Source organism: Muntiacus reevesi, chromosome 3, assembly GCF_963930625.1.
Source record: "Muntiacus reevesi chromosome 3, mMunRee1.1, whole genome shotgun sequence".
Classification (NCBI taxonomy): Eukaryota; Metazoa; Chordata; class Mammalia; order Artiodactyla; family Cervidae; genus Muntiacus; species Muntiacus reevesi.
The window spans coordinates 110,674,877-110,815,369 of record NC_089251.1 but is presented as its reverse complement, the minus strand read 5'-3'; the positions used below and the strand labels follow the sequence as shown (position 1 = coordinate 110,815,369).

At 47.9% G+C, this 140,493-nt stretch overlaps 4 protein-coding genes and 2 non-coding genes across 9 annotated transcripts; 4 read left to right on the top strand and 2 right to left on the bottom strand.

Moving 5' to 3' along the window:
* Nucleotides 1-16,467: 16,467 nt before the first annotated feature.
* On the top strand, nt 16,468-31,135 carry TRIM63 (tripartite motif containing 63). The gene is made up of 9 exons (XM_065930108.1): nt 16,468-16,753; nt 17,872-18,044; nt 21,136-21,304; nt 22,317-22,412; nt 23,576-23,809; nt 25,127-25,149; nt 25,481-25,605; nt 29,854-29,928; nt 30,779-31,135. The coding sequence occupies exons 1-9, from the start codon at nt 16,595-16,597 to the stop codon at nt 30,787-30,789; spliced, it is 1,065 nt and encodes a 354-aa protein (XP_065786180.1). The 5' UTR covers nt 16,468-16,594; the 3' UTR covers nt 30,790-31,135.
* Nucleotides 31,136-38,904: 7,769 nt separating this feature from the next.
* Nucleotides 38,905-47,719, top strand: SLC30A2 (solute carrier family 30 member 2). Its single transcript, XM_065930107.1, has 8 exons — nt 38,905-39,923; nt 40,596-40,813; nt 41,762-41,908; nt 42,585-42,738; nt 43,520-43,694; nt 44,430-44,535; nt 45,854-45,988; nt 46,489-47,719. Exons 1-8 carry the CDS (start codon nt 39,874-39,876, stop codon nt 46,632-46,634), a joined length of 1,131 nt encoding a protein of 376 aa, XP_065786179.1. The 5' UTR covers nt 38,905-39,873; the 3' UTR covers nt 46,635-47,719.
* A 59-nt stretch (nt 47,720-47,778) lies between these two features.
* EXTL1 (exostosin like glycosyltransferase 1) lies at nt 47,779-65,089 on the bottom strand. Of its 3 annotated transcripts, XM_065930104.1 has the most exons (11): nt 63,491-65,089; nt 58,221-58,311; nt 57,835-57,942; nt 56,902-57,021; nt 56,235-56,367; nt 55,940-56,046; nt 55,023-55,112; nt 54,250-54,336; nt 53,511-53,671; nt 50,628-50,802; nt 48,423-50,454 (listed from the first exon to the last, which is right to left on the bottom strand). In XM_065930104.1, exons 1-11 carry the CDS (start codon nt 64,264-64,266, stop codon nt 50,272-50,274), a joined length of 2,031 nt encoding a protein of 676 aa, XP_065786176.1. In that variant the 5' UTR covers nt 64,267-65,089; the 3' UTR covers nt 48,423-50,271. The 3 variants fall into 3 exon arrangements, with proteins under 3 accessions (XP_065786178.1, XP_065786177.1, XP_065786176.1); XM_065930105.1 differs by lacking the exon at nt 56,902-57,021 and having other exon boundaries at nt 48,421-50,454; XM_065930106.1 differs by lacking the exons at nt 56,902-57,021; nt 57,835-57,942 and having other exon boundaries at nt 47,779-50,454.
* Nucleotides 65,090-81,652: 16,563 nt separating this feature from the next.
* On the top strand, nt 81,653-118,883 carry PAFAH2 (platelet activating factor acetylhydrolase 2). 2 transcript variants are annotated; one of them, XM_065930102.1, is made up of 11 exons: nt 81,653-81,711; nt 88,897-89,038; nt 90,010-90,163; nt 90,968-91,064; nt 99,135-99,203; nt 99,568-99,709; nt 100,623-100,736; nt 104,807-104,898; nt 106,920-107,090; nt 108,836-108,990; nt 117,679-118,883. In XM_065930102.1, the coding sequence occupies exons 2-11, from the start codon at nt 88,949-88,951 to the stop codon at nt 117,771-117,773; spliced, it is 1,179 nt and encodes a 392-aa protein (XP_065786174.1). In that variant the 5' UTR covers nt 81,653-81,711; nt 88,897-88,948; the 3' UTR covers nt 117,774-118,883. The 2 variants fall into 2 exon arrangements, with proteins under 2 accessions (XP_065786174.1, XP_065786175.1); XM_065930103.1 differs by lacking the exon at nt 100,623-100,736.
* LOC136165680 (U6 spliceosomal RNA) lies at nt 92,940-93,044 on the bottom strand. Its single transcript, XR_010662683.1, has one exon. It is a non-coding gene; the product is annotated as a U6 spliceosomal RNA (small nuclear RNA).
* Nucleotides 118,884-122,725: 3,842 nt separating the features above from the next.
* On the top strand, nt 122,726-122,798 carry TRNAW-CCA (transfer RNA tryptophan (anticodon CCA)). The gene has a single exon. It is a non-coding gene; the product is annotated as a tRNA-Trp (tRNA).
* The last annotated feature ends 17,695 nt before the right edge of the window (nt 122,799-140,493 follow it).

Genomic DNA, 140,493 nt, shown 5'->3' with positions numbered 1-140,493 from the left:
GGTGGAGCTCCACATCGCAGAGCTGGGTACAGCATCTCTGCACGCTGCCCTCCACCACCAGCTTGAACTAAGTGTCATGCATAGTACTTCTGCACACAGCCCTGCAGAGCTGAGGTGTTGGCACTGCCATTTCCCACTAGGAACTCTGGTCTGAAACATCGAGTGCCAGGCCTTTGCAGGTGACGTCCTGTGAGCAAGTGAAGCTACGCTAAGGACACTAACTACACAAAGGAAAAAAGAAAGGGTAGACTTTATTTCTTTTAAAGATTGTTTTGATGTGGGCCATTTTTAAAGTCTTTATTGAATTTGTTACAATATTTCTTCTGTTTTATGTTTTGGTTTCTTGGCTGCCAAGGCATGCCTGATCCCAGCTCCCTGACCAGGGATCGAACCTACACCCCCGGCACTGGAAGATGGACCACTGGACCACCAGGGAAGTCGCAGAGTTTATTTTATTAATCGGATTCTATTTTTATTCCCTGGGAATTGTTCATGGTTTTGCTGGTAACAAATCCCTCTTCTGTCTTCTGCTGTCTTGCTCCACATTCTTGAGGGGCGCCGAGGGTCAAAGAGGTCCTTCTTTTGCAGCTGCTTCTTGCTGAGTTTGGGCATCGTCATAACCTCGAGAGAGAGCCATAACTCCCCAGTTGCTTTTATGTTGTTGTCAGGCCTTAGCCATGATTGTTCGTGTCCCTGAGTGACCACCATTTAAAGTTTTATAGATTTTAACCTTTGGAGACAAAGGATGCCAGACGATTTAAGATATGTGGCTCAAATATCAGTAGGAGAACAACAGTTATTAAGGAGCCCTGGAAAGGTAGCAACCAAGTGACCCTGGGGGGGGCCTGTTTCACCAGCTCCAGGTTTGTTCAGCCAGATGACGCTGGTCTCGGTCTGCCGAATTGCTTTTCTCAGTAGCCTGTGTGCACTTTCTTCAGTCAGGACGCTTGCATTGACATGAGAGCAACTTGACCTATTGGCTAGCGCACAGACCCCTCCTTGGTCACTAACAGATAATCTAGGGCAGTTTGGTTCTGTAGGACCATACTGGCCGGTGAGCCAACAGGTTTTTGTATGGGGTTTAAGGGTTTAGCCTACTTCACATGTTAAATTTTGGTAATAGCTTGAAGTCGAGGCCAGTCTCATCGGTCACTGTTACACTGTGACTGTTATGTTTTTTGTGTTGATAGTGTTATATATGATTCCCCTGGTCAGGATCACCAGCACCATAATGAGTGCGATAACTATTGCACTCCTAATTTGTAGTAGACTTCCCTAATGGTCTAGTGGATAAGACTGCACTCCCAATGCAGGAGGCCTGGGTTCGATCCCTGATCAGAGAACTAAGATTCCACTTACTGCAACTGGAGAAACCTCAGTGCCACAACAAAGAGCTCCTGAGTGGCAACGAAGACCCAGCAGAGCCAAAATGGAAAACAAACAAACAAAATAAAACACACATACACACACACAAACAGATTCTTTAGAAAATCAGCCACTGAATTAGATAAAAAAAAAAAAAAAAAGAAAGAAGTTTGGATCTGGTCCCAGTACTTATGGTTATATATCTCCTCTAAGATTTCAGATGCCCAGCCCCCTGTTGAATTTAGAGGCTTACCCAAGAACACATACCCTCTTCACAAGCACACTGGCCCTGTGTCATTTGTTTGAATCCTTGAAGCATCAGAGCTCTAGTTTTTCATCCATGTGAGTATATCCAGGATCCTGTTGCAGCATCAGGTACAAAACTCAACTTTGTTGAGTTGGATGGCCTGACTTACATAATTGTTGATGCTGTTGGTCAGTAAGTGTGACCAGCTGTGCCTTCAGCTTGTTTACAGTTTAGTACCATTTGGGAGGAGGGTGCTATTTAGTGTCTCCTCCTTGGTTATTGGGGTTCCTCTTAAATACGTCTGATGGTCCTTTCTTGTTTCAGGTTGGACGAGACAGGTCTAACAATTAGTGGGGTTCTGTCCTTCCTGAATATCTCTGGTCACATTATAGAAGAAATTTGTTCACCATGAGGTTATAGTAGGGAGCATGTTTTAATTCCTAAGATGGGAAGTATAAATTGGAAGTAAAAGGCCCTCATTTTGCAAGCACTGAGGTAAGTGTGTCCAGGGAGGTGGGGCAAAGAAGATTCAATGCAAAGGCAGTGATGACAAGGGTCTCTAGTGGACTGCTGGTTTTCCAGGTTTTTAGGTACACCTAGTCTCCTGGTGGAAAGGTATGTAGGGTCAGGTCAGTGGGTGTGAGCAGTACCTGGTTACCATATTCATTGACAGCTTTCATGGTTTCTCCTACCTGGAGGACATACTTGAGTTGTTCCATTTCAAGGAGGCTGAGGCATCCTTTCTCTTGGACTAGGGGAATGGATCTATCATACCTGAGTTTAAATGCACTTAACTCTTGGGGCTAATCACATGCACAGCAAGACAATTGGAAGCAACTTGTTCCAGCTTTCTTGAGTTTCCTGACAAAACTTGGCTAAGGCCCATTTCAAGATTTGCTTGGATCTCTCTACTTTCCCTGGTCACTGGGGTCTTCAAGCTGATTGTGAAGTCTATTTTGTGCCCAGGACACAAACTGGTTATTCTCTTCATCACTTGAAACACAAAATGCTGGACTATTATCATTTTATAGAGATCCTGGGAACCTGATTATTTCTTCTAGTAATGTGTTAGCCACTTTAGCTGCCATTTCAGTTCTATCAGAGCATGCTTCTATCCACCCAGAATATATGTGTACTAGCACCAGAGAGATAGCTGAAGTTGCCCAGTCCTCTCTGCATGACAGTGAAAGTAATCTGCCAATCTTCCCCAGGATATGTCCTTCTGGTCTGAACGGGTCTTATCTGGGGGCCTCTGCAGGATCTGCTGTTGAAGTTTATTGGGCAAATGGGGTATGTCTCAACTAGCTGACTGGTTTTACTTTTTGTGCCACGGGGTACCATGACTTCAGCTCAGTAAAGGGCTTCTCTCCCGCAGTGAGCTCCTTGATGGGCCCCCCTGGAGGCCTGACAAGCTGCACATTCACTAACTAGCCACTCATGGCCTCCTAGATCTCTATTGAAGCCTCATTTTGAAACTTCGTCAAATTCTTCCTTTGTGCATATTGGGAAATAATTGGGTGGATCTGAAGGTATGAGGGGTAATTCCCAAGTTACTGGTTCTTGGCTTTTGTGTCTGTCTTGTTGTTTCTCTTTATATATTAATATATATTTGTGTGTGTTCAGTAGCTAAGTTGCGTCCAATTCTTCGTGAGCCCATGGATTGCAGCGTGCCAGGTTTCCCTGTCATATATATATATGTGTGTGTGTGTATATACATATATGTGTATATGTATATATACATAACATACATATATAACATATATATGTATAGCATATAACACACACACTCACATGTATATATATTTGGCTGTGCTGAGTCTTAGTTACAGGATGGAACTCTTAACTGTGGCATGAGGGATCTAGCTCCCTGACCAGAGATTAAACCCGGGCCCCCTGCATTGAGAGCAAGAGAGTTCTACCCACAAGACCACCAGGGAAATCCTGTTTCTCTTTATTGACATCCTTCCTTAGTGACCCCTACAGTGAATCACTGCCACCTTTTATGGAAGCTGTACCACTTCTAAGAGTTTCAGTATGCTTAAACCATGTGTCACCTATTTATTCTCCACAGTAAGCATACTTCTCCTCTTCCAAATAGCTGTGTGTGTGTAGAGGATGGCATACGCAATACCTGGAATCTGTATCAGCCTTTAAGATCTTCACTGTCTCAAGCTCTAAGGCCTAGGTGAGGGCCTTTTGGGCAGAAGTCCCTAGGCTTCATGCCTCTATGACTGGGTCTAGAAGGTTACTGTGTAGCTTGCTGGGCTTCTTCAGTCTCTCATAAAGCTGTTCATAAAGCATTTGGGAGAGACTCACTTCCTAGGTTGGGGCAACTGTGACAGATCGTGTCTATGGTATTGTATAATCATGTGTCAGGGGCCCTATTTCTGTGGGTAGCAGGGTGGCAGGATTTAGCATGTGACAGGTTTTTATGGTAGCCACTGTGTTGTCTAAAAGAATAGCCTGAACTTGAATTAACCTTCTGGGAGACAGTCATTCTGTTCCTTTGTTGTTGTTGTTCAGTTGCTAAGTCGTGTCCGATTCTTTGCAACCTCATGGACTGCAGCATGCCAGGCTTCCCTGTCCTTCATCATCTCCCAGAGTTTGCTCAAACTCATGTCCATCGAGTTGGTGATGCCATCCAACTGTTTCATCCTCTGTTGTTCCCTTCTCCTCCTGCCCTCAATCTTTCCCCACATCAGGGTTTTTTCCAATGAGTCGGCTCTTCACATTAGGTAGCCAAAGTATTAAAGCTTCAGCTTCAACATCAGTCCTTCCAGGGAATATACAGGGTTGATTTCCTTTAGGATTGACTGGTTTGATCTCCTTGCTGTCGAAGGGACTCTCAAGAGTCTTCTCCAACACCACAGTTCAAAAGCATCAATTCTTCGGTGCTCAGCTTTCTTTATGGTCTAACTCTCACATCCGTACATGACTACCAGAAAAACCATAGCTTTGAATATGCAGACCTTTGTCAGCAAAGTGATGTTTCTACTTTTTAATACACTGTTTAGGTTTGTCATAGCTAGAGTAAGTTCTGTTCCCTGAGAAATTACTAAAACCTAAACCTAGTGTGGTGTCTATCTCGTGACTGGCTGACTGAATGTTAGCTATTCAGCCTTTTTTTTTAAAGCAGAGTTGTGGTAGCTACTACAGCCTATAGGCAAGCAGGCCATCCCTTAGGGGGGTTATCTAATTGTTTAGAGAAATAAATAACCACCCACGTAAGGAGGTCCCAATTTTTGAGCTAATACCCCAAGGGTTATTCCCCATCTCTCATGAATATAAAAGTGGAAGTGTTTAGCTAAGTCTGGGAGGGCCAGAGCAGGGGCCTGAAGTAGTTGCTTTTTTAAATTCTTTGAAGACCCCTCCACATTCTAAATTCCAAAGGATTATCAACCTTTCCTTTCAATTTTTCATATAGATACTTAGTTATTAGACCGCAGTTAAGGATCCAGATAGGAGCGTCCCTGGTGACTCAGATAGTAAAAGTGTCTGCCTGCAATGTGGGAGACCTGGGTTTGATCCCTGGGCTGGGAAGATCCCCTGGAGAAGGAAATGGCAACCCACTCCATTACTCTTTCCTGGAAAATTCCATGGATGGAGGAGCCTCGTAGGCTATAGTCCATGGGGTCTGAAAGAGTTGGACATGACTGAATGACTTCACTTTCACTTTCAAGGATCCAGATACTGCAAAATCAGGCCATCCCCAGGAAGTGCCAAAACTGTCTTCTAGTTTTAGGAGGGTCAAGGCTACAAATAGCTTGTCCAGGTTAGGCTTCTCTGACCTGTGAGAATGAGGCCTAGGTAGGTCATCCTAGTTTGTGATTTTGAGCCTTCTTTCTTGGACACCTCATGGGGCTTCCCAGGTGGCTCAGTGGTAAAGAATCCACCTGCCAATGCAGGAGTTGTAGGACATGCAGGTTCGATCCCTGGGTTGGGAAGATCCCCTGGAGAAGAGAATGGCAATCCACTCCAGTGTTCTTGCCTGGGAAATCTCATGGACAGAGGAGCCTGGCAGGCTACAGTTTATGGGGTCTGAAAGAGTCAGACACGACTGAGCGACTGAGCACACACTTGGATACCTCATGTCCTTTATTGGCTGAGTGGTTCAGGGTGGTTACGGTATTTTTGTCAGAGGTCTCCTTAGTAGGGTTGGTGGTCAGAATGCCGCCTACCTACTGGAGAAGAATTCACTCCTCTAGACATAGATCTTCTAGGTCTTTAGCTAACGTTTCTCCAGAGATGAAAAGGGGATTTTTTTTTTTTTTTTTGATAGGGGGATTTTTGAACCCCTGTGGCAGGAATGTCCAGCGGTGTTGTTTTTGTTGCGGATTTGGGTCCTGCCACTCACAAGCAAAATTTCTTGTGACTCTGGGCCAATGGAATCAGGAGAAGGCATCTCTTAAGTCTAATACAGAATACCAGGGCCTGGTGGACCGTCGAGTGGCCAGCAATGTGTAAAGAGTAGGGACTACTGGTGTATAGCCTTGGTGGCCTCTCTGACTGCCCTGAGGTCCCGTACCACCCAGTTTTCCCCGTTGAACTTTTCAGGGAGAATGAGAGTATTACAAGATGATTGGCAAGGTCTAATGATGCTCTGGTCAGTTAGGCCCTGTCTGACCGGGGCAGTGCTCAACAAGGTCTCCTGATGGAGAGGGTGCTGTTTCCTAGGGGCCGGGTATGCCCAGATTTTAGATGGACTGTCATGGGATTGGCTTCTACGGCTCATCCCACAAGCCCCTGTACTCAGACTTTGGGATTCACTCCGGGGAGATCGACTTGCTGTATCCGTGGACGTTTGTTCTCAGTCATGAACACTGTCATCTTCTGTCCTTTGTCTAAGGGAATGCCAGTCCCCAGTTTGTCTCCCATTAGGTGGGTAGTAACCCTCAATTCATGTAAGATATCTCTTCCGAGCAAGGGTACAAGGCCTTTGGGGACATATAGGAAGGAATGGGGCTTCCCTGATAGCTCAGTTGGTAAGAATCTGCCTTCAATGCAGGAGACCCCTGTTCGATTCCTGGGTTGGGAAGATCCACTGGAGAAGGGATAGCCTACCCATTCCAGTATTCTTGGGCTTCCCTTGTGGCTCAGTTGATAAAGAATCTGCCCGCAATGCGGGAGACCTGGATTTGATCCCTGGATTGGGAAGATCCACTGGAGAAGGGATAGGCTACCCACTCCAGTATTCTGGCCTGGAGAATTCCATGGACTCTAGTCCATGGGGTCCGTCCGCAAAGAGTCGGACACAACTGAGCAACTTTCACTTTCAGGAAGGAATGAGCGTATGTTCACCCAATTTACATTCTAGTGGCTTTATGAATGCCTTCCCTGAAGTGTCATCGTGTTACATCTCTCGTGACTGGGTTTGCCTGATCTGGTGTTCAGAACTGAGAAAGTGGCACTGCTATCCACTAAGAATTCAGTAGGTGTCCTTCTTAGGTGCAATTTCAGCTGGGTCTCTGCAGGGGTCAATTGGAAAGACAGCTTAGGAGCCCCCTGGCCTGTCTTTCTTCATCTGTTTGGACCATCTACCTTTGAGGGTAGCGGCCAGAATCTGCCGCTTTTCAGGGGCGACAAAGGCATTTTCATCTTCGGTGACCCCCTTGTTTATGTATAGAGCACTGATGAGGTCCTAGTTTCCTAGCTAGCTATCCCTCGGTGGGAGCCAGGGGTACTTATCGAGTGAGTGTCTCTGGGGGCAGTTCAAATTCCTGTACCAACTAGTTGACTTTGGAGAGTAAATAGCCAGTAGTATGTGGATTTGCCTCTGAGCCTTTTTATCCTCTGACCTTTCCTCCTCTATTTTCTCTGCTATTTTGGGGGAGTGGTTCTCAGGGCTCCCCACCCCATTTCAGAGAAATTAGCACTGACCGGAAGAGGTCAAGTCACAGGTTGTTACCTACTTTGGGAGCCTTTTTCTGAACTTGGATCAAATGCCCTCATTCCATTTTTGTCAGGCATCCTCATTCCCTGGGTCTTCTCTTAGTCTCACCTCTTAGCTCATGGGGCTGGTCACTTTCCTTTACCAAACTGAAAGTGACTATGAAGAATGCTCCATTGATCCCTGGAGGTTGGTGAGGAGAAAAAAAGTTCCTGGTGCAACCACACTGCCTTGTGAAGGGGTCAAGAAGACAGCACTCCTGGCAAGACAGAGGGCAAAACTGCTGTCGCTCCCTTTTGTCCACAGGCCTCCATCATTCCTGGGTGTCTGGTACCAAGAAAAGGCCAGTCTGAGACAGCAGGTATACACTCATGAATTTCAGCCTCCGATCCCCAGCGATATCACAGTGTGATCCTCTCAAGGGGCAGAGCCTTGCACACACAGGGCTACGCTGTGTGTGCACCACACCTGGTATCAGATTTCTGGGCAAAGTTGCACTGACTTTGACCAAGGGCTGCTGCAGTCCTACCCCATCAGAATGTACCCAAAGATCAGAGTCAGACATTCTCAGGCTAACCTCCTGAAGCCTCCACCATTGTCTTGCTGGAGCTAGGGTGAGTTTAGAGCCTTGTGGATAGGTGCAGGTTAAAAAGGCACACTGCGTCCCATTCAGGGTGCCAGAATGTTGTTAACAGTCCTCTCAAGTTGGTCCCTGACGAAGATCTTTCAGACCCAGTGTTGTCTGAGCTGTTAGAACAAGATCGAGTTCTAAGCCTGAGCTTGGTTCAGAAGCAAATGAAAGCTATATTCTTTAATCAAAACTAGAGAGGTGCTAGTTCTCACTCTAGAGTACACGCTCTCCTCAAAAGGCCATTAGCAGGGCCACTTTATAGGGTTCCCATCAGCAGAGAGTAGAGGCAGAGCTCTTGCGGGTCAGAAGTAGCTGTGCCTTTCTTGGCTTTAGATTGCACTGCTGGGAGCAGCGTCTCTGCACACGGCCCGCCACCGCCACCGCCGTCTTGAATTGCAGTGTCGCGTGCGGGACTTCTGCACATGGGCCACCAAGCTGAAGTGCCGGGTGCAGCCGTTTCTCAGTCGGAGCTCTGATCTGAAGTGCCGGGTGCAAGGCCTCTGCATGTGGTACCCTAGAAGAAAGTGAAACCAGGGTAAACACAAAGGGGATAAAAAGATTCGATTTTTTTTTTAATTACCCACATTCTATTTGTACTTTCTGGGAATTGTCAATGGACTTTGCCAGTGGCAACTTCTGTCTTGCTCTTTCAGATCACTCTCCCTGGGGGAAGTCAACCACCATGCTATGAGGATGCTCAAGCAGCCCTGTGCAGAGGTACACTTGCTGGGGAACTAAGGCCATCCACTAACTTGTCAACCATGTGAATGAGCCATCTTGGAAGTGGCTCTTCCAGCTCCAGCCAAGCCTTAAGATAAACTGAACTATACTCCCAGCACCAACATCCTCACTAGAACTTCCTTAGAGACACTGAACTGGAACCACTGCGATAATAGTTTTGACCTCATAAGCTAATAAAGAGCTGTTCTTGAATTCCTGACCCACATAAACTGTGTGAAACAATAAATGTTTATTATTGTTTTAAGTTGCTAAGTTTTGTGAAAATAAGTTGTGCAGCAATAGATAACAGATAGACAATGCGGTTCATCCGTAGTGACTGTCAGTAAATGACAGCCTGTATTAGTCCCCTGTCAGAAAATACTAACAACAACATTTGCTGAATGTCTGTCACTTGCCAGATATGTGCCATATGCCTGGGCAGATGGAGTCCCTTCTCTGCACCATGAATTTGCAGCAAGGGGTAGACTGTTGGAAGCTATCACCTAGAACCCTAGACTTTGCAGGCTGAAAAGACCCAGAGATATCACTACTCTACCTGACTCTCATTTTGCAGTTGAGATAACTGAGACACAGAGGTTAAATAACCTGCTCAAAATAACAGGACTGATATGTGAAGTGAAGTGAAGTTACTCAGTCGTGTCCGACTCTTTTTGACCCCGTGAACTGTAGCCTGCCAGGCTCCTCTGTCCATGGGACTTTCCAGGCAAGAGTACTGGTGTGGGTTGCCATTTAAACTTGAACTCAAATCCACTGGTGCCTGGTAGTCTCTTCCTTGTTGCTCTACAATCTCAGGCCCTTATAGTAAGGGTTTATTGCATCTCACTGTTTATAAAGCACTTCTGATACTTGAGTTCAGGATCACTTATGTAGAGGTCCATTCAGACCTTATTGGTCCCCTGTGTTCCCTGGGGCAGCCCTTTCTCTAAATGCCACCTACTCCTGAGAGTCCTTGTCGCTGCCCACCTGGTCATCTGGATCTGGGGACAGAAGGAGACTGTCTAGAGGGCTTCCAGCCCTGAGTGGTAAGATCCTGGATGCTCTACTGCCTTTCCAAGGCATGTGGGCCAGGCCCAGTGGGCTTTGCCCTGGCACCTGGGGCACTGCATCACACCCTAGACCCCTTGGACTTGCCTCTGGCAACTACTCTGGCTTTAGCCTCTGAGCCAATGACTTATTTGTCTGATCCTGTGATTCAGAATGATTCTTCAACGAGGATGACATCGAAGCATGTGAGAGCCATCTCAAACCGTAAGAAAAACAGTCACCCTCGCCACATCCTTTCTGAGGGTACTCCAGGTGCCACAGAGGTTTGAGGGGAATTCCAGAGGGGGAGGCAGGCAGACCCCACCCTCCAGGGAAGGTCACGGGGACTGCAGGGAGAACGGCACACTCTGCACACGTGGAAACGATCGGCACTGTGATGCACCAAGAAAACATCTAAGCAAGCCCGAGCCATGTGGAAATGAAAGGAGAGATGGAGGGTGGTTTCCTTTCCAGCATCACTGGCCCCAGGCCTGCGTCATCCATCCCGGGGAAGAGTTCCTCTGAGATCCCTGCCCCTGGGGCGGGGCAAGCACCTTCAGGGATCATCTCTTAGGGTCACTCCCTTTGGCAGATGAAGACGCTGGTGGTGGGTGTGGCTTCCTGGGCATCACGTTGCTTGTCTCTGGCAGACCTGGAGCCTGAGCCCAGGTGTCTGGCTCCTGGGCCAGTGTTCTCTCCCCCAACCAAGAGGCCTCAAAATCTCAGTTTTCTGAAAAGTCCCCTCTCTAGTGACAATCAAAAAGAACACAGACTTTGAGGTTAAATTGACCTATTCCCTTAGTTGTGGGACTTAGGGTAACCCCATATGCCAAGCTGTGCCTCAGTTTCCTCATCTGTAAAATGGGGTTAAGTATGACCTACCTGTGTTTGTAGTTAGGACTGAATGAAATAGTGCCATGGAGCTCTGAGTAGATGTCCAGCCCCTTGCAAGCACTGAATCAGTCAAAAAATAAAAATAGTGTTGTTACTGTTATCACTTCCATCTCTATCTACCTTCTCTTTGTCAGGCCCAGACCATTCTCTCTGCTGCTTTGCCGGACTCCTCTGGCACTAAAGCTGGGACCCCCTCTGGCACTAAAGCTCCTCCTACTAGTAACACAGACTTTGGGGGCAGTCCCAAATAAGAAGTCTAGCTCTTAGCTGGGTGACCTTCCGTAAGTCACTTAACCTCTCTGAACTTCAGTTCCTGATATATCAAAAAGAAAAATCAAAAAGGCAAATCAGTGGCACAAATAATGGTAGTAAAGGTGATTGTTATAGATGAAAAGAGGCCAACGGGACAAAAACAACAAAATCCCGCATGTAAGACCTTATTTGGATCTTTTAATTTTTTTGGATTTGATTTGACAAATTAACTAAAAAGACACTTGAGACAATCAGTAGCCTCTGAAAATGGCCTGGGATTTAATAATATTAAGAAATTTTTGTTATTTTGCTTAAATAATGGCTTGTGATTATGTTAAAAAAAAAAGAATCCTTGTTAGAAATGCTTGCCAAAGTATTTAAGGATGAAATGACTTGATGACTAAGATTGTTTTTAAAATATCCTAGAAAAAAGAAATGTGTCGGGGTAGAGATGAAGTAAGAGTGGGGAAAAGTTGGAAAGAACTGAATCTGGGTTTGGTCACATGAATTCTTTACACTAAATTCTCTCTACTTTTGTATGGTTGGAATTTTAATTGAGAAACAGTATAAAAATGAGGATGTGCAGAGACTTGCAAAGAGAGAAGCAGTATAGTGTAGCAGTTGCCAGCTCCAGGCTCAGATGCACCACTGATTCTACATGTTTGTCTTTGCCTGTCAGTCCACAGCTTCAAGCATGTTCTAATAACTGGTAATGATACTGGTTTATGAATTCCTTCTTCGGATGCTGGCTCTGCCACTCATTGGCTGGGAGACTTTGGTCAAATGACTTAGTCCCCCTCTGTAACTCAGCTGCAAAACAGGGAAAATCCTGATCCCTGGCTCTCTGAGTTGTTTTTTAAAAGACTTTATTTTTTATTTGGCTACACAGCATGATGTGTGGGATCTTAGTTCCCCTATCAGGGATCAAACCTGGGCCCTGGCAGCCAAAGCTCAGAGTCCTAACCACTGGACCATCAGGGGATTGCCTCACTGAGTTATTTTGAAGACTGAACAAGGGGGAGGGTTGGATGAAAAAGGGCATAGCACAGTGTTTGGCATGCAATAAGCACTAGATTAATGTCTCAATATGAGGAGCACAGATTTGGGAGTCAGGCTCCCTCGGATGTGAACCCCAGCTCAGCTCTCCTCCTCAGGGCTGTGTGACTTTGTCCAAGCCAGTTACTTCTCTGAGTCTCATTTCTTCCTGGGAAAAACAAAGATCAAAATATCTCCCTTGCAGAGCTGTTGTGAGGATTAAATGACAAGACATGTGTTGTGGCCCATCATGGCCCATGTGGGAATTTCCTTTTCTCACCCCTTGACTTTCAGCAGTACTGGTCTTGCCAGCTCCCAGGCTGGAGTCGATCCCACTGTCCATTTGCGTGGCTTTTGCACCTGGACTGCCAAGTGTGACTGGTGAAAGTCAACAGAGCCATGTGAATGGCTCCTCTCAAATGGCAAATCTGTATTGGGAAACATCAGTGAGGCTCTTCTGCTCCCAGAGAGTCCTTCCACCCCTCTCTAGGGCACTTCCTCCTGTGTTTCACAATGGCTGGTCCAAACTTTTTCCACCACTTACTCATGCTACTCATCCCCCTGCCTCAGCCTCAGAAGGTGACCTCGACTCTTTCAACTGACAGAGGTCATCAATACGAGCACATTTCCCTCTATCTCCCAACATCTCTGATTTTAACCTCCGTCCTTTCATCTCTCCTACCCTCCCAACTCAAAGGTTGGCATGTCCCTCTCCTTCCCAAGACTTTATTTTCTTAATTATTTAAAAATTTTTGCCTGCACTGGGTCTTTGTTGCTGCGCATGGGCTTTCTCTAGTTGTGGCGAGCAGGTTTCTCATTGAGGTGGCTTATCGTGTCGCAGAGCACGGACTCTCTAGAGCATGCGGCTCATGGGTTCTAGAGCATGGGCTCAGTAGCTGTGGCTCAGGAGCTTAGTTACTCTGTGGCACGTGGGATCTTCTCCGACCAGAGATCGACCCAGTGTCCCTCTGAATTGGCAGGTGGATTTTTAATCTCTGGACCACCAGGGAAGTGCCTTTCAAAGGCTTTAGAATTTACTCCATCAACTCCATCCCCCATTTCCACGATCTGCCCCATCTCAGCCAAGAAAAATGTGCTCAAACACCCCAATCTCCCCAAAGTCTGACAGTAACCCTGCTGCCTCTGTTTAATTCATTCACTCATTCACTCACTTAAGCAGCATTTCCTTTGTGCTTACTATATGTCAGGTGCTAGAGGTACAGGATTAATAGAAACAGTCTTTGCCCTCAGAGTCTTCCAAGTCCAGAGGGAGAACCAAATGGCGAGATGACAAGTGAGATGTGAAGGTGGACCTGTGTTTGATACAGAGGTTGACTGGGTGTGCAATGAGGAGTAAGGAGGAGCCCTAGGATGGCCCTCAGCTTTCTGGTCTGAGCAAATGCCTGGATGGGAGTGCTATTTACTGAGATATGAGACAAAGGAATATAGAAGCAGGAGCTTGGTGGGGGTGGGGTGGGGTGCAGAGATTGTGTGTTCTGTTTGGGGTATGGTGAGTTGGAGGGGCTATTGGGACATCCCAGTAAAGATTTCCAACAAATCTTCAGCTTAAGGAAGAGAAGGACCGGGACTTGAATTAGAGATTTGAGAATCATTGACATATGGGAGTTGGAATCCTTAACGGATGCAAAGTGCTCTGTGCTATAAGTAACAGATTAATTACACTGTCATGACGTTTGTTCTCTCACATCTTAGAGGGCAGTTCCAGGGGCAGGTAAACTGGCAGCACAATGATGGCATCAGTGACCCCAGTGCTTTCTGCAATTTCTCTCTGCCATACTCAGGGGATTGATTTCCTTCTCAGACTTGTCCCTTATAACCTCATTCAAAGTCAAGCACGAAGCTTTCTTCTTGCCCTTTTTATCAGGGAGGGAATCCTTTATCTTTAACCTACCTCCACTAGCCTTCGGGTCTCCCTGGCCATAACCAAGTCACTTAGACAAAGGAGAATGGGATGCCATGACAGGTTGAAGCCTTTGTCTCCTGTGGCCGTGGAAAGGCCCTCCTTCCCAGAGAACCGTGCTACCTTAAGTCTGAACAAAACCAAGTAAGGAGGAAAGGACAGATTCATTTCAACTCTCATCCTCTTCCTGGCTGGCCTGGCAGGGTTGACCTGCAGTTCAAATAGAGACATGAGGAGCTTGGGCACTTGAGTCAAATATATCTGGGTTTTGTCCTAGGGCCAGGCTGTGTGACTTCATATAAGTTATTTGACTTCTCTTTGCCTGAGTGTCCTCATCTGAGGAATGGGGACGTCTTACATTGAGGAATCTGAGGACTCTTACATTGTTGTACCTGTTGGCTGTTGAGATGACAAAATGAAATAATGATCATGAACTGCTTAGCCCAGTGCCCAGCACATAGTAGGTGCTAAAAAAAAAACCCAAAAACTAACCATTGACTTTCAGGGGGGACCACCTTCTCCTTGAAATTGCCCACCCCTTGAGTTTGCCCGGTGGTCTGGTGGCTGGGATTCCACGCTCCAAATGCAGAGGGCCCAGGTTTGATCCCTGATGAGGGAACTAGATTGCATGTGTGACAACTAAAGATCCCACATGCTGCAACTATGACTTGGCACAGCCAAATAAATAAATATTTTAAAAGGATATACTTTTAAAAAATTTCCCACTCCTTGTCCTCTAGGACTCCTCCTCTTTCTGTGAAAGATTGCCCCTCTTCTTCTCCTTCCCATTCCCTCCCCATCACAAAGTTGGCTCCTCTGTCCTTACTACTCACTAGGCCTTATCTCAGGGCTTCAACCATCCACTCCCCTCTAGGCTGAGGTCATCAAACTTACTCTCCTGCTGCCCCTACTTTGTGAGATCCTGGACGCTCCTCCTGTAGGTTCTACAGAATTTTAGGCTCATCCTGGGGCCCAGTGTTAGTGTTCCCACGCTCATACCAGCACTTTATACCCATGTCCCTTTGGGGACATTCTACCTTAAAGACATTAGAGCCGCTTTAATGACTTCAAACTGTCGTGCTGGAGAAGACTCTTGAGAGTCCCTTGGACTGCAAGGAGATCAAACCAGTCCATCCTAAAGGAGATCAGTCCTGGATATTCATTGGAAGGACTGATGCCAAAGCTCCAATACTTTGGCCACCTGATGCGAAGAACTGACTCATCGGAAAAGCCCCTGATGCTGGGAAAGATTGAGGGAGGAGAAGAAGTGGGTGACAGAGAATGAGATGGTTGGATGGTATCACTGACTCAATGGACATGAGTTTGAGCAAACTCTGGGAGATAGTGAAGGACAGGGAAGCCTGATGGGCTGCAGTGCATGGAATCGCAAAGAGTCAGACTTGACTTTGCCACTGAACAACAACAGTGACTTCTACCAGCCAACATGGAAGACGGCCCAGAAGGATGTGGAGAAAAATTTAAATTCGTGCAGAAAGCAGAGGGGAACATCTGGATAATGTCTAAGTGGGTACATAGTGCTTCGGGGTACTACATGACAGTTATTTGTGTCTGTCTCCCTTCCTAGCCTGTGAGTTTCCCAGGGCAGGAAAAAGGATTACTCATTTATCTCTCACCTTGTTGCCTGATGTATAGATTGTTACTGTTGTTTAGTCGCTCATGTTACTGTTGTTTAGTCGCTCAGTGTCTGATGAATGAATAAGATTCGTGACTTTGCAACTTACTTCCCAAATCACTTTGAATAAGGTCCTTTCCTTCTTAAACCTCAGTGTCAAAATCTATAAAACGAGGAAACAGATTCTGTATCAAGGGAAGGAACCCTTGTATTAAAATGGAATTAGGGACTTCCCTGGAGGTCCAGTGGTTAAGACTCAACGCTTCCACTTTAAGGAGTATGGGTTCGATCCTAGGTTGAGGAACTAAGATCCTACATGCAATCCAGAAAGAAAACAAAGAAAAAAAAAATGGAATTAGTGACCAAGGGATGGAGGGATGGTCTAGTCCTGGTTGGGGACATCTCAGGGTCTTTAGCGACATGCTGTGCTCGGGGTAGGACTTATCTGGGGAGTTTCCCAGGACTCCAGAGGAAGGGATGGACTTACTACGTCAGTGAGAGGGCACTGGCTGTTAACCCCACAAATCCCCGTGGCCCCCTCACTCCTTAGCCTGCTGTAGGAGGAGACTAATTGTTGGAGGAAACTCTGGGTACCAGTCCTGCCCCAAGCCTGCCCACGAACAAGCTGTTCTTGTTTACGACCCCCGTCCCAAGGGAACAGCGACGGCTCATCCTTACATGTGATCTGAGAGGGTTGGTCTTTCAGGCCTGGAGGAAACTCAAGCTTCGCCAGCCACTTGGCACCGGAATGCTCAGCTGGTCTCCTCTTGGGGCTCATGTGACCAGGGCCCAGCTATAAATATCAGAGGGGCCTCAGACCAAGGCAGAATTTGGGCGCCAGGAGAGGAAGGCAAAGAGACTCGGGCCGGGTATTCTGTGACAAAGACAAGACCCCCAGGTCTGCTTAGAGCAAGGCAGGTGAAGGAGGCAGCCAGGTGGGTCCCCACGTCTGTCCCTAGGACGATATGGATTATAAGTCGAGCCTGATCCAGGATGGAAACCCCATGGAGAACCTGGAGAAGCAGCTGATCTGCCCCATCTGCCTGGAGATGTTTACCAAGCCGGTGGTCATCCTGCCGTGCCAGCACAACCTCTGCCGGAAGTGTGCCAACGACATCTTCCAGGTCAGTGCCGGGCCTGGCATAGAACTGGGGCCCCGGGCAGCTCCTCAGTCTTCCTGTGATCAAAGCTGAAAGAAAACTCCTCTCTCAGTCGGGAACCCTTCCAAACTGGGCTTGTTTCTTCCCCCTCTGAAATGAACCCCTGCCGAAGTCTCTGGAAGGGGTCGATGGGGCCGGGGAGGCGGCTCTGGCTGACCCATTCCTTCTCCATGACGCACTTGTCCCCTCCCCACCCTGCCTGCAGCTTCCCCACCCCTGTCCTAAGCACCGCAGTTGACTCTCCAATCAGGAGTCAAATGCCTCAAGTGATAAGTGGGAGAGGCAGGCAGAAAGGAGAGAGAAACCAGACCCCAGGGGCTGGAGCCAGCTCCGCGGTGGCAGGGGGCCCAGATCTTTAGGAGGAGGGTGCCTGAGAGGCACTGGACAATGCAGGCATCTTCCCCTTGAAACTGTTTCCTGTAATGGGGGGCAGGAGGGGCTTCATCTCCTTAAGAAAAGAATGGGAGTGGGTGTCCATCCTGGCTGGGAGACAGGCCTCAATGTTCCCCAGAAGCACTTTACAGAATGTTCTCTATTTTTTCTTTAAAGTAGCAACTCTAGGAGCTGGCTCTAATTACATGCCCATTTCATGAATGGACAAACCGAGGCTTGGTGAGAAAAGGTTGCTCACCCAAAGTCATTCCGAGAATTACTGTGACTTGAGCCTTGGTCTGCTGACCTCCAAACCTGATGATTCCTTAGCTTCTTCTCAGGTGCTCCCTGTGTAAGTGGGCTGGCTCTCTCATATTAGGAAAGAAAGTGAAGTCGCTCAGTTGTGTCCGACTCTTTGCGACACCGTGGACGGTAGCCTGCCCGGCTCCTCCATCCATGGGATTTTCCAGGCAAGAATACTGGAGCGGGTTGCCATTTCCTTCTCCAGGGGAATCTTCCCGACCCAGGGGTCGAACCTGGGTCTTCCACACTGCAGGCGGACTCTTTACTGTCTGAGCCAAGGGGAAGCTTTAAGTCGTGTGGTTTGATGAGAATGGTGGTGGTGATCAAGGGGGATGACAGTCGGAGGTCAGAAAGAGAAGGAGCCGAGGAGGGAGCCCAGGCCTCACCTCCGCCCCTGTCGCCAGCAGGCTGCCAACCCCTACTGGACTGGCCGGGTTGGCTCCGCGGCCATGTCTGGAGGCCGTTTCCGCTGCCCCTCCTGCCGCCACGAGGTGATCATGGACCGCCACGGAGTGTATGGCCTGCAGCGGAATCTGCTAGTGGAGAACATCATTGACATCTACAAACAGGAGTGCTCCAGGTCAGTGCTCCCTCCACGGGGAGGCCATCCCCCTGCCTCGGCCCATTCTCAGGGTCCAGCACTTCGGGGCCCCATCCTCCTTCACCTGCTCTGGATCCAGTCCCCTAGCTGGAAGAGCTATTCCAGTTAGTCCAGAGAGCTGTCTCCCTTAGGCATGAACAGAGGCTCATCTTATCCCCCAGCCCTGGCTCTCGGCATCATCCAGTGAATGGCAGAGGACCCAGACATCAGGCTGTCCTCCTGAAAGATACTGAGACCAAAATCAGGGGACAGAAGAGATGTGAGAGGGAGCGTGAGGGAGAGGGAGCCACTGGGGCCGGTTAAGTGGCCCTGATGAGCAGAGAAAGCACCCAGTGAGAACAAAGCCAGTTTCTCTATAATGATAACAACAGTGCCAAACACCAGGAATGCTTCCTGCTGTTGCTTCACAGCGGTTCTATGGATTAGCATGGCTTTCATCATCCCTGTTTCATGGAGGAGGAAGTTGAGGCTCAAAGAGGTAAAATCACTTACCCAGAGTTTCACAGCTGAGAAGGAGAATTGCTGGGACCCAGCCCAGCGCCTGAACTGAACTGAACTGAGCCCAGGCCATGTAGCTCTAAGTCTCCCTGTTTGTGAAATAGCCACTCATTCTTGGGCAGAATTTGTGCCTGGTGGAGATTGTGCCGTGTTGGGGAGAGATACAGCTACAAAGGCGATCTTTACTGATCTGCATGTCCTGACAAGAGGCTGCTGACCTCAAGGCCCTTGCAGTCCGAAACCCTCACCGAATACATGCTTGCAGGCAGTGTCCTGTGCCCCAAAAAGTCGATAAACTAGTCCTTGTTTGAGAAAGCTCTAACCAGAGAACTGCATCTGCTACTCTGACTCTGTTACTCAAGCACTGTAGGGTCTTGGGTGAGTCTCTGGGCCTCTATTTCCTCTGTCTCCAGAAATGGACAGTAAGATTTGTTATTGTGACTATCAAATAGGATGTTGATGGGAAGTGTTAAAAATGGCAAGTATTTATTGAGCATCCACTGTGTGCAGCGCTGCACTAAGTATTTTCCATGTATTATTCCCATTTTAATTCTCACAGTAATCCTATAAGCCATTTTTACCCTCATTTTCCAATGAGAAAATGGAGAGCCAGAGGTTTGTCCGAGGCCACTCAGCTAGGAAGTGGTGAAGCTGAGAGGGGGCCTGTCTGACTGACTCCACGGTGAACATTCTTGTTTTCTTTTTTTTTTTTTTTTACGGTGAACATTCTTAACTGCTATTGCCTCTCATGTTGCTGGAGTTCAACACTACAAAAATGCAATTATGCTGTTGATCATGATTATGATCATAATAAAATCAACATTGCACCAAAATAATAGCCCATCCAGAGTCGATCTAGGAAGAGGAAGGTGTGTTTGAACCCTTCCAGGCCTTTCCCCAGAACTGAACGATGATGATAGTTATTGAGGGTCTTCTCCATGCCAGGCACTGCACATTCATCACAGAGAACTCCTGCCATGATCCCAGTAGCTCAGGGGTGAAACCAGGGCTCAGAGAGGTGAAATCACTTGTCCAAGGTCACCATGAGTAAGCGGCAGAACAGTGGGGACTTGAACCCTGATGCTGGCGCCTGGGGTTGGGAGGATGGGCATCTGGGATGATGAAGAACACAGGCACCAGCCTGCAGGATCTTGCCTCACCTCTGCACTTGCTGTCACCCCAGAGCTCCCTTCCCAGGGGGCAGAGACAAGGTGGCAAAGGGAGAGCCCTGCCAGCATGGGCGACCCTGGGCTAAATCATGCAAAAAGACAAGTCTGAAAAGGAGCTTATTTAAGATCTTGAGGGGACAGTAATGCCCAGGGTATGCTCAGTCATGCGGGGCCATTTGGAGGTGAGGCAGTGACATGACGGCGAATGGTCACCATTTATGACCTGCCCACCATGGCTCAGTAGTAAAGAATTCGCTTGTCAATGTGGGAGACACAGGGATATGGGTTCAATCCCTGTGTTGGGAAGTTCCCCTGGAGAAGGAAATGGCAACCCACTCGGGTATTCTTGACTGGAGAAATCCATGGACAGCGGAGCCTGGTGGGCTACAATCCATGGGGTTGCAAAGAGTCGGAGATGACTAAGTGACTGAGCACACACGCACTGCTGTGTTAGGGGCTGGCAAGTCAGACGTGGTGTAGACACGCTGTTGACTCTAGATGAGTGTCGAGTTAGCTGGGGCGGTAAAACCTAGACTCAAAAAATTGCATCTCAGGGAGGAAGTGACCCTGAGGGAACCATAGATAAATGCCAGAGCCCCCAAGAGGAGAGAGACAAAGGGAGAAAGTCATCCTCTGAGTGTGTGTTTGGGAAGAAAGAGAAAGAAGCAACTCTGGATCCTGGAAAGACTGTCAGGTTGGAAATTAAGGCTTGTGCTGGGCCATTGGATGGCCCTGGGCTGCCTCTGCTTTAGCTGAGTGACTTGAGGCACACAAACCATCTTCTTCTCAGAGCCTTGGTACACCTTCATGGCATGCTTACTTATGTATTCTTTCCACCTGTATTTAATCACCACCTTCTCCTTGTCAGGCACTGTACACTGCAGATTTAGGGCTGAAGACAACAGGCAAGTTTCCCTGCTTCGACAGAGATTACAGTCTGGTGGATTAAATATAGAATTCAGTGAGGCCATGAATATAAACTGCTTTGTTGGAAGCCCAACCTGCTGTAACCAAGAGCCTGGGGACTATAATTAGAACAAATGAACCTTAACCTCCCCTGCCCTGACTTGCTGGGCGACCTTGGGCAAGTCCATTCACCTTTCTGGGACCGTTTCTTCTTTTCCAGAACGTCTCAAAATGACTCTGGGATCCTACAACTTTTTCTAGGTCCTGCACTGGCCAGGCCTGCGCCGACTCCATCACTGGAGTTTGAATCCTAGTCTTGGTGTCATTGGCTTCCCTGGTTCTGTGTCCTCAGAGAACGAAAAGAAAAGGATTCAGGACAGCCAACCTCTGAGAGCTCGGGTCATAGATATGGGGTGGGGTGGGGGGCTCCTGGGGCTGCAGGGGAAGACAGGGACTTGAGACCCCACAATGTGACTGATGATTCTTCTCCACTTCAGTCGGCCGCTGCAGAAGGGCAGCCACCCCATGTGCAAAGAGCATGAAGATGAGAAAATCAACATCTACTGCCTCACGTGCGAGGTGCCCACGTGCTCCATGTGCAAGGTGTTCGGAGCCCACAAGGCCTGCGAGGTGGCCCCGCTGCAGAGTGTCTTCCAGGGACAGAAGGTACTGGCCTGAGCGACTCCCACTCCCAGCTCGAGCCCGCTGGACAGCTGATTCAGGATGCGGATTTGATCCCCGTAGATCTGCTGAGCCGGCCTTTCAGGAATAGTCCCCCTGATGGGACGTCCCGGGCCGCAGGGAGAACCGCTCTTGCCTTCCTTGGGGAGATGGCTGAGCTCATGAGTTATACTTAGAGCCACTTGAGGGCACCTGGGTGCGGCCCCAAGGGAGAGACCAGATCCCAGGGCCAGGTCACCCGGGTCCTCTCAGGCCATGACTTCTATAACCCAGTGTGACTTGGGCCCCTGCTGCCTCTTCCTGTGCTGGTCACCCCTCCCCAGATCCCCCTGCAGCAAGAGGCAGGCTTCTCCCTGGGTCCCTGGGCCTGTGAGAGCCCCACCATCCTGTCTGTGCAATAAGCTGTGGCTTCCCATTCTAAAGGGCTTCCCAGGTGACTCAGTGCTAAAGAATTCACCTACCAATGCAGGAGACACAGATTTAATCTCTGAGCTGGGAAGATCCCCTGGAGAAGGGAATGGCAACCCACTCCAGGATTCTTGCTTGGGAAATGCCATGGACAGAGGAGCCTTGTGGGTTACAGTCCTTAGGATCGCAGAAGAGTCGGACATGACTTGGTGACTAAGGAACAGCAATCCCTTTCTGTACTCCTTCCTCCCCTCGTTCCTGTCTTCTCTTGATCTTTCTCTTCTAGAATTCTCCAACCTTTTTTTTTTTTTTTTTTTTCTGAATCCCTTCATTAGAAACAAGCCCCTCCTTGGTCAGCACATTGCTGTGTATTTGGGGCAGCTTATTTCTCTTTGCGCCTCCACTGATATGAGGGGATGCAGTGTCTCTCTGGTATTCTCTGCTCTGAACCTGAGCTGCACCCCAGAAAGAGGCTCTTTCTAGCAGAGAGGGAAGTGAGGGTGCCGTGTTGCTGCCACTCCCAAGGGGGTAGGCCCTGAGACTATTTTTGTCTCTCCTCTCCTGTTCCCCCACCCTCCCTCCCATCTAGACTGAGCTGAGTAACTGTATCTCCATGCTGGTGGCAGGGAACGACCGTGTGCAGACCATCATCACTCAGTTGGAGGACTCCTGTCGAGTGACCAAGGTGAGGGGAAGCATAGCTGGGCCTAGGGGTTCAAAGCCTCCCAGGGCAACCTGGTCTCTGGGGTGGCTTCCTCGTGGAGCCTGGAGCCTGGAGTGTTCACACAGGGATGTCTGGGGAGTGGATGACTAATCCATTTAGCCATTCACTCACAAATGCTTCTTGAGGACAGCTGGGTACCAAGTTCTGCCAAAGATGCTGAGGATGGGGTGGTGAGGAAGCCAGACCAGGTCCCTGACTTCAGGCAGTGTCCCCCCCAACCATTCCCAGCATTTATTCAGGGAACTAGTGGTTCTAAGAGCATTGTTCTCCAGTGTGCTGTAGACTAAAGCTTCTCAGACTTTAATGGGAAACTTTAAATCACCCTGAGGTTTTGTTAGAATTCAAGTTCTGATTCAGTAGGTCTAGAAGGAGGCATGAGATTGTGCTTTTCTAACAAGCTCCCGGGATTGCCCGAGTTGCTTTTCCATGGGCCACCCTCTGAAGAGCAGGACTGGAGAGGCAGAGGACTCTTTTCTATTCCTGCAAAGCATCCATGATTTTTCATCTCCCCTTGAGGTGGGGACCTGGGAATGACATGGTGGGGGGTGGGAGTGATCACTGTATTTCTGATGGATAGAGTTGTGTGAGTATAGGTTCAGAGAAGGAAGAAGGATGTTGTTATTATCCATGAGGGGCCTCCAGTCTAATGATATGCTACTATTATACTCAGTTTACAGGTAAGGAAACTAAAATGTAGCATCAGTGTTGGACAGGGGCGAGCCTCAATGTGGAGACCACTAGTGGGGGAGCTGCTTCTCCACGTCTCTGAGGACCAAATGATGCAGAGTTTCCCAAATCTGGTCTTGGTTCTAAAGTGTAGAAAAGGTGTGACTGGGGGGCACACAGGAGGCCCACATATGTCATCCCACCTGACCCTACAGTCTCCACTTTTGAGGACCTTAAAGGTATAGCTTTCTCTACGACACCAGCCTCCAAACGTTGAAGCAAACCCTAGCAAATGCTTTCTTCTGGCTAAGGCTTTGTTTCGTGTTCTTCAGAATGGGGGTGCGGTCAATCTTTCCCAGCTCTAGACTCTTCATTCCTAGCACACCCATCCCAGGAAGGAAGGGTGGGGGATAGGAAGGAGGACCTGCAGAATGTGACTCAGAGATCTCTGTGCCCAGGAGAACAGTCACCAGGTGAAAGAAGAACTGAGCCAGAAGTTTGATGCGCTGTACGCCATCCTGGACGAGAAGAAGAGCGAGCTGCTGCAGCGGATCACGCGGGAGCAGGAGGAGAAGCTCGGCTTCCTCGAGGCCCTCATCCAGCAGTACCGGGAGCAACTGGACAAGTCCACCAAGCTGGTGGAGACAGCCATCCAGTCTCTGGACGAGCCTGGTGGCGCCATCTTCCTCTTGGTGAGCAGTCCTGGGGGGTGTGGGCACTTCAACTTAGCAGCTCCAAGGCGCAAGTTGGGCTCCATCACTGATCATCAAAGGCTATGCCTTTGGGGAAGTTATGTCAAGCTCCTTCATATTTAATGACTCAATCTCCTCATCTCTATGTGCTGTGCTGTGGTTAGTTTCTCAGTCGTGTCCAACTCTTTGCGACCCCATGGACTGCAGCCCGCCAGGCTCTTCTGTCCATGGGGATTCTCCAGGTGAGAATACTGGAGTGGATTGCCATGCCCTCCTCCAGGGGATTTTCACAACCCAAGGATTGAACCCAGGCTCCTGCTTTGCAGGTGGATTCTTTACCATCTGAGTTCCCTGGTGGCTCAGAGGGTAAAGTGTCTGCCTGCAATGCAGGAGACCCAGGTTCGATTCCTGGGTCAAGAAGATGCCCTGGAGAAGGAAATGGCAACCCACTCTGGTACTCTTGCCGGTAAAATCCCATGGATGGAGAAGCTTAGTAGGCTTATAGTCCATGGGATCGCAAAGAGTCGGACATGACTGAGTGACTTCACTTTCTTTCTTTTTCACTTTCTTTACCATCTGAGCCACCAGGGAGACCCAAGAATATTGGAGTGGGTAGCCTATCCTTTCTCCAGGGGAACTTCCCGACTCAGGAATTGAGCTAGAGTCTCCTGCGTTGCAGGCAGATTCTTTACCAGCTGAGCTACCCAGGAAGCCCCTATCTGCATAGTGAGCATGTAACAATTCCTCCCTCCTTTCCTCTCAACTGATTTTATGGGGATCAAATAAAAGGATGCTTGTGAAATGGCTTTGAAAGTTGCAAAATACAGTGCCCGTGTGGAGACTATTAACTGAGCCCCTGCTGCAGGCCAGTCACTGAGATGGAGAGACAGGTGAAAGAGACAGCCCTACCCTAGAAGAGCTTGTCGGGGGAAACATAAAGGGATCAGCTGTAAGATTTTGTAAGGAAGAGTTAAGTTCAATAAAAAATTTCCTAAGCACATACTGTGGGCCGGGCTTTGTGCTTAGAATATGATTCTCATCTTGGGGATTTCCGTGTTTGAGTGCTTAGATGAGTACTCCTAGAATCCAAGCTTCCTGCCACAATGGGAGAGTCCTAGGATAATGACCAAGGCCCGCGCAGACCATGGACAGAGGGAAAATCCAAGTTCTGTTTGGCTGGAGTTGATGACCAGGTCAAAGCTGGGCAAGGCGTTGGCACTAAGTGCGCATCCGCAGTGCTGGGTCCCCGGTTTTGCTGACTTCCTGGGGTTCCCCTTTCTGCAGTTCTAACCCTTTGCTCTTTCTTTCCCCCCACAGAGTGCCAAGCAGCTCATCAGAAGGTCAGTGTCTCCTCAGGGCTATGAGTCAAGGCTCCAGTTCCCCTCAGGGCCTCTGATATGTTTAGAAGGCCTCTTCCTTTGCATTAGTTCTGCTGGGAGGGTCTTCCCCTGGACTAGCTTTCCTAGCCTTTGCATCCCTGCTGTCTTAGATATCTATTCTGCTTGTGACCCGAGGGAAAACACTCTATGCTCCAGGGAAGCCTCTGGGTCCAAGGTCTGGGTGTGGACCCAAGCATGTGCCCTGGTGTAAGTTGGAGCTAAAATGCCTCCTTCCTTCTCTGGGACCAGAGATCTCACTATGCCCCTCCTTGCTTTTCTCTCTGCCCCACAGCATTGTGGAAGCTTCCAAGGGTTGCCAGCTGGGGAAGATAGAGCAGGGCTTTGAAAACATGGACTACTTTACTTTGGACTTAGAGCACATAGCTGACACCCTGAGGACCATCGACTTTGGGACAGGTAAGGGGTTATTTCCCCTGGAAGTCAGCCTCCCTCCCACTGAGCCCCACGTGGAGGCGATACACTGCCAAACATGCCCAGATATCCATCAGACTGGTACAGTTAACTTCTGGATGAGCCCAGGTCTATAAATTATATATGGATCTGCTATAGGGAGGAACTTGGGGTGATAGAAATAGCAAGGCAACTTGGAATCAGGCAGTTCAGTTCAGTTCAGTTCAGTCACTCAGTCGTGTCCAACTCTTTGCAACCCCATGAACTGCAGGATGTCAGGCTTCCCTGACCATCACCAACTCCTGGAATTTACTCAAACTCACATCCATCAAGTTGGTGTTACCATCCAACCATCTCATCCTTTGTCAGCCCCTTCTCCTCCTATCTTCAGTCTTTCCCAGCATCAGGGTCTTTTCCAGTGAGTCAGTTCTTCGCGACAGGTGGCCAAAGTATTGGAGTTTCAGCTTCAGCATCAGTCCTTCCAATGAATATACAGGATGGATTTCCTTCAGGATTGACAGGTTGGATCTCCTAGCAGTCCAAGGGACTCTCAAGAGTTTTCTCCAATACCACAGTTCAAAAGCATCAGTTCTTCGGCACTCAACCTTCTTCATGGTCCAACTCTCACATCCATACATGACTCCTAGAAAAACCATAGCTTTGATTAGACAGACCTTTGTTGGTAAAGTAATGTTTCTGTTTTTAATATGCTGTCTAGGTTTGTCATAGCTTTTCTTCCAAGGAACAAGAGTCTTTTAACTTCATAAAATCAGGCAGACCTAAAATCAAATCTGGTTCTGTTACTTCTATTGTTTTTTTTAATTTATTTTTGACTGCATGGGGCCTTCGTTGCTGTGTGCGGGTTTTCTCTAGTTATAGTGCATGGACTTTTCTTGTTTTGGAGCACAAGCTCTAGGGTATGCTGGCTTCAGTAGTTGAGGTGCACAGGCTTAGCTATCCTTCCGCAGGTGGACTCTTTCCAGACCAGGAATGGAAGCAGTGTTCCATGCATTGGCAGGGGGATTCTTAACCACCCAGTTCTGCCACTTCTTATCTTGTATGGCATTTTGATGGTTCCCTCCACCTCTCTGAGCTTCATTTCCTTACTTTAAACTTAGGTTACAAACAGGCTTACTGATAATGACCACCGAAAGATGCTGTGCAACAAATAAGACATTGATTCAGAGGCCTCTGTAAGGTACTAGACGTATACTAGTTATTGCCTAAATCTAGTCTTAACTTCAGCTCCCTACTGCTATAACTTTGGATACTCAGGCACCTTAATTTATCTATTTTCTGTCCTTGCTTCTGTTTGTGATTACTTTCCCACAGAATACCTATAATAATTGTAACAATATAGCCATAACAATAATAAAGGAAAAATAATAAGAAAGCATGAGGAAACAGATGGAGAACAAAGATGTTGATAGTTCGCTCAAGGTTTCACAGCTGAAAGGTAGCTAGTTAGCAAGAAAGAGAAGGAGGGCAGTTCTAGTTCTGTTGAATGTGCCTTTGTGTGAGACGTGGTGCTCCAGTGGTCTGCTGAGAGTAAGAAAGAGGGGTAGGGGTTGTGTAGGGGCAGGGAAGAGCTGTGAATGGGCTTGCAAGAGAAAGAAAAGCTTCTTGACACCTCTTGCGTCTGCTTGCCTGCAAGCTTTCAGAACCTGGAGTGTTAAATCCATTCTCAGAAGCCCAAATATACTCTATTCTTGGGTAAGGACGACATACATCCCAAAGCTGAGGTGTCAATGAAAGGGTTAATTGCTCAGTTATGTCTGACTCTTTGAGACCCCATGAGCTGTAACCCACCAGGCTCTGCTGTCCATGGGATTATCCCACAAGAATACTGGAGTGGGTTGCCATTTCCTTCTCCAGGGGATCTTCCCAACCCGGGGATCGAACCTGGGTCTCTGGCACTGCAGACAGATTCTCTACTGTCTCAGCCACCAGGGAAGTTGCCAGTCACCAATTGGAGATGTCAATGGACTTGGGTAAATGCATGGCTGTAGATCATCTGGGTTTCCCAGGTGGTGTTAGTGGTAAAGAACTCAGCTGCTAATACAGGAGATGTAAGAGATGCCGGTTCGATCCCTGAGTTGGGAAGATCCTCTGGAGTCACCCTCCCTAAACTAAGATATTCAAGAGTGGATCATGGGGAGGGTGGTGGGAGGGGGGTTCAGGATGGAGAACACATGTAAATCCATGGTTGATTCATGTCAATGTATGGCAAAAACCACTACAATATTGAAAAGTAATTAGCCTCCAACTAATAAAAATAATTGGGAAAAATAAATAAATAAATAATGGGAAAAAAAACTTTAAGGGAAACAGAAAAAAAAAAAAAGAGTGGATCACACTATGTGAGCGGTCTGCCACTGTGAACCCCTGCACTGCCTTCAGTAATCTCCCCGAGCCTCTCCGTGTCCCCACAGGTAAATGGGGAGAGTACCCATGGCTACCATTCATTGAGAACTTTCTGTGTCCTGGCCACTGAGCCCTGGACATGAAATCTGTTGTTTAATACACCAACTTTAAGAGGTAGCTCTTTTGTCATCTCCGTTTTGTAGTCAAGGCAATAAAGCCAAGGAACAGCGGGAGAATGGGTCCATGGCCACGTACGACTGAGTCCCTTTGCTGCCTCCCTGAAACTAGCACGGCACTGTTAACTGGCTGAACTCCAACATCAAATAAAAGTTAAAAAAATAAAACCAAGGAAAGGTGAGGGACATGCAGAGGCCACATGGGCAGTAAGTATAGGTTCCACCAAGGGTTGTCTGGGATTGTATGAGGCGATGCGTGTACAGTCCTTAGCACAAGTTAGCACTTGGCACATAGTAAGTTCTCAGCAAATGCTGCTATTAAGTAGCTAATTGTAATAATGGTTTAAATCACCACACACAAAAAAATTCCTTGGGTTATGCACAGATCCCAGTTGTCAGTTTGGAGGAATTAACTTTTTCAAGCCTTTCCCCAGATACCCTTGACAAATACTCTGTGTCTGTACTGACCCCTTCAGGGCACCCAAAGGCTTAAAGAAGGGGCTTGAGACAGGGGGCGGGGAAGGGGCCTGTCCCCTGTGAATAGAACTTGAAGGCGAGACCCCAGGATGGGAAAGTGAGCACACAGCTTGCACCATAGTCACCATCTGGGGCTCAGTTTCAGACAACTAAGGGGTAGATGGACCCTGAAGGGCTCCCCACCCTGTATCCATGGCCCTGTAGGCTAAGGAATGCAGGAAAACTGGAGTGTGAGGCAAGCAGATTTCAAAGACTGAGCAAATTCCTTCAGGGTAAGGACTCTGATTCTTGAGGACCAAGGCATTTCCCCGTATTTTCCCAGGTAATGATGCTCAATGTGCAGAGATACACGGTCTGCGTATGCATTCCCAGGGTACCCTCTGGTCACAGGCAGATCAAGGAAGAGATGCTGCTGCGATTGGAACAAAGGAGGTCTTGAGCTTCCCTGCCTTGGAGCGTGTCAGGGGAGGGAGGAGGGTGGGGAAGGAGGAACAAACCCATCACCTCCTGGGCCCCTGAGGTCACCACATGGCCCTTTGATCCTGACTGGACAGTGAGATACTTTATTTTGGGGGACTCCCAAATCACTGCAGATGGTGATTGCAGCCATGAAATTAAAAGATGCTTGCTGCTTGGAAGAAAAGCTATGACCAACAGCATATTAAAAAGCAGAGACATTACTTTGCCGACACAGGTCCATCTAGTCAAAGCTATGGTTTTTCCAATAGTCATGTATGAATGTGAGAGTTGGACTCTAAAGAAAGCTAAGCACCAAAGAATTGATGCTTTTGAACTGTGGTGTTGGAGAAGACTCTTGAGAGTCCCTTGGACTGCAAGGAGATCCAACCAGTCCATCCTAAAGGAAATCCACCCTGAATATTCATTGAAAGGACTGATGTTGAAGCTGAAACTCCAATACTCTGGCCACCTGATGCGAAGAACTGACTCATTTGAAAAGACCCTGATACTGGGAAAGACTGAAGGCAGGAGGAGAAGGGGCTGACAGAGGGGGAGATGGTTGGATGGCATCACAGACTCGACAGGCATGAGTTTGAGTAAATTCCGGGAGTTGGTGATGGACAGGGAAGCCTGGTGTGCTGCAGTCCATGAGTTTGCAAAGAGTTGGACACAACTGAGCGACTGAACTGAACTGGGTGTCTCCAGCCTGGATCTCTCTTGAACCTCTGCTCTGAGACACCAGCCCCAACCTAAGGCAATTGTTCTTTGTCACACACAGATGAGGAAGAGGAGGAGTTCATTGAAGAAGAAGAAGATCATGAAGAGGAAGAGTCCACAGAGGGGAAGGAAGAAGGTGAGATACCCATCTACCTCCACTTATTCATTCATTCAGTGACAACTTGAGATCCCTACTGAGTGACACTGGGATGATGTTTCCAGTCCCCAGTAGGGGTTTTAAACCTTTTTTAACAGTTTTTAAGGTAAAATTAAGAAGAGCTTTTAAGGTAAAACCTGTGCCCTTTTCTCTTAGAGAAGTCCTCCCAACTATTCATAATAAAGACTTCTCACTTTACCTCTAAATGACCTTCCTAAACAGAAAGTAACACAGTATAACAGAAGTCATATAGAGCACTCAGGAAGCAGGCTTGGCTCAATATTCAAAATTTTTAAAACTAGTTGTCAGCATTTTTTAAATTAGTAGATTTTTTTAAAAAGGAGCTTTTGTTTTTTAAAAGAAAATTTCAATAAAGAATTTGGATTTTCATCTTGTGAAAATTTGGAAAGAGCGAACTATGCTGGGGCTTCCCTAGTGGCTCAGCGGTAAAGAATCCGCCTGCAATGCAGGAGACATGAGTTCGATCCCCGGGTCAGGAAGAGCCCCTGGAGAAGGAAATGGCAACCCACTCCAGTACTCTTGCCTGCATAATCCCATGGACAGCAGAGCCTGGTGGGCTATAGTCCATGAGGTCACAAAAGAGTTGGACATAACTGAGCAACTAACACTTTAATTTTTCAGCCGTCTGTAGTTTTTTTGCATTGGATCTGCAATCCATAGCATTCACACAGTTAAATTCTATTTTGATTTTAAAAGGAAGAGGTCAGGCAGGAATTGGGGTTTGATGATTTTTTCCCCACAGCTTGGCAAGTCCTGGATCCTTCTGAGTTCCCATCTTACCTTGATTTTCTTTGTCTTTCTCTTTCAGGACACCAGTAAGGAGATGATGAGGGAGAGACCCTCTAGATGCAGAGAGACAGGGAGGGTGGGGATGGGCCCATCTGCCTTAGTGACAGGCCCGGGGTGGGAGGGGTCAGGGTCCCTGGAGGGGCAACGGGGAGGTGTGTCTTCTCTCTGCTCAGAGAGCAGGAACTAGGAGTAGGACCCCACCGCTGTGTCCAGCGTTGCGAACCAGAATTGGAAACGTGCTTGAAACAACCACACTGGATTCTTTTCTACGTTGGTGCAAAATGGAATATTTTGTACATTTTTTAAATGTGATTTTTGTATACTTGTATATGTATGCCAATTTGGTGCTTTTTGTAAAGGAACTTTTGTATGATAATGCCTGGTCATTGTGTGACTGGTGATATAAAGAAGGGAAGGAAGCCAGGTTGATACAGCTGCCCACTTCCTCTCCTTGGTGGGAGGACTTCGTAGTACTCACAGGTCCAGGAAAGGATAATGTACTGTATTTCAGCGTCTATACCCCACATAAGGGACGGTGACCGAGTTTGTGTTATATGTTGTTTTAATAAATGCACAGCGCTTTCTTCCAATTATTACCAAAAGAGCTGAGGTTTCATTCAGCCTTTTTTTTTCCAGTGAGGAGAGTTCAGGGCAGACAGAAGGCCTGCTAGGAAGTGTAGGGCAGGAAATAGACAGTAATGGCAAAAACCCAGGTTTCTATCCCACCAAACAAGTTGTCCTTCAACCTTGCACTTCCCAATGAGAGCTCCTTGGAAAACTGGCCCTGCCAGGACCCTTCAGAAAAGGTTTCATTCAATGCCTTGTTTTCTGGTTCTCTAGGAAACACAACCTGAGGCAAAGAGTGAATAGTTCAGCTACATTCCTGGGACAGCCAGAGTGAAGGGAAGTGGAAGCCAGGTAGGAAAGTGAAGTGAAGAGAAATTCGCTCAGTCGTGTCCGACTCTTTGTGACCCCATGGACTGAATTCTCCAGGCCAGAATACTGGAGTGGATAGCTTTTCCCTTCTCCAGGGGATCTTCCCAACCCAGGGACTGAACCCAGGTCTCCCACACTGCAGGCAAATTCTTTACCCACTGAGCCACCAGCGAGGAAAGCAAATATATAAAGTATCACGTTACCGAGCTGGCCACAGCTTCACCAGGAGAGCTGGCTGCTCGCTCAAGCATGGGAGATGCTTCTAGCAGGGCAAAAAGAACAGTGTGCCTTGAACAGTTCATCAGTAGGAAGAAGGGGGAGACTTGTCTACTGGCTTCTTTCACCTCCCATATCTTAGGATTGGAGTTTGCCTTCCAGAGCGTCAATGCCCCGAGCGTCCCTTATGTCACTTGACCCTTTGGGCAGCTGTGGGGGACGCTCAAGGGCTGTCAGCTGACTCTGCAGGTGGTGAGAGGAGCCTCCAGGTCTTGTGGGGTTGGGCGTAGGTTTTGTGCTGGTCTCAGCTTATTAATGACTAATGTGGTTAGACCGGCCCTTGTAATTCTTGTTAATTTCAAGATGTTTTTCAGTTTTAAGCATCAGGAAAGCTTAAAAAATAAAGGTTTATTACTTACAAGATCTGGACATTACACAGCATAAACCACGCAGTGAGTTCACAGGTGGAGAGAGGGAGGGATAAACCATAGTCCTGTCTTCTGTTTCTATTGGGGTTGAGGGTGGGGGCCTACAGTTTTAAAGGTTCACTCTTTATTGATGAATTTAAAGCATAAGCGTGGGATTTTAAAGTGTGAGAAGAGAAAAAAAAAAAAATCGAGTGACCCAAATTGTCAGTTAGCCAAATCAACTAAGATTGCGAAAACAGAGGAATCTCAGTGGGGAGAGGCAACCAAAGTGTTTGCTAGACATAGGCCCCTTAAAGTGGTTGCATCTTTTAAAATGAACAATAATCAGAGCTTAAGTCAGGTACTTGCTTTACAAAAAAGCAAATAAAACAAAATCTGTCAGGGCTTATGGTTAGAGGGCTAGAGCTGCTGCTGCCCCCACCATGGTGATCACCATGGAGGCTTTGCTGGAGCCCAGATTTACTCCAGATTTACGCCAAGCCAGCTACCTATGCTAGATCATGAGATGAAGACCATGGCTGAAACAACATCAGGCTCTCCAGGAACAAGGGGCTGGGAGAGAGGTGAGGCTGTTAGTCTGATTGAGGTGCGTCAACTGGGTCTGAGACCCTTAAGATTTAGGAATTTGAGGAACGCTGCAGAGTCCGTCCCACCCTTTTTGTCATTCAGAACTCAATAGCAACTTAAGGGCTCTGTGCAGTCCTGCCATAAAGTTCATGGTGTTTGGAATACCACCTGATCTTTAAAGCTCTTATGTTTTAGGATGTTCCATCCTAAAGGAAATCAGTCCTGAATATTCATTGTAAGGGCTGATGTTGAAGCTGAAGCTCCAATACTTTGGCCACCTAATGTGAAGAATTGACTCATTTGAAAAGACCCTAATGCTGGGAATGATTGAGGGCAGGAGGAGAAGGGAATGACAGAGGAGGAGATGGTTGGATGGCATCACCAACTCAATGGACATTAGTTTGAGTAAACTCCGGGAGTTGGTGATGAACAGGGAGGTCTGGCATGCTGCAGTCCATGGGGTCGCAAAGAGTCGGACACGACTGAATGACTGAACTGAACTGAACTGAACTGAACTGAACTGATCTGAATGTTTTTTGGTGGACTGAACATTGAACCCAGCATTTCCCAACTTACTCATTCATGTGACATCCTCCAGAACTAGCCCTTCTGTGTAATTCAACCTTATGAAAATGCTTTCAACCCTCACACCTCTGCCCATTTTCACTTCTGGGACTTTTTCCAAGGCTAACTTGATCCCTGTGAATTTCAGGGAATCAAATTTTGCTTTCATTTCCAGTCCTTTTTCAAGTTCTGAAGGAAGAGTTTAAAAACAAAGTGTAACATATTACATACAAAAGGGATTCACTGGTGGTCCAGTGGCTAAGACTCTGCGTTCCCAATGCAGGAGACCACGGTTCAATCCGTGGTCGGGGAGCAATATCCCACACTCTACTGAAGATCCTGTGTTCCACAGCTAAGATCCAGTGCTGCCAAATAAATAAATAAAATACTTAACAACAACAACAATCAAAACCACATACAAGTGCACAGAACTAATTTCAGAGTTACATAAACTATATACTGAAATCTGATGCTGCTACTTAGCCAATCAGGAAAAAGAATATTATATGTTTAACTGAATCACTTTGCTATATGTCTGAAACACTGTAAATCAACTGCACTTCAATTAAAGAAAGAAAAATAGAATAAAAGAAAAAAAAAACCACATTACGAACCCCTAGGGACTCTTCATGTGCCTGCCTCCTCCTGCGTGGATGTAGCTACTGCCCTTTTTTGACAAATCCCACACTTTTTCTTAATAGTCCTAAAATATCCTCTTATAGAAGCCTGAAGGAATTTTAGGCCAGAAGGAGAGAAGTTTTCATCTCCTTGAAATCACAAAAATCAGTGTTACAACCAGTCCACATTCTACCTCCAGAGTTCCCCAGAGTTCTCACCCAGATCATGTGTGAGGTAAGTATATCTATCCACTACCTTGTCATTTATCAGAGGGAGGGGGGAGGGCAGTCAAGGCTCTGTAATCAGAAATGTGAATTCCAGGGAGATATCTGATATTGCAAATAAGGGAATCTCTAGTTGCCACACAAAGGGCACTTGCAAACTGGAACACTCAAAGGTGGTATGAAGTCTTCCTGATCAACAAGTTTCTTTTAAGATCATGCTGCAAAGAAATTGGCTTCAGAGGGGTTACTCCATAAATCTTGAATACAGTTTTGGCGGCTGCATTAGAATCACCAGAGGTTTATTTTTCCCTAAACCTTTAATGCTGGGAAATTTCAAATGTACAGAAAAGTACAGGGAATAGTATAACATACCTTCCTTACTCATAGCTCAGTTTCACTAGTTACTGACATACGTGTTTCTTCTCTATCATTACTCCTTCTCCTCACTGTGATTATTTTAAGGCAAATTCCAGGCATCACGTAACCCGTTAGATAAAGGTTCTTTTCACAATCATAACCATTATACCATTAAAAATATACCATGCAAATAGCTAAAGAAAGAAGTGAAGCAAAAAGCTAGGGAGAAAGGGAAAGGTATAGTCAACTAAACACAGAGTTCCAAAGAACAGCACGGACAGACAATAAGGCCTTCTTTAATGAAGAGTGTGTAAAACTAGAAAAAAACAACAGAAGGGGAAAGACTAGAGATCTCTTCAGGAAAATTGGAGATAGCAAGGAATATTTCGCTCAAGATGGGCACAATAAAGAACAGAAATGATAGAGACCTTGTAGACACTGAAGAGATCAAGAAGAGATGGAAAGAATACACAGAAGAACTGTGCAAAAAAGATCTTAATGAACCGGATTTCTACAATGGTGTGGTCAGTCATCCAGAGCCAGACATTCTGGATAGCAAAGTCAAGTGGGCCTTAGGAAACACTGCTGTTAATAAAGCTAGGGATGCAACAGAATTCCAGGAGAACTATTCAAAAGCCTAAAGGATAAGGCCATCAAGGCGTTACATCCAATATGTCAGCACATCTGGAAGACCCAGCAGTGGCCACAGGATTGGAAAAGGTCAAACCTCACCCCAGTTCCCAAGAAGGGTAGTACAAAAGAATGTGCTTGCCATCAGACAATCATACTCACCTCCCATGCTAGTAGTTCAGTTCAGTTCAGTTCAGTTTAGTTCAGTCGCTCAGTCATGTCCGACTCTTTGTGACCCCATGAATCGCAGCACGCCAGGCCTCCCTGTCCATCACCAACTCCCGGAGTTTACTCAAACCCATGCCCATTGAGTCGGTGATGCCATCCAGCCATCTCATCCTCTGTTGTCCCCTTCTCCTCCTGTCCCCAATCCCTCCCAGCATCAGGGTCTTTTCCCATGAGTCAACTCTTTGCATGAGGTGGCCAAAGTATTGGAGTCTCAGCTTCAGCATCAGTCCTTCCAAGGAACACCCAGGACTGATCTCCTTCAGGATGGACTGGCTGGATCTGCTTGCAGTCCAAGGGACTCTCAAGAGTCTTCTCCAACACCATAGTTCAAAAGCATCAATTTTTCGGTGCTCAGCTTTCTTCACAGTCCAAGTCTCACATCCATACATGACCACTGGAAAAACCATAGCCTTGACTAGGCGGGCCTTTGTTGGCAAAGTAATGTCTCTGCTTTTTAATATGCTATCTAGGTTGGTCATAACTTTCCTTCCAAGGAGTAAGCGTCTTTTAATTTCAAGGCTGCAGTCACCATCTGCAGTGATTTTGGAGCCCCCAAAAATAAAGTCTGACACTGTTTTCACTGTCTCCCCAACTATTTCCCATGAGGTGATGGGACCAGATGCCATGATCTTAGTTTTCTGAATGTTAAGCTTTAAGCCAACTTTTTCACTCTCCTCTTTCACTTTCATCAAGAGGCTTTTTAGTTCCTCTTCACTTTCTGCCATAAGTAAGGTCACACTTAAAATCTTGCATGCTAGGCTTCAGCATTATGCGAACCAACAACTTCCAGATGTCCAAGCTGGCTTTAGAAAAGGAAGAGGAACCAGAGGTCAAATTGCCAACATTCACTGGATCACAGAGAAAGCTAGGGAATTCCAGGAAAACATCTACCTCTGTTTCATCAGTTTCGCTAAAGCCTTTGACTGTACATATCATAATATACTGTGGAAAGCTGTTCGAGTAATGAGACTACCAGACCATCTCACCTGTTTCTTAAGAAACCTGTATGCAGGCCAAGAAGTAACAGTTAGAATCTTGTATGGAACAACTGATTGGTTCAAGATTGAGAAAGGGGTATGACAGGGCTGTCTGCTGTCATCCTGTTTGTTTAATCTGTACACTGAGCACATCATGAGAAATGCCGGGATGGATGAGTTACAAGCTGGAGTCAACATAGGTGAGAGAAACATCAACAACCTCAGATATGTGCACAATACCACTCTAATGGCAGAAAGCGAAGAGGAACTAAAGAGCCTCTTGATGAGGGTGAAGGAGAGTGAAAGAACTGGCTTAAAATTAAATATAAAAAAAAAAAAACTAAGATCGTGGTATCTGGCCCCATTACTTCATGGCAAAGAGAAGAGAAAAAGGTGGAAGTAGTGACAAAATTCCTGTTCTTGGTCTCTAAGATCACTGTGGATCGTGACTGTAGCCATGAAATCAGATGATTGCTTGTTGGCAGGAAAGCTATGACAAACTTAGACTGTGCTGAAAAGCAGAGACATTACTCTGCCGACAAAGGTTTGTATAGTCAAGGCTATGGTCTTCCCAGTGGTCATGTATAGTTGTGAGAGCTGGACCGTAAAGAAGGCAGAGTGCCAAAGAATTGATGCCTTTGAACTGTGGTGTTGGAGAAAGTGAAGTTGCTCCGTCGTCTCTGACTCTTTGGAACCCCATGGACTGCAGCCTCCCAGGCTCCTCCGTCCATGGGATTTTCCAGGCAAGAGTACTAGAGTGGGTTGCCATTTCTTTCTCCAGGGGAATCTTCCCGACTCAGGGATTGAACCCGGGTCTCCTGTGTTGCAGGCGGACGCTTTACCCTATAAGCCACCAGGGAAGCCCCAAGGCTCCTGAAAATCCCTTGGACAGCAAGAAGATCAAATCAGTCAACCTTAAGGGAAATCAACCCTGAATATTCGTTGGAAGAACTGAAGCTGAAGCTCCAGTGTTTTGGTCATCTTATACGAACAGCTGACTCGTTGGAAAAGTCCCTGATGCTGGGAAAGATTGAGGGCTGAAGGAGAAGAGAGCATCAGAGGATGATAAGGCTGGACGGCATCATTGATGCAATGGACATGAACTTGAGCAAACTTCGGGAGATGGTGAGGGACAAGGAGGCCTGGTGTGCTGCAGTCCATGGGGTCACAAAGAATTGGACACAACTGGGCGACTGAACAACAAGAATATACCATTAAAAAGAACAATAATTTTATGATAGAATTGAACACAAGAGTTTAAAAAATATATAGATTCCCAGACCCCCTTCCCAGACCTACAGAACCAGATTCCTTGTGGAATGTTGATGGGTTTCCCTGGTGGCTTAGATAGTAAAGCATCTACAGGATGCTTTCCCGAAATGCAGGAAACACAGGTTGGATCCCTGGGTTGGTAAGATCCCCTGGAGAAGGAAGTGGCAACCCATTCCAGTATGCTTGCCTGGAGAATTCTGAGGACAGAGGAGCTTGGTGGACTACAGTTCATGGGGTTGCAAAGAGTTGGACATGACTAAGTGACTAACACACACACACACATAGGTGTTGACAGGGAAAAAAAGCATGACAGAAAAGGTGTGAGTTAAGTTTTATTTGGTGACCTTTCAAAGGAACAGCTCCAAAGAGGTGAGGGAGGAGCCAGAATATATATGAGCTATTTTTTTTGCAGGAAAAAACAAGACCCCAAGAATCTGAGGCCATTAACAAATTTTCATTACATGTGTATTTTAACCACCTGTGCTGTGCTAAGTCGCTTTAGTCGTGTTTGACTCTTTGCAATCCCATGGACTATAGCCCACCAGACTTCTCTCTCCATGAGATTCTCCAGGCAAGAATATTGGAGTAGGTTGCCATGACACCCTCCAGGGGCTCTTCCCCACCCAGGGATCAAACCTAAATCTCTTCTCTCTCCTTCATTGGCAGGCGGGTGGTTTACCTCTAGCGCCACCTGGGAAGCCTTCTTTGTAGGGATATCTACATTTTTAGAATAAAATTGCCAAGTTGTCTGAACTGCTAGGTCATTTGCATAAGACCTTTGGGGATCTCTGAAGGAGACAGGTATAGAATACAAATGGAGCTGCTTTTCAGTATATCACAGTCTTAACTAATTAAACTCTTCCAAATCAATTAAAATGAGTACTAGGGAAGTATTAATTTAAGGGAATTCTGGCATAAAAGTTTTTGTAAAATGAATAAACGTGTCTGGATCCAATTTGTAAATCTTCATCTATTTACCATGTACTTTCCATTTAAGGGAACAAGAGGGACAAGAGAAAACACTTTTTTTTTTTTTTTTTTTAAAGCATACACATTTTGCCCTCAAGTAAATTATAAGATTAATCTGAGCTGAGCCTGGGGCAGTTTGAAACTTCAACTCCATCGATAAGCTGAGACCCGCACAAAAGGCACATCCAACCCCACTGGACCCCGGCAGAAAGAGCTAGCTGGCTTCTCTTGGCCGAACACCACGCATGGCTCCTGGGAGCTGCCGCGGGGCAGTGGAGAATAGATGGTGTGCTGGTGGCCGTGTCAGCTCAGCCCAGACGGCGACCGGGCTGAAGCGCGACCCTGCTCCATGTAGCGGCGGAGATACAGCCGGTCACCCCAGATTTTAATCAGAGCCCTAGAAGGGGAGGAACTGGTGCTGCTAGAGCGACGAGGATGGGTCGGTCAGGAAGGCTACCGTCCCAGACTGAGTGCAGGCACACCCCGCCCCTGGGAGCCCCCTAATCTGCGCAGAAGAACTTGGGGGGCCTCGGACGTCTGCAGCCGGAGGGTGGAAACCGATCACGGGTTTCCCGAGGAGGAAGACAACCCCAGCCTCAGGAGCCCTTTATTCTGAGTCTAGGAGCCACATTCCTGCTCTTAGGCGACTCAAAGCCGATTTCAACAAGCCGGTGTCCCGAGAACTTCCCGGCAGGAGGCAGCCAGCCCCGCGCGGGGGGCAAGTGGGCGCAGTGGAGGCAGAAACAGCAAGCAGCAGCAGGGCTGGGCGGAGGCGGTTAGGCTTTCCGACGCAGGCCAGGTGGGCTCCTCTGGCTCCGGGGACCCGGTGCTGGGGTCAGCGCCGGGGCCCTTTGCAGCCAGCTACACCCTCCCCCTTCCCTGCGGGCTTTTGCGCACGACGCGCTGCTTCACACGGAGAAGCGGGGACTTGATAAAGCCAGCCGGCGCGGCGCGCAGCCGTCGGCGTTGTGGGGGCAGCCGCGGTAGCTACAGCGGGACGACCCCTCAGCGGCCCCGGCGCGGTCCAGGCGGGAGCTGCGCGCAAGGCGCTGGTGGCAGGTGAGCGCTCGCCGCGAGAAAGCCCAGTGCGCGACTCCAGGGAGCACGCAGCAGGGCGCGCGGGGCCGCATGAAAGCGGGCGAGAGGATGCATCTGTTGGATTCCAGGCTTGCAGTCGGGTAAGGAGAACCTGGGGAGGGGCGGGAATTTCAGTGACCTCAGCCCCACCTCCCCGTCTGCCATCCTGGCAGTGGTTGGTTTTGGCGACGGCTCGACCTGGGACCCCCGCCCCCCGCCCCGACAGGAGGGGTGGGAGGGAGGTGGAGGAAAGGGGAAATTGAGGCTGAGCACAGGGACCAGTCCTTCCTCTCCGCAGAGCACAGATCCTGACCCCTGCGGGTTCGTGGGGGAGTGCGTGCCTGGAGCTCCCCCCCGGGGCTGGCTCTTAGCCCAGGGACCGCCCCGCCCTGGTAAGCCCGGTGTCTCCGAGTCCTTGCGAAGGGGCGAGCTGCCGTCTTCCTGAGCATGAGCTCTGATCCTTATCCGCGCTCCACTGGACCGGTCCAGCCCAGCCCCCCCGGCTTGTTCCCAAGCTCTTTACCTCCTCCAAGCCCTGGGAGGGATGAAGGAGGAGAAAACACACGGAGCCAAGACTCCAGGACTGGTCATTCTCCAGTACCCTCCTGCGAGGAGGGGCTTCTGGTCACTCCTTAGAGTCTGTCGAGCTTGGAGTATATCCTTAACTCTTTTTCCAAACGGGCACAGGGGAACGCGCAGGCCCCACTGAGAGGTAAAACTAGAGTCAGCCCTCTTTGCTCCCATCTCATCCCTCACCCTGTCTCTCGGGACAGGACTTACACAACTCTGTGGGAGGATGGGACCAGCGGCATCCCTCCGTCGTCTTCACCTGGCCTGGCCTTGCAGCCCACTGAGCCGGCTCCGCAGAGCAGCCATTACTGCCATTCCCAGAAGGGTCCTGGCAGCCACTGCGACCCCAAGAAGAGGGCCTGGCGGCAGCTCTGTGTGGCTTCTGCCTTCTGCCTGTTGTTCATGATTGGGGAAGTCGTTGGTAAGGACTCTGGGCTAATTGCATGAAATTGGCACGTGGGTAGTCTGGATGACCCATAAGGCTTTTCTCCTGAATGTTCCTGTAGTATTGACACCAACAGCCCCATTTACTGCATGCTTGCCATGCTAATAGTAGGCCTCCCCTGGTGGCTCAGACAGTAAAGAGGCTGCCTGCAGTGCGCGAGACCAGGGTTCCATCCCTGGGTCGGGAAGATCCCCTGGAGAAGGAAATGGCAACCCACTCCAGTACTCTTGCCTGAGAATCCCATGGACGGAGGAGCCTGGCAGACTACAGCCCATGGGATTGCAAAGAGTCAGACATGACTGAGCAGCTGTCACACACTCACACCATGCTGAACCTCTTAGACGCACACTATCTCATGCAATCCTCACAACAGCCTCGTGTCGTCATGGGTCCTGATAGTCTCATTTTTATGATGCAACTGAGGCATCCCAAGGTTAAATAACTTGCTTGAGATTACGTACAACTAGTAGGTCAGGAAAGACCTGAATGCTAGAAGAAAAGAGCATTAATTGAGTGCCTATGATGCTTTCCAAGCCCATTTTGTTTTTCTGTTTTTGGTTGTTTTGGCCACGCTGCATGGCTTGTGGAATCTTAGATCCCTGACCAGGGATCGAACGCGAGCCAAGGGTGCCATGAAAGTGGGGAGTCCAAACCACTGGACCGCAGCGGTATTCCCCTCCAGGCCCAATTTGAACTCAATTTTCACGTTCATCCTCTAAGTAGATTTTGCTAATCCCATTTCACAGATGCTAGTTGAGGCTCGGAGAAAGGAAGTCACTTGTTCATGGTTACATAGCTAATGGTGGAGAGGTCTGGAATCCTTTGTCTTTCTCTAGAGCTCATGGTTTCCCTGCTCCACACACACTCTGGGAAACTGGCTCCTTGGGGAGCCGATAAGGACCCTCCCTCCTCTTGGCCCTGCAGGTGGGTACCTGGCACATAGCTTGGCGATCATGACAGATGCAGCCCACATGCTCACTGACTTTGCCAGCATGCTTATCAGCCTCTTCTCCCTGTGGATTTCTTCCCGGTCAGCCACCAAGACCATGAACTTTGGTTGGCATCGAGCTGGTGAGGGCCCTGGTTGGGATGGGGGGTAGAGTTGGGGGAGGAGGGGGTGGGTTAAGATGAAAGTTCTTAGGTGAGTGCATTGGGTCCCTGTGTAAAACCAGGAGGGTGATTTGGGTGGGGGAAGAGGATGTCAACCATGACTTTTGTCCTTTGAGAGCTTCCAGTCTGATGGGGGAACCCTGGTCCCCTGTCCTATGGGAGTTCCCAACCTGCAGGGAAGGAAAGTCCACCTTCCTAAGAGGATAAGTTTTATTTATTTAAGAATAAATGACGGTGGTGTTCACTTTGCACATAACGCCATGGATTGGCTTTAGCGGGGAGGGAGAGGTCAGGAAAGCTTTCTGAAGTTCATCTCTGGGCTGCGTTGTCATTCTCTTCTTGGTGGGAGATGGCCCAGCCTCTGTTCCTCAGAGCCTCAGTTTGCCAGATGAGCAATGGGTATATATTTAATGAGTCAGCTGCAACAGAAAAAATTGCCCCAGATGATGTCTTGAGTTTCTTCTAGCTCTGACCTTTTCAGATGTATGAGTGGTGGGTGAGGTGCCAGCCATAGTACCTCCAGCAGAGCCATACCTCCAATCAGACCCAGGCTCAGATTTTGTGGGAAGGGAGAGGGGGCTCCTTAGTCTCAGGGCCCCATGCTAAGATTGGTATTGGGGGCTGGGTTCTTCCTCAGAGATCCTGGGTGCCCTGCTCTCTATGCTGTCCATCTGGGTCGTGACGGGGGTGCTGGTGTTCTTGGCGGTGGAACGACTGATCTCTGGAGACTATGAGATTGAGAAGGGGACCATGCTGATCACGTCGGGCTGTGCTGTGGTCATGAACATCATGTGAGTGTGGCCTGGGGTCCCTGGGAACCCTCCCCCTCCTCACAGGCATACCTACAGGACTGCTCTTGTTAGGAGGGGGCCATGCCTCACACCAGGATGGCTGCAGGATCAGAATCTCCCTCGTGCTCTGAGCTCTGGCACCTGGAACACCTGGGTCCTGCCTGAGGCCTAGGGCCAGGCCATCAGGAACTGTAAACCTGGGGCGACATCAAGTCCCACTCTAGACGTGTAGTGAATAACCAGAGACAGGCTTCCTACCTGTTGTGGGGAGGGGTGAGTCTAGTGCTTACAGGAGCAGGGGTCCCTAGGGACAGAATCTCAAAGCCATTTTCAATCTGATGTGCCTGAAGTTGGTCTCATCGAGACATAAGTTGTGTAGAGCGGGGGTGTCTATTTTGGGTTCTCTCCCCCTTGCCCAGTGGCCTTGGGCAAGCCACTTCCCTCTCTGGGCCTCAGCTTCACCCTCTGTGACATGCTGGGGGGAACTCGATCTCCTCTGTAGCACCCTTCTGCTCTGAGGTTTGGCACCGGGGCAGCTTTGTGCCCAGGTTCAGCCTGGCATTGGATGGAGCTGAGCCCCTCCTCCCGTTGGCAAAACTCTGAGCCAAGGCCACGTTCGCTGGGCTCCTTCTGTGGCCAAAGGGGTCATGCAGTCTTGGGTGGGGGCTGGGATTTTGACACCCACAGGGAGGTTAGTCCTGATGGGGCCTCTGTCTAGCTGAATTTGAAGCTTCCATCTGCTCCCTCTGCAAGCCCCTGGGCCTTGTCTCCACTCCCATAGAATGGGGTTGATTCTTCACCAGTCTGGCCATGGACACAGCCACAACCCCGAGCACGGCCACAACGCCAGCCAGGAGCAGGGAAGCCCCAGTGTCCGAGCTGCCTTTATCCACGTCATTGGAGACTTTCTGCAGAGCTTGGGCGTTTTGGTGGCAGCCTTTATTTTATACTTCAAGGTTAGAGCTGGGGACAGGGGGAAGTAGGGGAGGGAGTGTAGGTCACCTGGGGGCTTCTCTCTGCACAGGACCCTTTCCAGTTCTAGCTCCCTTCCAGCTCCAGGCAGAAGGGTGGGAGAGGGAAGAAACATTTACCCAATACCCACGAAGCATTAGCACTTCTGATCTTGATGAGAACCCTGAAGGGAGGTGGTGGTGTTTTCTGCCACCCAGAAAGGCTCAATGACTTGCACAGCATCACTTAGCTGGTAAGTTGTAGAGTCAGATTCAAATCCAGGACTGTAGGCTGCTGAAGCCTGGGCATTGCCCATTACATAGAGGCAGTGGGGTGTAATGGAAAGAGCCCAGCGTTGGGTTTGAAGCTTTAGATCATCCCTTGCTAGATGCATGATGTAGAGGAGTCCCTTGCTCTAACTGAGCCTCTGTTACCCCACCTATAAAGCTGGGATGTTGGGCCAGATGGTGCCTAAGATTCCATTTAGCTCTGTCTGTGGCTTAGCCCCTTGGGCAGGGAGGGGTGGGGAGGCATGGTGTCTTATCCTGAACTGTGGTACGTTCTGCCTATCCTTCTGGACACAGAATAAAAGGTAGAGAACTGGGCGGCAGGGTCGGGGTGAAGCCCGTGCCCACCCTGCAGAAAAAGCCCTTCTCTCTGACTCACTACTGGGTGCGAGGGGAGAAGGAAGGCTGAAGTGTTGGCTGATGAACCCCAGCTCTGACTCTCTTTCCTTGTAGCCAGAGTACAAGTTTATAGACCCCATCTGCACCTTCCTGTTCTCCATCCTCGTCCTGGGAACAACCTTGACCGTCCTGAGAGATGTGATCCTGGTGCTGATGGAAGGTAACCTGAGCTTGGGCCTCCCTTTTTGCTCTTTACTTTCCAGTGCTAAGATAAGCTCGAGTCTGTGTATATGTGGGCTTCCCAGGTGGCTCAGGGGCAAAGAATCTGCCTGCCAATCGAGCAGACACCAGTTCGATCCCTGGGTTGCGAAGGTTCCCCTGGAGGAGGAGCTGGCAACCCACTCCAGTATTCTTGCCTGGGAAATCCCATGGATAGAGGAGGCTGGCGGGCTACAGTCAATGGGGTCACAAAGAGTCGGACATGACTGACCATGCACTGTGTGTGTGTGTGTGTGTGTGTGTGTGTGTGTGTGTGTTGGGTGTGGGGGTGCATCACAGCACATGGTGGTGGGGGGGGCAAGGTCTGGAGAACCTCCTGGGGCCCAGACTAATCTTGACATTGAGCAGGGTCCTCGGGTGTGGTTGTTCTGGAAATGTCCCCTGGATCGTCCTTTCCGTCCCCCTACCCCAAGGGTGCCTCCTTCCTGCTGGGATGTGTCCTCCCTGCCGAGTCTGGGGGCTTCCAAGTGTGTCTTTAGCACCTGGCCCTCCTGCCCTTCCTCATATGCTTCCCGAGTCTCCACTTGCCTTCCCTTTTGGGGTGAGGATTATGCTTCTCATTGCACAGTGCTGCGGGGCCAGACTGAGGATGAGAAAAAGATAATCGGAGCTGGACAAAAAAGACTACTGAATCCACTCCAGCTCAGGCCTTCTTTGCTGAGGTGCTCCCGCCTCGGGAAGATGTGGCAGGGCTTTGAGGGGTGCTTAGTGGTAGCGAATGGTCTACCCCAAGTTACACCTACTTACCTGGCTTTCTGGCGCTCCGGGTCTGGGGCCATACGTCTCTGTGGTTGGAATCAGTCTGGGTCCTGGTTTGCGGTCAGCCTGAGTGTTCAGCTGCAGGTCAAAGCATTTTCTCCAAGAATGTGATGGACCCAGACAAAAGTGATGACAAGGATGCTACATGGGGGTGCAGGGAGCCCCGGGTTGCCTTCTTAAAAAAATTTTTATATCAAGCATATACTAGGGGAAGAGGCACTGAGAATAGGGTGATAAACCAAACAGTTGTCCTGCTCGCATGTAGAGTTTCCATCTGAGACAGGGAGATAGCAAGAAACTAACAAATAAGATCATTTCTGACAGTGTCAAGTGTGAGGAGGAAAATACAACGGGGTGACACGATGGGGCTCGTTTCGGGGGTCAGGGGCAACCTCAGCTTGCTGGCCAAGGAGGTCTGAGCGAGGCGCCGTGTGAGGAGCAGGAAGCAGCGTGGGTGGGAGGGAGCCCTGTCCTTCAGCCCCTGACCCTGTCGTCCTCAGGGACCCCCAAGGGCGTGGACTTCACAGCCGTGCAGAATCTGCTGCTGTCCATAGAGGGCGTGGAAGCCTTGCACAGCCTGCACATCTGGGCGCTGACCATGGCCCAGCCTATCCTGTCTGTCCACATCGCCATCGGTGAGTGGCGGGAGCACTCAGGGTGGGTGCGGGAGAGGCAGCCAGGGACCCAGGGCCATCCCCGCCCGATGGGTCCGGATGATGCCAGGTACTCACAGTGCCAGTGCTTTGGATCTGACCTCATGCTGAGTCCTGGGCACCTGTTATTTATTTGATCATCAGGTCCCATTTATAGATGAAGAAACTGAGGCGGGGTGGGAGGTGCTAAAGGCACTCGCCCTGGCTTTTACAGCTAGTAAGTGGCAGAGGAAAGACTCCGAGCCTTAAAGCCAGAGCTTTTCCGGCCCTTTCAGGGTTGTTTGTGTCAGGTGGGGGAACCAGAGGGTTGCCTGGTACAAGACTGAGTCTGGGGGTTTCTTGATGTTCACAGCCCCCTATCTTGTTCTGCTGGGGATAGGATTTGAGACTTGCCTCCTACTCACTCCTAAGGGCCCAAGAGTGAGTAATTGGTTCTCTGGTGCCTCCCCTCTCCCCTCTCCACGTGTCTTCTCGGCCCCCAGCTGAGAACGCAGATGCCCAGGCTGTGCTGAAGGCAGCCAGCAACCGCCTGCAGGGGACGTTCCACTTCCACACCATGACCATCCAGATCGAGGACTACTCTGAGGACATGAAGGACTGTCAGTCATGCCGGGGCCCTTCGGACTGACCACCCAGCCAGGCACCAACGGGGCAGGGATAGGCCTGCCGATGGCTGGACTGAGTGTTCCGCCCCCCCCCCTCCCCCCCACTCTCAGGCTCAGCCACGTGTCTGCCTGCCCTGGAGAACCAGGTCCTTCTCCTAACCGCTGCTCCATGTTCAGTGTCAAGGGGAATTGTCCACCTCCGGGAACGGGCTCTTCCCTCGCCTTCGGGAACGGGCTCTTCCCTTGCCTCCCTCATCTGACTACTCCCAGCCCCAGGAGGGGAACCTGGCAGGTATGGAGCTGGTGTGACCGTGTTCCTCTGGCTCCTGGCGGGGCAGAGTTCAGGCCTAGTCCTCAGCTAATGCCGCCCCACCACCAGCCTCTGGAAAGGCAGTGAGGCACAGAGACGGGTGGCAGAGGGGAGGCCGCCTCGTTGTCTCCTCACCTGCCTGCCTCATTCCCCATCTTCGGTCTGTCTGGCCTCTGCCTCATGCATCTGCGAAGCAGCTCTGCAAACCCAGTCCCCTTCCTCTACCTCCGACAAAACGCTTCAAGGAGGCCACGGGCCCCAGAAATCGGGATCTGGGGGGCACCTGAGGCTGATCTGTGCTTGAATCATTTCACTATGATTTCATTTCACGTTTCCTTTTCCTGGAGGGAGGGGGCTTCTGACTAGGTAAGGACCTGCTGGATTCTTCTTTCCTTATCCCTCCCTCCCCCAGGAAGCTGTGCCAATACAAAGGTGCCCTGGCAGGAGAGGTGGAGGTGGGTGGAGATTTCAGCTTGGGTTCTGCCCCCAGCAGCCCCAGAGCTCGCTGGCCACTCCTCTTGCTCTGACTGTGTCCTGGGGTCAAGGAGCCTGACATCAGATATGGTTGGGCTGGCTCCATTGCCTGCGTGTCCTGGCCTGCGTGTCATCCTGGACGACAAAGTGGGTACAACCTAAATAGGAGCCCCTGGCTTCCTGAATTAGGAGGTGGCTTGCACCTCCACGATGAAGTGAAGGGACCTGTCCCCAGTCTGTGTCGCAGAGGAGGCAGCGCGCACAGTTGGCAGGTGGCCCTGATCTAATGGTCTGTCTCTGCCCTCAGGCGGGTCAGGGCCTGTCTCATCTGTGGACTGAGAATGTGGACACCCACCTCACAGGGTTGTTGTGAGGCTTGGAGCCAAAGTGGGATGAGCACATGGTGGTTATGGAAGAGTGGTTCCTTTTCTCATCATTCTGGAAGGATGGCCGGAGAAATCAGCTGGGCTTCCAGCCTCCTGGGGCAGCACTGGGTTTGTCCTGACCCTGTCCTGACCTACGGTGGGAGCAGGAGGGGCTGGTCACTCTCGCCTTCCCCTCTGAGCCTCTCTCTTCCCATCTGTGAAATGACTCTTTGTGCCTTTTCGGCACTCCCATCTGGGGTTGCCTGTGATCTCAGTCTATCTGCAGGTCCTTCAGCCCCTTAAAATCAGTGGGAAGTTGTGTTGGCTTGGATGTGTGTGTGTGAGAGAGACTTCTGATTGACGGAGCTCCACTCCACCCCAGTCTTCCTCCCCCCAGCCATCACAGGCCACAAGAACCCAGATCCTAGGCTGTGCTGTATGCCAAGTCTGTACACCCATCTCAAGAGACAGCCATTGCTGTCCTCCCTCTTTACAGATGAGAAAACCGAGGCTCAGAGAGGTTGAGTCACGTGCCCAAAGTCACACAGCCGGTGTGAGGCAGGTCTGGGATTTCTGCTTCGTTCCCCTAGGCCTCCCCTACAGCAGGGGCTGGGGACCTGCACTGGCCTGCATGTTGGTACAGTATGAGCCTTTTGGCTTGGCAGCCCACAGGCAAGGCCTGGCCAAGGCAGTTCAGCGTTCTGGGTGCAGCAGCTAGGAGTTGGGAGGGAAAAGGTGCCTCTTTCCCCATCTGGGCCTGGCACTTGGAGTCCTCCCCACCCTGGGAAGGCTGCCTGGGCTGCAGCTGTGTGCTTCCTCACCCACTGTCCTTGACTCAGGGCCACACTGGCCCCCCTCCACCTCAACAATCTAGCAGCCCCATGCCTCCCCAGAGAGAGAGCCTTCTCGGCACCCCACGCTGTAAGCGGTTTCAGGGATGACTCGAGTCATCCAGGGGCCAGAGGTCAAACTGGAGGATGGAGGTGGGAGGCCTTGGAGTGGCCTTGGGGACAGCATGTTCTGGCCAGCGAGCTAGTCACTAGTCACGGGAGTTTCCAGAGCTGCGAGGCCATCAAAGCAGAAAAACACCTGATACCCTGGACCTGGTTTGGGCCCACCATCCCTGTCCCTCTCTGCCGGAGTGGCCCCAGATCCCAGGCGAGACCTGAGTCCCCCTCCCCCGCACAGCTGCTGTGGTGGTATTTATAGCCTGAGCGTGAGGCGGCAAGGACTCGCGCTTTTATTTCGGAAGTGATAATTCCAGTTCCAGGTGGGTGAGCCCAGGAGGACCCAGCGTCCCCTCCCCCGCTCTACTCTTACTACCAGGGCCCTGGGGACCGCCCCTGCTACCCCTCAGCCCACCTAAAAACGGCCCCCTTCTTAGTTCCAAGTGTGTGGGCCAAACCAGTTTTCAGACGTCAAACTGGGCACCACCAACCCCCAAGACCCCGAGCCCGCTAATCCCACCCCGTGGGCGTTTAGAACTCCCTTCTCCGTCCTGGATCCGCCTGCAATGCCGGAGACCTGGGTTCGATCCCTGGGTTGGGACGATTCCGCTGGAGAAGGGAAAGGCTACCCACTCCAGTATTCTGGCCTGGAGAATTCCATGGACTGTAGTCCATGCGCTCGCAGAGTCGGACACAACTGAGAGGCTTTCATTCTCGGTCCCAGAGGAGGGAGCGCGGCTCGGTGCTGACCTCTAGTGGACGAGGTTGGTAGTGCGGGACGACAGCAGTGCCTGAGCCGAGCGGCCAACAGCGTTCCCAACCCCTCCCCTCCCAATTTTGCTCCGCCCGGTCGCAAAGGAAGCCCTGAAACTGGCTCCCCGGCGCGTCTTTGCTTCATCCCTGGGGCTCGAGGATTGCGCCCGGCAAGCCACGAACCTGCGGCAAAGATGTCTTCCAGGCTGTAGGCGTGGAGTTCACTCCACACACCTTGTCCACGCCCCCGCCCACTGGGCACAGGGCCCAGGCACGTAGCTGATGTCCATCTGATCGTCAAATATTTGTGGCGTACCTGCCAGGCCAGAGAGAAGAGGCCATGGCCCTGCCCTCCCGGGGCTCCCGGGTCAGGCCTGGGAGCCTGACAGTGCGCCTTTATCAAGGCAGCACGAATAAGGGGACTAGGGACACACCAGCTGCGAAAGCGCTGAGGATCGGGGCGGGGGTGGGGGTCAGGTAGGTTCGTGGAGGAGGCGAGGACCTGAAAGAGAAGCAGCTGTTAGCTCGGCAGAAAAGCCGAGAAAGGCATTGCAGGTAAACGGTCTGCGAAGGCAGAGGCCAGGCGACAGAGGTAGCGCCAAGCACCTCTGGGAACTGCCCCTGGGCGGGAGGGTGGGGCGAGGCTGTCGCTGGCCAATAGGGATCGGCCGTGTTGGGCTCACTGGCAGCCTGGATTGGGTGTCCAGATATCCCAGGGGAGGGGGCTGCAGCTCCAATGCCCGTCCCCAACCCCGGGCAGGTTGCAGCGCCCCCTGGGAGCGGGGCCAGGGTCTCAGCTGGTTGGTTCCTTCTAGGGCTTCTCCAGGCTGCGATACTTCTTACGCAGCACGGACACCGGGTCCTTGAAGAGCACTGGGTCTAGACGGAGGCGGGAGGACACCAGGGGCATGTGGCCGAACCCTGCCGCCATCCGGTTGATGCAGCCCTGGGCGGCGGGCTGAGGCTCCACTCTGAGCCGCGGACTCCCAGGGGCCTAAGAGCGGGGCGGAGGAATGTGATGGGGGGCGGGGGGGGGGGGTGGGGGACTTCTTTTACTTGGAACCCCGCCCTGCCGTCCCACCCCGCCGGTCCGGGGCAGCACAAAGGATTTGGGTTAGAGCAGGGCTTCCCTAGCCAGGGCTCCCAGTGCCACCCCTGGGTCCTCACCAGTGGAGGAGGCCTGGCCTCCTGATGCCACGGCCCATAGGGCACCTTGATAGGCGGCAACTTGGTGACGGCTGCTACTAGAAAGTTCATCAGGACATCCACGCAGCGGGGTGACTCATCTGCCAGGGTCCTCAGAGCCTTGGGCAGGGAGTGGGTGAAGAGGGTGTGGTAATACCTGGGGGAGAGGAGAGGAGCAGGAGAGTCTGCAGCCCGATTCTCCCCCAAGGCCCCATTCTTCTCCCTCCTGGCCTCACTCTCCCATTGACCTCAATTCCTAAGCTTCTTGTGAAAGTCCTGCACCCCTTTCTGAGCCCTGGCCGCCTCGGAGAGCTCCCATCCCAAGTATGCTCTGCTCTCTACTACTCTGCACCCTGTGGCTTCTCTGCAGCCAATAGAGAAATGAAATGCAAAAGAAAAAGAAATGCAAAAAGGCAAAATGGTTGTCTGAGGTGGCCTTCCAAATAACTGAGAAAAGAAGAAAAGCTAAAGGCAAAGGAGCAAAGGAAAGATATACCCATCTAAATGCAGAGTTCCAAAGAATGGCAAGGAGAGATAAGAAAGCCTTCTTTAGGGATCAGTGCAAAGAAATAGAGGAAAACAATAGAATGGGAAAGGGTAGAGATCTCTTCCAGAAAATTAGAGATACCAAGGGGACATTTCATGCAAAGATGGGCACAATAAAGGACAGAAATGGTATGGACCTAACAGAAATAGAAGGTATTAAGAAAAGGTGACAAGAATACACAGCAGAACTATATGAAAAAGATTTTAACGACCCAGATAACCATGATGGTGTGATCACTCACCTAGAGCCAGACATCCTGGGGTCCAAAGTGAAGCCGGCCTTAGGAAGCATCACTATGAACAAAGCTAGTGGAGGTGATGGAATTCCAGTTGAGCTATTTCAAATCCTAAAAGATGATGCTGTGAAAGTGCTGCATTCAATATGCCAGCAAATTTGGAAAACTCAGCAGTGGCCACAGGACTGGAAAAGGTCAGTTTTTATTCCAATCCCAAAGAACAGCAATGCCAAAGAATGTTCAAACTACCACACAGTTGCACTCATCTCATACATTAGCAAAGTAAGGCTCAAAATTCTCCAAGCCAGTCTTCCAACAGTACATGAACCGAGAATTTCCAGATGTTCAAGCTGGATTTAGAAAAGGCAGAGGAACTAGAGATCAAATTGCCAACATCCATTGGATCATAGAAAAAGCAAGAGAGTTCCAGAAAAATATCTACTTCTGCTTTATTGACTATGCTAAAGCCTTTGACTGTGTGGATCACCACAAACTGTGTAAAATTCTTAAAGAGATGGGAATACCAGAACACCTTATCTGTCTCCTGAGAAACCTCAGGAGGTTTCCAGGTCAAGAAGCAACAGTTAGAACCGGACATGGAACAATGGATTGGTTCCAAATTGGGAAAGGAGTATGTCAAGGCTGTATATTGTTACCCTGCTTATTTAACTTATATGCAGAGTACTTCATGCAAAATGCCGGGCTGGATGAAGCACAAGCTGGAATCAAGATTGCCAGGAGAAATATCAGTAACCTCAGATATGCAGATGACACCACCCTTATGGCAGAAAGCAAAGAAGAACTAAAGAGCCTCTTGATGAAAGTGAAAGAGGAGAGGGAAAAAGCTGGCTTAAAACTCAGCATTCAGAACACTAAGATCATGGCATCCAGTCCCATCACTTCATGGCAAATAGATGGGGAAACAGTGGAAACAGTGGCTGACTTTATTTTTCTGGGCTCCAAAATCACTGCAGATGCTGACTGCAGCCATGAAATTAAAAGACGTGTATTCCTTCGAAGGAAAGTTATGACCAACCTAGACAGCATATTAAAAAGCAGGGACAAAAAAAAAAAAACAACCACTAAATAAATAAATAAATAAAAAGCAGAGACATTACTTTGCCAACAAAGGTCCGTCTAGTCAAGGCTATGGTTTTTCCACTGGTCATGTATGGATGTGAGAGTTGGACTATAAAGAAAGCTGAGCACCAAAGAATTGATGCTTTTGAACTGTGGTGTTGGAGAAGACTCTTGAGAGTCCCTTGGACTGCGAGGAGATCCAACCAGTCCATCCTAAAGGAGATCAGTCCTGGGTGTTCATTGGAAGGACTGATGCTGAAGTTGAAACTCCAATACTTTGGTCACCTGATGTGAAGAACTGCCTGATTGGAAAAGACCCTGATGCTGGGAAAGATTGAAGGCGGGAAGAGAAGGGGATGACAGAGGATGAGATGGTTGGATGGCATCACCGACTTAATGGACATGAGTTTGAGCAAGCTCTGGGAGATGGTGATGGACAGAAGCCTGGTGTGCTGCAGTCCATGGGGTCCCAGAGAGTCGGACAGGACTAAAGCGACTGAACTGAACTGAACTCTCCTCTCCCTCAGGCTCCTTGGGGCCCCTCCCCTGGGCTCTGAGTCTGAATTCAGGCAGAGTCAGAAGGAGGAAAGGATCAGGTGGTTCCCAGGCCTTCAAAGATGGCAGCCCAAAGAGCAGCTTCAGGGAGGCTGTGGGTTAACCACGCCTCCCCCAAATCCAAACCATGTCCATGCCCCTCTGCATGGCTCTGCTTAAAACGCCACTAGCTGCCTTTGCTCGACTGTCTGTGTGTGAAGGACTTCATGTACTTTTCTTATCTGATGGTCACTGCAGCCCTGTGCAGTGAATACACTTTACAAATGAGGAAACTGAACCTCAGGAGAGGTGGGGAGCTTGCCCATCACAGCACTGGGAAGTGGCCTTGACCCTGGATCTCTGGGCTATATGCTACTGTATGTGTTCACTCCAGTACCACCCTGCTCCTGGTTCAAAGAGGGGGGTCTCTGTGACCCTCTGAGTCCAGCACCGGGGTTACCATCGGTACCTGTGGTAGAAGGCAGCTGAGGTGAGAACCATGGAGAATTCATTGACCTTCTCGCCAGTGTAGCCCCAGCCCCCCTGGGCCTCATCCCAGAAGTGGCTCCATGTGAGAAAGCCGACCATCCGCTCTGGGAAGCTCTGCCATACCATGAAAGCGAAGTCCACCTGGGGAGATATTGAAGTGAGGTGTGAGGAAGGACTTTCTGCCCAGCCAGGAACATCGGAGACATGGAGTCAAGGCCAGCCCGGGGACTCAGGGGAGAGGAGATGGGAGCCTGAAAATGTCCAGGGGTTGCTTAAGAACTTCCCAACTGGGAAATAGAAGCAGTGCTTTTGCAGCTGGTGAACTGAAAATGTTTTCAAAGAGTCTGTGAAGTGAAAGTCGCTCAGTTGTGTCCGATCCTTTGCGACCCCATGGACTGTAGCCTGCCAGGCTCCTCTGTCCATGGAATTCTCCAGGCAAAAATACTGGAGTGCATAGCCATTCCCTTCTCCAGGGGATCTTCCTGACCCAGGGATTGAACTGAGGTCTCCTGCATTGCAGGCAGATTCACCATCTGAGCCATCAGGGAAGCCTAAAGAATCTGTGGAAAGCTTCTATTAGACTTCTAAGGAGGAGGCTGATGGCTCACCCAGGTGATGTCTAAAGCAGAAGGCTGGACCTCTTGATCTTTGATCATCCCAGCTCCCAGAATCTGAGGGGCTGCCAGGACCCACACAGGGCTTCTCTTGGGGGTCCTCACCTCACTTGTGGAAATACTGCTGTGGGCGTCCAGGCTCAGGATGGCATCGGTGCTGATGGCACTGTACGGGAGGAAGCGGTCACTGGCCTGCAGGGGGAGGGGGTGGAGGGCAGCTCAGCTGTGGGACCCCTCGCCAGGCTCCCATGGTGAGAATCTGAATATCTGCTAAGCATCAATCACCACCACCCCCCCACAGGCATGGTCTAAAAGGAAGACCCATGAAAACAAATCTGCAAGGGACTTGGACCCTAGGACCTCGCTTCCCCTTTGGTAAAATGGGGCCATTGGTGTCTAGGGCCCTTCCAGGTTTGACATTTCAGGATTCCTCTAGTGTCACATCAGATGCTCACCTCAGCCCTGGAAAGGCTTGTAAAACATCCTTTATTTCAAAGAGACAGGTTCGGAAAGAAGGACTTGCCCAGGATGGCACAGCAAGCGGTTGGGTCATACCAACCCAGATTCTCAGAAGCACCTGCCCCATCCCCACCCCCGTGCCAAATGCTGCTACCTGTCTAAGTTTCCCCTCTCTCCCTTACCTGAGACAGCAAGGTAGTCCCTCTGCCTTCCCTCATCACACGAAACCCCGGTTCTCTGGCAGTACAATTCACAAGGATGGAAGAGAATCATTTCTCTTAGGCCTGCAGCTGAAACCCACGGTCTGATCTCTCCAGGCCCAACTTGTCCAGCTGTGGCTCAGGCCCAAGTCAGTCCTGCCGCGTGTGTGTCCCCCAGATCCAGGCCTCTGCCCTTCCCGCGCCCCTCCTCATCCTCACCTTCCTATGCCCATCAAGGACTGTCAAGGGCACTGCTGTCTCAGGCCACCTGGGTGGGGGTGGCTTCTTACTGCTCCAGAGAACCAAGATCTAGAAGGAAAGAGGGGGGAGGGTGACCTGAAGTCTGGGGCAGAAGGTGGCGGTGGGGGTGTCCCAGGAGTACTCTTTCTCAGGGTGGAAGAAGTTTAGGGGAGCCACTGTTGCATGTGAGTTTGGAAGGACTTTAGTTGGAGCCAAGGTGCTTTCATGGCTGCCCTGTTTTTGCCTCTGGGCTTCTGGAAGGCATGAATTCCAGCGACACCCAGGTTAGAGCTCAGTTCCTAGCCTGGACCCCGACCCCATCCCTCACCCCCATCTTTTCTCAAAGGTTTTCATTCTCTTCCTCTTGCTCTTTTATCATTCCCAGCCCAGCTCAAGTGTCCCATCTTTGAAGTTGCTCCATCTGTGCTCTGGCTGAACAAACTGCTTGTTTGCTTTTCAAGTACTCTCAAGAGCCTATCTGGTTTCTCTGGAAGTGACATTTGACAGTCTGTGTGCTGGAAGATGCTAACTAAATATGAATCTGGGGCAGAATCCTTTCCTGCTTTTTCTCTGCATCCTCAGCATCAAGCCCAGGGTGCTCAGAAAATGCCGGATGAGCAAATGAATGCATGTACGTTTATTTCAACCTCCCAAGAGGTGCCTGTTTTTCAGAGGGCTTCATCAGTTTCCGGGAGGGAAGAGGGGACAGAGCTGAAGGAAAGGACCTAGGGAGGAACTTGGAACTGAAAGAGGAAGGCAGCAATGGTACTTGAAAATCCTTCCCATGGCTCTCCCACAATGTGCGGTTATCCTTGGTGTCCAGACGTCTTCAAGGGCCCCGCCCTGTTCCTTGCCCCCACCCTGGATCCAAGCACCCCAGCTGCAAGGGGGCAGACCTGGGCACAGTGCTGGGCGCCTGCCACCGCCTGGATGAGCTTCAGGGGGGGCTGGTCTGGAGCCCCCACCCAAATCAGGGCACTGAACCTGCCCAGAGGACGAGAGCCTGGAGGAATGAGACACAGGCTGTTAGGGTAGGAAGGAACAGAACCCCCTGGAGAATGGGAACCTGGGGAGCCAGGAGAGGTGGGAGATTTGGAGAGGGGCTTGGTGGGACTCTAGGGTTGAGGCTGGGGCAGACTCAGGGTGAGTTGACGAGGGGACTTCAAGTTGTCCCACCCCTAGGGCACTCACCCTGTTGTAGGTGGTAGAAAGGAAAGTCCGAGGGGCTTGTGGAGAAAGTGGACAGGGCCAGGAGTGCCCCTGGGGGGCTGTTCCACAGGAGCGAGGGGTGAGCAGATGCTCCAGAGATCCGGTCCTGAATAATCTGCGAAAGGAGAGAAGGCTGGGCAGAGGGCGTGGCCAGTGTGGCAGTGGGCGGGGCCTGAGGAAGCGAGGACCCGGTGCAGCCCCACATCTCCCCCTCCAGGAATCCGGGGAGAGCAGCATCTGCATCACCAGATGGCTGGGGACTGCAGGGTTCAGAGTCCAGAGTAGGGGTCACTGCCTGATGCTGTCTGCACTCATGGCAGACACCACGAACAGGCCATGACATTCTTTCCGGACCCAGAATCCCTCCCAACACCAGCCCCAGGCAACCAGCGCCCATCAGCTGGAGCTGGCCCATGCTTGGAAATCTGTTTGCTACAGATGTCGCTCTAGAGAGGGGGAAACTGGGCCAAGACTAGAGAAGGAGCTCATTCAGGAGCTCGGAGCCAAGTCTGATTCCTCCCAGAAGCATCTTCAAGGGGGACGCCTAGGCACCAGGGCAGAGGAGGTGTTCGAAGAGAGGGGCATAGCGAGCGGACAGGGATGGGGTGGAGCCAAGCATCCGAGCCCCCCTTGGGTGAGTCCCCCTCACCTCCAGAGTGGTGTGGATGACTTTCTCCATGGAGGAGAAGTACGCATCCCACAGAAACTGGGCCTGCTGACGCAGGGCAAGGACCCGTGTGAGGGGCATCTCCTGGAGGGCAGCCAGGACCTGGGGCCAGAGGGAGAAAAGGAGGCGGCATGGGGCCCTGCCAGGCTCTGGCTCACCTGGTGTGGGGACAGCCTAGGGTGGGGGTCTGGAACCAGAAGTCGGCTCCCCACGGTTCTCTACATGGGTTGGCAGTTGTCATCCTTGGCAAAATCCCAGGTAATTTAGCAATCAAGTGTTCAAGGGTCACACAGAAATGGGTTTAAATGCCACTTAGTAACCGTGTGACTGTGGACGAAGCGCTTAACCTCTCTGAGTCTGTTTCCTCATCTGTAAAGTGGACGGATAGTACTGGTCTCATAGGGTGGATGCAAGGATTAAATTAGATGATATATATTAAGTGCTTAGTACATTGTAGAGGCTCAGTGAAAGGAAGCTATTCCTGTTAGCTTCTTACCCTGTTCTCTACTTCTCAGGAGATTCAAGGCCTATGTTTACATTTTTCAGAGATAGGCAAAGTTAGTTTAATCAGATGGGAAAATCACTGGGTGTTTTGCTTTCCCACTCCAAGCTCCATGTAGAGACACTCAGATTTTTTTATTTTTTGTGACGTTTCCTTAAACTAGGTATTCAATCAGTTCATGGACCCGTGGGATTGGGCCCAAGGAGTTCATCTAGTCTAATTTATCCCATTGTACAGATGGGAAAACTGAGGCTGAAAGAGGCTGAGGACTTGCTCTCAGAACCCCAGAGGCTTGGGGCTGGGGGTAAAGTCATCAATATACATAGATGGAGGATAGGAGTTAGGGCTGGGATCCCAGGGTTCCCCCACATCCCGAGTCCAGTCCCCACCCCATGGGCAGGGCCCTGAGCTACCTGAAGTGGGAGCCTCTCATCAGCTACAACAGCCGCCTTGGTCCAATCGATGACCTCTGAGAAGGGCAGCTCCCAGCGAGGGCTGAGAAGCACAGGAATGCAGCCAGCCTGGGGGGTAGGGGGGTCACTGGGGAGCCCAGTTCCACCCTGCACACACTCACCCCTCCTCTCTGCTGCACCGGGGGCAAGGGGTAAAGAGGAGAGAAAAGTGGGGATGGGTGTTGGCCTACACAAGGTGCAGTGAATATGGCCGGAGACACACCTGAGTCTCAGAGTGAAGGAGTGGGCAGCTCACTGCCCCTTCCCATTGGTCTGGGCTCAGACTACCTTTCCAGCTCAAGAGTGTAGGGGGACAGGGCTGGGGGGCACCCCCGTTGGGGTTGTACCTGCAGGGCTTGAAGGAAGTGCAAGGCATCAGGACTGCGCCCAGGGATGAGGCAGAAGGTGGCGTTGGGTAGCGTCGTCCCGGGGTGGGTCCTAAGGAGGCACAGGAAGGGGTCCTGCACATAGAAAGCCTAAGACAGCTGCCCCCCACCCCAGCTCCCTTGATGCCCCCCCCAGCCCTCCACACTAACACTCCCACATTCACAGTGTGCAAGCCCACCATCATATTCTCATATGTTAACATTCTTGCACGCACATAGCTGCACACTGTCCCTGTCCCACTGCAGAGGCAGCAGGCAGGAACCCCGAACTCAAGCTCCCCCGCTGCCCTCAGGATTAGGCACCTCCCTTCTCTTCTCTGGACCACGGTTCGCTCATTTGCAAAATGGGAGGCAGCTGAGCTGCTGTTTCCACTGACTTGGGCACGCACGTGTTTGCCCTCCCACCGCTCGCCACACGCAGACTTCTGGGCACCCCTCACCTGAGTGGCCTCCACGCCCTGCCCTCCCCCCATCCTCAGAGCCCAGGCCCATGAAAGGCTCTTCTGTCCAAAGGTGGGCTGGGTCCCCAGCCTGGAACCACACAGGAAGCGGCTGCCCAGAAAGGCCCCCTCGCCCAGAGGACAGGCCTCCTCTGTTCCTCCCCCTCTCCTCCTCCCAGGCCCAGGGCCACCCTCAGGCCGCGTGTGTCTGTGGCGGGTGGGGTAGGAGTCACAGCCTCCACAGAGCCACTACCCTGGGACTGCCCAGCCAGGGAAGGAGTGCCATGACCTGGCTATGGGTGTGTGTGTGTGCATGTGTGTGTGTGTGTGGGCGTGTGTGCATGTGTGTGTGTGCACGGACGCATGGGTGTGCACAAGACTCTGGGCTACGGGGTGTGTGTATGTGTGTGTGTGTTGTGTGGTGTTTTGTGTGTGTGTGTATCTGTGTGTGTGGTGTGGTGTGTGTGTATGTGCACGCATGGGTGTGCACAGGACTCGGGGACCCATAGACCTGCCCTGAGTGGGACTGAGGAGTAGGGCCGAGAGAATCCCAGGACCCTTCTCAGCTACAGCCTGTCTGGTCCTGAGTCTGAACCTTCAGGAAGCAATCCTAGGAGTACTTAGCCTCTGGACCAATCTTCCTTGGACAGATGGGGAGACTGAGTCTCAGAGAGCCCGAGGACTGGCTCAGGGTCTCAGAGAGCGTGGGGGCTGAGCTGGAACTAGAGCCACAGTGTGCTGACCCCTGACCCTGGGTTATCTGAACCACCCCGGAGCTACTACCCAGGGGTCTCCCAGCGGACCCTGCTTTCTTGGTCTGATGCTCAGGTGTCCACCAGGCTTCTCCTGGAAGAAGCTACAAGTTAAAAACAGGACACCCTCCATCTCACTAAAAGCCACAGCGCCAGCCGGCCACAGTCCTCTCTTCCTCCCTCAGTAAACCCCTAAAGGACTGAAAACTCCTAAGTGTAAGGCTACAGAGAAGCCAGAGCCAGAGGACTTACTGAATAAACTGTGCCTGTCAGTCTTTGTCAACCTCCACTGTCCCCTCTGTGCGTTTGCTCATCCTTCTTCCTCAGCCTGAAGCACTCTTCCCTGCCTTGCAGCCTGAAGAGCTCCCCCTACTCCGTCTTAATGTCTAAAGTTCAAAGATCACCTCCTCTGGGAAGCCCTCCATGGTCTCTCTAGAGATGGTGCCTTCCTCTGCTCCCACAGCCTCTCTGTGCCCTGAAGTAGAAATGAACCAAGCTAAGCTTCACTGAGCATGTCCTTTGTTCTAAGAGCTTTAAGTATTTAGACTCACTTCATTCTCACAGCAACCCTATTAGATGAGAGGGATGTGTATGCTCCATTTTACAGGTGAGGAAACTGAGGCCTAAAGAGGTTGCGCAGCTCTGAAGTAGAGGAGCCAGGCAGGCAGCTTGCCCAGCCTCTCTCTGCTTAACAATGTCATAACCAGGGACTTGTCTGTCTCTCTAATAAGACCGAGCTACTTGAGGGGCGGGGCTGTGCCTCCCTCAGCCGGTATCCCCAGGGCCAAGCAGAGTGCCTGGCAGAGAATGGGCACTCAGTGGGGCTAGACAAGTGAAAGCTCAGTGTCCAACAGAGGAGAGACTCAAGACCAATGGACCAGATGTCTGAAAGGTCAGTTTGGGCACCAATTCTAGGAATGGAGCTGGCTGAGAGTAGTCAGTGGGTGGCCGTGGGAGGGCTCGAGTTCCCTATCAGAGGCTGGTTGAGCGCTGCATGTGTGTGTGTGCGTGCGCACATGCGTGTGTGTTGTAGAAGGGATGCCATGGTGACTGCTGATCATCTGTGACTCTGTAAAGTGTTTGCCATGGACTTGGGGCCTCAGTGCCCAAGGCTGCTGATGAGGTGACTCCACCCACGGCCCCAGGCAGGGCCGCATTGCAATTTGCAACGCCCTAGGCTCTGGTCTTTGCAGCCCCTCAACCATAAAAATATTATAAAAATTATTTTCGACAATTGTGTTGGTATAAAAATGAACATACTAATATTATATATTAAAGCATTTTCTTCTATTCAAAAGTTCATTTCTTTTTTCCTTCTGATTTTCAAAAAAATGAAAACAGTTTCCCTACAATATCATGGGCCCTAGGCACTGTACCTTCTGGGCGCAGTGGCGACAGGCCAGGGGATCTTAAAACATGCATTAAATTTATGTTAAAAAAAAACCAAAGCAGGAAAGAATCTATGCACATTTATATCCACACAGAGTAAGTACTTCAGAAAAGACACAAGAGAGACTAGCAACGGTGTTTGGCTCCAGGAAGGAAAACTGGGTGGCCCGAGACACGAATGGCAAGGAGTTATTACTGTATGCCCTTTTGTGCGTTTGGAATTTTGTACTGTGTGAATGAATCCCCTATTCATAAAAGTAAATAAATAACAATTTAAACTGTTAGAGGCTTATTCCAAAGCAACAAGAGACTGTTCAACGAAGGTGGAAAAATATGGGCTTTGGAGCCAGAAATGTGTGGTTGAATCTCAAGCTCTGCAGCTCGTAAGTGCCAGGTCAGCCCTGGTGAGGGAGGCACTGGTGAACCAAGGAGCTTGTCACCAAAGGCCCTTAGCTGGCTCCCTCCACCTCTCTGAGCCTCAGTTTCCTGTTCCCTGAAATGGGGATAGTAACATCTCCCTTGAAAGGTGCTTGAGAGGATTAGCCATGGCTGGCCCAGCACCTGGCCCTGGAGAGCGGGCTCTCCCCATATGCTCCTTTCCTCCCTTCCCCCCACCCCCAGCGGAGTGAATGTGGGCCAGTGGCAGGGACGTGAATTGCCTCTTTCTCTGGCCAGCACTTGTTTATTCAGGCCACCTTCTGGGGGCTGGCCCATGGCTGTGGGCCTCCCTCTCTCTGTCCGTATACTTGACTGGCTGTTCAGACAGCTGCCTGGCACTTCAGGGAAACTGAGGCTCCAGCTACTCCAGAGATTACAAGTCCTGAAGCCTGCAAGTGGGTGGAGGCCAAAGACAGAACTGCTTGAAGTTCGGGGGACAGTTAGCGGCTGCCAGGCATGACTCCTTGGAAATAAACTCATCAAAAAGGCAACTCAGACGGTGACCTACAGCTATTAGAAAACCTTGGCCGGTTCTGGCCAGTTTGGATTCAATCAGTAAACATTTAGTGAGCTCCTACCTACAGTGTACACTCCCCAGGTTTCAGTTTCTCAAAGTTCAGGCTAAAATACCGTTCAGATTCACCAGTAATCGACAGCATTTAGCAGTCACTAAAAGCTGAAAGAACTTCCTGTAATTAAGAATGTCTAAGTGTCTAATCAGAAGTAAGGCCGGGCAAGTGAGTGGAGAATATTGTCACCAAAGGTCAGCTCTGTCTGAATTTGGAGCTTGAGGTGCCTGGGGGGATCCCCAGCATTTCAAGTGAGGTCCAGAAGAAGCCTGCTAGGGATGGGTCCTGGCAGAAGGGCCATGGGGACTGAAGGGCAGGTCTGCTATTCCTCACCTGGCTGCGGGGCTCCCTGGAGACCATGTGCCTTTGGGAGGCAGAGAGATTCCATTCCCACAAGAGCCCTGTGGCTGAGAGAAGCCCCAGAAGCCCCAGGCAGAGGCAAAAATGGAGCTTGGCCACGTGAAGAATTCCTGGGAGGGAAGTGGAGCTCAGAATAAGCCATGTTGTTCTAGCAAAGAACAGGGAGATATCTGACACAGGGGACAAGAGAAGGATTCTAGAGTGACAGGTTCCAACTCCAGTCTGCCCAGTCAGCCTGTGGATATTGCTGGCTTCCTGGGGGTGCCAGGAGGGGTTAGGGTACTTAGGGGTTAACTGCTTTACCACCTGAGATGTATCACCCCAACTAGCCCAGGTAGAGACATTTTTAAATGAGTTCTCCATGTCCCCATGGGTTCCCATGTCCCTTGTATGTATTCAGACACTCTCACTGGTTGGAATTCTTTTGCAGGTCTGATTTAATCCATATTTGCTATAGCCAAAGGCTAGAGGTTAATCCCCAAAATGAGACATAGGAGCAGCTTCCATCTGTGATCATGGCCCAGAGGCATGTGACAGAATTGATCATAAACTCCTACTTAAAACCCAGAACTCTAACGCTGAAGGCTTTGGAGCCAGACAATCCTAGATTAAAATACTGGCTGTACTCTTTCTGGCTGGGTGGCCTCAGACAAGTTACTTAACCTCTCTGGGCTTTAGTGTCTGGTACACCAATACTTAAAAGATAGACATTAGTATTATTTTATGATAATCATTTATAAAAAGTGCTTAGCACATAGTGGGACTTCCCCGGTGGCTCAGATGGTAAAGAATCTGCCTGCAAGGCAAGAGACCCAGGTTCAATCCCTGGGTCAGGAACATTCCCCTGGAGAAGGGAATGGCTACCCACTCCAGTATTTTTGCCTGGAGAAATCCATGGAGAGAGGAGCCTGACAGGCTACAGTCCGTGGGATCTCAAAGAGTTGGACACGATTGAGCGACTAGCACGAGCACATAGTAAGCAGTGTAGACTTGTATGTTAAATAAAATGTTAGGGAAGGAAGGATTGGCATAAAAGAAGAGTAAATAGGAGTGAGTCACATTATATGCTTTTAAAGATCCCCAAGAAAAAATTCCAAAATCTGCCTTGAACACCCCTTGCAGCAGATCACCATCTTGGTGGTCATGTTCTCTGTTGTCTAACCCGATTCCCTCCTGCTGCAGCTGAGGTCTAAATTTGCCCATCTCAATCCTACCCCAGCTCCTGGGCTCACTCCCACCACAGACCCCTCCCATCCAGCCCCCGAGGGGTGAGGTCCACTTACTGCTTGGGTCCATGGTCCTGCTCACAGTGCCCGTCCCAGGGGCAGGCAGAGAAGTTGGCGTCCGCTGTGCGCCACCCGCCCCTCTCTTCTGCCACGGCTATCAGGGCCACCCCAGGGAGGGGGCTGTGCTGCCGCAGCTGGCCAAGGGCCCCCCCTCGCAAAGGGTGGGCTTCGGGGAGAAGCGGGAGGGCCACGTCAAAGCCGGGCCGGAAGGTGTCCACCGTGGGGCTGGCCTCGGCCACCATCGCCTGTCCCAGCTGGAAGATCCGGAGGCAAGGGGCGGGGTGGAGACTGAGGACCAGATGGTTCTTGCCCCCATCCCACTGCGGGGGCACCGGGTGGCACTCTCCCGCAGGGGTGTCGGGGCTGAGGACGAGGACGAGGAGGCAGGCCTCCGCAGCGCTGGCTGTGTGGTAGCGGGAGCCCTGGATGGAAGTCAGGACCTTGCGTGGAGTCTCAGAGACGGGTCCGACCGCCGGGTACACGAACACCTTGAGGCCACCACCTCTGCACCTCGAGGCATCAAAGCAAGCTCCCCGGGTGCAGCTGCCGCCACGGGGGGCCTGAGGAGGTTGAAGGCCATCTTCCAGGAGCTCCCCAGGCTGGGAGAAACTCTGCAGGAGCTCTGTGTCCAGCCAGCGGGGCCAGCCTTGGGGGGCCCCTGCCTGGCGTCTGGCGGGCTCTTCCAGGCGGAGAACTGGGAAGACTCTTAGCAGGATGAGGAGCCAGGAGGCCGACAGGGCCAGCCAGAGGGACTTTCTTCTCCATGACTGCATGTGGCCACCCACAGCCAGGGCTGCAGGAAGCAGGGGAAGCCAGGGATTCAGAGGGGGGCGCCTCTGGGGTGGGGACCCACCCTCTAGGTCAGCGCCCTCATTGTACAGATGGGAAGACTGAGGCCTATGGAGGGCAAGATCCAACAGCAAGTCACAAGTCACGGGCCAGGGAGGACCCCGCTCTCTGGCCCTGCCTTCTTGGGGTCCGGACTCTGCTTCCTCCGCCTTTGGACAACTTTTGCCCTTCCCAGCAGGGCCCCCTGCCCCTGGGCGCTGCTCAGGCTGATGCAACCCCTGTCCAGACTGCAAGCCAGTGTCCTTCTGCCCTCCTGGCTGCACCCCCTGACCTTGGCCTTGAGGGAGAGTAGGGCGGTCTGCCAGGCCATGGGGGACCCGTCAGGACTCCCACACGAGGAGGTTTGGCCAGGGTGCAGGGTTGGATGGAAGCAGGGCTGGTTTCCCCAATCCTCTCCCTTTCTGAGCAGCCCCTGAGCAGCCCGGCCAACCTGTGTCCACTGGCAAGCACTCCTGGGCTGAGGGCCCTGTGGCTGGAGCTAAAATTAGACCCTACATCCCATGTGGGCTCTCAGGGTCAGCTGAGGGCAAGGCCTGAGCGCAGCCGGTGGCCCCTGCCTGGGAGGCTGGGAGGGCTCTGAGTCCTGGTCCTCTCCCACCCTGCCGCTGCCCCAGCCCAGGCAGCTCAGTCCATCCTCCCTCCACCTCTAGCAGCTGGTCCTGCACCCTCTGGCTTGGAGCTGTCAGGGTGCAGAGGCCGGGGACCCCCTGCCAAGCCCCTGCCCCATGGCTCCCAAGCTCTGCTGTGTCTCGCCTCCCCTCTCAGGGCAGCCTTTGGTCAATCTAGATCTCTTTCCCAGCGGCAGCCTGACTCCTCCCCTGCCAGCTCTGATTGGCTCCTGTCTGGGAGGCAAGCTTTCCACTTAACCCCTTCCAAACCAATTTTCTGGATTGCTAATAATGATAACCAGCAGGGCCCACAACTCATGGTTGGCCTTGAGCTATTCCAACATCTATCTCACATCAGCCTTCCGAGGCCAAGGTTTAATCACTGCCATTTCCTATGGATGAGTGAAGTGAAACTCAGAGAGGGGATGGTATCTTCTAAGGAGACCCTGCTAAGGAGTGGTAGGGTGGGATTTGAACCTTGAGCTCCTGACTAGAGTCGTTAGAGCTTCCCACTGGTCACTGCAGCTGGGGGACTTGCTTCTGGCTGGGATACAGGCTCTCCACGTTTTAACCCCTTCCATCAACAGATGAGATAAGTGAGGCATCAAGTTGCTGCGGGGTGGATGTGTGATATTGGATAAGGTACTTCCAACTATTCCCAGGATTGATCTCTCTTCCTTCAGCCCCTCACCCTTACCCTCTGCCAATCCAACTCTAGCTCCAGCTTTTTCAGCACCTTTCCTGACACCTTACATTCAGGCCCATGGGTTAGCCCTTACCTAGAATTCTGTCAGAAGGGTCTGTAGTACTGGATCCTTGTTCCAGTCCATATGTGGACTGAGGGACCTTCCTGAGGGTGAAGGGTTTCCCTGGCGGCTCAGATGGTAAAGAATCTGCCTGCAGTGCAGGAGACCTGGGTTAGATCCCTGGGTTGGGAAGATCCCCTGGAGAAAGGAAATGGCAGCCCACTCCAGGAATCTTGCCTGGAGAATTCCATGGACAAAGGAGCTGAAAACAGTCTGACACGACTAAGTGACCAGCACCTTCTTTTCCCTGAAGGCTCCATTTCCTGACTCTCCATTAATCCACACCCCACTGAGGGTTCCCCCCAGCCACCCCCCACCTCTCAGTTCTTGTGTCTGTGCTCTGTGAGGGGAGTCAGGAATGAGTGATGTCACTCACTGGGGAGTCACTGAAGTGATAGACAGACAGACTGGCTCCCAGGAGCCCCAGTCTGACCTGGAGTGGCCTCTGCTTCTCTCTCTTACTGGTCGGACAATGTTGGGCCTCTGTCCCTGCTTCTCTAGGGAGGGAGTAATAATATCCACTTTAAGACCATAGCCTAGTTAAAACCCAGGCCTACCCTGGGGGTGGTGGTCCCTCAACAATTAGCAGTCTCCTGGCTTCTTTCTTTTTTTTTTATTAATTTAAAAATATTTACTTACTAATTTGGCTGCATCAGATCTTCGTTGCGGCACATGGGTTCTCCGTTGTGGTGCGGAGTGGCATGAGGGCCAAGTAGTTGCTATGCGGGTCTAGTTGCCACAAGTCAACTGGGATCCTAGTTCCCCAACAAGGGACTGGTCCAGCATCCCTCACGTTGGAGGGTGGACTCTAAACCCTTGGAGCACCAGAGAAGTCCTAGCCTCCTGCCTTCTTGTCTTCTCCTGATCTCAGAGGGTTGCTGATGTGACCCCCATACTGGAAGGTGGATTCTAAACCCTTGGACCACGGGAAGTCCTAGTCTCCTGCCTTCTTGCCTTCCCCTGATCTCAGAGGGCTGCTGATGCGATGAGGGAGCCACCACAGGCTCCCTCAGGGGAATGTTAGGGCCTCAGGGGGCAGCCAGCCTGGGGTGGGGCACCATTCACACACTCAAGAACGTCCTCAAAATGGCCCACACAGGGGGACTCTGGCCTCTTCACACTACAGGGCCAGTCACTAAGTGAGGCGCTGACTTTCCACAGGCATCAGGCTCTCTCCTGCAGCAAAAGAAAGGGGACTTTGCGCTCGCTGCTCCTGCCTTTCACCTTCCTCCACTAACTCCTCCTGCTCCTACAGGTATTAGCCCAAAGCTACCTTCCTACAGGAAGCTTCCCTGACTCTCCTCCGGCCCACCTCTAGGTTCTCATGCCGTTCCTTCTCCTCTGTGCCTGTACACACTCATTCATTCATCCAGCAAATACTTTTTAAAAATATATTTATATTTATTTATTTTGGCTACTTCTGGTCGTAGTTGCAGCACACAGGATTTGTGGTGTTTGGTCTCCAGAGAGCGTGGGCTCAGTAGTTGCCCCTCGGTATCTGGGATCTTAGTTCCCTGACCAGGGATTGAATTTGTGTCCTCTGCATTGGAAGGTGGATTTTTAACCACTGGACTATCAGGGAAGTCCCTCATCCAGCAAACACTTAATAAGTACTAAACACAGGCTAGGTTTTGTGCCAGGCTCTGGAGATATAATTCTGAAGAACAATAATAGCTAACATTCATAGTATACTTAGGGCCATCTGTGGCTCTACGGGTCAGCCCATTTGCTTATTTAATCCTCTCCTGAGGGGGCTTTGAGGGAGATACTATTATTATCCCCATTTTCCAGGTGAGGAAATGGACCCAGGGAGCGCAGGTAACTTCTTTTGGGGGGCCTCGCCCCTTGGTATATGGGATCTGAGTTCCCAGATCAGGGACTGAACCTGCACCTCCTGTGTTGGAAGCAAGGACCTTAACCACTGGACTGCCAGGGAAGCCCCAGCTTAGGTAACTTGACTCAATTTCCACACCTCAGCCTGGACTTAGACCCAGGCTGTCCATTCCTTTCACCTCTGGACCATTCTAGTTCCTGAGCGAGACAAACATTATGCACTTCCTCCCCCGAAATTCACTGTTCTAGGGAAAGAGAGGTCAGCTACCAGGCAATTACAGGATGAGGGAAGGGGACTCTGGGAGGGCCCAGAGGGGCTGCCTAACGCAGGGGGCCAGGAAAGCTGTCTGAGGCAGTGACATCACTGTGGCTGCCTTTGTGGGGACAGACAGGAAACAGCAGTAGTGGAGGCAGGGACATTTATTTTCTGGGTCACCCCACAAGTCACTCACTCATTCCACAGCTACTTAATGAGCCCCTGCTCTGGGCCAGGCAGGCCCTCAGGGAGTGAACCAAGCAGACAAAATCTTGCTCTGGTGGAATTTGCTTTCCTGAGAGGGAAAATCAGCAATAAAAAAACAGACAAGTAACATACCCCACGCGATAGCTGGCAGTAGCGCTCTGGAGAAGGGAAGGGCCTGCACTGTTCAATGTTAAAGGCAGGCCTCCGTGAAGCCTTCCCTGGTGGTTCAGTGGCTAAGACTACGAGCTCCCCATGCAGGGGGCCTGGGTTCGATCCCTGGTCGGGGGACTAGATTTCACATGCGGCAACTAAAGTGTTCCCATGTCGCAAGTAAAAGATTCCATGTGCTGCAAGTGAGGCGTGATGCAGCCAAATAAATACATAAACATTAAAAAAAAAAAAAAAAAGGCAGGAAAAGCTGACCTTTGAGGTGAGGGGGTAAGCAGAAGGTATTTGTAGGGGGAGGTCATTCCCACCAGGGCACAGGTTCTGGTGGGGACTCTCTACTGTGTGCTTGGTCTGACCTTGTTTTCCCAGCACCGCTGGGACTCCAGGCAAGAGGCTGATTTGGCAGCAGAGACAGAAGCAGGGAGTCTCGTGGGGCCAGGTAAGTCAGGCAGGTGAGATGTGATGGTGGTTTGAATCAGGGTGACACGGGTGAAAGGAGTAAGAAGCAGTTAGATCCTGAATCTATTTTGAGCCAGGGTGGAACAACGAATGTACTGATGGGTCAGATGTGAGGTTTGGCCTGAGACTGAGCCACAAGCAGGATGGAGCTGCTGTCAACTGAGATGAACTGAGTGGGGAGCCGGTTAGGGGAAGAAGGTCAGGATTTCAGTTCTGAGGCTGAGAGTCATATCCCATTCATCCTTCTCATTCCCAGCATTAGTATAATAAATGGCCAACACATGCTTGTTGAATGAGTGAATGAATGGATGATGGACGATGTTGGAAGGGTAGGAGGCCAAGGCCAGCTGGTGAGGGGTTTGTGGGGATACGGCTCCAGCTCCCCTAGCCCCGGCCCTGGGCACACTGGCTGGCTCGTGCCCACATCCACACTTGCATCCGTACACAAGGCCTCTCCTACTTCCATCTCTGCAGTGGGGCTCTCAGGCCAGCTGGGGCCTGGACTTGGCCAGAAGCAAATCACGCAGTTGCTCTGGGGCTTGGATGGAGGAAGAGAAAGCAGGGCATCCTGCCAGGCAGGACTGCCCTGGGCTTATCCTAAAAATATACCTCTGGGCTCTGCCAAGTGCTCCGGGGCCTCCATCAGGCTCTTCAGTGTTCATAGAAGCCTCCAGGCATTCCAGTCCCACACCTGGACTCTGATCAGTGGGAGAGAAATCACCACTTCGGGGAGAGGGGAGTGGGACAGAGCAGGAAGGAGTGGAGAGCAGTGAATAGGAGGAGGAAGACAAGCGAGGAGAGGAAGACAGAAGGCCTGGGGTCTGGCTCCTGCCTGGAGGCTTCTGGAAGGAGGCAGAAGTCTTGTTTCCTGCAGGGTAAGTTTGCAAAAGGCCTTTTATTAGGATGTGGGGACAAGGAGGTGCTCTTGCTGGCGTCCGGGAGCTCTGAGCACTACCGTGTTTGTTTCATTTCCATGGTGGCATCACGCTGCTTGGGGGCTGCCTAAGCATGGGGTTTCTTCTTACCTGAAGCGCCAGGGGTCATGCTGGCCAAGGTGCCCAGGTAGCAAATGGGCACTAGCATCTTCGTATTTGATCTGAAGTGCTCCCTCTTTGCACCCTGAGTCTGCCTCCCTCCAGTCCTTCCTTCTCTGGGTTGGGCTGAAATTTCCAGAAAGATTATATCTAGTCTCCCAGGGGGAAGGGGCTTGGTGCCCTGTAGAGTGCTGTGGTCAAGAGTACTTAGCAAGCTTGTGTTTCTATGCAAGCAGCTTCATCTCTCTGTGCTTCTGCTTCTTCATCTGTAAAATGCTGCTAATAGCTCCTTCCTCAAAGGCTTGCTGGGAAGAGAATTAGATGAAATCATGAATGTTTGGCACTCAGAACACCATGCCTGACCCTCAGGCACCCAACAAATGAAGTCCTCTGTCCCCCCTTAGGTCCCGGGGCAGGAAGATGATTTGCACAAAAGGTTTCCAAGCTGTCCATCTGGGTAGATTGGGGCCAGGATTTGGGTTTTCCTTCCCGCCCCTGTGATTTTCCTCCTGCAAGCCCATCTCCGCTCCAGAAGAAAGACACTTGGAGCTATCACCGTGGAAACCCATCTGCTGCTTCTTATCTGCTGGTGTTTTTTCCTCCTGCTTGGAACCATCTGGGTGTCTCACTGCAGAATTAACAGGAGCGGGGGCTGAAGGCTTTGGGAGGCTCTGGGGTCTCAGCTTCCACTTGCTGGAGGACAGATAATCCCAAACCGTGATGAAGATCTATAGGGCCCTGCAGTGTCGATCCAGCTCCTGCTAAAATGTGTCTGTCCCACTAGGCCTACAGCGGATAATTCACACCTGGGGGAGGGCCAGGAGAGCAGCCCAAGGGACTCTGGGAGGGGGAGCTGAGAAAAGCAGGTCTGCCCTCTGCTTCTCCCCCAGGCATGCCTTGTGACCTTGGACAAGTCACACCCTTTCTTCCTGGGCCTTCAATTTCTTACCATCAGCCTAATATGGTAGCAGGACTAGGCTTTCCAGAGCAACAAGATCTGGAATTCTCACTCAGAAGTAATCCTAATATAGGTTACAGGTTAGTCCTTCCCTTTCCCGTCCTGTCAACACTTGACTTTATTAAGGAAGAGTATATGAACTTGGAAGTGAGGCAATGGGGATAGTGCTTGACCTTCATCTGTCCATTGGGGCATCATCTAACAGCCGCTGAGGGTCACATGGCTCCCTATGTATTAGGGTCCAGATGTTTTATAAGCCTGAGACTAAGATGCTAACTTATAGAAAACAGATAAGATAGAAAGGACTTTTGTCCAGTAGTGATACAAATGATTTCTGACCAGCAGAGGTCACCTCAAAGTTTACAGTCATGTGCTGTAGGATGGCAGTCCCCAACCTTTTTGGCACCAGGGACCAATTTCATGGAAGACAATTTTACCATGGACCAGGGACAGTGGGCATGGTTTGGGGATGATTCAAGTGCATTGCATTCATTGTGCACTTTATTTTTAAACTTTTGTGTTGGGGTAAGGGCTTCCCTGGTCACTCAGTGGTAAAGAGTCCGCCTGCCAATGCAGGAGACGCGGGTTTGATCCGTTGGTCTCCAGTATTCTTGCCTGGGAAATCCCATGGACAGAGGAGCCTCATGGGCTACAGTCCTTGAGTTATCGACAACAACAGTTTGTGGATAGCTGATTAACAGTGTTGTGGCAGTTTCAGGTGAACAGCGAGGGGACTCAGCCATGTACACACGTGTATCCATTCTCCAAACTCCCCTTCCACCCAGACTTATTGTGCACTCTGTGTTCAATCCCATGCTGCCACTGATCTGACAAGGAGGTACCATCCTCGGCCCGGAGGTTGGGGACCTCTGCTGTAGGGCATTTGCCAGTTGGGACTCTGACTAGCGACCTTATTTCAACCTTCTCTGTGCTTTGCTGATCAATGAGCCCTCTGAACCAGGGGCTTCCCAGATGGTGCTAGTAGTAAAGAACCCGCCTGCCAATGCAGGAGACACAGGAGACGTGGGTTCAATCTCTGGGTCAGGAAGATCCCCTGGAGGAGGGCATGGCAACCCACTCCAGTAGTCTGACTGAAGAATCCCACAGACAGAGGTGTCTGGGGGGCTACAGTCCATAGGGGTTGCAGAGTCTAACACTACTGAAGTGGATTAACATGTACCCCTCTGAACCAGCTTTGTCATCCTGAGAGAGTCCTCATGAATGAGTGAAATACAACTTTGACAGGTGCTCATGACGCATTTTGGAGAAGGCAATGGCACCCCACTCCAGTACTCTTGCCTGGAAAATCCCATGGACGGAGGAGCCTGGTAGGCTGCAGTCCATGAAGTCACTAAGAGTCGGACACGACTGAGCGACTTCCCTTTCACTTTTCACTTTCATGCATTGGAGAAGGAAATGGCAACTCACTCCTGTGTTCTTGCCTGGAGAATCCCAGGGACGGAGGAGCCTGGGGGACTTCTGTCTATGGGGTCGCACAGAGTCAGACACGACTGAAGCGACTTAGCAGCAGCAGCAGCAGCAGCAGAATGATGAATTTAAAAAACAAAAATATTTATTTACATATGGCTGTGCTGGGTCTTTGTTGTTGCATGGGCTTTTCTCTAGTTGTGGTGAGAGGGGGCTACTTTCCAGTTGTGATGTTCGGGCTTATTGCAGTGGCTCCTCTTGTTTCGGAGAAGTAGGGCTCTAGGGCTCGAGAGCTTCAGTAGTCGTGGCTCCTGGGCTCTTCAGCACAGGCTCGATAGTTGTGGCACGCAGCCTTAGTTGCTCAATGGCATGTGGGGTCTTCCCCCATCAGGATGTAAACCCGAGTCTCCTGCATTGGCAGGTGGATTCTTTACCACTGAGCCACCAGGGAAGCCCCTCACTACGCATTCAAATAAATTTTTAAAAACATTTTGAAGACTATGAGCTGACAGCTCACTGAGCCTCATTTTCCTCTTCTATAAAATGAGGGATCTGAGAGAAGGGCTTACAGATTTGGTGACCACGTGCCAGCTGCTGTTGAGCTCTTTGGATCCATGATTTCACTTAAGCCTTGCAGCGAAACTTCCAGGGCAACTATCAGCCCCATTTCACAGGTGAGGTTAATGAGGTTCAGAGAGGTGAAGCGATTGCTCCAAGGCATCACAGCTAGTGAGTAATAGGGCCTGGTTTTGAACCACTACATCACTGCTGCTGCTGCTGCTAAGTCACTTCAGTCGTGTCCGGCTCTGTATGACCCCATCCCTGGGATTCTCCAGGCAAGAACGCTGGAGAGGGCTGCCGTTTCCTTCTCCAATGCATAAAAGTGAAAAGTGAAAGTGAAGTTGCTCAGTCATGTCTGACTCTTCGAGACTCCATGGACTGCAGCCTACCAGGCTCCTCCATGGGATTTTCCAGGCAAGAGTACTGGAGCGGGGTGCCATTGCCTTCTCCGTTAAATGAGACAACATGTGGGAAAGTGCTTGGCAAACTTTACAGGGATACACATATATGAATAATGATAGTCAGCCCAAGACTACCTTCTAACTGGCCCACCCAGTTGTGGCCCAGGGTCTGGCTCCTCTCCCCAGGGAGGCAGGCCTCTGCTTCCTGCACGGTGGTTTTTCTGTTATCTGGAGAAAGTCAGGGGAGATTGAGGTGTGTGGGCATCTCTGGTCCAGCCCCTCACAAACCAGAACGCCTGCTGAAAACCATAGGCTGAGCTTTCAGCTCCTGCTGCTCCTTTGGAGCCTGCATTTTTGGGGCAGGGGTTGAGGGTAGGGACTGGGGGACAGCTGATCTGGACAGGCCAGGTAAAGTCAATTTAAACCCTAGTTCTGAAGTCATTCTGTGCCATCTTCCTGAATATTTCACATGAATTAGACTTCTTCTGTAGATTCCAGAAGCCATGCCCAGCCTCCTCTAGTTCCTGGAACCTCCCAGAGCTGTCCACACTTGGACATCTCCACCTCAGCCCTGGGTGCCAAGGGGTTAAGCACTGGGGCCAGCTTAGCAAGTGTTTACCTAGCAGGCAGGCTGCCTGGAACCACAGGTAACTAACAGGCTGCTTTCCAGAGCTGAGGCAGGAAAATTTATTTGTCCTCACCTCCCTCCCCAGGGATGCTGCTTGGCAGAGTAAACACAGCTTTCTGTTGGCTCTTTCAGGAGATGTTCAGCAGAGGGGTGGGGGCTGGGGGCAGGGATCACGCCTAGAGGTGCTCCAAGGTGGAGTTGAAAGGGGTTCAGTCCCCTTTTTCTGGAGTCTGGGCCCTACTTTGGGAGTCTGACTTAGACTGACATTCCTAAAGATGCGATTATTATTACTGCAATTGATGGAGACCCTGACATATTGTACATCGCCTCATTGAATTCTTACAAGCACCAGAAGGGTGAGGGGCTCTTACTCCTGTTTCCAGATTAGGGACAGAAAATGCAGAGGTGAAATCACTTGTCTAGGGCCACCCAGCTAGTGGGCAGTAGAGCGGGAGCCAAACCACAATCTGTTTGACATCAGATCTGCTTGGCTTTCTACTTTCCCTCATGGGACAAAAGGCTACTGATTTGTTGAGTACCTACTGTGTGTCAGGCACTATGTTGAACACTTTATTTCAATCTCTAATCCAGAAGTATTTCCGAGAATCCCTTTGCTACACCATCAACATCAAAAAAGTGAGATAGTACAGTTCATAACTGGGGAAGGAAACACAGGTGTGAACTCCAGAAATAAGAACAAGATGGGCTTCAGGTCACTTCTTGTAATCCAAAGGTGTCCTCATTGGATGTCCATCAGGTCCTGTAGCCCTGCCTCATACAGACCCTCATGCTAGCCAGCTCCCACGTCCCCTGCATCCTCTGCAGTCCAGGCCACCATCATTTCACACCTGGATCATTGCACTGGGCTCTGGTCTCTGCTTTTCTCTTGCTCACTGTGTCCTCACAGCAGCCAGGGGGATTTGACAAAATGTAAACCCCATGCCGCCTTGGCTGTAATTCCATGTTAACCTTGTGTTTTTAGTTTCTGTGTTTTGATGTTTGACACCAGGGCCTTGCTGACCCGGGAGGGACTTCCCCTCCTAGGGTAGCCATTTCCTACAGATAGTAAACAGCTCATCTTTTGAGCCTGCTTTTCAAATGCAAACCAACAAATCCAGACAAAGCCAATCCAAAAAAAAAAAAAAGAAAGAAAAACCCAACCAATCCAGGCAAAACCAACCACTGCCAACAAAGGTCTGTCTAGTCAAAGCTATGGTTTTTCTAGTAGTCATGTATGGATGTGAGAGTTGGACCATAAAGGAAGCTAAGTGCCGAAGAATGGATGCTTTCGAACTGTGGTGTTGGAGAAGACTCTTGAGAGTCCCTTGGACTGCAAGGAGATCCAACCAGTTCATCCTAAATGAAATCAGTCCTGAATATTCATTGGAAGGACTGATGTTGAAGCTGAAGCTCCAATACTTTGGCCACCTGATGTGAAGAACTGACTCATTTGAAAAGACACTGATGCTGGGAAAGATTGAAGGCAGGAGGAGAAGGGGATGACAGAGGATGAGATGGCTGGAGGGCATGACTGACTTGATGGACATGAGTTCGAGCAAGCTCCGGGATTTAGTGATGGACAGGGAAGCCTGGTGTACAGCAGTCCATGGAGTCGCAAAGAGTTGGACACGACTGAATGAACTGAACTGAATCCATCACATCCTTTCACACGGGCTTTCACACTCAGGGCCACTATTCCACCACCCTATGCACTCCAGGGTCAGGTACCAGAAACAACTGGAAATAGTCCCCACGCCTCAGAGTCCACTGAAATTATTCACACCAGTCAATTCTAAGCCTGCCTGCTCTCTCACCAACTCCTCCCATGGAAACCACAATAAAGGTCCTTGCCCGTGTTTTCCCCTCCCTCCTCCTCTTGACTGACCCTGATGCTTCCCATGTGGCCCCTCTGTGGCATGCTGTGCCCCTTCCTCCTGCTGTCTGTGTGTATAACAAACTCTTTTTTCTTGTTTTTTGGCTGCATTGCATGGCATGTGGGATCTTAGTTCCCAGATCAGAGACGGAACCTGGGGCCTCTGTGGTAGAAGCATGGAATCTTAACCACTGGACCGCCAAGAAAGTCCCAAGCTATTTTTTCAATGGTAGTTGTTTCCTGCTGTCAGCCTCACAGCACCTAAATAATAATAAAACCTATGTTTTGAAACAAACTTGCCCTAGTAGCTTCCATCACACGAGAATATTCTTTCCACAGCTTAGAAGACCCTCCATGATCTGGGCTCTGTCTGCTCTCAAGACCTTGTCTCCAGCCCCCCTCTCTGGCCACTGTGCTCCAGACCCAGCAAAGCCATTTCTGCCTTAGGACCTTTCACCCGTCTGTTCCCTCTGCCTGGAATGTTCTTCTCTCAGAGCTCATCATGGGTGGCTCCTTATGGACATGCAGGGCTCAGTTTACATGTCACCCCCTCAGGGAGGCCTTCTCTGAGCACTCACTGTCAAGGAATGGCAATAACCTGTCACCTCAGGTGTTCGCATGTGCCGGGCACCGTTTTCTGTATTTTCCATGTACTTGCTCTTTGAGTCCTCACAGCAACTCTGTAAGGTAGGTATTATCACTTCCATCTGCAAGTGAGGAAACTGTAGCTCAGAGAGGTTGAGTGACTTGACCAAAGTCTCACAGCTAATAGGTTGAGAGCTGAGATTCAAATCCAGCAGCCAGTTTTCAGAGCCCACACTCTGAATCATGCACCTTATCTCTTGGTGCAGAGTATGTTTACTCTAACTATTATTATTACTATTTTTCTGAACAGAGGCTGAATTTCACCCACCCATGTTCTTTAATTGAATATGAATACGTCAGGTGAGCCACTGACTGTCCAGTTTGCTGTAGCCCCTTTTGCTTCCTATTGTCGTGCACCAATTTACTTGACTTGCTTGGACCCTGAAGGCATTCATGTTTGCAATCTCTACTGGGTGCCTCTTACTCATTCACTCATTATATAAATATATATGTATACACACACATATATATGTATATAATATATTATGTACATGTGTATATATATAGTATATTGGCCATGCCTCAAGGCATGTGAGATCTTAGTCCCCTGACTGGGGATAGAATCTGTTCCCCCTGCATTGGAAGAGTGGAGTCTTAACCACTGGACCGCCAGGGAAGTTCTTCACTCAATCTTTAACCAACATCCACTGTGCCAGGTACAGTGCCAGACCCACAGAGATGAATAAGATGGCATCCATACCCTCCAGAGCCCAAGGCTGTGTTCAGGGGAGATGGGCACACAGGGCACCTCACTGCCTTGTGATATGTGCTGTCACAGGGATGCCAGTGTCAGGATAGCCCAGGGGGATTCAACCAGGAAGGATTTCCCAGAGGAACTGACATCTCTGCTCAGTTTGAAAAACTGGAAAGAGAGCAGACAGGAAAGGCACAGCACTAGCAAATGGGAAGAGCACAAACAAACACATGTGAGTGGCTGAGTGCATGCCTGTCCATGGACCAGCTTGTCACTGTGGATGAGGAGGAGTGAATCTGATGGGCAGGAAATGCTGAAACAACTTCAGAGACCCCGATTCCTACCCTTTCCCTCCAGCCCAGAGTTAATAAGTAGATCTGCATTTAGGTCCCTGGCTTTGCCAGTTATTAACTGCAAAACTTGGGCAAGTCTTCTGGCTTCCAGGAATCTCAGTTTCCTGACCTGCAAACCAGGAATGGTACTACTGATGCCTCAGAATCTCTGTGCCAACTGAATGAGATGGGGTTTGCCAAGCACTCGGCACAAACACAATTCTTACCAGTTCTGAACACTGGAAGCTGGAGATGATCAGGTGGAGGGTGGCAGGGATGGAGTGAAGTGGATGCTGGATGGATCACAGCGGATTCAACACATGTTTTGGCAGAGGAGACAGCACTTGCAAAGGAATGGAGTGTGAAAGGACGTGGCACAATTAGAGACTATTATGTGCCCAATTACTTTGCTGTGCTTGGAGCAAGGGGTGGCTTGAGTTCCCCCAAAAGCAGACCCTGAGACTTGGGTGCTCATGATCTATTTGGAAGGTGATTTCAAAGCAGAAGGGAGAGCATGGGGAAAGTGAGACAAGGAGGGGAGAAAATAAGATGAGGCGCATCAGTTGGGTTCAGCTCCCTGGAAACTCTAAGAGACAGTATGAACTGCATCTCAGAATCATCCTATCTAAGGATAGGGAGTCATCAGTTTCCATGATGGCTGAAGGTTGCCTTTGAGGTAGGGGGCACATGCCTCTCCCTTCCTCATTGATAGATGCCTAAGAAAGCCCTCAATCAAGGAAGCAGAGAGAAAAGGGACTTGGAGTGGAGGGACTCCCAGCTGCTGGAGACCACCACACTGGCATCGGGGCTCAGAAGGGATGAGGGGATAGGAGAGAGGGATCAACACTGTCTGCTACTACCTCTTTGAGCCTCTGTTTTCTTGTCTGAAAAACAGAAAGACTATGACATACTTCCCAGGAGGATTTGACATACTTCCCTAAAGGATTTGAAAGTCCCTAATGACATGTCTGACATGTAGTAGGTAAAAGAAACAGTAGGTATGGTTAGGCTGAGCTCTGATGCCAGGTCCTCAGAGAATCCTTCCCTGATTATCCTATTGAGAATAACTCACTCCTTTTATTCTCCATCAAAGCATCTTAATTTCCTTTAGAACATTTAAGAGTATGCAATCAGGCTTCCCTGGTGGTCCAGTGGTTAAGAATCCACCTTGCAAAGAAGGGAGCACCAGTTCAATCCCTGGTCCAGGAAGATGCCATAAGCCGCAGGGTACCTAAGCCTACGCTCCGCAACTACTGAGCAGTCAGACAGCAAACACTGAAGTCCAAGAGCCTAGAGCTAGTGCTCCTCAACAAGAGAAGTCGCCATAATGAAAAACCTGCACACCATAACTGAGGAGTAGCCCCTGTTCACCACAACTAGAGAAAGCCCACACACATAGCAATCAAGATGCAGCACTGCCAACAATAAATAAATAAAATTTAAAGAGTAAATATTACTGTGGTTATCTGTTTATTATCTGTCTCCACTCAACAGAATGAAAGTACCATGTGGGTAGGGAATTAACCTCTCTATTCACTGCTGCCCTATTTCCAGCACTTAATTTTGTTACTACAGTAACAATAATAGGTCCTATTATTATTATGGCAACAATAATAGAGAAGGACAGTTACTGTTCTTTATCTTTACTAAGCATATACACTCTGCCTGTTTGTTGTTCTTCAGTTGCTAAGTCATGTTGATCTTTATTAAACGTATACACTCTGCCTGTTAGCAAGACATTAAAAGAGGATTCATCCGGACTCCAAATGGGTCCAGAGATGATAGAGACAAAAGCTGACGGCTCTCTTGAGGGGATGAGTGACTGTAAACTGGGAAGGGATAGAGACAACATCTTGGGGGCACTGGAAATGTTCTACATATCAAATTGGGTGACGGTTACATCAGATTTTTTTAAAGGTTGAGGTGTACAGTTAGTGCACTTCACACACTTTATTGTATGCATGTTATAGTTTGATTTCGAAGTGTTGTCCATCAACTTCAGCAGGCAGAGAGGAGAAGAGGAAATCTAAAACTGGTCACTCAGATGCCAACTTAAAGTAACTTAGGGACTTTCCTGGTGGCCCAGTGCTTAAGAGTACAAGCTCCCAATGCAGGGGGCCTGGGTTGAATCCCTGGTCAGGGAACTAGATCCCACATGCTTCAAATAAGAGTTTGCACGCTGCAACTAAATATGCCACAACCAAAGAATCAGCACACTGCAATGAAGATCAAAGATCTGGAGTGCTGCAACTAAGACCTGGAACAGCCAAATAAACAAACAAATATTTTAAAATGAATAAAGTAATTCAGCAACAAGGTAAAGGCTGGAGTGGGATGGTAGTCAACCAGAAGAGATCCTTGGATGACTGGAAGATGGGATCTATAGTGACAGCCTGGGAAATTAAGCACTTGTTAAAAACTTAAAGCATTTGGGTTGTTTATCTCCAAAAAGACTAGACTGGAAGGAACTGTGTTTGAACTCAAGTATTTTATTTTGCAACAGGAGTTTGGGCCTAAGGTAGATCTTCCTAACACTGACAAAGGAGGCTGTGACATTCCTCCTCCTGGGAAGTTTAAAACTTTTGGCCAGCAGATGTCCCCAGCATGGCCTACTCTGGGAGTCGGAAACAGAGAAACAAACTGCAGTGGCCCCTCTCCTAACTAGGGACTCTGATTAGTCATGAGTTCTGTGCCAGCTGCAGAGCACTAATTAATTAGCTGAAGAGAACCATCTCTGATGTGCACTAAGCTTTTTATGTTCTGCCATCACGGCCACCAACCACAGCTTTAATTAAATCTGGGCTTGATTACACAGTGTGGTGCTATAATCACTCTCCCCTGATGCCTTTATTTTGATCCCTGGAAGGTTGGTGGTGGTGACAGCGTGTCAGGAGGAGACGAAGGTCTAAAAGCCTGAAGCATGGAATCTGGACACTGGCAATTTGAGGGTATGTGGTTGGGAGGGAGGAGGGATCAGCTGTAGGACTCATCACCTGACCTCAAAGAACTCACAGTTTAATGGAGAGTCAAGACCTCCCACTGAGGAGATGGCACAGGGCAGTGTGAGGTAAGCCCCCAAATGAGAGGTACAACTGATAGGGGATGGAGGTCGTTTGGACTGGAGGGGAATCAGGGAAGCTCCGTGGAGAAGGAGGATCAAGAGGAATTGTAAAGAACTGGGTTAGATAGCCGCAAAGCAGGGCAGAGTGTTTGGTGGAGAGAAGAGCGTGAATAAAAGTGTGGAGGGAACAATGAGAACCTACGACATCTTGAGAGTGGGTGAACGTAGCTGGGGGCAGGGCAGAAGAGCGATTCCTGTCAGAAAAAAAAAAAAAAAAAGAAAGAAAAAACCATGAGCAACACTTCAGAGTAAGTGGTGGTTTGGGGCAGGTTGGGGAGGACCTAGAATGTCAAGCTAAGAAGCTGGGACCTCATTCAGCAAGGAGTAGGAAGTTTTTGAAAGTTTCTAAGTTGCTTGGATGATCCAGTTTTCTTATGAAGTTTACCAGACTTCTGAGGACGTGGCCTGCCTTCCCCCTCAGGTGTGCCTCGTGATTCCATTCCTCACACTCTGTGCTCCAGCCAGAGTGTTAAATATTCTTCATACTCTCTGTATTCCTGGCCAAGTCCTATTCCTTCAGTTCGCAATGTTAACATTTCTCTAAGATCTCTACGAAGCCTTGAAGACACCGTCCTATTTCCCCCAAGCCTGGGCAGGTGCGCTCTTTCAAGAAGGCTCCCATAACCCCTTGCGCTTTCCCCACTAGAGCAACTATCGCTGTGTGATTCTTCGTTTGTCGGCATCCTCCGCTGGACTGTGAATTCTTCTGAGGTTAGCAACAGTAACTTGTTCACCAGGGTGTCTCTAAAAACCAGCATAGGGCCAGCAAAGTGAGAGTGGATGGAGGAGGGGCTAGGGACAGAGGGACACGGAGGAATCTGTTTCCTCTCAGTTCTTGGCCAGGAGTTTCTGAAGGACAATTGAATATCACACGTGTCAACAGATACAGGTTCGTAAAGGACACAAGACTTGCTCAGGTCTCCTCCTCAGCTCCCCTGTGAATAAGGCTAATCCCTGTTTATCCCCAGACACACCCAGGAATTATTTGAGGAACGCTGAGGCGGAGGGTTACTAACCGGGACTATATACAGTAATCCTCCGCTCCGGCTTTGTCATCCTGGTGGCGGCTCCTCGACCACCAGGGGGAGGAATAGTGCTTCATTCCGAACTTCGGACGGGTTCACAGAACGAGGAGGGGGCCGTGTAGAACTCTGGGAATTGTAGTCCTGGGATCTTATGGGCAATCTTCGCGGTGCACCTCGGAAGTTATAGTTCTGGACAGAGGTGGGACATGCTTGTAAGCGCCAATGTCGAGTTCTGGAAACTACAATTACCAAGGGGCCACCGGCTCCTGGGCAGTTTCTCGTTTCCGTCGAGTTGACCGTCTGGGCTGCTTCTGAGGGATCAACGTGACTGGGTAAGTTTGGAGAAAACATCTATTCTGAACTGAGGTGTCTGCGGATTTTGCCACATTCCAGCCCGGTTTGGGGGCTCCTCGTCTCAATCCCAGGAGCTCCCAATTAGTCTTTCACCTTTTCTGTTTCCTGTTGAGACACCGCCAATATCCACCCGCACCTTTATTCTCCCACTCTCATCTTGCATTGTCACTCCTGGTGCCCTTGGAGCCCCACCGTGAGCTCTCAGCATCCCCTTTCTGAAACTTGGGCTTCTTTGTGCTCCGCACCTTCTATGTGCTTCACTCTTACCCTCACTTTCTTGGTTTTCATGCTAATGGAACAAGGGTCACCATTCCTTCTTCCCAATCCACGGAGTTGCTCAGAACTGGAATTCAGCAGAACTGGGTTTTATTATTGCAGCTCTGCAACTCCTTTGCTGCATGACCTTGGGCAGATCATACCCCCTCTCTGGGACTCACTCTCTTCATCTACGAAGTGGAGATGACAGTTGCTCTCAGTCTTAGCTTGAGGCTATATTCTGGAGCCAATAAGCTAATACGTGTGAAAGTTCTTTGTAAACTGTAAAGCCTCCACAAGCGAGAGAGATTATTTTTGCTGTAATTATTAATGCTCTGAAATACTCTCATCTTGGCTCCTTTTATAGTTCTGCCCCTTTGTTGCTCAGACCTGCCCCTTGAGTGCCTGGTGTCTGCTTTCTCTAAGAACAGGATGATATTTCCTCACTTCCCCAGAGACCACAGGCTAATGAGAGCTTTGTCTGAAAGGAAGCCCCAGAGAAGTGCTTATCTTGGACTGTGTCCTGAAATAGCCAGGGATGATAAGTCCACACAGCTGGCAGAAGGGTGGTCCCTGCTCACTGGAATTGGGGCCCCAGCAGGAGATGGACAGCTGCAATGTAAACCCTCTCTGTTCCCTTTGGGCTCTTCTGGGCCTGTTTAAGGGCTTCCCTGGTGGCTCAGACGATAAAGAATCTGCCTGCAATGCAGGAGACCTGGGACTGATTTTGGAATAGGTGTCTCAGACCTGATAAGACTGGAAGAAAAGAAACCATTTTGTCAAAGGATTTAATCCAGAAAACTACAAATACCACCCCCACCCCCCACCCCCCCAAAAAAAAGCTTGGCTGGGCATAATGAAAGAGAGATATAACATTGTTAATTAATTCCTAACATTTTATGAGCACTTAAAATGTACCAGACCCTAGGCAATATCACTTTTGTTACTAAATTTCATTTATGAAGTGTCTTCATTTTACTCTCTAGGAACTTAGGCTAAGAGGTCATATAGCTAGTTATGGTTATTATGCCTTCTATATGTTAAGTGTTTGACATACTTTCATTTAATCCTCATCAGCAACTTCATGAGTGACTGTTATTTCTATCATGTGGAAAAATTATCAGAGGCTTAGAATTGAAGGAACTTGCTCAAGGTTAAACAGCCAATTAAATGTTGGAGGTGGAATTCAGACTGTCACCAAAGCCTTTCTTTTCCCACTATACCATATAGTCTAATTTTTAGATCAAAAAGACAGAGATTAAAGAATTGAAAGGGTTTAAATCAAAGCCAAATAAAGGAAGCATTTATGGGGTTCCTCTGTGTGGGGAAAGCATGAAGATAGATGGTTTATCCTCCAAAGAAATATAAAACACATTCTACCTCTGTAGCGTATCTGAAGAAATAAGGCATAAGTGTGTAAAAAATTAAATAGCATGCATTGGATCAATTAATTACTGAGACCAGTTCTGTGCAAATCACTACATTAAGCCAGAAACTGCCAGGAACATGCTTCTAGGGGGCCATGGGGATTAAACCAAGTGATATCATAATCATTATCTTTTCATTAATATGAAAATGGTGGACTGGAATACTGTATCCACTCAGTAAATGTTTATTGTTTGCACACGTCTCAAAAAAAGAAAAGTCCTGCGTACCATCTGGACCAGAGTTTCTCGAACCTTGCAGATCAGAAAGCTTGGGAAGCTTTATAAACGAATTGACCTCTGGCAGTGGGGGCCCTAAAAGCTTTGTTTTTGAAAAGTTTTCCAGGTGATTGTGATAATAGATTCAGGACCCTCTGATCTAGATTCTACTTGGACCACTTCTTGGAGGCAAGTCGCTGATTAAAAACTGCTAGTTGTTGTTCAGTCGCTAAGTCGTGTCTGACTCTTTCCAACCCCATGGACTGAAGCATGCCAGTCTTCCCTGTCCTTCACTATTTCCTGGAGTTTGCACAAACTCACGTCCATTGAGTTGGTGATGCCATCCAACCATCTCATCCTCTGTCACCCCCTTCTCCTCCTGCCCTCAAATCTTTCCCAACATCAGAGTCTTTTCCAATGAATCAGCTTTTCACATTAAGTGGCCAAAGTATTGGAGCTTCAGCATCAGTCCTTCCAATAGATATTCAGGGTGGATTTCCTTTAGGATTGACTAGTTTGATCTCCTTGCAGTCCAAGGGACTCTCAAGAGTCTTCTCCAACACCACAATTTGAAAGCATCAATTCTTTGGTGCTCAGCCTTTTTTTTATGGTCCAACTCTCACATCTGTACCTGACTACCAGAAAACCCATAGCTTTGACTGTATGGACCTTTGTTGGCAAAGTGATGCCTCTGCTTTTTATTACGCTATCTAGGTTTGTCATAGCTTTCTTCTGAGGAGCAAGTGTCTTTTAATTCCCTGACTGCAGTCACCATCTGAAGTGGTTTTGGAGCCCAAGAAAATAAAATGGGTCACTGTTTCCACTGCTAGAGTAGGAACTAATTAAAGAGCTGTCCTGAGGCAGCCTGTGGTTGGTTATCAAGTGAGTGATGCAGACATACTCGAGTTGAGAGGAGGGAAGGTTGGAAGTACTTGGGAAACTTCACAGAGTACCAGAGATTTCACTAGGCTTTGATGGGCGGGGCAGGTTTGGATGGGTAGAGAGGCTTTTAGGTAGCCATCACCCCAAATTGTTTAGATAAGGTGAGGCAAAATAGGTAGAGACACATGGACTGATTTCCTTGGAGAATTCCTTGACATTTATTAGATATGACCCTGGATGCTCTGTGTGGATGTTTCTTAGGCAAAAATTTGCAGGTTAGATTGGATTTTCCCATCTCCCCGTTCTACTTGAGCATCAGTCAATATGAGCCAGGCACCATTTTCATGTTATCCTTACTGTGTCCAGTTAGCTTCTTTAATTTTTATTTATTTCCAAATTCAATTTAGTTGATGGCCTTCCCAGAAACTTTCCAGGATTACCAGAGAATTCTGCTCCCCTTCTGTTATAGGCATTTTCAAGTGCCCTTGTCCTGATTCCTGTCTCATGCAGTGTTCTGTTTTTGGATTAAGACTAGCATCTCTTCCTATAAGCTATTATCATTCTGGTCACCCAGTCCTGAAACCTGACTCATCTTTGGCTGTCCCTCCTTGCCTAACTCCCCAAATCCACATAGTTGCCCAAATCCTATTGTTTCTCCTTTTCATTCAATCAGCAAATATTAACGAAACTTCAGTTGCTTCATTGTCTTGTGGGTGACCTGTCAGCTGCTTCATTGTCTTGTGGGTGACCTGTCCTATGCCTCCTCCCCTCCCACTGTGGGTCCTCTGTGCATTTGCCCTCAAGTGGAAAAGGTCAGGGTCTGCGACTAAACAGCACACGTTCAACTTCCCTTTGGCTAAATAGTCCACTGACTACATCAGGAGCTTAGCTTCTTTTTAAAAAGAATTCAGTTTTTAAATTTGCTTCAGAGAAATGAGATGAAGCAAGTCTGTAGTAGAAAGAATACCACTTATTGTCTTCCAAAGTTAAGTAGAATGGCATTAAGATTATTGCTTGTCTGGAGTTTTCCATTAGGCCAGACAACTGGAAGTTGGAAATGAGGAGATCTATGTGTAATAATAATTCTGGTGACCTTGAGCATTTCACTTAACCTCTTAGGACCTTGATCTCTTCATCAGTGAAGCACATTTCTATACTGAGCTGAGTCGAGGTGGTGGTGCAGGGGATGGAAGAAGTGACCGCTAAGGTCTCTTCTTGCCCAGGCATGTTTTGACTTGAACTACCTAATCCATCCCAGAGTGTCTTAAAGAAAGCAGAATAACGCAATGACTGAAAATGTGGCCAGGACTCAGTGGGTCACTTTAGATGCTTTTGGTTCAAGCAGTAGAAATCTAAACCCCGTTGGTTTAAACAATAAAAAGGGATTTATTGGCTCTTGTAACCAGATGGTTTAGGAGTGGGCCAGGTTTCCTTTCAGTTCAGTCGCTCAGTCGTGTCCAACTCTTTGTGACCCCATGAATCGCAGCACGCCAGGCCTCCCTGTCCATCACCAACTCCCGGAGTTTACTCAAACTCATGCCCATCGAGTCAGTGATGCCATCCAGCCATCTCATCCTCTGTCACCCCCTTCTCCTCCTGCCCCCAATCCCTCCCAGCATCAGGGTCTTTTCCAATGAGTCAACTCTTCGCATGAGGTGGCCAAAGTATTGGAGTTTCAGCTTCAGCATCAGTCCTTCCAATGAACACCCAGGACTTATCTCCTTCAGGATGGACTTGTTGGATCTCCTTGAAGTCCAAGGGACTCTCAAGAGTCTTCTCCAACACCACAGTTCAAAAGCATCAATTTTTCAGTGCTCAGCTTTCTTCACAGTCCAACTCTCACATCCATACATGACCATTGGAAAAGCCATAGTCTTGACCAGATGGACCTTTGTTGACAAAGTAATGTCTCTGCTTTTTAATATGCTATCTAGGTTGGTCATAACTTTCCTTCCAAGGAGTAAGCGTCTTTTAATTTCATGGCTGCAGTCACCATCTGCAGTGATTTTGGAGCCCCCCAAAATAAAGTCTGACACAATTTCCACTGCCTCCCCATCTATTTCCCTTGAGGTGATGGAAGCAGATGCCATGATCTTAGTTTTCTGAATGTGAGCTTTAAGTCAACTTTTTCACTCTCCTCTTTCACTTTCATCAAGAGGCTTTTTAGTTCCTCTTCACTTTCTGCCATAAGGGTGGTGTCATCTGCATATCTAAGGTTATTGATATTTCTCCTGGCAGTCTTGATTCCAGCTTGTGCGTCTTCCAGCCCAGCGTTTCTCATGATGTACTCTGCATAACAGTTAAATGAGCAGGGTGACAATATACAGCCTTGACGTACTCATTTTCCTGTTTGGAAACAGTCTGTTTTTCCATGTCCAGTTCTAACTGTTGCTTCCTGACCTGCATACAGGTTTCTCAAGAGGCAGGTCGGGTGGTCTGGTATTCCCATCTCCTTCAGAATTTTCCACAGTTTATTGTGATCCACACAGTCAAAGGCTTTGGCATAGTCAATAAAGCAGAAATAGATGTTTTTCTGGAACTCTCTTGCTTTTTCAATGATCCAGTGGATATTGGCAATTTGATCTCTGGTCTAATCCGGAGATTCTTAATGTCTTCACAAATAAGTCCATTTCTCTATGATTCTCCCAGCTCTGCATCCTCCACGGGTACCTTCATCCACAAGGTAACAAAGTGGCTGCAACAGTTCAAGGCTTCACATCCGCACATCATGCTAGTTTAAAACAAGAAAGAACTTGTCCAACTCGACCATCAAACCAAAGTCCTGGGCTTTGCCCTGGCTGGCCCAATGTGTCATGAGCCCACTCTTCATCCAGATACTGATGGGGATGTAGGGCTGATTGGTCCAACTCTAGAGGTTAGGGAGGTGTCTACCCCACCCAGATCACCAGGGATCTTCGTAGGAGGGAAGGATAGGATGAATGTTAGGAAGTTGGACCACAGTCTCTACTGTCACAGCCACACTGCCCATGATCAAATTCTGGCTCTGTTCCCTGTTCTTGGCTAAATTGCCTCACTTTATTAAGCATCAGCATCCTCATGAGCTAACAATTCATATCCCAGGGGATTATTATAAGGATTTCATTAAATAATGCATGTATGTGAAGCCCTTGCTGTAGTTCCTGGCACAGAGTAAGCGTGCTGCTGCTGCTACTGCTGCTGGTGGTGATGTAATTGAAGAGGGCGGGAGAGCAGTGGCGTTAGTCCCGTTTTAGAAAGTAACCTCAACTTCCCTGGTGGTCCAGTGGTTAAGACTCCATGCTCCCAATGCAGGAGCCTGGTCAGGGGCGCTAGATCTCACATGCTGCAGCTAAGACCCGGCATGGTCGAAAAAAATAAAAAGACATCCTTGTTTTAAAAAAAACAAGAAGCAACCAAGTTATAGGAATGCTTTCTAGTCAGAGCATGCACGCCTGCCATGTGGAAGGCTCCTGTTTGATCTCCTGCCCACATTGTACTCTAACCTATTTCTGGCCCTTTCTGCTCTTACATTATGTCCTTTATAAAAATGCTTCCCTCTCCCCTGCCTCTAAAATCTTCCTCATATTTAAGACCCAGATAAGTGCCTCTTATAGTTTATAGTTTAGCTCAGTGATTTTGTACGTATGTCACTGAGTCTCCCCACTAGCAGGATCAGTGTGGGTTAAGAGCTCAGGTCTAGATTGGACAGACCTGAGTTTGCCACCTAGAAGCAGTGTGACTTGGGAAAGTTATTCAACCTCTTCATGCCCTAGTTTTCTTGGTTGTAAAATAGGGTCTAAATAGTACCTTCCTCAGATGGTTGTTGAGAGGATGAAATGACACAGAGTATGTAAAAATCTTAGGTCAGTGCTGACACATAGTAAATAATAGATGTTAGTGGTTGTTTTTGTTATTCTTAGCCTCCTGAGGACAAGCTCTTGTTATGTTTTCTGCCGCAGTTGCTGCTGTGCTGGGCACATAGTGCTAAATGAACACCTGTTAGTGGGTTTTGAGGGGTATGGAGGCTTCCTTTCCATGATCTTCTCAACTCTCCACCAATAGCAACAGAAAAAGCAGCCCCCTAGACTTGGGTTTGATCCCTGGGTTGGGAAGATCCCCAGGAAGATCCCACTCCAGTATTCTTGCCTGGAGAATCCCCATGGACAGAGGAGCCTAGCTACAGTCCATGGGGTTGCAAAGGGTCAGACACGACTGAGTGACTAAGCATAGCACAGCAAACCTTAGTGAAGGCAGTGTAGCAAGGTGGATGATGTGAAAGATCGGCTGAGTCACTGGCAGGGAGGAGGAGTGATAGGAGGGGTAGAGAGGGGTGGCTGATGACATGAATAAGCAACAGGAAGCTGAGGAAACCAGCAAGAGGCTGTTCTGTGTTCCACCCTCCAGCCATCAAGTTCAGCCACTGCCCAAGTCATTGTTCCGTTCAACTGGTGATGAGATGGGGGTCAACCAGTCCGTGAGCTTTCCACCTGTCACGGGACCCCACCTCGTAGGCTGTGGGGATGTGATGGAGGGTCAGAGCCTCCAGGTAAGTGTCTCCAGCACGTCCACGCTGCGTCTGCAAGCAAGTCTGATGATGTAATTCCAGCTAGGGGAAACCTGAGTTAGAGCTGGTCTGGATTTGATCATCGAGTGCCCAGGTCTCTTTCCCCTGAACTTTTATCCTCTTTTCAATTAAAAACATCTCCATAGACAAGAGATGATGGGTTCTTTTTCCCAACTTGGAGGAACTGGGGCCTCTAACTTCAAACGTAGCTCTCTAATGTCATGAGAGCAGGTGCCTGATCCTAGAAAGGTTTTGGATCTCGCCCTAATCTGAGTGTATGAGAGGAGGAGCAGTGGGCTGTGTACCCATTGACCTTTGACTCCCTGGCCCCACATAGGAAGACAGTCTCCTTTTTCTTCTCTTCTGCTCTCATCTGTTCCCCCCTCTTACTTTAGTCTGGGACTTTCCCTCCTTCAGTTCCTAGGTCATTCTCGGCTGGCCCTTGAACTCTCCCTCTCCCTTGTGAGAGGCATTTACTCCCATGTAGAATGAATGTGCTGCTGCTGCTTCCCAGGGGCCAGGCTCCAGGGTTGCCCTGGGTGCCGCCAATGTCACCCCATTCAACACAAGAGCTACTCCTTCACTTCTGGGGCTCCTCCAGGCCTGGGCTTCTGGCCAAATTGAAATCTTTTGATAGCCCAAGCACTGGAAATATTTTAGTACCCCTCCGATGTAATTCAAAATACAGTTGGCTATTTGAAATAACATAAGCCTTACATGAATGCTGAACATAAAATTGCTTCTTTCTGGATTTTCTGAGTGCAAAATTCAGATATGTGAATTGAAGGTAAAGTTTCCCAGTTTTTTTTTTTTTTTTTTTAATTTTTTATTTAGTTTCCCTATTTTAGTACTTGACTGGTACCCCCAAACAATTGCTGATCAGGTCCGTTGGGAAACGTAACCATGCTTTGGCTTCTTGCTCTGAGCAGCTGCTGTCTTTATTTTTCTTACAGGGCAGCTTCTTTCGACTGTTCTACCCCTGCCAAGAGGCAGAGAAGACCTCGGAGCAGCCCCTGTGGATTCCCCGCTATGAGTACTGCGCTGGCCTGGCCGAATACCTGAAATTTAATAAGCGCTGGGGGGGGTTGCTGTTCAACCTGGCTGTGGGTAAGAGCTGGCCTCACCCCTGGGTGCTCTCCCAGCTGCTTGATTATGTCCCTTGGAGATCCCCAGGCAGACACAGTACCTTATAGTTTGTGTTGTCCAGCCCTTTTGTAGTGGGGCATCCGTTAGTCAGTGTGGTATGGAGAGTGGAGAAAATTACAAACATAAGAGCCTTAGTTATAGGGTTAGACTGCCCTGGATTCTAATCCAGTCCTTATCCTTTACTAGCGTGGGGCTTGGGCCAGTTACTTAATGTGTCTGAATATCTACCTTTGCAGGAGTGTAATGTCGGACGTATATGAAAGATGCACTCTCGTGCTGTGCTTGGGATGTAGAATGTGTTCCATAGGTGGCAGCTATTACTCATTTATCCAGAATGCATTATTTCCCTCTGTGTCAGCTATAATGTAGATTAAAGAAACACTCTTGACCACCAAGGAGCATACCGTCTCCTGCAGTTAGCCCTCTAGCTCCTCCCTCTTCGGGGTGAGATCACACTGAGTCATCTACTTCCCCCAAAGACCTCTCCATTAGGAACTTTGCCCACTGCCTTAGCATCTCAGGGATTTACCCCGTAAGTTGTTCAGTACTTCCCACTTGGATTTCTTTTCCCATTTTCTGTTGTGTTCATGCTCCCGAGGAGAGAAAAAGGAAAAGAATAAATAACTGATTGTCCTGGGCTGCTCGGGTGAAAGCTGGGTCTCTTGAGAGGAGGGCCATTGGGTCCCCACCATGCTTCTGCCCAGGCTGCCCTTGGGATTACAGTTTGGTGGCAGCCAGAGATTCTATATCCCATGTCTCTATTAGGATCTTGTCGCCTGCCTGTTAGCTGGAATGGCCCCTTTAAGACAAAGGACTCTGGATATCCCTTGATCATCTTCTCTCATGGCATGGGAGCCTTCAGGTAAGAGTTGCTCTCCCCCAGACCTTGTCACATTCCTCGCCTGGTTGCAGCTTCTGACTGTCAGCATGTTCTCAAAAGGCAGAGATACCCATATTTCCATCTGTCAGCTGTCTTATCTATCATCTGCTTCATCCCAAAGCACTGGGTCCACCTTTTTTAGAAGGTCTTCCCCAAGTCCCTTTTACCTGGTGGAGACTTTCAGCAACCTTCATATCTTTCCCTTCTCTTGTTTTAGCATTTATATAAATACTTGTTTTAGCCTTCTTCTCCTATAACAGCCCAGAAGTGCTTAAAGGAGCTTGAGCTTTATGTTCAGAGAGTCAGTTATTCAACATGCATCGGGGACAGCAGTGATGAAGACAGACTCGCTCCCTGCTCCCGTGGAGCTTGCAGCCTCAGCTGTTGATCTCAGCCATACCACTGTGCTGTGTGATCTCAGGGCCATGGCAGGAGTCTCTGAGCCTAGACTAACTCATCTGTCAAACAGACTCAGAGGAGGCACCAAGTGAGGACCCGGACCGGCACCGAGTAGGTGCACCCTTATGCCGTACTCCTCTCCATCTCTCTGCATGGAGGATTGTGGGGTGATGAACTGTAAGATCCCCTTCATCATACTTCAGGGAACGCTGGCCTAAGTTTACAAGACAGTGAAACCGTGAAAGTGAAAGTCACTCAGTCGTGTCCCAACTTTTTGCGACCCTATGGACTATACAGTCTGTGGAATTCTCCAGGCCAGAATACTGGAGTGGATAGCCTTTCCCTTCTCCAGGGGATCTTCCCAACCCAGGCTCCTTCCGGAGCCTGCCAGCAAACGAACTGGTCGAGAACGCAATTACCAGAGTACCTAGGAAAAATAAGACTCAGAAAGAGAAAGATGGGGTTGAGAGGGACAGAGTCCACTTGCGTCTGACTCCGCCGACTTTATTGAAGAAAACCACGCCTATATATACGCTAACAGGAGTTACTAAGAATAGATCGAGGGTTTGCATACGTACAGAGCTACAGATGTTTTAAATTCCCATACTCAAGATCAGTAAAGCATTAATTACCCTAGCGCCCAACATGATTAAGATCAATAGAACATTAGATAGAAAACAGGCTTCATCAATAGAACATCATCTAGATGGAAAACAGGTTCAGGCATGATGAGTTTATCAGCACCAGAAAAACAGGCAAAAGGTCACCGGGGTGTTTTTTCCCTGAAGGAGATAAATGCCAGTCTATACTTTAACAAGAAGGGGTGGCAGGACAAAGAGAGACCCTTTGTTCTCTCTTAGGGCCGTAAGGGGCCTGTACGTTCAGGCCGGCTCCCTGCACGAACCCAGGTCTCTCGCATTTTGGGCAAATTCTTTACCAGCTGAGCTATAAGGGAAGCCCAAGAATACTGGTGTAGGTAGCCTATCCCTTCTCCAGCGGATCTTTCTGACTCGGGAATTGAACCAGGGTCTCCTTTCTGACTCGGGAATTGAACCAGGGTCTCCTGCATTGCAGGCGGATTCTTTACCAACTGAGATAACAGGAAGCCCTTACAAGTCAGTATCCATTCAGAATTCTCCCCATGAATTCTTGTTTCTGCCCCTTGGTGTGCTATGTAGTTATGTATTAACTACTGTGCATGTGGTTCTTGTTTAAGGTTGTGAATATTCTCACTGTATGTTCATTCATCAACATATTAAGTCTAGTTTATGTCCAAGAGTGTTACACAACGTCATCTATTTTTGCCTTAACACAGCCCACCTCCACTGGAACGATTGTCTACACTGTAGCCAGGGAGCTCTATTTAATTTAATTAATTAATTTATTTTTTGATGGTTTAGTATGGTTTATTAAGCTGTGCCTTAGTACAGATGCTGGGTCTTGCCCATGGTGCTCTTAAAAAATATGGAACGCTTCACGAATTTGCGTGTCATCCTTGCGCAGGGGCCATGCTAATCTCTGTATTGTTCCAATTTTTAGTATATGTGCTGCCAAAGCGAGCACTCTATTTTATTTTATTATTATTATTTTTTGCTTTGGCTTATTCCTGTTCTGAGGAACATCAGTAAGTTCTTTTTATTTATTTAAAAAGTTATTTATTTTTAATTGGAGGATAGTTGCTTTACAGTATTTTGTTGGCTTTTGCCATACATCAACGTGAATCAACCATAGGTATACAAATGTCCCCTCCCTCTTAAGCCTGCCTCCCACCTCCCTCCCTATCCCACCCCTCTAGGTTGTCGCAGAGCATGAGCTTTGGGTTCCTGTGTCATTCAGCAAATTCCCAATGGCTATCTATTTTGCTTATGGTCATGTATATGTTTCAGTGCTACTTTCTCAAATCATCCCACCTCCCTCCCCAACTGTGTCCAAAATTCTGTTCTCTGTGTCTGCATCTCCATCGCTGCCCTGTTGATAGGTTCATCAGTACCACCCTTCCAAGTCAGTATCCATTCAGAATTCTCTCCATGAATTCTTATTTCTGCACCTAGGTGTATTCCATATATATATATATGTTAGTATACGATATTTGTCTTTCTCTTTCTGACTTACTTCACTTTGTATAATAGGCTCTAGATTCGTCCACCTCATTAGAACCAACTCAGATGCATTCCTTTTTATATTTAGTAGCCCTTTGAACTTAATTCAGCTCTTGTCATGATCTTATCTGAAGGCAGGTACAGGGCGAAGTTTCTGGCCTCATTCCTTACAACTTGCCCACCTCCAACTTTCCAGACAAACAGCCCTAAAGGTACTATGTTAGTTTCTGCCTCAGAGTTTTTGAGTTTTTTTCTTTGTTTGAAGATACTGGAATTTTTATTTTATTTTTTTGTCTTTGAGACATGCTCTAATTTTTAAATTAGATTATAAAATTTTATTTAATAAAATAAATATTATAAAATATTTAATAAAATAAATACTATAAAATAAAATAAATTATAAATTTTTAATTAATTATAAAAATTCTATTTTTTAGATTAGAGTACAGTTGATGAACAGTATAGCATTAGTTTGAGGTGTACAGCAAAGCAATTCAGTTATACATATACATGTATCTATTCTTTTTCAAATTTCTTTTCTTAGGTTGTTATATAACATTGAGCAGATTTCCCTGTGCTATACAGTAGGCTCTTGTTGCTTACCCATTTTAGATATAGCAGTGTGTACATGTCAATCCCAAACTCCCTAACTATCCCTTTCCCCCTGGTAACCAAAACTTTGTTTTTTAAATCTGTGAGTCTGTTTTGTAAATAAGTTCATTTGTATCTTTTTTTTGTTTTAAGATTCCACATATAATTAACAGTATTTCTTTGTCGTACTGAGAGGGTAACAGGCAGGAAGGCCAGGGGATCTCCAAATGGAGGAAATAGGTGGCAAGTGTCAGACATTTTTTATCTCTCTCTTAAGCGGCAGGAGGAAGCAAACTACAAGTGTTAGACTTCTTCCCCTTCTCTATACAAGTTTAAAAAGCGGTATCTTTTAAATTTCTGTGTTGTCATGAGGGCACCTGGTTCCACCAGAACTTCAGTTCAGTTCAGTCGCTCAGTCGCGTCCAATTCCCTCTGACCCCATGGACTGCAGCACGCCAGGCCTCCCTGTCCATCGCCAACTCTTGGAGCTTACTCAAACTCATGTTCACTGAGTCAGTGATGCCATCCAACCATCTCCTCCTCTGTCGTCCCCTTCTCCTCCTGCCCTCAATCTTTCCCAGCATCAGGGTCTTTCCAAATGAGTCAGTTCTTCGCATCAGGTGACCAAAGTATTGGAGTTTCAGCTTCAGCATCAGTCCTTCCAGTGAATATTCAGGACTCATCTCCTTTAGGATGGACTGGTTGGATGTCCTTGCAGTCCAAGGGACTCTCAAGAGTCTTCTCCAACACCGCAGTTCAAAAGCATCAGTTCTTCAGCGCTCAGCTTTCTTTATAGTCCAGCTCTCACAGAACTTATCTTTTCTCAAACCTTGAACTAACCAGTGCTTTTTTCTTATGGAAATGTTTGTCTTATGTTAATGAACCATGTATTTACTCTAGACTCTGTCTTCTAGTTGGTGCCGCCTAAACTCAGAACCGGTTTATTTTACTCATGCAAATGTTCTCTTAAGCTATGTTAATGAGGCTGTATTGCTTGGAAACCTGCCTTTCTTCAAGATTCCTGTCAATCATTTTAGGCCCCAACAACTCACCTTGTGCCTATATGTTATCTCAAAATGCATGTTGTAGGTGAATGCCTTCATGGAGCTTACAATCTAGTAAAAAAAGACATATTTTAAAGAATAACCACATAAACAATTAATTCTCTGAGTTTTGAGACATTTTCTTTCTCTAATTAGCAGACTGCTAGTAACTGTATAACATTTGGCTAAAGACTAGCAGGCTAAAGACTCTTTCTGCCCCCTTCTGAGGTCTACATCAGAAGCTTTCTCTGTCTCTTTTCTACTTTAATAAACCTTTACTACACAAAAACTTTGAGTGATCAAGCCTCATCACTGGTCCTGGATTGAATTCTTCTCCTCCAGAAGCCAAGAATCCCGGCATCTTTCATGGCTCATCAACAACCTTTCACTACTTCACTCAGTCCATCCATGATGCTGCAAATGTCTGCCTTAGGGTTGTCATCTGTGCTGTGCTCTGTGGCTGTTCCCTTTGCTTGGAATATTTCCTGTTCTGTTCCTCTCTTCTTCTCCCCACCTTTAGTCTTTTGCCTGGCTAATTCCAAATTACCTTCAGGTTCTTAGTTTGGGTGTCACCTTCTTAGGGACACCCATCCTGACATGCTTTCATAAGACCATCTGTACTTCTCAGTACTTAACATAATTGTAATGAATTAATTGTTTATGTGATTATTCTTTAAAATATGTCTTTTTTACTAGATTGTAAGCTCCATGAAGGCAGAGACCATGTCTGTCTTCTCTCTTTCCTGATGTCTAGGGCAGTACCTGGAAAACAGTATTTTCCCAATAAATATTTGTTTTGCTAGGTTCCATACATTCAGCAGATTTCTGTTGAGCATCTGCTCTGTGCCAGTTTCTTGGCATGAAAAAAAGGTGGGACATATAGAAATAAAACAAATCAAGAAATTTAATCCACAGGAGACTGCATCTAGATGCACATAATTATAGTCTATGGCAGGAAGTGGAGAGCAGATGTAGAGATGAGGCTAGAAGGACAACAAGATGGTTTTCAAAGTTGCTTTCTTATTCAATAAATTTAGTACCTGCAGTGTGTGAGGGCCTATGCTGTGTCTGGGTGTTCAGTAGTGAATAAGACAGAGCCCCTGCCTTCAGATTGTAGTCTAGTGGAGAAAAGAAGCTAAGAAATACTCTTTCCTAAGCTCACAGGTATTTTCTCGAGAGAACAGGTGAGTGCATGACTTTAGTCTTTTTGGTCTAAACTAAGACTTTGTCTTGAGATTTCACATCTATATAGACTTGGGTGAATCAATTATAAATACTCTTCATTAACTGTAGTGAAATTCCAAGGAAAAAAAGGCAGGGAGGTAAAGGGTCATGGTTTCCTCTCATTGTATCTATGGTTAATTCAGGATCTGAAATCCTTCTCATGGGTCACAGACTTGTGACTTTCCATCCCAGGGAGGTGTGTGTATTTTTAAATATTACCTAACCATTTGTAATGTGCCTCTGTCTTCTTTGGTTCCCACATAGTCTTGTGAGGTAGGTGGGTGGAAGAATATTTTACAGATGAGCAAACCAACTCTGAAAGGTGGACTTGCTCAAGGCTATAGTCTGAACTGGGGAGGGATCAGAAATCTCTAGCTCTTAAATCCTGTTCATTGCCTCCCCAGGAGAAGTGAAAGAAGGTGAAAAGAAATTTAAATAACTGGCCTTCCTGAATCAGTTAGGGTATAGGCAAGTTGTATTTAATAGAAAAACTCCGAACAATAGTGACCTAAATAATATAAAGTTTATTTTTTTTCTCAGATAGAGTAAAACTAGACAGAGCTAATATGGTAGTTCTATAAAGTAAAAAAGCAGACTTCTTTTATAATTTTACTCTCTGTGTGTGGCTTCTGCTTCTAAGAATATATCGTGACCTAGAGAGGTTGCTTAGCTCTAGCCATTACATCCACAGTCCATGCTATAGGAAGGGAGAACTCTCCTGAAAGTTCCATATATAACACAACTGCTTACATACCATTGACTAGAGCTGCCCTGTCTGTTATGGTAACTTCTAGCCACATGTGTCTTGAATATTTGAAGTATGACTGGTCCAAAGTGAGATATGCTGTAAGCATAAAGAACACACTGGATTTCAAAGACTTCATATGAAAAAAAAAAGATAGTGCAATAAAATACTTTGTTAATTTAAAAATCTTGATTATATGTTGAAGTGATAATGTTTTAGCTATATTGGGTTATTAACCATCCAGGCTGATGCTTCTTCCTGGAAGATTTTACCAGAGCCTTTAAAAGATGTTGTCTAAAGAAACTCTGGGACACAGGTTTTGGAGTCAAAAAGCCCCAGTGTAAAGTCTGACTCTACCACTCGCTTAGCTATGTAACCTTGGGCAGATACTTGGCCTATTGGACCCTTGGTTTCTTTCTATGTAAAGAGAAAACAATGTGTGTTTGTGAAAAGAGCTCTTATCATAGAAAGTATTCATAAAGGACTCACTGTTATTATATATATATATATATATATACATATACATACAAACCATTTTATAAATTTACGATTCTCATTCATACAATGGAATGTTACATGGCTATTAAAAAATCACACGACAGGAAAATATTAACTGGCATAAGAAGACATCCATACTGTTTTGCTAAATGAAAAAAAGGCCACAAAATAGTTTACATTACATAATAACATTATTGTTTTTTAAATGCATTTTTAAAAAAACTGGAAGGACAAACATCAAAATATCCAAAAAATTCTGTTTCTTTTCACTATTTAAAAATATATCTACTAGAAAATTTTAAATCACTTAGAGTAGCTTTATATTCCTGTTGCTGTACTAGAACTTAGTCACGTAGACAAACCTGGCTACAGAGAGGCTGGGAAATGTCATTTTGATCCATGAGAGTGTCTTCAGCTGAAACTTCAGTTCAGTTTGGTTCAGTCGCTCAGTCGTGTCCAACTGTTTGTGACCCCATGAATCACAGCACGCCAGGCCTCCCTGTCCATCACCAACTCCCGGAGTTTTCTCAAACTCATGCCCATCAAGTCGGTGATGCCATCCAGCCATCTCATCCTCTGTCGTTCCCTTCTCCTCCTGCCCCCAATCCCTCGTAGCATCATGGTCTTTTCCAATGAGTCAGCTCTTCGCATCAGGTGGCCAAAGTATTGGAGTTGCAGCTTCAGCGTCAGTCTTTCCAGTGAACACCCAGGACTGATCTTCAGGATGGACTATTTGGATCTGCTTGCAGTCCAAGGGACTCTCAAGAGTCTTCTCCAACACCACAGTTCAAAAGCTGAAAATTAGATTCTGTTATTAAGGAGGAAGGGGAAAATAGGTGTTTGGAGTAGGCAATTAGCAGGGTCTGCCATATTTTTTTTTTTGAATGTTGGAGGACAGACCAAAAGAACCCACACGCTAAATCACAGATGCATATTTGCATGTTAAAAAGTAGCCAGAGTCCCTGTCCTCAAGAAGGTTACCAACTAATTTGGGACATGTACAATATACAGAGGGCATGGAAACGCACTCCTGTATTCTTGCCTGGAGAACCCTGTGGACAGAGGAGCCTGGCAGGGTGTGGTCCATAGAGTTGCAAAGAGTCAGATGCAACTGAAGCGACTTGGTATGCAGCATGCACAATATGTAGACAATGAAAAAGCAATTGTTTGAAGTAGCCAAACTGTATTGGGGTTGGGATGAGGGAGATGAATCCGTGTATGGGGTTGCAAAACATGGTGGATCAATCTGCACATGCTCCCTGGAGAAGGACACTTGGAGCTTTGGTGAGAGTGGGGTATGTTGTCTGGGGAAATCTCCTGAAGAAGGGCTGCTGCAGATGAAGCTTCCTCCATTCCATCTTTTGTGATGGCTACTAGCAGAGCATGTTTGGATGGGAGGCTAAGGGCAGGCCATTCTCTGATCACTTCTCTCGGTTCCTTCCTGGATCTCTAGGACACTGTATTCAGCCTTCTGCATGGAGCTGGCTTCTCGTGGCTTTGTGGTTGCTGTACCAGAGCACAGGTGAGGATGACAGTCACAATGAACCATCATGGGTCAGGAGCCTGCCGTCCTGGGGTTGGGTATAGGCTAGTTTCCTATGGATATATTATTTCCAGTCCTAGTGTTAGGCAAGGTAGGGATTATATCCGTTTTAAAACATGAGGACACCAGGGTTCAAAGATATTGACTAACATTGCTGAAAGTGACATAGCTGAATTGGGGTTCAAACCCAGGTCAGTCCCCCAAATCCCCATGTTTTTCTACTCTCCTATGTATGCCCCCTATCTTTTTCGCATTTAGCTAGAGGATAAGCTAGACTGGCTTGGCTGAAAAGGAGGATTTGGTAAAGGGGAGAGATAAGTCCTTGGGGGCACATGTGTTGCAGGGATGGGTCAGCTGCGGCCACCTGTTTCTGCAAGCAAACCCCAGAGAAGAACCAGCCTGATGATGAGGCCCTGGAGGAGGAATGGATCCCCCACCGTCAAATTGAGGAAGGGGAGAAGGAATTCTATGTTCGGAACTACCAGGTAGGCTTATGCCAATATGGAGGGAGAGTTTACTAAGCCTGTCTTCTATATAAGACACTCACTAAGAAGACTTTGAACTCACTTCTTTTGAAATCTCACTCAGAGTGGTCCTGAGCTCGTCACAGCTGAGAAATGAGGTCTTAATCAAAACTCTTAACAATTGCAAGTGACAGAAACCCAACTCAAGCTTGTTCCACAAAAGGAGAATTGGTTGGTTTACATAGCAGACTATAGGAAGGACAGGGCCACTGGAACCACTGTCATTTCTGTCCCCTTGCTGGTTGGTCTCATCTACTAACCGGCTTACCTTATGAGGTTGCATGTCTGCCCTCACCATCTAAGAGAATAGGGTTGTTTGGGGGTTGTCCCCAATTTCTTCCCCAAGATATAATATAAAAGATCCTGGATAGAGACTCATAGACTGGGGAGAAGTACCAAAATATGAAGTTCCCATCAGAAATGCATTGCTAGATTTTTGGTGAGGGGCAATCCTCAGAAGTCAAGGTTAATGGAAGTAAGGGTGGATGAGTACTAGCAAACAAAAGCCATAGACATATGCTATAAACGGACAAGCAGAATCCAGTACAGGGTTGAAAATAGGAACCCTTTTATGTCCTTTTGTTTTTGAGATGCTTTCATATGCCACACAGTATACCCACGTTATACCTCTGTTTGCCATGGGTAGGTAGGTAGAGTCTGAACAGCGGGGTTGACTCCATTGTGCTGATAGGTGGGGCTGACGTGAGTGGCTGTGAGGCAGCTGAGGCTTTCTCAGGATGTGGGGCCCGCAGTGCCTGCTGAGATGTGGCTGGGCACACCATCCCTGCGTTCTTCCTTGGCTCTGCGGGGAACTGAGATTCCCACTGGATGGTTGTGTGGCATTCCACTCCCACCAGGACTGTCTCTGTTGCAGGTGCATCAGAGGGTAAGCGAGTGTGTGAGGGTGTTGAAGATCCTACAAGAGGTCACTGCTGGGCAGACCGTTCTCAACATCTTGCCTGGCGGGTTGGATCTGATGACCTTGAAGGTATGGCAGGATTTGGTATGACTGGGAACATATTCATCAAGACTTTCTTGGTTACAAATAACAGAAACATAACTCACTAGCTTCAACCAAAAGATAATTTATTGGCTCAAATAAGTAGGAAGACCAAAGGCAGATTGGCTATAGGCCATTGTAGCTAGATCCAGGGTCTCAAGCATTGTCATCAGAGCTCTTGGCACTGTCTCCCTTCTCCTGGCTCAGCTCCATTCTGTGTACATGGGCTTCATTCTCACCAGACTCTCTCCGTCAGGCAAGAAAGGTGGTTGCTGGCATTCCAAGCCTGCATTTCAACTGAGCTGTAGATTTAAAAGGAAAAGAGACTTTTTAGTTTCCAGTGATCTGGAAAGGCCATGGCTCTGCTTGGGTTATATGCCCATTCTGAGCCAGTCACTATGTCAGAGGGATAGGGTATTCTGGTTGGCCTGCCTAGGTTATACACCCAGTTCTGCATTAGGGGAACCTGAGCACCAGGGCTGACAGTCTGCTGGGGCCACGCGGATGAGAGAGAGCTGGTTCATTCACACAGGAAGGCCTGTGGAGCTGGAGACACTCTGTGCTGTCTACTGCAGTCTTGTTCCTTCTTTTAAGAGACTCCTAAGAACCCCTGGGAGGAGAGAAGCTATCCCTGCTATGAAATTTGGTGCCTATAAAAGTATATTTTCCTCCCGCATCCTATCCTTTTCCCCATAATCTGAAAAGTAGCTCAGCCTTTCTAGAGAGCCAAGAAAGCACACATAAGCATGAAAGAAAATGAAACAGAGTTTTTTGATGTTGGTCCTTCTAGGTCTTTTAAAAATGCTTTTAAAAAAACAATAATGTTATTATTTAATATAAGCTAGTTTGTGGCCTTTTTTTTCATTTAGCAAAACAGTATGAATGTCTTCTTATGCCAGTTAATATTTTCCTGTCGTGTGATTTTTTAATAGCCGTGTAACATTCCATTGTATGAATGAGAATCGTAAATTTATAAAATGGTTTGTATGTATATGTATATATATATATAATAACAGTGAGTCCTTTATGAATACTTTCTATGATAAGAGCTCTTTTCACAAACACACATTGTTACCTCTTTACATAGAAAGAAACCAAGGGTCCAAAAGGCCAAGTATCTGCCCAAGGTTACATAGCTAAGTGAGTGGTAGAGTCAAACTTTACACTGGGGCTTTTTGACTCCAAAATCTGTGTCCCAGAGTCTCTTTAGACAACATCTTTTAAAGGCTCTGGTAAAATCTTCCAGGAAGAAGCATCAGCCTGGATAGCCAATAAATAAGGCAGAACCTGAAATCCAGAGAACTTTACCAGCGTGTGTTGTCAGTTCCCACGGGAGAAGCAGGCCCCAGGCACTGCAGTTCAGGCCTGTGGGCCTGAAACAGGCATTGCGGAATGGCAGGCTACATGTAGCTGGATTAGTTCCAGAGGCAGCCTTTTGGAGAAATAGAGAATTAAAAAAAAAAAAAAAACGGTAAGAAAGGGATTCCCTAATATTCAGTGGCTGGGACTCCGTGCTCCCAATGCAAGGGGCCCAGGTTCGATCCCTGGTCCAGAAATTAGATCCCATGTGTCGCAACTGAGAGTCACATGCCTCAACTAGAACGTCTTGCATGTTGCAACTAAGACCCGGTGCAGCCAAGTAAATAAAATAAATATTTAAAAAAAAAAAAAAAAGCTAAGTAAATTTTCATCTGTCAGATTGGGCAAGATCCAAAAATTGATTACTCACCCTGTTGGCAAAGCTGTGGGGAAGTAGGCGCTGCTCTGTAACTGGTGTGAGTGAAGTTTATCCCTTGCAGGGCAGTTTGGCAATAGCTGTCAACAGCACAGATGCACATTGTGTTGGACCCAGCCATTTCCAATGCTGGGAATTTATTTTACATATCCTTGCACACTTGCGACATGATGTATGTACAAGGTTATTCATCCCAGTGTTGTGTGTTGTAACAGAAGATTGATAGTATCATAAATGTTCACCCATAAGTGAGCACAACTGGTCTAATAGATTATGGAACAATGGTTGTATTATTTTGGATAATACTAATTGCTGTAACATCCATGCCCAGTCGCTCGGTTGTGTCCAAGTCTTTGCGACCCCATGGACTGTATCCTGCCAGGCTCCTCTGTCCATGAGATTTTTTTCAGGCAAGAATACTGGAGTGGGTTGACATTTCCACCTCCAGGGGATATTCCTGTCCCAGAGATCAAACCCGAGTTTCCTACGGCTCCTGCATTGGCAGGCGGGTTCTTTACCACTGAGCCACTTGGAAGCAATTGCTATAACATGTAAGCCCCAAATATCAGTGGCTTACACAAGAAGAGATTTATTTCTCGCCCACATGAAGTCCAAAATGGGTGCTTCTGTACAAGGACTGACTCAGGGAACCGGCTACCTTCCTCTAATTGCTCTACTCTTTTCCACTTGTGAAACCCACCTTTACCATGTGCTTTAAGCCAGGAATGGGAAAGGGTGTAGAGGCTGGTACAGAAGAGTGTTTATAACCAGGCCGGGAAATGGAGATAATCACTTTCACATTCTATCACAAAACCACTGCCACATCCGATCACAAGGCCTCATCTAACTGCTGGGAAATAGAGTCTAGCTATGTGTCCAGGAAGAAGAACAGTTTTGGTGATCACTAGTGGTCTGTAGCATGGTGAAATCAAATGTGGCTGTAAAAAAGGATAAGGAAGCTCTTGATATACTCATATTCTTATATTAAAAAGTAAGGTACAGTATCACTTATGTAAAAGCAAGAAAGTATATATTCATGTGTACCTGTATAGGATAAGTAAGCTCTGCAAAGACACAAGAAACTCACCTGTCTGGGTAGGGAGTGGGCAACTGTGTGGAGAGGGAAGGCTTCTGTATGCTCCTGATTTTAGAGTTATGTGAATATATTACCATTAAAAAAGCTGAAGAGGCCTGGACCCATCTGAAGGAACTTAGCAAAGTGGGGAGAAAATTTTTTTTTTTAATGCGGACCACTTTCAAAGTCTCTGTTGAATTTGTTACAACGTTGTTTCTGTTTTATGTTTTGGTTTTTTGACCTGAAAGCATGTAGGACAACTGAGCGACTGAACTGAACTGATGTAGGAATCTTAGCTTCCCCACCAGGATTCTGCACCCCTGGCATTGAAAGGCAAAGTCTTAACCACTGGAAGGCAAAGTCTTAACCACTGGATCACCAAGGAAGTCCCATGAAGGGGAGAATTTAGATAGAAAATCGTGGGCTAGATTTTGCAGAGAGCAAAGGGGAGGGCACAGGTTCAGGGCAGAGGCTGGACAGTGAATCCAGGAGATTTCCTGAGCCCTTTAGCAGGCAGCTGCAGTGGGTGTTTATATAACCGTGTCCTGAAGGCTTCTGGGGACAACCAGAAATAGATGCGTGCAGAGCTTGTTAGAGTGAGCAGACTCACTGCTGGATAAAAGTCAGGACATATATCAGAGGAAGTAGAACCTGAGGTGGTTTCAGTACAAGCAGTCCTTGCTTCAGAGCAAAGTGGAGGGGCAGCAGGAGCGCCCCCATTCTGCCCTTGATTTGGTGCATGTATCATCCCTCCTGTTGTAAGGCAAGGATCTAGATGAAGAGAATTCTTATTCTTTTTTTCTTGGCTGCGCTGTGTGGCTTCCAAGATCTTAGTTCCCTGACCTGGGGTTGAACCCAGGCCCCTGCAGTGAAAGTCCTGAGCACTGGACTGTCAGGGAATTCCTGAGAGTTCTCATCCTTAATGTGCTCTTCCACTGATTGGTCACATAATTTCAGTTTATTCATTTATTTATAGATATTCAAGTTTCTACCTGGTCCAGCTATTACAGATGGTAAGATTATAAAAATAAAGGTGAAAGACGTGGTCTTCAGGATTCCTGCCTAGAGAAGGCTGTTCGGTCCAGGGATGGCCTGAGTGGCTACTCTCCAGTGGGCAAGAGGTGCTTAATGACGTGGTTTTGGAGGGCTCTGTATTGTGCTTCTGTGTCATCGTCTCCCTGTTTCTTCCTCTTGCCCTGAAGAGTCCCTGAAAAAGCACCCCTACCTTTCTGACTTGGCTTCCTTCAGGGCAGCATTGACGTGAGCCGCGTGGCTGTAATGGGACATTCGTTTGGAGGGGCCACAGCTATTCTGGCCTTGGCCAAGGAGACGCAATTTAGGTGAGTTTCCCAGTGATGCTGCAGTTAGCTCCACATGCCATGCATGCAAGTATTATGTACCCAGCACTGTTTTGGGAGGTGGGGATTCAGTGGTGAAGAAGAAAGCAAGGTAAACAGAGTAACAAGTAATCAGATCCCCTGCAGGCAAGTGCAAGGAAGAGAAGGAAACAGGCTTCTGGAGGCTTCCTTGAGAAAGTGACAAAAGCTGAGACTAAGAAAAGAAGTCAACCTACATAACCATCTAGAAGATCAGTCTAGGCACAGGGAACAGCTAAAGGCCCTGAGGTAGAAAGAAGCTTGCTGTGTTAGTGTGGGAGGAGCATAGAGGGGGCAGGGGTGGGGGGGTATGGGGGAGCAGGGCAGGATGGGGAACTATGTGATTAGGAAGATAAACCGGCCAGATCACAGGGCCTTTTGGCCAGATAAGGAAGTTAGACTTTATTCTAAGTGTGATGGGAAACTACTGAAAAATTTTAAGTATAGAAAAATCTTATTTACATTTAAAAACCACTCTGTGAAGAATGAGGGCTTCTCCGGTAGTTCAGCAGTAAAGAAAGAGCCTGTTATGCAGGAGTTGCAGGAGATGCAGGTTCGAGTCCTGGGTTGGGAAGATCCCATGAGGAGGGCATGGCAACCCACTCCAGTATTCTTGCCTGGACAGAGCAGCCTGGCAGGCTACAGTCCTTGGGGTCCCAAAGAGTCTGACACAACCGAAGCAACTTAGCACGCATGCATACATGTGAAGAGCGGGCTGTAGGACAAGACTGGAAACAAGGAGTCTGGTTAGAGGGAGGTGATTTCAGAGTCACGGTGAGAGATGAGGGATTTGCGTTAGGATGGAGGAGGGGGGATGGAGAGAGGTGATGGAGTCAGGATCGGTTTTAGAATTTTCCAGACTTAGTGATGTATGAGAAGAAGGAAAGAGGAATCGAGGTTTTCCATTTGTGCGCCCATCATTTGAGGGGAAGATAATCATCCTTTATTGAGCTGGGGGGAACACTGGGGGGGTAGGATGCTAATCTTAAGACCTTAGTTTTGACCTTGGTAACAGAGATTGCTGCTTGACAAAGTGGCCATGACTTGGAGTTGTGGCCCCAGGGAGGCTTTCCCTGACCACCTGCCGTGTATGCTCTGGGCTGACTTAGCAGCTTGTATGATCAGAGCACTGAGCTACATTCTGCTGCCTTGTGTGTTCTGTCTCCACTGCTCCCGGAGCTCCCAGAACTGTGTCATTTATCTCTGGATCCATAACACAAGGCTTAAGCACCGAGTAGGTACCGGATGAGTGGAATGAATGAGTAATGAATGAAGTGTCATTCTGTGTGACTCAAATCTGCTGCCTGAGAGTAGAGCCAAGAGAAGGAGGAGATCAGATCCATGCTTTCAGAGAGTTTAAAAACCTAGAAGAATTTTTGGTGGCCTATAAAGAAAGCTGAGCACCGAAGAGTTGATGCTTTTGAGCTGTGGTGTTGGAGAAGATTCTTGAGAGTCCCTTGGACAGCAAGGAGATCCAACCAATCCATCCTAAAGGAAATCAGTCCTGAATATTCATTGGAAGGACTGATGCTGAAGGACTCCAATACTTTGGTCACCTGATGCGAAGAACTGACTCATTGGCAAAGACCCTGATGCTGGGAAAGATTGAAGGTGGGAGGAAAAGGGGACGACAGAGGATGAGATGGTTGGATGGCATCACCAGCTCAATGGACATGAGTTTGAATAAGCTCCGGGAGTTGGTGATGGACAGGGAAGCCTGGCGTGCTGCAGTCCATGGGGTTGCAAAAAGTCAGACACGACTGAGCAACTGAACTGAACTTAACTGAAAAGTTATCTCTAAAAAAGATCCTAACCAAAGGATGTGGACCCTGGTTCCCCTTCCTGGCTTTCTAAGCCTTTGCCTCACTAAAGAGAGAACTCCACTCTCCCCTCACTACCTTAGCTGTTCTTGCTTGGGTTTCTCCCAAGATTTTTCTCCCATGGGTTTCTCCCATGGCCATCCCACATGTTTGGTCTTGTTCCAGGTGTGCTGTGGCTTTGGATGCTTGGATGTTTCCTCTGGAACGTGACTTTTACCCCACAGCCCGAGGCCCTATCTTCTTCATCAATGCTGAGAAGTTCCAAACAGCGGAAACTGTCAACTTGATGAAAAAGATTTGTGACCAGCACGACCAATCCAGGATCATAACTCTCCTGTGAGTAAGCCCCAAAGTCATGCCTAATCTCCAGGGTCTGCTCCATTTTCTACTCAGCTGTGTAGCTCCCTCTAAATTATCTGGAAGTTCTACCCATGGATAGAATGTCCAAATACCTCCTGTATCTCAAAATCTTAATGCCTTACAAATTTCATATCTGTCCTTCTCCACTTAGCTCTAGTTGGCATGACTTTATGGCAGGATTTACCTTTTGCTTTCTGGAAAAGGATATTGTGCGATTGTGCGTTGCAGAGGAAGAGGTGTGGGTCTGGGTGGACTCCAGGAATCTCTAATCTCCTTTGGGAATTTTATTGAGTCTTTTGGAGAGTGTGGAGATAGCAGACCTATGACATTCACAAGACAGATTTTTAGAGACCTTCATGAATACCTAAATTCAGGTATCTTCCATAAACCATCTATTTTCTGCCTTAGAAAAGCCAGATTCTCTTCATGTCCATCATTAGCACTGTCAGATGGTTTGATTTTAGGAGCCATTTTTCACAGAGAGAAGATTTTGAGTGACTTTAAGAAATGAACTTTACCTAGGAGGTGGCTTACAGCTACAGTTGAAGGGCTAAAGTCTCACTGATAAGTCTCCGACTTGATCTGCCCTGTACTTGAGCCAAATAACACACGTGCTTCAAGGAGCCCAAATCAGCAAAACAACAAGTAACTGCGTGTCATGGACCTCTGGACTCATTCAGGCATTTGAAATGCCAGATCCAAGAGCCAGACTGCTAGGGGCTGCTCAGTAGGCCCCGGCTTCTTCCCTTGCCCACGTTGGCCCGCGCTGTCTTCCGTGGGGCCAGCCTCTCCCCTTTCATTTTGATTTCATGGCAGCAGAGAACTGCTGGAGTTTCCCCAAGTCATTGAGATTCAGGATAATTGTGACCTCTAGAGGGAAGGGCGGGTGAGAGCAGTTGAAAAAATGTATGCAGGGACTGTGGATTTAACTCTTGACAACGTATTATTTCTTAAACTGCATGCTGGATACTCAAAGTATCTATTATATTTTTCTTTATACTTTCCTGTGTGCCTTAAATAATACATTTTAAAGTCAGCTTTTCTTCACCATATCAAACAGAGTTTGGCATGTAGATCTTCCTTCCCTCACTGAATTGACTAGTAAATTAGATCTGAGTAATTTAGCTCAACATGAACCTAGTGAGAATTTCACCTTCAAATTAAGTGCATTTGATGTCAAATGACAAATTGTAATCCAGAAACCCTCTTTTATAAGCACTTGCCCTAACTTTCCTGATTATTTAAAGGCAAGTTTTTTTTTTTTTTTTTTCTGGTTTACTTTGTGGTGCAGTTCTGAGCTAAAGAAGGAGCTGATATGCTTTGTGAATGTTCAGAAGTCATGGGGTAAAAGCCATGGGGTGATAGTTCATAATAACATGGGAGTGGCAAGGGCTCCAGACCTTACCTCCTTGCCCTGACCCCTCTCCAGCTGACTCTGCCTTTTCCCTGCACGGTCAGGCCTTGTGGTCTCAGAGTTGAGGCAGCTTTGAAGCCAGGCTCACCTGCTTTCAAACCTCAGCTCTGTCTCTTACTGTGTGAACTTGGGTAGATCGTTTTTCTCCTTTGGTTCTTTCAAAGAGGAAAATACTTCCCTTACTAGATTGTTGTGAAAATTAAGTGAGATAATGCATGTAAAGCACCTTGCACATCGTGGGTGCTTAAATATTTGTGTGCCTTGGCTTCTAGACCCCTACCAGATACTTGTTTTTCTTTTCCTCTAGTGGTTCTGTTCATCGGAGTCTAACCGACTTTGTTTTTGTGGCTGGTAACTGGATTAGTAAATTCTTCTCCAGTCAGACCCGTGGAAGCTTGGACCCCTATGAAGGTCAGGAGACCGTGGTGCGGGCCATGTTGGCCTTCCTGCAGAAGCATCTTGGTAAGCAGAGAACTGGAGCTTATGGGGCAGCTGGCAGGGAGGGGTCTCTTAGATTTCCCTGCACGGTGATCTATTCTGACATGTCTTGGATCAGGGAGATTTATGGCAAACCCTGAGTGAAGGAATGGCATAGGATTCTAGAAAGAAAACTTAGCTGAAATTTTGGAAATCCTGATTGTGTCTCTTACCACCTGAGTAACCTTAGCCTGGTCATTTAACTTCTCTGAGCCTTGGTTTCCTCATTGTCAATGGAACATTCACCTCGCTGTACTCTACCCTCTCTGTTCTAACTCATTATCACTCACCTTATTTGTGTTGTGGAGGAGGTTATGATGATAGATGGGCTACATTTGTGGGTTAGGATGATGACTAATGTCATAAATCATAGGCTAGCAAATAGCCTGGCCTGTAGGGTCTTTGGTCCAGCCTCCCACCCAAGGGACACGTCCTCTCGGATCTTCTCTGCCATGTGGTCATGCAGCGTGGGGAGTACACTGCTTCAAGGGTCAGCCCACTCCATCCCTGGAAACTTTTAATAGTTTGAAGAATTGATATTCTAGTTAGGTGCTTTTTGGTTAAAAGGACTAGAGATTCACTAATGTACCTCAAGGAAAAAGGGGAGTTTGTTTCTGAGAGTACACCTGGCCAGGTGAGAAGGGAAAATTTACAGGAACGGAAGAAGTTTGTAGGACTGACTTCTCTCTCTGTCTCTCTCTTGGGCTCAGTCTGTCTGTCTCTTCCTCTCATGATATTTCGGTTTCTCTTTGCTCCAGTTTCCTCTGTACTTTCTCTGCTGTGCCTTTTCTCTTGCTGAGAACATCTGCTTATTTGTAGCTTCTACTTCATCATCAGTTTGGTCTACTTGAACCACTTGCATCTTGTTCCCTCCCTCGTTGCATTCTTTCATCTTCAGCTCCTACTGGTTACCACTGCATTTTTGGGAATTTCTTAGACTAGATTCCCAAGAGAGAGAGCTTGGTGGTATCAGCCCATCTTTACCTGCCAAAACATATTGTGGGCCACTGCTCAGCCTGGGCCCGGAGCTCTCTCGATCAGATGTCTCTTTTTGATTCAGTCAGAATGGAGGAGGCTACTCTACTGTGCCAAGCTGACCCCTCAGCACGTGCTGTGCAGAGGGCAGCATCCTTCAGAAGGGAGCCACGCTGGCCTGGGATTCTAAGGCTTGACCTAACTTTACCTACGACCAAGACCTGACTCTTTGTAAATCCGCCCCACTTGCCCTGGGTATCCCCTCAAGAACCACCCCGAGAAGCCTCAGACCACTCCACATAGCAGCTTTTTAGATATTTGAAGTCACCTCTGGTGTCCCTCTGAGTTTTCTGTTCATTAAGCTAAACGTTCCTGGTACCTCCACCTGTTCCCTCTGCAATTTCCCCCTTTGAATGGGCTGCTCATTGGTGTGCCTTTGAATGTGTGCTGCCCTGACTTGAATACAACATGCCAGATATGGTCTGGCCAGTGCCTAGTTCAGTGGGACTGTTGGCCTCTGTGTTCTAGACACTAGACTTCCAGCTGGATGGCCTGAGTGTATTAACCTTTCCACTAAATGTTGAAAAAATTTAATTTGGATTGAGTTTCCTTTAAAAATGCATCTATCTTATTTTGTTATTTCTTTATTTGGCTGCGTTGAACCTTAGCTGCGGCACGCGAACTCTTAGTTGGGGCATGTGGTATCTAGTTTCCTGACCAAGGATCGAACCCAGGCCCCCTGCATTGGCAGTGTGGGGTCTGAGTCACTGGGCCACCAGGGAAGTCTCTGAATCTGTCCTGTTTTGAATGTGTGGACTTTTTAAATCTACATTTGCATTTCAGTATTTATGGCTGTTTGTTTCATCTTGCTCATCGTGAGCCATTATACTAGGATGAGTTTAGAGCCTTTAGGGTTAGTAGAAACCTTAGAGCATCATTCTTATCCCCTGGTAAGAGAAGAATGGATCTGTCTCAAAACTTTAATGGGCCCTGACTAGATGGTCTGCTACTCACTTTCCCTGTTTCCTCTTAGGCACTGTATCATTCAGTTCAGTTCAGTTCAGTCGCTCAGTCATGTCCGACTCTTTGCAACCCCATGAACTGCAGCACGCCAGGCCTCCCTGTCCATCACCAACTCCCAGAGTTTACTCAAACTCATACCCATTGAGTCAGTGATTCCATCCAACCATCTCTTCCTCTGTCGTCCCCTTCTTCTCCTGCCTTCAATTTTCCCCAGCATCAGGGTCTTTTCAAATGAGTCAGTTCTTTTCATCAGATGGCCAAAGTATTGGAGTTTCAGCTTCAGCATCAGTCCTTCCAATGAATACCCAGGACTGATTTCCTTTAGGATGGACTGGTTGGATCTCCTTGCTGTCCAAGGGACTCTCAAGAGTCTTCTCCAACACCACAGTTCAAAAGCATCAGTACTTTGGCGCTCAGATTTCTTTACAGTCCAACTCTCACATCCATACATGACTACTGGAAATGATCCTTCTCCATCAGAAGGCAGACGGACTGAAAACCGTATCATTAGGAAAGAGCTAAAGATGACAGGGGAGGGATTTCCCTGGTGGTCCAGAACTTAAGACGCTGTGCTTCCAGTGCAGGGAGCATGCATTCAATCTCTGGTCTGGAAACTAAGATCCCACATGACTCATGATGAGACCAATAAAAATTTTTTTAAAAAATTAAAGATGACAGGGGCCCTCTCCATGGCATGATTGAATTCCGTTGAGTAGCCATGTCTTCTGAACTAAGATACTCATTATTGGAGACCAGCAGATGATTAGGAGAGTCTTAGACTGAGGAAGATTGTTGAGGACAGGCTTGATGCTAGTCCTTCTGCTAAACTACTTTAGTTACTTCAGCATGTATAATCCTGAAGATGAGTATAATCCTTTCCAGTGAGTACTTGTATTATTAATCTGTTTTACAGATGAGGATACTAAAGCTTAGAGAATTTAAGTAATTTGTCAAGGTTATCTGGTTAGTAAGTAGCAAAGCAAGAATTGGGACTTTCCAGGTGGTTCAGTGGTTAAGAACCTGCTTACCTATTCAGGGGGTGTGGGTTTGATCCCTGGGCCAGGAAGATTCCCCTGGAGAAGGAAATGGCAACCCACTCCAATATTCTTGCCTGGAAAATCCCATGGACAGAGGAGGCTGGGCCATGGGGTCTCAAAAGAGTCGGACATGACTTAGTGATTAAACAACAACAAAGCAGGCATTCGCCTGCTAGGCTCTCTGATTGGAAAGCCCAGGTGCTTCATGGCTGTCCTGTTTTGCCAGTGGCTCCCAGGGGTACTCTCAGTCTTCAGGAGACCCAGAAGACAGATCCTAACCCTGACGGGAGGGAAAGCACAGCCAGGAGAGGAGCCTCTCTGGACAAAATGATACTTGACTTCAATGTCAGAGATGAGTAAGGCTCAGCAGGCAAGAGTCTTCTAGACAGAAGGCACAAAGGCTGGTGTGGCCCTGGTCAGTTTTGCGAAGCTGTGTTTAGTGTATCTGGCATTCAGGATAGTGGAATTGTTGGAAAATAAAGGTAGAGAAGTGGGCAGAAGCCAGATCTAGAAGCCCATGTATGCCTGAAATATGTTTGAATTTTATTCCATGGGCTGTGAGTGCCCTTCGTGGATAAGCAGGGGATTGTCATCATTAGACTTGTGTTTATAGTCTGACTGTGTCATGGAGGATGGGCAAGATGGGGTGGGTTGAGAGGGAAAGAGCCCAGGTAGGAGGCTCTTGCAGTATCCACTTGATAAGAGATAAGATGTGGAGAAGGAAATGGCAACCCACTCCAGTATTCTTGCCTGGAAAAGTCCATGGACAGAGGAGCCTGGCAGGCTGCAGTCCATGGGGTTACAAGACTGAGCATGTGTGCACAAGGGTGGAGGGAGATGGGTTGGTAGCAATAAAGTGGTAGAACTAAAAAAAAAAAAAGAGAGAGAGAAAGAGATAAGATGGTGAAAAAAAGGCAAAGACTCTCAGCTTGGGGTAATTAGTTTTGCAAAGAGAGAAAAGCCTTTTGGTGACCATACAGTATGTGTCATGTGGGAAATTAAAATAGGTTGTAAGTGGCTCAGCTGAACCTCTCACCATTCCTAAAAGATCTCTCTGATCCTAGGAGCTCAGTTCATTGCTCTGTGATAAACCAGAGGGGTGGGTGGGTGAGAGGGAGTCTCAAGAGGGAGGAAGCATAAGTATACTTATAGCCGATTCACGTTGTTGGACAGCAGAAACCAACACAAAATTGTGAAGCAATTATGCTTAAAATTAAAAAAATAAAATAGAAAACTTAAAAAAAAATTACCTTTGATCCTAAAAATTACCTCTGAGAGCAGCGTTCTGCTGACACAGGGGTTGTGTTACCTTCTGTTAAGAAGATTTGGTGCGTCTTTCATATTAACTGCATGCTTCTCCTGTTTCCACCTGCTTATCCTCCCTCCCTTGCTCCTGGAAGACAATTTCACACCTTCTTTCTCTTGAAACCCCTATTACCTTCTTCCCCTATCCGGCCTCTCAGCTGATTAATTCTGTCTTCCACTTCACTCAGAAAATGGAAGCCATCAGTACGTCTTCGAATCCCAACACCGCATCTCCCTATCTTCTTGCAGAGACTCAGCCTTCCATCTGGTTCCTAGAGGTTCCTAGTCAGTTGTCTTACTGGGCCAACCCTTCCACTTGTGCACTGGATTTCACCCTCTGGTCTGCTCAAGAGGACTGTGTCAACAATTTTCTTTCTCTTTACATTAGATCATCAATTTTTCCCTCTCTGCGGGCTCATCTCATGCTGAAATTTCTCTTTTAAAAAATCTGTCTTGACCCACACTTTGGCCCCCAGTTACCACCCTGTTTCTCTGTCCCTCATGATAGCAGAACTCCTCACACAAGTGTCTTCACTTTCTCTGATCCCTCTCTTCCCATTCTCTCTTGAACTTACACCTGTCAGGCTTTTGCAGCCCACTCCTCCATGAAACCTTCGCAGTACTAAATCCAGTGGTCACCTCTCATGCCTCATGTCACTGGAACTCCCAGCAGCTGCTGGGAGAGCTGGTGAGGCCCTCCTCCGTGAAGCCCCGTCTTTGCTTCCAGGACTCCTCACTGCAGATTTTCTCCCCTCTCAGTGTCCGTTCCTCCTCTGTCTGCCTTGCTGCTTCCAGGGCTCAGGGCTTGGACCTCTTCTCTCCCTGTATCCCCCGATGCCCTCTGGTCTTCTGGCTTTAAATGCCATCTCAATGCTGAAAACTCTACAGTTTATCTCCAGTTCGAGCTTGCCCATGAGCATCAGATTTATTAACTCAACATCTCTACTTGGCCTTCTAAGGGGAATCACACACAAAAACAGCTTTCAACTGCAAGTCTTTCCTTTCTCAGTTAATAGTAACTCCATCCTTCAAGTTACTCAAGCCAAAATCCCATTCTTGTCTCTTCTCTTACACCTCCCATCTAGTCCCTCAGAAAATCCTATTGGCCCTACCTTCAGAATACAAATAGAAAGTCATCATTTGTCACCACCCCCACAGCTACCATCCTGTCCAACTCATCTCTCACTTAAGAGTTTCCTAACTGGTCCCCCTATTGCCACCCCTGCCTCCCCACACAGTCCTTTCTTTTTTAAGGTCTCCCCTGTTAGCTCAGCTGGTAAAGAATCCGCCTGCAATGCAAGAGACCCCAGTTTGATTCCTTGGTCAGGAAGATCCACTGGAGAAGGGATAGGCAACCCACTCCCTGTTGCCACCCCTACATCCCCACACAGTCCTTTCTTTCTTTTTTAAACTATTTTATGTATTTATTTGGCTGCATCAGGTTTTACTTGTGGCATGTGGGGTCTTCACTGCAATGCATGGGCTTCCTAGCTGTGGTGCTCTGGCTTAGTTGCTCCATGGTATGTGGGATCCTAGTTCCTAACCAGGAATCGAACCCATGTCCTCTGCATTGGAATGTGGGTTCTTTTTTTTTTTTTCTCTTTCCTAATAATACTTTGTATTTTGTGCTTTGAGATTTTGCACCTTAAAAAAATTATTTATTTTATTCTGGGCTGCCCTTGATCTTCATTGCTGCGTGCAGGCTTTCTCTAGTTTCAGTGAGCAGGGGCTATTCTGGTTGTAGTACTCAGCCTTCTCATGGTGGTAGCTGCTCTTGTTGCAGAGCACGGACTCTAGGTGCATGGGCTTCGGGAGTTGTGGCATGCACACAGGGGCCCCACACCACTTGTCCAGCCTGTAGGCTCAACTGGTCATTGTGGAAGGTCACTGAGCTGAGTTTCCGCATGGGGCCTGGCCAGGGACACCCTTGGCCTCCTGTCAGGAAGTGGTTGCCATGACCCTTCTAGAGCTGCAGGCTCTAGAGCACAGACTCAGTAGTTGTGGTACACGGGCTTAGTGGTCCTGAGACGTGTAGAATCTTCCTGGACCAGGGATCGAACCCATGCCCCTGCATTGCCAGGTGGACTCTTCACTGTACCACCAGGGAAGTCCTGCACATTGAATAAAATGTTTAAAATTTCTTTTTGACTCTGCTGGGTCTTCTTGGCCATGCAGGCTACTCTCTAGTTGCAGCGCGTGGGCTTCTCATTGTGATGGTGTCTCCTGTTGCAGAGCATGGACTCTGGGGCTCTCAGCCTTCGGTAGTTGTCTTACGTGGGCTCTTAGAGCACAGGGTCGGTAGTTGTGGTGCACAGGCTTGGTTGCTCCACGGCATGTGGGATTTTCCTAGATCAGGGATCAAACGCTTGTCTCCTACCTTGGCAGGCGGATTCTTTACCGCTGAGCCACCAAGGAAGCCTGGAAGGAAGATTCTTAACCACTAGACCACCAGGGAAGTCCCCACACTCCTTTCTTTATCAAGCCTTCAAAGTGATCCTTTTAGAAAGAAAGTGAAAGTCGCTCGGTCATGTCCGACGCTTTGTGATCCCATGGACTATACAGTCCATGAAATTCTCCAGGCCGGAACACTGGAATGGGTAGCCATTTTCTTCTCCAGGGAATCTTCCCCACTCAGGGCTCGAATCCAGGTCTCCCGCATTGCGGGTGGATTCTTTACCAGCTGAGCCGCCGGGGAAGCCCCCTTTTAGAAAGAAAGCCGTGTCTTGTCACTCCACTGCTTAGGGTCCTACAGTGGCGCCTATTTCTCTGAGAGGCAAAGTCAACGCCCGGCGTCCCTCCTGTGGCTCTTCCCCGGGCCTGCTTCCCTCTCGCTGCACAGGCCTCCACGTCCCAGGCACAGTCCTGCTTCAGGCCTTTGCCCCGCTGTTCCTGCTGCCCCGAACGTCTTCCTGTGTAATCTCGTGTCTCCCTCTCACCTCCTTCACTTTTTCACTCACATCTCACCTTCCCAGGGAGGGTTACATTGACAACCCTCTTTAAAAACATTGTACCATCCCTTCCTCCCCTCACCCCTGGCCCCGGCCACCAGCACTGCCTCTGTCTGGCTTGCTTTTTTGCCACAGCGCTGCTCACCTTTTCATATCCTATGTAGGTTGTTTTGTTTATTGTTATCTCTGCCTCCTAGATTGTGAACTCTATGAGGATGAGGGTTTCTATTTGTCTGTGGCTGTGTTTCTGGCATCAGGAACAAACTGTGGCACACAGCAGCGTGCTCTGTATTTTTTTAAGTGATGAATATGGCGCACTGTTTGTCGAGGACCTATTCCCTGCCAGGTCCTTGGCAGGGCCTTGGGGGTCTAAAGATGAAGGAGAGTGGTTGCTGCCCATGTCCCAGGTTTTTGTCTGTTTTGAACATAAACACCACTTGCCTGCTCAGCTGTGTCCTGCTGTCTCAGCCTGCGGCCTTGGGCCCTTCCTGACTGTTCTTACCATGTCATTAGCTCCATCTGCCTGTGGTCCCAGGGCCTTCTTTGGAATCATACCTAGTTTATGCTGCTTCATGATGTTACTGTCCTCTTCTTTCTGGCCTTCGCGGAGGCAGCCATGGATTCATATTCTTGGCTGGCTTATGGAGGATCTCTTCTTGCTCAGCAACATCCATGAACTTGGAAGTGGCGTTTCCACTTTCTCACCCTTTCTCACCGGGGTTTGAATTCTGTCTCTGCCACTTAACCAGTTGTATTGACATAGGATGCATCTGGTATCTTCGCTGAGCCTGTTTCCTCAGCTGTAAAATTGGGCCAAGACACAGGGCTCCCAGGTGGCGCTGGTGGTAAAGGACCTGCCTGCAATGCAGGAGACTTAAGAGACACAAGTTCCATCCCTGGGTTGGGAAGATCCCCTGGAGAAGTGCATGGCCACCCATTCCAGTATTCTTGCCTGGAGAATCCCATGGACAGAGGAGCCTGGTGGGCTACAGTCCATGGGGTCACAAAGAGTTGGACGCAACTGAAGCAACTTAGCATGCATGCAGTACTTGACACATAGCGATATTATGAAAATTAAATTAAACAATACATGTTTAGCAAGGTTCCTGGAATGAATTGCCCTTCAATCAATGCTCCCTTCTGTTATTATTGTCATTACTGAGTTGTTATGGGTTAAGGAAGTTGTTTAAGAAGCACATGCATAAAAGCACTGAAAGAACAGTAGTTATCATTATTGCTCCTACCAGTCGCAACCACCATAACCAGTCCTTGTAGTATCCCAGGTGCTCCTGTCTCTGGGATGACCCACTAAATCCATGGAAGCCACTCTCTGATCTTCCTTTACAAGTTTACCTAACTGTTCTGTTTTTTTTCCCCCCGTTCAGACCTGAAAGAGGACTATGACCAGTGGAACAACCTCATTGAAGGCATTGGACCATCACTAACCCCAGGGGCCCCGCACCACTTGTCCAGCCTGTAGGCTCAGCTGGTCATTGTGGAAGGTCACTGAGCTGAGTTTCCGCGTGGGGCCTGGCCAGGGACACCCTTGGCCTCCTGTCAGGAAGTGGTTGCCATGACCCTTCTGTGTTGATTGAGAGGATATAATCACACTGCTGATTGGTAACGGGGTACTTGAATCTCAGACTTGTTGATCTTAAACTCCTGCTGGGACTTGGGTCACTTACTGATGGGCAAATGGACATTCTGAGGACTGAGACTTGATGGTGTGGGGAACAAGCAGTGGGATGGGGCTGGGGAAGACCTAAGCCCTAAGCTGAGCACTATGAGCCCTATTAACCCAGCCAGCCAACGCCCTCACCTTGGACCAGTGTGACTTCTGCAGTGGAAGAAACGAAGCCAAAGAACGGAGGGAAAATTCCCACCTTCCGGACCTCTAGCCCAACTTGGCACCATCTCTTCCTCCTTCTCTGCCTTTCCCTCCTCCCCAGGGCTGCTCGGTGAGTTCTGAGCACTTTAGGTAGCTTTCTAGGATCTGGACCACCATCAGATTTTTCTGTTTATTTTCAAACCTTCTCATCACATGAAGCATAGTCCTGGGCATTTAGTCAGGAGAAGATATACTTGTTAGCCTGTAGAAGCGGCAGATAGCCTTGTCATGATAGCACAGGGAGAGAAGCTGAGGGACAAGAGGTACCCCATAAGCTCTGGATGTCTTAGAGTTTTGCTGAAAATCTCGCTTGACAGGAAACAACACAAATAGGTTGATGGAGAAAGTAGAGTAACAGTGGTAAGTAGCCATTTGAACAGGCCCTCACCGCAAAAGGGAGAGAGTTTGGTCAGTTCGAATGCAGGAAGCGATCTCTAGAGAGAAGCCTCGAAACACTTCAGTTTCGCTTCTTACCTTAGGTATTGTGAGCCTCCAACTTGCTCAGAATCTGGGTGCTCTAGTTGTCTGTCTTCTGGCTCTGAGGTCCTAGTCTCAGAGTTAAGTCAAGCTATAGACTGAATTTCCGTTTTGTCCCATTTGTAATGTGAATGATATTAATACTCATGTTTGCCTAATGATATGTTGGAGTATTTTCTATATTTAATCTTCATTACAGCAAGATGGGGAGCCATCTGGAAGTAACTTTTCCTTCTGTCTTTCTTTGATTGCTTACCGCGGGTGCCAGTGTGGAAAACGATCTTTAAAAGGAAAGGAAGTCTTCCTTGGGATCTAGTTCAAAGCTGTCTGGGAATATCAACCTCAGACACCCCTCTCCACTACTATAGACCTCTCACTTCAGTCCAAGTGGGAGACCCCAGAGGAGGCAAGAGAAAGAAGGAAATGTGACTCTATATGACAGGTCCAAGGTCGGTGTCACCAGGGCAAGCTGGGACTGTGTCTCCCATCTGTCAACAGCTGTTCTTTCTCAGAGGTGAAGCACCACATCCAGTGAGGCTGTGGACCTACCTGGGAAGCATCTGTGTATTCCAGTGAGACGTAGCGTGAGGAGGATGTCATGAAAGCCCCAGCCTCTAGAGTTCTATAACCTGGTTTCCTATAGCCAGGCTCCATCACTACTCACTGCATACATTTGAGCAAATTACAGTGCCTCAGTTCCTGCATTTCTAAAATGAGGATCTGCATTATGCGCACTTAGGATTAAGTGAAAGGATGTATAACCCATGTGTTATTTAAAGTATGTTTCCTGCTTTCCAAACTTGGGAGATTTTTGTCAGACCCTATAGCTGTTTTCTACCTTAACTGCTTTTGGTCAGAGAAAATGACCCACATGGTTTTTTTGTCCTGAGACTTGCTTGTTGACCCAGTGTGAGGTCAATTTTGTAAATGTTCCATGTCTGCTTAGCAACACCGTACATTCTGAGGTTTTTTGGCTTGGTGTTTTACTCAAGCACACATGATGGATTTCCTTCTGTGAGAGCGCGTACAAGTGCCTTCCAAGCCCCAGACAGGGACCAGAGCCCATCAGCGCTCACAGAACCAGCAGAAGCCATCCCTTGTGCCTGGGGATGGTTGTGCAGATGCTGAAAAGTCAGTGCTAACAGCGTGAGCACCTGAGACCCAGCGTCTACCTTAGACCCATAACAATAATGGGTATATCTTGTGAAGACCTGAAACTTCCTAAAGAAGGAAGTTGTTTAGAAATTGGACCCATCTCCTCCATTCAGTTCATGTTCTGGCAATGACTCATTGATCCAGTGTCACTGGAGTAGAGGAATCTTCCCCACTGAAAATGATCCTTTAAGTCACAAAATGTCGTATTGACTATTTTGAACAGTAATTTGCCAAAAAGATAACACACATACTTCTTACTGTGATCTGACCTCTTCTTAGGATGTTTCCATTGGGATAGACCAGATGGTATTGTGGGAACAAACAGACCCCAAAGGGATAAACGTTTACTTCTTGCCCTCGCTACTTATCCTCTGTGTGTTGGCTCAAGGCTCTCCTCGGTGTCATTTTTATCCTTACCTGGAGACCCAGGCCAGCAGAGCTGCCACTCTCTGGAGGTGTTCCCATTGGCTGTGGTGGAGCAGGAAGAGAGAGTGGAGAAGCACTGCTAAGTTTCCTACCCAGAGGTAACCATCATCATTTCCATTTACAGTTCATTGGTCAAAGCTAGTCATCTGGCTGTAGCTAACATTCCATTCAGTCCCCAGAGAACAAAACCACCTGTGTCCAGATCTATTATCAGTGCAATGGCGCCCTCTGGTCTGTGAAGATGTGGAGAGCTGTTTGCACCTTTGCTCCAGGCTCCCAGCTGCTAGCCTCTTAATTCTTTTCATTGCTTTTCAACCATCTAAAGTAAATGTGAGAGTCGGTGCATAAAGAAGGCTGAGTGCTGAAGAATTGATGCTTTTGAACTGTGGTGCTGAGGAAGACTCTTGAGAGTCCCTTGGACTGCAGTAAGATCAAACCAGTCAGTCCAAGGAAATCAATCCTGAATATTCATTGGAACGACTGTTGCTGAAGCGCCAATACTTTGGCCACCTGATGTGAAGAGCCAACTCTTTGGAAAAGATCCTGATGCTGGGAAAGATTGAAGACAGGAGGAGAAGGGGGTGGCAGAGGATGAGGTGGTTGGGTGGCATCACTGATTCAATAGACATGAGTTTGAGCAAACTCCCTGAGAGAGTGGAGGACAGAGGAGCCTGGTGTGCTGCGGTCCCTGGGGTCTCAAAGAGTCGGACATGACTTAGCGAGTGGACAGCAATAACAACAAAGTAAAACTAAGAGGGCTCAGTTTACTGAGAGAGGACTTTAGGGACACTCCTGCAACTAGAATGCACAGCCTTTAGTGCTTAGACTTTGTGATCATTCGTTCACTGCTCAGAGTGGGTACCGCAGGTCTTTGGTCTTTTGTCCTAGTTTTTTGTTAGCTTCCAGCAAACTGAAGGGCCCCAGTTAAATGGCCTTTTAGATAGGTAAAGTAATCCTGCAAAGTAACTGGTATGTGCTCATAAATTGCATTCTAGTGAATCCTTTCCAAAAGCAAAGATGTCCTGGGTTTCTTTTGCATATTCTTGTTTCCCATCCCATTGTTGGACCATACCTGCGGAGGCATCCTAGTGGTAAGGTATATTGTGACATTGCTGCATGCAGGGTGGTGCATGAGGAAGGACAGTAAGTAAATGCGGGATGGAATGAGTGTCCCCATCCCTCCCAGGTCCTGGACATGTCAGACTAAGATTGACCGGGTTCTTGTTACGCTCTCAGTGGTTCCCAAATCCTTTTCCAGTATGTGTCCTGCTTGCCCTTCTTCAAGAAGACCACTGGGCTCTTATAATGTCAATTGATGGACTCCAACTCTGTGTCTTGGCCTTGTGGGAACCTTTGTCTGTCCCCTTTGCCTTCTGGGTCACCACTTACCCCTGGGCCTGCAAAGTGACAGAGGGACAGGAGAGGCCTTACTCTGTACTTGGGACCTAGCCTCAGTAGGAAGCTCACTTTCTGTCCCATCAAAGTGGATGCAAAAGCCAAGTGTCCCTGGCCATAGCTGCATGGAAACTGATGACACTGATGATGATCATCATCATCATGATAGCCAACACTTACTGGGCCCTTACTGTGTGTCCCAGACTGTGACCAGGGCTTTACATGCATCATCTCATTTGCTGTTCACGGTAAGCCCATGAGGTCAGATGGTATTAGCCTCATTTTATGTGTGAGGAAACAGGGTCGTAGAGAAATTACTTGATCCAGCTCTCACAGAAAGAATTTGACAAAACTGGAATTCAGGCATCAAAATCCAAACTCTTAATCACCAGGCCCCATGGCCTAATAGATAACCTTGGTTTTGCCTCATAGATAACCCTTCTCTTTAAAAGGACTTCCCAGGTAGGGCAGTGGTAAAGAATCTGCCTGCCAATGCAGGAGATGCAGGAGACACAGGTTTGATTCCCTGGGTCAGAAAGATCTTTTGGAGTAGGAAATGGTGATCCAATCCAATATTCATGCCTGGAAAATTCCATGGACAGAGGAGCTTGGCAGGCTACAGTCCTTGGGGTCGCATAGAGTCAGACATAGCTAAGCATACACATACACACCTTCTCCTTAAACTCTCAGGTTATAAGGAATGTAATTTAATGAGATTGAATCAAGAAGGTTAAACTCCCCAGCAATTTCTATGTGACTTGCATTGAGATTTAATGACATCCTGAGAAGCAGATCTGGGAGAGAACGGAGCTTTGCCGAGAACTGTGGGCCAGGTGCTCTGTTGATTTGACAGATGAGGAAAGCAGTTCAGGGTCGAAGAACATGATTTGAAATCAGACAGCACCAACACTATTAGTCCTGTGACTTTATGCTAACTTGTTAACTTTTACAAGCTTTAACTTCCTCATTTGTAAAACGGGAATTCCAATAGTATAACTTAGGGTTGTTGTAATAGTTAAATGAAATAATGTATGTTAAGTGCTTAGCACAGTGTCTATTTTAAGGGCTTAATAACATTAGCCATGAGGACCTCCCTGATGGTCCAGTGGCTAAGACTCCACGCTCCCAATGCAGGGGTCCCAGGTTCAATCCCTGGTCAGGGAACTAGATCCCACATACCACGACTTAGAGTGCATGGCACAACTAAGACCCTGCACAGCCAAATAAATAATTTTTTAAGAATTAGCGATCATAACTATTTTATTTGGCCCTTCTTACATACCTGTAAGTTTAGGGATAATCTGTCCTTGTGCTGAACGGCCCAAGATGGTCTTGGTCTCATTCTCATTCCAGCTTCTCCAGTTTCAGTGATCTCCCTGCTAACTGCCCCACTGTCATGGGACGGTGGAGCTAGAAGAAGAGAGTTTTCCCATTCTCTCTGCTCTGATCTCCCTGCTCCTCACCTCAAAAATAAAAATTCACACCACAGTTCTAGTTTTGCAGTTTCCTTCACCACTAGGGAGAGTCTACACTCTTAGGTTCTGATTTGAGTTTTAGTTTCATACCTGATCATCCAAACACAGACACCTAAGCAGCAGATGTAAACCGAAGGTCTGGAAATCTGGAGTGGAAGACTCAGAAAGATCTTGTAAAGGGTGGGAAAGGGAAAAGGACCTGGGGATAGGGAGTTGATTGTAGAGGCTATTTGGTAAATTTTTGTCTGCTGCCTTTGAGTCTGAGGTCAGGGAGTTAAAATGTCCTGTGACCTCCTCAGGAGAAACTCCCAGGCCTGAGGATGTCCTGCGAATGACCTGTCCACAGCTCTCAGCCTTACTGCCAGGTCTGATTCCTGCCAGGTCCTCTTGTTTCTCCCTTTGCCATGATCCTCACACCCAGCACATCTTCCCCACTTCACTTGAGTCTAGTCCCTCCATCAACTCACCCTGGAATAATTTTTACAGTCTCCTGGACTCAAACCTCTTTCTTCCTTTGCATTCTGCTGCCAGATCTGCCTGAAACACGGCTTGTGTAACACCACCAGCCTGTAAGGGTGGTCTCACGGGAAGATGACCAAGCTGATTGCCCAGAACCCCAGGTTCTTGTCCCCCTCTCCCTCACTCTGTGACCTGTGTGCATGCTTTCCTTTCATGACTTCAATTTCCCTGTCAGTGGGAATATGGGCTGGTGGTCGAGTCTCCATCACTTGAGTTGTCAAGAATCTTTAGGACTCCTTTTTCTCTGTAGAATTGCATCTCCTCCCCTCGCTATTCTTGCCCCACCTCTTCGGTTCTCTGCTTCTTGCTGTGCCTTCTTTTTCCTCAGTTCCCTTAATATGCCTACCCATCCCCCCAAAAAACATGTGTGCCCTTTCTCACAATGTTTTCTTGCTTTCAGGGCCTTCCCAATCTCCCATCTGTATATCCAAACACCTGCTCTTCCTTTAGGCTCATTTCGAGTTCCACTTTGCCTGCGAGAGCCTTCTTGATTAGATTCGGCTAACATCTGATCTCTTGGCCTCCTGCTCCCCAGAAGACACAGATTCTGGGTCATAGTTAGTATTACACTTTACTATATTATTCCCGGAGCGGGACCCATCTGTTGGATGGAAAAGCATCTGCCTGTTGACTGACACGGGGAGCAGGGATCACTGTCCCTCCTCTGAATCCCCCCATCTGCAGGCTTCTTGTTCCCCATCCAGACTTGGGAACAGCTGGTGTGCGCCCACCCTCAGATGTCTCCAGCTGCCCCTGCTTCCTTTTTTGGGGGGGAGAGGGGTTTCCCAGATCCCAGCTGTGGGGCCCAGGGCAGAGTAGCCAAAGACAGGTGGAGTGAACTGAGATACACGGACATATAGCATTTGAGAGTTAAAAAAGATAGCAAAACTGAGCGCACATCTCACCAATGTGGAAAATGAGGGAAAGTAGTTTGACAGCTAATTTTTCCATCTTGCTTTCATCTAAAAAAAGAAGCTGCTCAGAAATACAGTCCTCCTCAGCCTGCTAAGCCAGATGGTCCCTAGATGCTCAGCCTGCCAAGTGTGCATATATAATTATTCATTTTCATGGAATCACACCCAAGTCTGAATTCAGACACTGACACGTTTTTTTGCCATATGATCTAGAGCCAGGGAACCCTTCAGAGCCTTTTTTCCTTTTTCTGTAAAATGGGGTCACTTGTGTCTGCCTTGCCCACCTCAGGATTTGAGGGGATGAAACCAACGCTCAGAGAAGTTCAGCAGGTAGTTGACAGACTAGAATTAAAATACAGATTTTCTGACTTCCACTCCAGTGCTTTAGATATACCCATGGGTGCCAGAGTTTTGTCAAATTTTTAAGAAAATCGTCAGGACCCATCCACCATGACATCCATAATTTCCGATCAGCGTACCTTGGAGTTTCTGTAGGGAAGAAGCCTGGGCTAAACTCGGGTAGCCGTTCTCATGTGTGTTCATTCATTCCATACGTGCTCACTGAAGCCTGCACTGTGGCTGCCCCTTTCCTCCTGGAACAGAATGCAGTGGGCAAAAAAGGCAAGTCACAGGTAGGCCCTGTGTGCTGATGCTGTGATGGGGCTGGGGAGGGAGAGGGTGTCAGACTCAGCGGCACACGGGGTTCAATTCAACTTCAACAGAGGAGAAGCTAAAAGGGCTTCACAGAGTCAGTCATACACCTGAGCTTGGTATTTGTATAAGTTATCTACTGCTGTATAATAAATTATCCCCAAATTTAGCAGCTTAGAACAACAAACATTATCTCACAGTTTAGGACTCAGGGATTCCAGAATGGCTTAGCTGGGTGATTCCGGCTTAAGATCTTTCATGAGGTTGTAGTCAAGACGTCAGCTGGGATATCCGTCCTCTGAAGGCTTGACTGGGATCGAAGGGTCCAAGCTGGCTCACTCACATGGCTGGTGGCGGGAGGCCGCTGTTCCTTACCACGTGGAGCTCTCCAGAGGGCTGCTGAAGACATGGTAGTTGGCTTCTGTGAGAGCAAGTGATCCAAGAGAGAGTTAGGGTTGTGGTTGTGATGTCTCGGATGACCCACCCTTGGAAGTCATGCTCCATCATTATCCACAATATCATTATCACACAGGTCAGGACTACAGCGTGGGAGGGGAACCACAGAAAGGCAGGAATACAAAGTGCGGATAATTGGGGGCCATCTTGGAGGCTGACTGCCCTGCTATTGAAGATGAATGGATTTTTCCAGATAGACAAGGGAGAAGAAACAGAGGAAATTATTTCGGTCAGAGGAAGTAACAGGTAAAGGCACAGAAATATAAATAGTAGAACAGAGCATGTTCAGGACATTCTAATTGGGTTGGAGAAAATGGGTGAAAAGTAGGAATATAGGGAAGTTTACTGAAGAAATCAGAGAAGGCCTTCTCTGCCAAGTGAAGGAGTTAGGCCTTTATTAGGTGGGTCAGGGGTTTTCACATGTTTCTGCATTAAGGAATATTGTGAGGAAATTTTAAAACTTCCGATGCCCAAGCTGTACCCATATCAATTCAGTGAGAATCTCTGGGAGTGGGCCTGGACACCAGCAGGTCCTAAAATTTTTCATGTGATTCCAATACGCAGTCAAGGCCGAGAAGCAGTGCAGTAGGCAATGTGAAGTAACAGAGAAGCTTGTTACGGAGAGTCATGTCCTCAGATTTCCAGTATCTTCTCAGTGATGAGGAAATGTAGCCGTACTTTCCTCCTCTGATCACCTCGGAAATGAAATATTAAAACTAGAAAGACCCTATCATCAGTGCTCACCTCCTCGTTCAGGTATTATATGTTTTATCGTCTCTATGACCAAAAATCAAGCAGAAATAGCTAAACTTGAGCAGTCCTAAGTAAGTTCTCGGCATTCTAAATTGCCCATTTTTATAAACTTCCAAACCTAACATTGATGACAACATTCTTGTATTAACATAATCAGTCTGGAGGATTTTTTCCCCTTTGCTTAACCCTTATATATACATTTCTCTATTTCTGCATGGTCCTCATACCCAAGTCTGAGGCAGTGAGTGTAAAGGTTAGGGGCACGGCTCTCTGAATCAGAGGGACCTCTGGACTGAAGTCCTGCGGACCTCATTTATTAACTTGTTGGGTGACTTAACCTCTCGGGGCTTCAGCTAACTCATCTGAAAGATGGTGGTAACACCTCCCTCAGAAAAGTGCTTGAGGATGTTAGTTCGATGAGGTCATGTGTGGCAGGGCCTTTGCCTAGCACCTAGCAAATAGCGTTCAATCAATGTTTGTTATTATTCAGTGTCTCAAATGGCATTTTAACATTCTGTTGCATCAACACCTCTCCCACCCCCAGGCCTGCTTAACAAGTATTCTCTGTTGCCAGGGTATTTGAGCATTTCTATTTGTTTTTGGCTGTAATATTATACTTTTTTTTTTTTTGGTATAAATTGGTGGAGTGTGTTTTAAAGTTATTTCTCTAACTTATTAATATGGAAATTGAAGATTGGGTGGTGAAGTAACTTGCCAAACAGAAGTCATACTGCTTGTTGGTGGCTGAGACAGGACTAGGGCCCAGGTCTCAGACACCCCAAGTCTTAACCTTTCCACCCAGCCCCATACTCACTGGAGACTTGAAAACGGGCCCTTCTTGGCTTCCCTTCTCCAGGCTGAATAAGTCAGATCTCCCACCGTGTATTTTGACATCTCCTCTCCTACACTTTCATCATCCTGGAGATCCCTCATCATCCCAGTATAATTGGAGCAGCCTCCCAACTGGTCCCCTGGGAAGTGGGAGCAGACGATGACTAATGCTTTGGAGACCTGGGCCTGTCCCTTGGCGCCTCTGGATCTCTGTTGGTGGATGTTGTGCCGTCAGCTGGGGATGGGGATCCTGTCTGGCTCAGACACACCCCTCCCTCCTTCCTGGACCGCTCTGTGACTTCATTAAATCCACCTTCCCAGAACAGTAGAGCTTAAAGGGACCAGAGGGACCGTTCTCTAACCTAGCTTCTGTTATTAAAAAAAAAAAAAAGAGGAAACAGGCTCAGTGATACCAGGTTGATCAGTGGCAGATCTAGGGCTGGAACCCGAGCCTCCTAACTCCCAGTGTGGTGTTGGGCAGGCCTGGGTGTGAGTCCCAACTGTGTGAGCTTGGACAAATGAGTTAAATGATCCTCAATTTCCTTTTCTGTAAAATAGCCACACCCAGCTTGGGGATGTTATGAAGTTTAAATGAGATAAGAAATACAGAGTATAGAGCACTGTGCTCAGTAAATGGAAGTTATTAGGTATAGCCCAGTGGTTTAGAGTTTGGGCTTTGGAATCAAAGAATCTAGGTGATGGACAGGGAAGCCCAGTGTGCTGCAGTCCATGGGGTCCAGGACACGACTCAGTGACTGAACTGAACTGAACTGATTCACATCCTAGACACACACTTATCAGCTATGTGATCTTGGATGACTTGGTTTAATGAGATCTTTTTTTGATTAATATTCTTTTGGCTGTTTGGTCTTTGTTGCTGTGAGAAAGCTTTCTCTAGTCGCCGCAAGCGGAGGCGACTCTGTTTTGTAGTGTGTTGACTTCTCATTGCGGTGGCTTCTCCTGTTGTGGATCTTCCCAGACCAGGGATTGAACCCATGTCCCCTGCACTGAGAGATGAATTCTTAACCACTGGACCACTGGGGAAGTCCTAACAAGATCTTAATTAACAAGAGCTAGTACTTACTGAATTTTCTTGTTCCAAGCAATATTCCAAATGCCTTAGATATATTATTTCATGTAACCTTCCCAACAATTTTTTGAGATAGGTAACATCAACATCCAGATTTTATGAATGAAGATACTGAGGCATGAATCAATTTATTTTCTGATTATTCTCTAGTTTGAATTCTTTTCTGCCAAACACACCCCACTTCTCTCCCTCAGTGCCTAAGAATTTTCTCCTGCTTTTGAGCTTTGTACCAGGCTTTAATCTCTGAAATACCCCCTTTCCCCTGCTCTTCACTGCGTTCTGTTCCTCCTCTCTTCCTAGCGTTGCTTCTGGCTCTCCTCCTCCAAGAATCCTACCCTGCAAACCTCACATCAGCTAGCCCAGCACCTTCCCTCTGGTTTGTTAGTTTTACTTTTCTTGGTGTGTATCTCCATTTGTTAGTTTTACTTTCCTTGGTGTGCCTCTCCGATCCAGGAGCTTGGGGGTGCACTCTGGTTCCCCCTTAACACAAAGCGCTTCCCAAGGGACAAGTATCCCTGACAAATGCAATTCAACCAACATCATACCTGCTTGTGTCCCTCCTGGACCAGGTGCTGGGTGCTATCCTGACCCTTTAAGCCAGGCTGACCAATCACACACCACTTACTCCTACTCCATAAAAATGAGGCTCAGGGGACTTCCCTGGTGACCCAGTGGTTAGGAATCCACCTGCCAGTGCCGGGGACTTGAGTTCAATCCCTGGTCTGGGAACTAAGATCCCTTTCTGTGGGACATCTAATCTCATGCATCACAACTGCTGAAGCCCACACGCCCTAGAGCCTGTGCTTCGCAACAAGAGACGCCACCTCAATGAGAAGCCCATGTACCGCAACTAGAGAGTAGCCCCTGCTCGCTGCAACTAGAGAAAGCCCTTGTGCTGCAAGGAAGGCCCAGCACAGCCATAAGTAAATAAATAAATGAGAGATTTTAAAAAATGAGACTCAGATTTCACACCCAAAATGTACAAGTCTGAAAACATGAATGCCGGAGCACTGGACCACTCACACCCTGCTGTGGGTGTTGGTGAGTTGGAATACAGAGCTCCAAATGGTCATATCCTCCAGCCAACAAGTGTACCCCTAGGTGTATGCCTAAAGAAACATGCATGTGCTCACACACACACATGTGCAAGGAAACACACACAAAAATGGTTCTGCAGTGTATAAATATTTCCTCACAGCTAAAGCTATTGTTTCCCGGAAAGTTCCAGCTAGAGTTTTTAAGAATAATTAAAATATTGAATGGTTTAAAGTCACACTTCGTGAAATTTTTTCTTGTGGTATGGTAAAATATATGTAACATAAAATTTACCATTTTAACCATTTTTATGTGTATAGTTCTATGCTATTAAGTACTTTCAGGTTGTTGTACAAACCTAAAATCACATGTTTTTTTAATGAGCATATGCTTAAATATCTAGATGGCAGAAACTTGTAAGTTAGGAAACATTAAGTAACTAATATTTCAATTCATCTTAGCATTTAACTGCCTCTTTTTTCATGTTGACATAATAGATATGTATCATTTTTTTCTTTCTGAACTTTTTTATTTTTTCCACCTTTTAAATTATGAAAAAATTAAAATGGAGAGAAAAGTTAAAATAATAATACAAGTAACACCTGCAAACTCACCACCTGGGTTTAATAATTTGGAGGCTCTTCTTGCAGTTTATGAAATGCCACCTTCATAGGTCTCTAAGGTTATTTCCCCTGTCTCCCACTCAGGTTCATTTTGTTTGGGGATTCCTTTTTCATTTTGCTAGAGTATGAGTACTTTTTTGAAATGAAGCATGAGAGGGAAACTTCTAGGACCTCAACCTTATGTATGCTAAATGAACTTGAATTCTAGGTTCAAATTCATTTTTCCCCTCAGAACTTTGAAGACCTCACTCTTTTGTCTTCCAGCATTTAGCCTTGTGAGTAAGAGATCGGATGTCAATCTACATCTTGATCCTTAACTTCTAAAACCTTTGGAGGCTGACCTTTATCCTCCAAGATCAGACACTTCACTAATACATATCTAGTTATGCATCTCTTTTTGTTTGAAAGACATTTATGAATGAAGGACTCGGTTGATTGATAATCAACCCTAATCAAACCTAAACCTTGGTTTAGGTTTCTTCTGAGGCATCTAAGTGTTCCTTTCACAGAGGATCTCTTTCCTGAGTGGGAGGTCTGATTGTGGGCTCTAATAAGTGGCCTGGGCTTATTAAGCAGGCTTCCCTTTAGCTGCCTTGGGGTCTCCCTAAGTGCCAAAATAAAGAGTGGAATGTGTTAGGGGTCTGTTTGTTGCCACCGACAGAAAACAGACTTGATCCAGTTTAAGCAAAAAGAATTTTTCGACTTAGGAAGTTTGAAGTGGGGTTGCTGACTGACTGCATGGTGGCAAGATGGCTGCCAGCAGCCCCGAATCTCCTCATCCTCCCTCATGACCCCAGAGGGAGACCCTGGAGATGTTCTCGCCGGGGACCTTATTGCTGGACCCCGTGGAAGGAGGCTGCCTCTGTTTCGATTCTGTACCCCCTTCTTGGACCAGCCACTGTGGACAGGAGTTAGGCACTGAAATTGGCTAGGCCTGAGCCATGGCCCCCTCTGATGCCCGGGGCAGGCGTGGCACTGTGACTGACTGTTTACAGAACCATGTGGGATGGCAGAAGGGCCAGAACCCTCTAAGGGCGAAGTTCCAGGTAGGCAGACCACCCATATCCTCATAAGAATTCCAGGGTATTTAATTCTCAGATGGCATCATCTCTTTCTCTCTCTTCTGGGACCTCTGGCTTTTTCACCTGGAAATCCTCCCTAAGATCTCTCACTTTATTTAGAAAATACTTCCAATCCCTTTGGCAGATTTTCCAGCAGCCATTCAACTGTGGATGCTTTGATGCAGCCCTATATTCATATGAGGAAATTTACCCTAAAATTAAACCACTAAATTTATATGTATATTTTGCTTTCAAGTGGTACGTGCTAAGCAGACATCCTCAATTCCACTCTGAGCCCCACCCAGTGCCAGCTTTCGCCTCTGGAAATCCAGGATGGGAAGGGGCTCAGTGACATGGTAGGAATTAGGAATGGAGTCAAGGTTAATGAAGGAATGAAAGTCAGGGGTAGGGTGAGCATCAGAGAGAAAGGAAGGATTGGGTTTGTCTTTTATAGGCTACTCGATAACTTTCTAAATGGTAATTTTGTATTTTGACTCAGTTCTATCAGAATATCTCCCATTATCAAGTTGGCTTTGCCAAACTGCCCTGCTTTGAAGCACAGTTGGCCTGAGACTCAGATGGCTGACTCCCAGGCCAGTACTCTTATCAGATAGGGCACGGTGGCCTGGCCAACTGGGTGTGGGCCAGGGCCGGACAGATTCCAGGTTCTGCCCTCATTTGTCTCCCACAGGCCACTGCCTGAGCAGTTGGCCAGAGCAGAGGCTCCACCCATCCTTTGGCTCACTTTCCACACTCCCTTCCTCTCCCTCCAGGGCTGCAGATCTGGAAGGTGAGTGTGGACTGGGCAAGGGTAAACCAGCTGGCTGCTTCCCCCCCAGCCCCACGTCTCTGAGCCTGCCACTCAGTCTGTTGGCTCTTTTGTCTTTGATAAACAAGGCTGAGACCCAAAGGATGCCCTCACTTTCTCCTTTTCCTGCTGGACCCAGTGTAGGCTTGGGAGCTGCAGAGCCTGTAAGACTTCCTCCAAACTGCGCTGGATGCTGGGAAAAGAGGCCACAGCCCCTGCATTCCCAGACCCCTGGTGTAAACAGAGCAATTGCCTCCCCTGGGAGCAGTCCCTCTTCGTGATTGAGTCTCAACCTTGAGTCGGTATTTTTATCAGGTTATTTCTTTTGCTTTGATTTTCCTTTGTTTTTTCCCCCCATGTGTTTTCCCACATCCCACCCCATTCAATGGACATGAATTTGAGCAAACTCTGGGAAACAGTGAAGGACAGAGGAGCCTGGTGTGCTGCAGACCGTGGGGTTACAAAGAGTCAGTCATGACTTAACAACTGAACAACACATTCAAGCCACAATAGGTGCTTATTATAGAAATATTTGAAAAACAAACAAAAATAAAACAGGAAAAGCATAACCTACCATCAAAAGGTAAATAGTGTTAGAAACTTACAGTATATTTCCATCAAGTATTCCTCAACATTTACTTTAAAATATACATATATATCATACATAAAACTTTGTGTTATAACTTTCTGCTAAGTGCTAAGTCACTTCAGTCATGTCCAACTCTTTGCGACACTGTGGACTGTAGCCCACCAGGCTCTTCTGTCCGTGGGTTTCTCCAGGCAAGAAGACTGGAGTGGTTACCATTTCCCTCTCCAGGGGATCTTCCCTGACCCAGGAATCAAACCCACCTCGCTTAAGTCTCCTGCATTGGCAGGTGGGTTATTTACCACTAGCACCACCTGGGAAGCCCTATAAGCATTTTCCCATACTAAATAATCTTTGCAAACATTTTATAATATTTACGTACTGACCATCTTAAATGACTGAATAATAGTTTACTCTATAACTGTACCACAATTTGTGTAAGCTATCTCCTGATGCTGGATGCTGAAGTTGATTTTACTTTTTTACTGTAAAAATTAGTGTAATTTCTTATGATGGAACTATTCTATGTCTTGACTATGGTGGCGATCCCACAGATCTATATGTGATAAACTTCCATAAACACAAATGAGTACACATAAAATAGTGAAATCCGAACAAAGTGTGTGGATTGTTTGAATGATTCCTTGATTGTGGTTACACAAGATATTATTGCCATAGACTGGATGTTTGTGTCTCCTCAAAATTCATATATTGAATCTAATCCCCAATATGATGGTGTTCGGAGGTGGGGCTTTGGGGGGATGATTAAGAGGATATTCAAGAGGGTGGTGCCCTCATGATGGGGATTAGTGCCCTTATAAAAAGGATACTGGAGAGTTCCCCCCCCTCTGCCATTGTGTGAGAGCAAGTGAGAAAACAGCTGTCTATGAATCGAAAAATGGCCTTGATCTTGGACTTCCCAGTCTCCAGAACTCTGAGAAATGTGGTATTTAAAAACATTTAATTTCGCTACACTAGGTCTTAGTTGCAGCATGCAGGATCTTTTGATCTTCACTGTGACATGCAGTTTCTTTAGTTGCAGCATGTGGGATCTAGTTCGCTGAACAGGGATCGAACTCTGGTCCCCTGCGTTGGGAGTGCAGTGTCTTAGCCACTGGACCACAAGGGAAGTCCCAAGTGTTTGTTTTTTAAACGACCCAAGTCTATGATATTTTTGTTCTAGCAGCCCAAACAGACTGACACTGTTGTTGTTGTTCAGTCACCCAGTCGTGTCCAACTCTTTTTGACCCCATGGACTGCAGCACGCCAGGCCTCCCTGTCCCTCACCACCTCCTGAAGTTTGCTGAAGTTCATGTCGATTGCATCGGTGATGCCATCCAGACATCTCATCCTCTGACACCCTCTTCTCCTTCTGCTCTCAATCTTTCCCAGCATCAGGGACTTTTCCAATGAGTCACCTGTTTGCATCAGATGACCAAATTACTGGAGTTCAGCTTCAGCATAGTCCTTCCAATGAGTATTCATGGTTGATTTCCTTGAAGATTGACTGATTTGATCTCCTTGCTATCCAAGGGACTCTCAGGAGTCTTCTCCAACACCCCAGTTTGAAGGCATCAATTCTTTGGCTCTCCATCTTCATGTTCAGCTCTCACAACCATATATGACCACTGGAAAGACCATAGCCTCGACTATACAGACCTTTGTTGGCAGAGTAATGTCTCTGTTTTTCAACACGCTGTCTAGGTTTATCATAGCTTTCCTGCCAAGAAGCAAATGTCTTCTGATTTCACGGCAGCAGTCACCTTCTGCAATGATTTTAGAGCCCAAGGAGAGGAAATCTGTCACTACTTCCACCTTTCCCCCTTCTATTTGCCATGCAATAAAGGGGCTGGATGCCATGATCTTAATTTTTTTAATATTTAGTTTTAAGCCGGCTCTTTTACTGTCCTCCTTCACCCTCATCAAGAGACTCTTTAGTTCTTCACTTTCTGCCATTAGAATGCTATTCATTCACGTATCTGAGGTTGTTGATGTTTCTCCTGCCTATCTTGATTCCAGCTTGTAGCTCATCTAGCCCAGCATTTCTCATGATGTGCTCAGTGTATAGATACAAATTCACTAGGGTATACAAAAACAAATAGGGTGACAGCAGACAGCCCAATCATACTCCTTGCTCAATCTTGAACCAATCAGGTTTCTCAGGAGACAGGTGGTTTCTCAGGAGACAGGTAAAATGATCTGGCATTCCCATCACTCTAACAGCCTTCCCACAGTTTGTCATGATCCACACAGTCAAAGGATTTAGTGTAGTCAGTGAAACGAGGCAGGTGTTTTTCTGGAATTCCCTAGCTTCATCTATGATCCAGCAAATGTTGGCAATTTGACCTCTGGTTTCTCTTCCTTTTCTAAACCCAGCTTTGACATCTGGAAGTTCTTGGTTTGCATAATGCTGAAGCCTAGCATGTGAGATTTTAAGCATGACCTTACTAGCATGGGAGAGGAGTGTGATTGTCTGATGGCTAGCACATTCTTTAGTACTACCCTTCTTGGGAATTGGGATGAGGATTGACCTTTTCCAGTCCTGTGGCCATGGCTGGGTCTTCCAGATGTGCTGACATATTGGATATAACACCTTGATGGCATCATCCTTTAGGATTTTGAATAGTTCTACTGGAATTCCATTGCATCCACTAGCTTTATTAACAGCAGTGCTTCCTAAGGCCCACTTGACTCTGCTCTCTAGAATGTCTGACTCTGGATGACTGACCACACCATCATAGCAATCTGGCTTATTTAGATCTTTTTTGTACAGTTCTTTTGTGTATTCTTTCCATCTCTTCTTGATCTTTTCAGCGTCTACTAGGTTTCTACAATTTATGTCCTTTATTGTACCCATCTTTGGGCAATATATTCCCTTGATAGCTCCAATTTTCCTGAAGAGATTTCTAGTCTTTCCCCTTCTGTGGATTCCTTCTAGTTTTACACACTGTTCATTGAAGAAGGCCTTCTTGTCTCTCCGTGCTGTTCTCTGGAAACCTGCATTTGGTTGGATATACCTTTCCTTTCTCCCTTGCTTTTCATTTCTCTTCTTTCTTTAGCTATTTGTAAGACCTCCTCAGATAACCACTTTGCCTTCTTGCTTTTCTTTTTCTTTAGGATGGTTTTGTTCGTGGCCTCCTGTACAATATTACAGACCTCCGTCCATAGTTCTTCAGGTACTCTGTCTACCAGATCTAATTCCTTGAATCTATTTGCTACCTCTGTTGCATATTCATAGAGGATTTGGTTTAAGCCATACCAGACTGGCCTAGTGGTTTTCTCCTCTTTCTTTAATTTAAGCCTGAATTTTGCTAGTGAAGCTGATGATCTGAACCACAGTCAGCTCCAGGTCTTGTTTTTGCTGACTGTATACAGCTTCTCCTCAGGCTTCCCTCGTAGCTCAGTCAGTAAAGAATCTGTCTGCAATGCAGGAGACCCAGCTTCGATCCCTGGATCAGGAAGATCCCCTGGAGAAGGAAATGGCAATCCACTCCAGTATTCTGGCCTGGAAAATCCCATGGACAAAGGAGCCTGGCGGGCTACAGTCCATGGGGTCGCAAGAGTTGGACATGACTGAGCGACTAAACTACCACCACAGTCTCTCCATCTTCAGCTACAAAGAATGTAATCAATTTGATTTTGGTATTGGTCACTTGGTGATGCCCATGTGTACGGTTCAGCATCTTAGCCACTGGACCACCAGGGAAGTCCCAAGTGTTTGTTTTTTAAACCACCCAAGTCTATGGTATTTTTGTTCTAGCAGCCCAAACAGACTGACACAGTTACACATAGGGGTATATGGAATCTCTTAATGTTATTTCTTAAAACTGCATGTCAATTTAAAAAATTAACTTGAAATAAAAAGTTTCTGTAAATCCACTATGGTGGACCTCTTTTGTATGTACATGTATACATCACAACTCCTAGTTATTTCCTTAGGGTAGATTTCTAAGAGAGAAATTACTCTTAAGAAAATTCAGAGCTCTCAATCACAGCACCCTGGGGTTTATTGGCTATCACCCAAGAAACCTTGTGGGCATAGAAAATTGATCTTTATGTTAGCAGAGGAGGAGTGGGTTAGCCATACTCATAGACTGTTTTACAAATCCTGAATGCCTGTTCACTAATTTACAGTGAGAAATGTGAGTGGAGGGGACCAGGCCCTTTCTCTCTCTCCCTGTAGGCCCTCCAGAGGTAAAGCCATGTTCTAGTCAGAAGATTGATTGATGATTGGATGCAGTTAGAGCAAGGGGAATCAGGTGTCATGATGCAAATGTTAAAGATATCAGGCATAAGGACTGCCACACACATCTCCACAGTAAGGGCTAAACCTTTGCCACCAGGGACAGACAAATGGGTTTTTTGTTTTTTTGTTTTTTTGGTTTTTTTTGCTGCACCATGTGACAGGCAGGATCTTAGTTTCCCAATTAGGGATTGAACCCATGCCCCCTACAGTGGAAACAGATTCTTAACCCCTGGACCACCAGGGAAGTCCCACAAATGGATTTTTGGACCAGGGTATCCTTCACTTAGTAGGGCTTGAATGGGACCAGCCTGTATTTGCCTCTGTAACTCTCCATTTCTGTGCTCCTGAGATTTACTAACCCTGTTCTATATACTACATTGTCTCTTTATGTGTGTGAATATATTCTAACAAGTTACAGCCAAATGTTGCTGGCCTGGGCGTCCATCTGTTTCTTTAAGGCACTTGTCCTTAACTCCTGATTCAGTGGTCCTCTGGAAGGTGCCCATCCCCTCTGAAAGTATATGCAAAGTTTTGAGTGTATGGTCAAATGTACATTTTTCTGGAGGGAGAGTTTGCTTGTTTATTGGGTTATCAAGAAATGATATTAATTTAATAGTAAATATCAGGTGGCCCCCAGGGTCCAGGCTTTGTACTGAGGGTTTTACATACATTATTTCATATAATCCCCCTTGAGGTTAAGAAACTTTTCCACAAGTTATCAGTTTTGGCAAGTTAAAGAACTACTGCTTTAAAGTGACTTCACTGAATTGCCTGGTGGTCCAGTAGTTAGGACTCAGAGTTTTCACTGCTGCGGCCTGGCTTGGATTCCTGGCTGGGGAGCTAAGATCCTGCAGGTCATGTGGCATGGCAGAAAAAAAAGTGACTTTGTAAATCTCTTCTCTGGTACAATCAATGTCTGTACTGCAGGGAAGTCTTATATGCACCCCCCACCCCATTTAATCTTCCCCTAAATGAAGAAGAAAGTTATTGGCAACGAATGAGCATACACATGATCCATGCCAAATAAAGCTGTGGAATGGCTTTGTTAATTCTTCCTGGAGACTGAGCTCCGTTGTCTGCCCAGCATCTCTAATTACCTGTTTTATTTTCTCATACACAGATCCCTTGTGCACTCAAATTAACTTGTGAACTAGCACCTCGTATCTGCATCTCACCCACTTTGACAGCTTGGATGTCAGCTCCTCATATAAATGCCCTTTCTTTTAAAATGCAGGCCTGCTGTCTGTTTATTCTCCCTTTTAGTCTGTCAGAATCTAGAACCTTCAGGTTTTCTAAAGGACCATTGGGTTGCTTTTTATCAAAAGTGGAGGGCATTGGTGCCAGCATTCCAGCAGAGAGTCAGGCAAGAGGTTATTCCACATTCACTTATTCACTGAATAATTCATTCATTTTTCCAGACACGGTTCCTTGACACACTGGGACTATGGATAAAAGTCTCTGCCTTCACAGAGCCTAGGCTGTAAGGGGAAGAACACAGACAATAAACGAATAAATAAGCAAAGTTATACTAAGCCAGATGCTTTTACGTGCCGATGGCTCAGATGGTAAAGAATCCGCCTGCAATGCAGAAGACCTGGGTTCCATCCCTGGTTTGGGAAGATTCCCTAGAGAAGGAAAAGGCAACCCACTCCAGTTTTCTTGCCTGGAGAATCCCATGGACACAGGCTCCTGGCAGGCTACAGTTCATGGGGTCGCAAAGAGTTGGACACGACTGAATGACTAACACAATCCAGATGCTTTTAAGTGCTGAGATGAGAAATAAAATAGGGGCGGGGCATAGAGAGCGCCAGGGAGAAGGCAGTGTATGTTTACTTCAGGAGTCAGGGAAGGTCTCACTGAGAAGTGGCAGTTGAATAGAGATCTCTGTGGTGCAGTAGAGAAAACAAGAGTTTGGGGGTCAGACAGGCCTAAGTTCAGATCTTGGCTCTGTACTTTTAATTGTGTGACCTTGGGCTAGACCCTTACCCTGAGCTTTAGTCTCTCCATTTACGGCAATGCAAGTAAAATACCTACTTTATGAGGATGTTGGAATGTGATAATATATATAAAGTATCTGGCACCAAAACCATACATGGGAAACGCTGTCATAGCTTTTGCTACATGACCTGGAGGTCCACTCAGCTCAGGATTCTCTTGTGTTTGGACTGTGTTACTTGGATCCAGAGGCCCAAGGGGAGGGACTAGAATCTCCTTCCCTTTCTGAGTTCAGCACCAGGATGGGGTCTACACCTTCTCCAGTGATTATTTAGGTGAAAGTCACTTGGCAGCAATTGGAACACTCCACTCTGAAAAGAGAGGCTCTTCTTTTTCAAGAAAGACCCCTCATATTTCTCTCTTCTCTCTCTGAGAAGGGTGTGGTCGAGCCAGTTCACTGATTGCAAAAACCTGGGTTGATTCAACGCACTTGATCTATTTTCATCTCTCTATCACTTGCTTAAAATAAGGAGCTCATTGCTATTCTGCCCACGGCTGCGCCTAAATCATAACTGGGTTGAGTGTTCAATGCATTTTTCTCTCTTCTGTTAAGTCTCATTTTTATCTTTGCTGAACCCACAGGCCCTCAGACGAGTGTCCGCTTTAGCGGTCCACGCGTGGGCCTGTGGGAACACAGGGGTGTAGAAGGACCCCTCCCTAGCTCAGAGTGAGCTCTCCCCCTCCCCCAAGACCTGTTTGTCTCCCACTGAAAATTCTCCTATACCTGCAGCTAGCCAAAGCCACCTTCCAAGCTGTCACCACTTCCTCCTTCTGTGGTCACCATCTTTCACTCCTTGGTGGCAGTTAGGAGGGCTTTGTAGCCTTTTGAGTCTCTTGTTTCTCCTGCGAAGACTTACATCATAAGTACCCTCTGGACTTAAGTCTCCCCCCTTTTGACTCTTGTTATAAGAGCTAGAAAGTCAACAAAATGAGAAATTCAAGAAACTCCAAAAAGCAGTTTTATAAACATGAGTTAAAAGAGACTCTTGATTTCTAAAAAGAATGATATCATGCTCTAAATTCAGCCTGAAACTCTTGCTTTTTCATCTCTAACCTCCTCACGTCCAAGCTTTAATTCCTCCCACCTACCTCCTCTCCTCCTTCCCAGAAGGGTCAATGGGATTGTCATCATTTTACAGACAATCACAGCAGTCCCCCTGGGGAGAGAGTCAGTGACTTGGTCCAAATTAGGATGCAAGGCCTCCCTGAGGACAGACAGGAGCTTGAAGTGTCCCTTGACTTCCTCATCATTTTAATCACGATGAAACTTTTCTTTTCCATCAGCCTCCATGTACTTGTGATAAGAAATTCTTGCCCCCACCATTGCAGATATCAGGTATAAGGAAAGGAAAAGGAAAAGTGGCTCATCCTGCTATTGGGAAAACCAGGAGTAAGATCCCCAGATAGTACAGAAAAGAGAATCAGAGCCAGCTTCTGCTTCTCAGCTAGAGAAATGGCTCTATGAAGGAAGGGGTTTCCAGTGGTGGAGGTGGATGGCAGTGAGTCAACTACAAGAATGGCAAGAAGACAGACTCTGAAGCTAGTCAGCCTCTATCCAATCCTAATTCTGATATTTCCTAGCCTTGTTACCCTGGACAAGTTATTTTGCTCTCTGAGCCTCAGTTTCTACATCTGTAAAATGGGAATGATGATATTTTTACCTTGTAGAGTTGTAAGGATTACATGAGCTGATACATAAGAAAGTGACTAGCACAGTGTACAGTAAACAATAGCTATGATTATTAACTGCTTACAGTGTGCTAGGCACTGTACCAGTTCCTGGAAATAGTTGAGAAAAGCAGATTCTTCACCTCTG

What these genes read in the sequence shown, in the direction of transcription:
- PAFAH2 (XM_065930102.1), top strand. Translation starts at nt 88,949, where the DNA reads ATGGGGGTCAACCAGTCCGTGAGCTTTCCACCTGTCACGGGACCCCAC. An exon ending in GTTGCTGTACCAGAGCACAG is followed by an intron (nt 99,204 to 99,567) that starts GTGAGGATGACA and finishes CATGTGTTGCAG; the next exon opens with GGATGGGTCAGCTGCGGCCA. An exon ending in TCCAGGATCATAACTCTCCT is followed by an intron (nt 107,091 to 108,835) that starts GTGAGTAAGCCC and finishes CTTTTCCTCTAG; the next exon opens with TGGTTCTGTTCATCGGAGTC.
- SLC30A2 (XM_065930107.1), top strand. Translation starts at nt 39,874, where the DNA reads ATGAAAGCGGGCGAGAGGATGCATCTGTTGGATTCCAGGCTTGCAGTC. An exon ending in GATTCCAGGCTTGCAGTCGG is followed by an intron (nt 39,924 to 40,595) that starts GTAAGGAGAACC and finishes CTCTCGGGACAG; the next exon opens with GACTTACACAACTCTGTGGG. An exon ending in CATGATTGGGGAAGTCGTTG is followed by an intron (nt 40,814 to 41,761) that starts GTAAGGACTCTG and finishes TTGGCCCTGCAG; the next exon opens with GTGGGTACCTGGCACATAGC.
- EXTL1 (XM_065930104.1), bottom strand. Translation starts at nt 64,266, where the DNA reads ATGCAGTCATGGAGAAGAAAGTCCCTCTGGCTGGCCCTGTCGGCCTCC. An exon ending in ACTTCCTTCAAGCCCTGCAG is followed by an intron (nt 57,943 to 58,220) that starts GTACAACCCCAA and finishes CCTACCCCCCAG; the next exon opens with GCTGGCTGCATTCCTGTGCT. An exon ending in GCGCCCAGCACTGTGCCCAG is followed by an intron (nt 55,113 to 55,939) that starts GTCTGCCCCCTT and finishes CTTTCCTTCTAG; the next exon opens with ATCTTGGTTCTCTGGAGCAG.
- TRIM63 (XM_065930108.1), top strand. Translation starts at nt 16,595, where the DNA reads ATGGATTATAAGTCGAGCCTGATCCAGGATGGAAACCCCATGGAGAAC. An exon ending in GTGTCTTCCAGGGACAGAAG is followed by an intron (nt 21,305 to 22,316) that starts GTACTGGCCTGA and finishes CCTCCCATCTAG; the next exon opens with ACTGAGCTGAGTAACTGTAT. An exon ending in GACCATCGACTTTGGGACAG is followed by an intron (nt 25,606 to 29,853) that starts GTAAGGGGTTAT and finishes TGTCACACACAG; the next exon opens with ATGAGGAAGAGGAGGAGTTC.